Source organism: Mesoplodon densirostris, chromosome 3, assembly GCF_025265405.1.
Source record: "Mesoplodon densirostris isolate mMesDen1 chromosome 3, mMesDen1 primary haplotype, whole genome shotgun sequence".
Taxonomy (NCBI): Eukaryota; Metazoa; Chordata; class Mammalia; order Artiodactyla; family Ziphiidae; genus Mesoplodon; species Mesoplodon densirostris.
The window spans coordinates 158,238,639-158,382,484 of NC_082663.1; positions in this window are offsets into that span (position 1 = coordinate 158,238,639).

Genomic DNA, 143,846 nt, shown 5'->3' on the forward strand with positions numbered 1-143,846 from the left:
AATGGGGAAAATACTGCCCCTTTCCAGGCTTCTCAACTACAAACTGGACCACCCAGCACATACACCTATCTTCTCTGACAACCCCCAAGGGAGACCCTTGGAACACACATCGGCCTTCTGCGATGAAACTTTTGGATTCAGTGTGCGCTGCATGTGGTGAACGGCATAATCCTCTAAATGCCCTCAGTAGGCCTAGGTGACTTTGGATGTTCCAAATGCCTAGCAATGCTCAGAGTAAATCTCTACTTTCTTTCGGGCTGGACCTAAAGTCCAGTTTCCACGTCACTCCGAGAGACGTCGAGCAGGAGTCCCCCAACTGAATTGGAGCCCCGGGGGTTTCTTTCAGGGCAGCGTAGCTTTCCATAACGTGGCAGACGCACACGGAACGAAAGCCTGCCAAGAACCGCGGTCTTGAGGCTGCTTCAGAGCTGTGGAACGCTAGCCATAGAGAACACCTTCGTTCCCGACCGTTTCAGCTGCATAGTGAGGGATGTTCCCAGAGCTGTGTATCCCTTGCTTGTGCTCAGAAGGCTTTGGGCACACAGCGCACTTCCTTGGAAAGAAGTGCCCACGTGAGATTCTTGAGCGCTGTGAGGCCTACTAATGTTAAAGCCGTCCATTGACTAAGAAGACTTCCTGGAAACTGGTGCACACCTACCTCTGGTAATGGGAAAATGTGTACCTTACCTCGAGACTAGATGTCACGTTTAGTTGGCACTTGAGCGACAGTATGCTCCTGGGGTGAGCTCCCAGGAAGGAATCGCAAGCACCTGGTTTCTTGGGGAAAAACTCACTGCCCCTCAGAGGCATCTGTGGGGTGAATAGTACCCTGGTGGTGGGGTTTCCAGGCGGCTTGGAAGCTGCAACGAAGTTGCTTTGCAAAGGGGGAACGTCGGGCTTCTCCCACATTCTCCAGTTGCCAACTTGACCCCAGAGCGCGTTGACCAGCACTCTCTGACTAACTACTGGAGACTTTCAGCCACACTGGGCCTTTCTAGGATCACACTTGGTTGGACGCGGGGTGTTTTGCGTGCCATGAATATAGCATTACCCGCTTAATGACTGAGTCAGGCCTAGGTGACTTTGGATCGTCCAAATGCCTCACAATTGTACCGGTTTTTCTGTACTTTCTGTCAGGCTGGACCTACAGTGTACCTGGCGTCACACTAGAGAGATGACAGGTAAGTGTTGCCAGGACGCACTTTAGGCTCAGGGATTCTCTCAGTGCCCTTCAGAGGGCCTCCACAGAGGGAGAGGCACGTTGACTGTGATACTGGCAGGAACGTTGTGCCGGAGCTGCCTTACAGCTGTAGAAATCGAGCTCTGCAAGCGAGAAGCAGTGCATTGCCCTCCCCTCTGCATAGAAAGAGTTGAGCCCAACAGTTTGTTCTGTGTTGTGTGGCTCGGAAAACAAACAGGGGACTCACAGCGCACACGCTCTCCCACAGAAGGGAATTCAAACTCGACTCTCTAAGGCCGACAGAATGCCGCAGAGGAGTTAAAGCACTCTATCGAGTCAGGGATCATGGAGATGGCTGCACACAAAACCGTGCTGATAGGAAATACTCGTGCTTACCTTGAGGCTAGGGCTCACGTTTACTTAGCACTTTAGCTAGGGCAAGCGTGGGATGAGCTCCCAGCAAGGCACTGGAGACCAGCTGGTTTCATAGGAGAAACTCTCTTTCTTCACTGAGGCATTCCTAGAGGTGGCTAGAAGACGGGTAGCCGCAATGTCTTTCAGTCAGCCTGGAGGCCGCCACTATCTACCTTTCAAATGGGGAAAATACTGCCCCTTTCCAGGCTTCTCAACTACAAACTGGACCACCCAGCACATACACCTATCTTCTCTGACAACCCCCAAGGGAGACCCTTGGAACACACGTCGGCCTTCTGCGATGAAACTTTTGGATTCAGTGTGCGCTGCATGTGGTGAACGGCATAATCCTCTAAATGCCCTCAGTAGGCCTAGGTGACTTTGGATGTTCCAAATGCCTAGCAATGCTCAGAGTAAATCTCTACTTTCTTTCGGGCTGGACCTAAAGTCCAGTTTCCACGTCACTCCGAGAGACGTCGAGCCAGAGTCCCCCAACTGAATTGGAGCCCCGGGGGTTTCTTTCAGGGCAGCGTAGCTTTCCATAACGTGGCAGACGCACACGGAACGAAAGCCTGCCAAGAACCGCGGTCTTGAGGCTGCTTCAGAGCTGTGGAACGCTAGCCATAGAGAACACCTTCGTTCCCGACCGTTTCAGCTGCATAGTGAGGGATGTTCCCAGAGCTGTGTATCCCTTGCTTGTGCTCAGAAGGTTTTGGGCAGACAGCGCACTTCCTTGGAAAGAAGTGCCCACGTGAGATTCTTGAGCGCTGTGAGGCCTACTAATGTTAAAGCCGTCCATTGACTAAGAAGACTTCCTGGAAACTGGTGCACACCTACCTCTGGTAATGGGAAAATATGCACCTTACCTCGAGACTAGAGGTCACGTTTAGTTGGCACTTGAGCGACAGTATGCTCCTGGGGTGAGCTCCCAGGAAGGAATCGCAAGCACCTGGTTTCTTGTGGAAAAACTCACTGTCCCTCAGAGGCATCTGTGGGGTGAATAGTACCCTGGTGGTGTGGTTTCCAGGCGGCTTGGAAGCTGCAACGAAGTTGCTTTGCAAAGGGGGAACGTCGGGCTTCTCCCACATTCTCCAGTTGCCAACTGGACCGCAGAGCGCATTGACCAGCACTCTCTGACTGACTACTGGAGACTTTCAGCCACACTGGGCCTTTCTAGAATCACACTTGGTTGGCCGCGGGGTGTTTTGCCTGCCATGAATATAGAATTACCCGCTTAATGACTGAGTCAGGCCTAGGTGACTTTGGATCGTCCAAATGCCTCACAATTGTACCGGTTTTTCTGTACTTTCTGTCAGGCTGGACCTACAGTGTACCTGGCGTCACACTAGAGAGATGACAGGTAAGAGTTGCCAGGACGAACTTTAGGCTCAAGGATTCTCTCAGTGCCCTTCAGAGGGCCTCCACAGAGGGAGAGTCCCGTTGACTGTGATACTGACAGAAACGTTGTGCCGGAGCTGCCTTACAGCTGTAGAAATCGAGCTCTGCAAGCGAGAAGCAGTGCATTGCCCTCCCCTCTGCATAGAAAGAGTTGAGCCCCACAGTTTGTTCTCTGTTGTGTGGCTCAGAAAACAAACAGGGGACTCACAGCGCACACGCTCTCCCACAGAAGGGAATTCACATACGCGACTCTCTGAGGCCGACGGAAAACCGCAGACGAGTTAAAGCACTCTATTGAGTCAGGGTTCATGGAGATGGCTGCACACAAAACCTTGCTGATAGGAAACACTCATGCTTACCTTGAGGCTAGGGCTCACGTTTACTTCGCACTTTAGCTAGGGCAAGCGTGGGATGAGCTCGCAGCAAGGCACTGGAGACCACCTGGTTTCATAGGAGAAACTCTCTTTCTTCACTGAGGCATTCCTAGAGGTGGCTAGAAGACGGGTAGCGGCAATGTCTTTCAGTCAGCCTGGAGGCCGCCATTATCTACCTTTCAAATGGGGAAAATACTGCCCCTTTCCAGGCTTCTCAACTACAAACTGGACCACCCAGCCCATACACCTATCTTCTCTGACAACCCCCAAGGGAGACCCTTGGAACACACGTCGGCCTTCTGCGATGAAACATTTGGATGTAGTGTGCGCTGCATATGGTGAACGGCATAATCCTCTAAATGCCCTCAGTAGGCCTAGGTGACTTTGGATGTTCCAAATGCCTAGCAATGCTCAGAGTAAATCTCTACTTTCTTTCGATCGGGACCTAAAGTCCGATTTCCACGTCACTACGAGAGACGTGGAGCAGGAGTCCCCCAACCTAATTGGAGCCCCGTGGGTTTCTTTCAGGGCAGCGTAGCTTTCCATAACGTGGCAGACGCACACGGAACGAAAGCCTGCCAAGAACCGCGGTCCTGAGGCTGCTTCAAAGCTTTGGAACGCTAGCCATAGAGAACACCTTCGTTCCCGGCCCTTTCAGCTGCATAGTGAGGGATGTTCCCAGAGCTGTGTATCCCTTGCTTGTGCTCAGAAGGCTTTGGGCACACAGCGCACTTCCTTGGAAAGAAGTGCCCACGTGAGAGTCTTGAGCGCTGTGAGGCCTACTAATGCTAAAGCCGTCCACTGACTAAGAATACTTCCTGGAAACTGGTGCACACCTACCTCTGGTAATGGGAAAATGTGCACCTTACCTCGAGACTAGATGTCACGTTTAGTTGGCACTTGAGCGACAGTATGCTCCTGGGGTGAGCTCCCAGGAAGGAATCGCAAGCACCTGGTTTCTTGGGGAAAAACTCACTGCCCCTCAGAGGCATCTGTGGGGTGAATAGTACCCTGGTGGTGGGGTTTCCAGGCGGCTTGGAAGCTGCAACGAAGTTGCTTTGCAAAGGGGGAACGTCGGGCTTCTCCCACATTCTCCAGTTGCCAACTTGACCCCAGAGCGCGTTGACCAGCACTCTCTGACTAACGACTGGAGACTTTCAGCCACACTGGGCCTTTCTAGGATCACACTTGGTTGGACGCGGGGTGTTTTGCGTGCCATGAATATAGCATTACCCGCTTAATGACTGAGTCAGGCCTAGGTGACTTTGGATCGTCCAAATGCCTCACAATTGTACCGGTTTTTCTGTACTTTCTGTCAGGCTGGACCTACAGTGTACCTGGCGTCACACTAGAGAGATGACAAGTAAGTGTTGCCAGGACGCACTTTAGGCTCAGGGATTCTCTCAGTGCCCTTCAGAGGGCCTCCACAGAGGGAGAGGCACGTTGACTGTGATACTGGCAGGAACGTTATGCCGGAGCTGCATTACAGCTGTAGAAATCGAGCTCTGCAAGCGAGAAGCAGTGCATTGCCCTCCCCTCTGCATAGAAAGAGTTGAGCCCAACAGTTTGTTCTGTGTTGTGTGGCTCGGAAAACAAACAGGGGACTCACAGCGCACACGCTCTCCCACAGAAGGGAATTCACATACGCATCTCTCTGAGCCCGACAGAAAGCCGCAGAGGAGTTAAAGCACTCTATCGAGTCAGGGTTCATGGAGATGGCTGCACACAACACCTTGCTGATAGGAAACACTCGTGCTTACCTTGAGGCTAGGGCTCACGTTTACTTCGCACTTTAGCTAGGGCAAGCGTGGGATGAGCTCCCAGCAAGGCACTGGAGACCAGCTGGTTTCATAGGAGAAACTCTCTTTCTTCACTGAGGCATTCCTAGAGGTGGCTAGAAGACGGGTAGCCACAATGTCTTTCAGTCAGCCTGGAGGCCGCCACTATCTACCTTTCAAATGGGGAAAATACTGCCCCTTTCCAGGCTTCTCAACTACAAACTGGACCACCCAGCACATACACCTATCTTCTCTGACAACCCCCAAGGGAGACCCTTGGAACACACATCGGCCTTCTGCGATGAAACTTTTGGATTCAGTGTGCGCTGCATGTGGTGAACGGCATAATCCTCTAAATGCCCTCAGTAGGCCTAGGTGACTTTGGATGTTCCAAATGCCTAGCAATGCTCAGAGTAAATCTCTACTTTCTTTCGGGCTGGACCTAAAGTCCAGTTTCCACGTCACTCCGAGAGACGTCGAGCAGGAGTCCCCCAACTGAATTGGAGCCCCGGGGGTTTCTTTCAGGGCAGCGTAGCTTTCCATAACGTGGCAGATGCACACGGAACGAAAGCCTGCCAAGAACCGCGGTCTTGAGGCTGCTTCAGAGCTGTGGAACGCTAGCCATAGAGAACACCTTCGTTCCCGACCGTTTCAGCTGCATAGTGAGGGATGTTCCCAGAGCTGTGTATCCCTTGCTTGTGCTCAGAAGGCTTTGGGCACACAGCGCACTTCCTTGGAAAGAAGTGCCCACGTGAGATTCTTGAGCGCTGTGAGGCCTACTAATGTTAAAGCCGTCCATTGACTAAGAAGACTTCCTGGAAACTGGTGCACACCTACCTCTGGTAATGGGAAAATGTGTACCTTACCTCGAGACTAGATGTCACGTTTAGTTGGCACTTGAGCGACAGTATGCTCCTGGGGTGAGCTCCCAGGAAGGAATCGCAAGCACCTGGTTTCTTGGGGAAAAACTCACTGCCCCTCAGAGGCATCTGTGGGGTGAATAGTACCCTGGTGGTGGGGTTTCCAGGCGGCTTGGAAGCTGCAACGAAGTTGCTTTGCAAAGGGGGAACGTCGGGCTTCTCCCACATTCTCCAGTTGCCAACTTGACCCCAGAGCGCGTTGACCAGCACTCTCTGACTAACTACTGGAGACTTTCAGCCACACTGGGCCTTTCTAGGATCACACTTGGTTGGACGCGGGGTGTTTTGCGTGCCATGAATATAGCATTACCCGCTTAATGACTGAGTCAGGCCTAGGTGACTTTGGATCGTCCAAATGCCTCACAATTGTACCGGTTTTTCTGTACTTTCTGTCAGGCTGGACCTACAGTGTACCTGGCGTCACACTAGAGAGATGACAGGTAAGTGTTGCCAGGACGCACTTTAGGCTCAGGGATTCTCTCAGTGCCCTTCAGAGGGCCTCCACAGAGGGAGAGGCACGTTGACTGTGATACTGGCAGGAACGTTGTGCCGGAGCTGCCTTACAGCTGTAGAAATCGAGCTCTGCAAGCGAGAAGCAGTGCATTGCCCTCCCCTCTGCATAGAAAGAGTTGAGCCCAACAGTTTGTTCTGTGTTGTGTGGCTCGGAAAACAAACAGGGGACTCACAGCGCACACGCTCTCCCACAGAAGGGAATTCAAACTCGACTCTCTAAGGCCGACAGAATGCCGCAGAGGAGTTAAAGCACTCTATCGAGTCAGGGATCATGGAGATGGCTGCACACAAAACCGTGCTGATAGGAAATACTCGTGCTTACCTTGAGGCTAGGGCTCACGTTTACTTAGCACTTTAGCTAGGGCAAGCGTGGGATGAGCTCCCAGCAAGGCACTGGAGACCAGCTGGTTTCATAGGAGAAACTCTCTTTCTTCACTGAGGCATTCCTAGAGGTGGCTAGAAGACGGGTAGCCGCAATGTCTTTCAGTCAGCCTGGAGGCCGCCACTATCTACCTTTCAAATGGGGAAAATACTGCCCCTTTCCAGGCTTCTCAACTACAAACTGGACCACCCAGCACATACACCTATCTTCTCTGACAACCCCCAAGGGAGACCCTTGGAACACACGTCGGCCTTCTGCGATGAAACTTTTGGATTCAGTGTGCGCTGCATGTGGTGAACGGCATAATCCTCTAAATGCCCTCAGTAGGCCTAGGTGACTTTGGATGTTCCAAATGCCTAGCAATGCTCAGAGTAAATCTCTACTTTCTTTCGGGCTGGACCTAAAGTCCAGTTTCCACGTCACTCCGAGAGACGTCGAGCCAGAGTCCCCCAACTGAATTGGAGCCCCGGGGGTTTCTTTCAGGGCAGCGTAGCTTTCCATAACGTGGCAGACGCACACGGAACGAAAGCCTGCCAAGAACCGCGGTCTTGAGGCTGCTTCAGAGCTGTGGAACGCTAGCCATAGAGAACACCTTCGTTCCCGACCGTTTCAGCTGCATAGTGAGGGATGTTCCCAGAGCTGTGTATCCCTTGCTTGTGCTCAGAAGGTTTTGGGCAGACAGCGCACTTCCTTGGAAAGAAGTGCCCACGTGAGATTCTTGAGCGCTGTGAGGCCTACTAATGTTAAAGCCGTCCATTGACTAAGAAGACTTCCTGGAAACTGGTGCACACCTACCTCTGGTAATGGGAAAATATGCACCTTACCTCGAGACTAGAGGTCACGTTTAGTTGGCACTTGAGCGACAGTATGCTCCTGGGGTGAGCTCCCAGGAAGGAATCGCAAGCACCTGGTTTCTTGTGGAAAAACTCACTGTCCCTCAGAGGCATCTGTGGGGTGAATAGTACCCTGGTGGTGTGGTTTCCAGGCGGCTTGGAAGCTGCAACGAAGTTGCTTTGCAAAGGGGGAACGTCGGGCTTCTCCCACATTCTCCAGTTGCCAACTGGACCGCAGAGCGCATTGACCAGCACTCTCTGACTGACTACTGGAGACTTTCAGCCACACTGGGCCTTTCTAGAATCACACTTGGTTGGCCGCGGGGTGTTTTGCCTGCCATGAATATAGAATTACCCGCTTAATGACTGAGTCAGGCCTAGGTGACTTTGGATCGTCCAAATGCCTCACAATTGTACCGGTTTTTCTGTACTTTCTGTCAGGCTGGACCTACAGTGTACCTGGCGTCACACTAGAGAGATGACAGGTAAGAGTTGCCAGGACGAACTTTAGGCTCAAGGATTCTCTCAGTGCCCTTCAGAGGGCCTCCACAGAGGGAGAGTCCCGTTGACTGTGATACTGACAGAAACGTTGTGCCGGAGCTGCCTTACAGCTGTAGAAATCGAGCTCTGCAAGCGAGAAGCAGTGCATTGCCCTCCCCTCTGCATAGAAAGAGTTGAGCCCCACAGTTTGTTCTCTGTTGTGTGGCTCAGAAAACAAACAGGGGACTCACAGCGCACACGCTCTCCCACAGAAGGGAATTCACATACGCGACTCTCTGAGGCCGACGGAAAACCGCAGACGAGTTAAAGCACTCTATTGAGTCAGGGTTCATGGAGATGGCTGCACACAAAACCTTGCTGATAGGAAACACTCATGCTTACCTTGAGGCTAGGGCTCACGTTTACTTCGCACTTTAGCTAGGGCAAGCGTGGGATGAGCTCGCAGCAAGGCACTGGAGACCACCTGGTTTCATAGGAGAAACTCTCTTTCTTCACTGAGGCATTCCTAGAGGTGGCTAGAAGACGGGTAGCGGCAATGTCTTTCAGTCAGCCTGGAGGCCGCCATTATCTACCTTTCAAATGGGGAAAATACTGCCCCTTTCCAGGCTTCTCAACTACAAACTGGACCACCCAGCCCATACACCTATCTTCTCTGACAACCCCCAAGGGAGACCCTTGGAACACACGTCGGCCTTCTGCGATGAAACATTTGGATGTAGTGTGCGCTGCATATGGTGAACGGCATAATCCTCTAAATGCCCTCAGTAGGCCTAGGTGACTTTGGATGTTCCAAATGCCTAGCAATGCTCAGAGTAAATCTCTACTTTCTTTCGGTCGGGACCTAAAGTCCGATTTCCACGTCACTACGAGAGACGTGGAGCAGGAGTCCCCCAACCTAATTGGAGCCCCGTGGGTTTCTTTCAGGGCAGCGTAGCTTTCCATAACGTGGCAGACGCACACGGAACGAAAGCCTGCCAAGAACCGCGGTCCTGAGGCTGCTTCAAAGCTTTGGAACGCTAGCCATAGAGAACACCTTCGTTCCCGGCCCTTTCAGCTGCATAGTGAGGGATGTTCCCAGAGCTGTGTATCCCTTGCTTGTGCTCAGAAGGCTTTGGGCACACAGCGCACTTCCTTGGAAAGAAGTGCCCACGTGAGAGTCTTGAGCGCTGTGAGGCCTACTAATGCTAAAGCCGTCCACTGACTAAGAATACTTCCTGGAAACTGGTGCACACCTACCTCTGGTAATGGGAAAATGTGCACCTTACCTCGAGACTAGATGTCACGTTTAGTTGGCACTTGAGCGACAGTATGCTCCTGGGGTGAGCTCCCAGGAAGGAATCGCAAGCACCTGGTTTCTTGGGGAAAAACTCACTGCCCCTCAGAGGCATCTGTGGGGTGAATAGTACCCTGGTGGTGGGGTTTCCAGGCGGCTTGGAAGCTGCAACGAAGTTGCTTTGCAAAGGGGGAACGTCGGGCTTCTCCCACATTCTCCAGTTGCCAACTTGACCCCAGAGCGCGTTGACCAGCACTCTCTGACTAACGACTGGAGACTTTCAGCCACACTGGGCCTTTCTAGGATCACACTTGGTTGGACGCGGGGTGTTTTGCGTGCCATGAATATAGCATTACCCGCTTAATGACTGAGTCAGGCCTAGGTGACTTTGGATCGTCCAAATGCCTCACAATTGTACCGGTTTTTCTGTACTTTCTGTCAGGCTGGACCTACAGTGTACCTGGCGTCACACTAGAGAGATGACAAGTAAGTGTTGCCAGGACGCACTTTAGGCTCAGGGATTCTCTCAGTGCCCTTCAGAGGGCCTCCACAGAGGGAGAGGCACGTTGACTGTGATACTGGCAGGAACGTTATGCCGGAGCTGCATTACAGCTGTAGAAATCGAGCTCTGCAAGCGAGAAGCAGTGCATTGCCCTCCCCTCTGCATAGAAAGAGTTGAGCCCAACAGTTTGTTCTGTGTTGTGTGGCTCGGAAAACAAACAGGGGACTCACAGCGCACACGCTCTCCCACAGAAGGGAATTCACATACGCATCTCTCTGAGGCCGACAGAAAGCCGCAGAGGAGTTAAAGCACTCTATCGAGTCAGGGTTCATGGAGATGGCTGCACACAACACCTTGCTGATAGGAAACACTCGTGCTTACCTTGAGGCTAGGGCTCACGTTTACTTCGCACTTTAGCTAGGGCAAGCGTGGGATGAGCTCCCAGCAAGGCACTGGAGACCAGCTGGTTTCATAGGAGAAACTCTCTTTCTTCACTGAGGCATTCCTAGAGGTGGCTAGAAGACGGGTAGCCACAATGTCTTTCAGTCAGCCTGGAGGCCGCCACTATCTACCTTTCAAATGGGGAAAATACTGCCCCTTTCCAGGCTTCTCAACTACAAACTGGACCACCCAGCACATACACCTATCTTCTCTGACAACCCCCAAGGGAGACCCTTGGAACACACATCGGCCTTCTGCGATGAAACTTTTGGATTCAGTGTGCGCTGCATGTGGTGAACGGCATAATCCTCTAAATGCCCTCAGTAGGCCTAGGTGACTTTGGATGTTCCAAATGCCTAGCAATGCTCAGAGTAAATCTCTACTTTCTTTCGGGCTGGACCTAAAGTCCAGTTTCCACGTCACTCCGAGAGACGTCGAGCAGGAGTCCCCCAACTGAATTGGAGCCCCGGGGGTTTCTTTCAGGGCAGCGTAGCTTTCCATAACGTGGCAGATGCACACGGAACGAAAGCCTGCCAAGAACCGCGGTCTTGAGGCTGCTTCAGAGCTGTGGAACGCTAGCCATAGAGAACACCTTCGTTCCCGACCGTTTCAGCTGCATAGTGAGGGATGTTCCCAGAGCTGTGTATCCCTTGCTTGTGCTCAGAAGGCTTTGGGCACACAGCGCACTTCCTTGGAAAGAAGTGCCCACGTGAGATTCTTGAGCGCTGTGAGGCCTACTAATGTTAAAGCCGTCCATTGACTAAGAAGACTTCCTGGAAACTGGTGCACACCTACCTCTGGTAATGGGAAAATGTGTACCTTACCTCGAGACTAGATGTCACGTTTAGTTGGCACTTGAGCGACAGTATGCTCCTGGGGTGAGCTCCCAGGAAGGAATCGCAAGCACCTGGTTTCTTGGGGAAAAACTCACTGCCCCTCAGAGGCATCTGTGGGGTGAATAGTACCCTGGTGGTGGGGTTTCCAGGCGGCTTGGAAGCTGCAACGAAGTTGCTTTGCAAAGGGGGAACGTCGGGCTTCTCCCACATTCTCCAGTTGCCAACTTGACCCCAGAGCGCGTTGACCAGCACTCTCTGACTAACTACTGGAGACTTTCAGCCACACTGGGCCTTTCTAGGATCACACTTGGTTGGACGCGGGGTGTTTTGCGTGCCATGAATATAGCATTACCCGCTTAATGACTGAGTCAGGCCTAGGTGACTTTGGATCGTCCAAATGCCTCACAATTGTACCGGTTTTTCTGTACTTTCTGTCAGGCTGGACCTACAGTGTACCTGGCGTCACACTAGAGAGATGACAGGTAAGTGTTGCCAGGACGCACTTTAGGCTCAGGGATTCTCTCAGTGCCCTTCAGAGGGCCTCCACAGAGGGAGAGGCACGTTGACTGTGATACTGGCAGGAACGTTGTGCCGGAGCTGCCTTACAGCTGTAGAAATCGAGCTCTGCAAGCGAGAAGCAGTGCATTGCCCTCCCCTCTGCATAGAAAGAGTTGAGCCCAACAGTTTGTTCTGTGTTGTGTGGCTCGGAAAACAAACAGGGGACTCACAGCGCACACGCTCTCCCACAGAAGGGAATTCAAACTCGACTCTCTAAGGCCGACAGAATGCCGCAGAGGAGTTAAAGCACTCTATCGAGTCAGGGATCATGGAGATGGCTGCACACAAAACCGTGCTGATAGGAAATACTCGTGCTTACCTTGAGGCTAGGGCTCACGTTTACTTAGCACTTTAGCTAGGGCAAGCGTGGGATGAGCTCCCAGCAAGGCACTGGAGACCAGCTGGTTTCATAGGAGAAACTCTCTTTCTTCACTGAGGCATTCCTAGAGGTGGCTAGAAGACGGGTAGCCGCAATGTCTTTCAGTCAGCCTGGAGGCCGCCACTATCTACCTTTCAAATGGGGAAAATACTGCCCCTTTCCAGGCTTCTCAACTACAAACTGGACCACCCAGCACATACACCTATCTTCTCTGACAACCCCCAAGGGAGACCCTTGGAACACACGTCGGCCTTCTGCGATGAAACTTTTGGATTCAGTGTGCGCTGCATGTGGTGAACGGCATAATCCTCTAAATGCCCTCAGTAGGCCTAGGTGACTTTGGATGTTCCAAATGCCTAGCAATGCTCAGAGTAAATCTCTACTTTCTTTCGGGCTGGACCTAAAGTCCAGTTTCCACGTCACTCCGAGAGACGTCGAGCCAGAGTCCCCCAACTGAATTGGAGCCCCGGGGGTTTCTTTCAGGGCAGCGTAGCTTTCCATAACGTGGCAGACGCACACGGAACGAAAGCCTGCCAAGAACCGCGGTCTTGAGGCTGCTTCAGAGCTGTGGAACGCTAGCCATAGAGAACACCTTCGTTCCCGACCGTTTCAGCTGCATAGTGAGGGATGTTCCCAGAGCTGTGTATCCCTTGCTTGTGCTCAGAAGGTTTTGGGCAGACAGCGCACTTCCTTGGAAAGAAGTGCCCACGTGAGATTCTTGAGCGCTGTGAGGCCTACTAATGTTAAAGCCGTCCATTGACTAAGAAGACTTCCTGGAAACTGGTGCACACCTACCTCTGGTAATGGGAAAATATGCACCTTACCTCGAGACTAGAGGTCACGTTTAGTTGGCACTTGAGCGACAGTATGCTCCTGGGGTGAGCTCCCAGGAAGGAATCGCAAGCACCTGGTTTCTTGTGGAAAAACTCACTGCCCCTCAGAGGCATCTGTGGGGTGAATAGTACCCTGGTGGTGTGGTTTCCAGGCGGCTTGGAAGCTGCAACGAAGTTGCTTTGCAAAGGGGGAACGTCGGGCTTCTCCCACATTCTCCAGTTGCCAACTGGACCCCAGAGCGCATTGACCAGCACTCTCTGACTGACTACTGGAGACTTTCAGCCACACTGGGCCTTTCTAGAATCACACTTGGTTGGCCGCGGGGTGTTTTGCCTGCCATGAATATAGAATTACCCGCTTAATGACTGAGTCAGGCCTAGGTGACTTTGGATCGTCCAAATGCCTCACAATTGTACCGGTTTTTCTGTACTTTCTGTCAGGCTGGACCTACAGTGTACCTGGCGTCACACTAGAGAGATGACAGGTAAGAGTTGCCAGGACGAACTTTAGGCTCAAGGATTCTCTCAGTGCCCTTCAGAGGGCCTCCACAGAGGGAGAGTCCCGTTGACTGTGATACTGACAGAAACGTTGTGCCGGAGCTGCCTTACAGCTGTAGAAATCGAGCTCTGCAAGCGAGAAGCAGTGCATTGCCCTCCCCTCTGCATAGAAAGAGTTGAGCCCCACAGTTTGTTCTCTGTTGTGTGGCTCAGAAAACAAACAGGGGACTCACAGCGCACACGCTCTCCCACAGAAGGGAATTCACATACGCGACTCTCTGAGGCCGACGGAAAACCGCAGACGAGTTAAAGCACTCTATTGAGTCAGGGTTCATGGAGATGGCTGCACACAAAACCTTGCTGATAGGAAACACTCATGCTTACCTTGAGGCTAGGGCTCACGTTTACTTCGCACTTTAGCTAGGGCAAGCGTGGGATGAGCTCGCAGCAAGGCACTGGAGACCACCTGGTTTCATAGGAGAAACTCTCTTTCTTCACTGAGGCATTCCTAGAGGTGGCTAGAAGACGGGTAGCGGCAATGTCTTTCAGTCAGCATGGAGGCCGCCATTATCTACCTTTCAAATGGGGAAAATACTGCCCCTTTCCAGGCTTCTCAACTACAAACTGGACCACCCAGCCCATACACCTATCTTCTCTGACAACCCCCAAGGGAGACCCTTGGAACACACGTCGGCCTTCTGCGATGAAACATTTGGATGTAGTGTGCGCTGCATATGGTGAACGGCATAATCCTCTAAATGCCCTCAGTAGGCCTAGGTGACTTTGGATGTTCCAAATGCCTAGCAATGCTCAGAGTAAATCTCTACTTTCTTTCGGTCGGGACCTAAAGTCCGATTTCCACGTCACTACGAGAGACGTGGAGCAGGAGTCCCCCAACCTAATTGGAGCCCCGTGGGTTTCTTTCAGGGCAGCGTAGCTTTCCATAACGTGGCAGACGCACACGGAACGAAAGCCTGCCAAGAACCGCGGTCCTGAGGCTGCTTCAAAGCTTTGGAACGCTAGCCATAGAGAACACCTTCGTTCCCGGCCCTTTCAGCTGCATAGTGAGGGATGTTCCCAGAGCTGTGTATCCCTTGCTTGTGCTCAGAAGGCTTTGGGCACACAGCGCACTTCTTTGGAAAGAAGTGCCCACGTGAGAGTCTTGAGCGCTGTGAGAGCTACTAATGCTAAAGCCGTCCATTGACTAAGAAGACTTCCTGGAAACTGGTGCACACCTACCTCTGGTAATGGGAAAATGTGCACCTTACCTCGAGACTAGAGGTCACGTTTAGTTGGCACTTGAGCGACAGTATGCTCCTGGGGTGAGCTCCCAGGAAGGAATCGCAAGCACGTGGTTTCTTGGGGAAAAACTCACTGCCCCTCAGAGGCATCTGTGGGGTGAATAGTACCCTGTTGGTGGGGTTTCCAGGCGGCTTGGAAGCTGCAACGAAGTTACTTTGCAAAGGGGGAACGTCGGGCTTCTCCCACATTCTCCAGTTGCCAACTGGACCCCAGAGCGCATTGACTAGCACTCTCTGAATGACTACTGGAGACTTTCAGCCACACTGGGCCTTTCTAGGATCACACGTGGTTGGACGCGGGGTGTTTTGCGTGCCATGAATATAGCATTACCCGCTTAATGACCGAGTCAGGCCTAGGTGACTTTGGATCGTCCAAATGCCTCACAATTGTCCCGGTTTTTCTGTACTTTCTGTCAGGCTGGACCTACAGTTTACCTGGCGTCACACTAGAGAGATGACAGGTAAGAGTTGCCAGGACGCACTTTAGGCTCAGGGATTCTCTCAGTGCCCTTCAGAGGGCCTCCACAGAGCAAGAGCCCCGTTGACTGTGATACTGGCAGGAACGTTGTGCCGGAGCTGCCTTACAGCTGTAGAAATCGAGCTCTGCAAGCGAGAAGCAGTGCATTGCCCTCCCCTCTGCATAGAAAGAGTTGAGCCCAACAGTTTGTTCTGTGTTGTGTGGCTCGGAAAACAAACAGGGGACTCACAGCGCACACGCTCTCCCACAGAAGGGAATTCACATACGCGTCTCTCTGAGGCCGACAGAAAGCCGCAGAGGAGTTAAAGCACTCTATCGAGTCAGGGTTCATGGAGATGGCTGCACACAAAACCTTGCTGATAGGAAACACTCGTGCTTACCTTGAGGCTAGGGCTCACGTTTACTTCGCACTTTAGCTAGGGCAAGCGTGGGATGAGCTCCCAGCAAGGCACTGGAGACCAGCTGGTTTCATAGGAGAAACTCTCTTTTCACTGAGGCATTCCTAGAGGTGGCTAGAAGATGGGTAGCCGCAATGTCTTTCAGTCAGCCTGGAGGCCGCCACTATCTACCTTTCAAATGGGGAAAATACTGCCTCTTTCCAGGCTTCTCAACTACAAACTGGACCACCCAGCACATACACCTATCTTCTCTGACAATCCCCAAGGGAGACCCTTGGAACACACGTCAGACTTCTGTGATGAAACTTTTGGATGCAGTGTGCGCTGCATGTGGTGAACGGCATAATCCTCTAAATGCCCTCAGTAGGCCTAGGTGACTTTGGATGTTCCAAATGCCTAGCAATGCTCAGAGTAAATCTCTACTTTCTTTCGGGCTGGACCTAAAGTCCAGTTTCCACGTCACTCTGAGAGACGTAGAGCAGGAGTCCCCCAACTGAATTGGAGCCCCGGGGGTTTCTTTCAGGGCAGCGTAGCTTTCCATAACGTGGCAGACGCACACGGAACGAAAGCCTGCCAAGAACCGTGGTCCTGAGGCTGCTTCAGAGCTGTGGAACGCTAGCCATAGAGAACACCTTCGTTCCCGGCCCTTTCAGCTGCATAGTGAGGGATGTTCCCAGAGCTGTGTATCCCTTGCTTGTGCTCAGAAGGCTTTGGGCACACAGCGCACTTACTTGGAAAGAAGTACCCACGTGAGAGTCTTGAGCGCTGTGAGGCCTACTAATGCTAAAGCCGTCCATTGACTAAGAAGACTTCCTGGAAACTGGTGCACACCTACCTCTGGTAATGGGAAAATGTGCACCGTACCTCGAGACTAGAGGTCACGTTTAGTTGGCACTTGAGCGACAGTATGCTCCTGCGGTGAGCTCCCAGGAAGGAATCGCAAGCACCTGGTTTCTTGTGGAAAAACTCACTGCCCCTCAGAGGCATCTGTGGGGTGAATAGTACCCTGGTGGTGGGGTTTTCAGGCGGCTTGGAAGCTGCAACGAAGTTGCTTTGCAAAGGGGGAACGTCGGGCTTCTCCCACATTCTACAGTTGCCAACTTGACCCCAGAGCGCATTGACCAGCACTCTCTGACTGACTACTGGAAACTTTCAGCCACACTGGGCCTTTCTAGGATAACACTTGGTTGGACGCAGGGTGTTTTGCGTGCCATGAATATAGCTTTACCCGCTTAATGACTGAGTCAGGCCTAGGTGACTTTGGATCGTCCAAATGCCTCACAATTGTACCGGTTTTTCTGTACTTTCTGTCAGGCTGGACCTACAGTGTACCTGGCGTCACACTAGAGAGATGACAGGTAAGAGTTGCCAGGATGCACTTTAGGCTCAGGGATTCTCTCAGTGCCCTTCAGAGAGACTCCACAGTGGGAGAGACCCGTTGACTGTGATACTGGCAGGAACGTTGTGTCAGAGCTGCCTTACAGCTGTAGAAATCGAGCTCTGCAAGCGAGAAGCAGTGCATTGCCCTCCCCTCTGCATAGAAAGAGTTGAGCCCAACAGTTTGTTCTGTGTTGTGTGGCTCGGAAAACAAACAGGGGACTCACAGCGCACACGCTCTCCCACAGAAGGGAATTCACATATGCGACTCTCTGAGGCCGACGGAGAGCCGCAGAGGAGTTAAAGCACTCTATCGAGTCAGGGTTCATGGAGATGGCTGCACACAAAACCTTGCTGATAGGAAACACTCGTGCTTACCTTGAGGCTAGGGCTCACGTTTACTTCGCACTTTAGCTAGGGCAAGCGTGGGATGAGCTCCCAGCAAGGCACTGGAGACCACCTGCTTTCAGAGGAGAAACTCTCTTTCTTCACTGAGGCATTCCTAGAGGTGGCTAGAAGAGGAGTAGCGGCAATGTCTTTCAGTCAGCCTGGAGGCCTCCACTATCTACCTTTCAAATGGGGAAAATACTGCCCCTTTCCAGACTTCTCAACTACAAACTGGACCACCCAGCACATACACCTATCTTCTCTGACAACCACCAAGGGACACCCTTGGAACACACTTCGGCCTTCTGCGATGAAACTTTTGGATGCAGTGTGCGCTGCATGTGGTGAACGGCATAATCCTCTAAATGCCCTCAGTAGGCCTAGGTGACTTTGGATGTTCCAGATGCCTAGCAATGCTCAGAGTAAATCTCTACTTTCTTTCGGGCTGGACCTAAAGTCCAGTTTCCACGTCACTCCGAGAGATGTCGAGCAGGATTCCCCCAACTGAATTGGAGCCCCGGGGGTTTATCTCAGGGCAGCGTAGCTTTCCATAACGTGGCAGATGCACACGGAACGAAAGCCTGCCAAGAACCACAGTCTTGAGGCTGCTTCAAAGCTTTGGAACGCTAGCCATAGAGAACACCTTCGTTCCCGGCCCTTTCAGCTGCATAGTGAGGGATGTTCCCAGAGCTGTGTATCCCTTGCTTGTGCTCAGAAGGCTTTGGGCACACAGCGCACTTCCTTGGAAAGAAATGCCCACATGAGAGTCTTGAGTGCTGTGAGGCCTACTAATGCTAAAGCCGTCCATTGACTAAGAAGACTTCCTGGAAACTTGTGCACACCTACCTCTGCTAATGGGAAAATCTGCACCTTACCTCGAGAGTAGAGGTCACGTTTAGTTGGCACTTGAGCGACAGTATGCTCCTGGGGTGAGCTCCCAGGAAGGAATCGCAAGCACCTGGTTTCTTGGGGAAAAACTCACTGCCCCTCAGAGGCATCTGTGTGGTGAATAGTACCCTGGTGGTGGGGTTTTCAGGCGACTTGGAAGCTGCAACGAAGTTGCTTTGCAAAGGGGGAATGTCGGGCTTCTCCCACATTCTACAGTTGCCAACTGGACCCCAGAGCGCGTTGACCAGCACTCTCCGACTGACTACTGGAGACTTTCAGCCACACTGGGCCTTTCTAGGATCACACTTGGTTGGACGCGGGGTGTTTTGCGTGCCATGAATATAGCTTTACCCGCTTAATGACTGAGTCAGGCCTAGGTGACTTTGGATCGTCCAAATGCCTCACAATTGTACCGGTTTTTCTGTACTTTCTGTCAGGCTGGACCTACAGTGTACCTGGCGTCACACTAGAGAGATGACAGGTAAGAGTTGCCAGGACGCACTTTAGGCTCAGGGATTCTCTCAGTGCCCTTCAGAGAGACTCCACAGAGGGAGAGCCCCGTTGACTGTGATACTGGCAGGAACGTTGTGCCGGAGCTGCCTTACACCTGTAGAAATCGAGCTCTGCAAGCGAGAAGCAGTGCATTGCCCTCCCCTCTGCATAGAAAGAGTTGAGCCCAACAGTTTGTTCTGTGTTGTGTGGCTCGGAAAACAAACAGGGGACTCACAGCGCACACGCTCTTCCACAGAAGGGAATTCACATACGCGACTCTCTGAGGCCGACGGAAGGCGCAGAGGAGTTAAAGAACTCTATTGAGTCAGGGTTCATGGAGATGGCTGCACACAAAACCTTGCTGATAGGAAACACTCATGCTTACCTTGAGGCTAGGGCTCACGTTTACTTCGCACTTTAGCTAGGGAAAGCGTGGGATGAGCTCCCAGCAAGGCACTGGAGACCAGCTTGTTTCATAGGAGAAACTCTCTTTGTTCACTGAGGCATTCCTAGACGTGGCTAGAAGACGGGTAGCGGCAATGTCTTTCAGTCAGCCTGGAGGCCGCCACTATCTACCTTTCAAATGGGGAAAATACTGCCCCTTTCCAGGCTTCTCAACTACAAACTGGACCACCCAGCCCATACACCTATCTTCTCTGACAACCCCCAAGGGAGACCCTTGGAATACACGTGGGCCTTCTGCGATGAAACTTTTGGATGCAGTGTGCGCTGCATGTGGTGAACGGCATAATCCTCTAAATGCCCTCAGTAGGCCTAGGTGACTTTGGATGTTCCAAATGCCTAACAATGCTCAGAGTAAATCTCTACTTTCTTTCGGGCTGGACCTAAAGTCCATTTTCCACGTCACTCCGAGAGACGTCGAGCAGGAGTCCCCCAACTGAATTGGAGCCCCGGGGGTTTCTTTCAGGGCAGCGTAGCTTTCCATAACGTGGCAGACACACACGGAACGAAAGCCTGCCAAGAACCGCGGTCCTGAGGCTGCTTCAGAGCTGTGGAACGCTAGCCATAGAGAACACCTTCGTTCCCGACCGTTTCAGCTGCATAATGAGGGATGTTCCCAGAGCTGTGTATCCCTTGCTTGTGCTCAGAAGGCTTTGGGCACACAGCGCACTTCCTTGGAAAGAAGTGCCCACGTGAGAGTCTTGAGCGCTGTGAGGCCTACTAATGCTAAAGCCGTCCATTGACTAAGAAGACTTCCTGGAAACTGGTGCACACCTACCTCTGGTAATGGGAAAATGTGCACCTTACCTCGAGACTAGAGGTCACGTTTAGTTGGCACTTGAGCGACAGTATGCTCTTGGGGTGAGCTCCCAGGAAAGAATCGCAAGCACCTGGTTTCTTTTGGAAAAACTCACTGCCCATCAGAGGCATCTGTGGGGTGAATAGTACCCTGGTGGTGGGGTTTCCAGGCGGCTTAGAAGCTGCAACGAAGTTGCTTTGCAAAGGGGGAACGTCAGGCTTCTCCCACATTCTGCAGTTGCCAACTGGTCCCCAGAGCGCGTTGACCAGCACTCTTTGACTGACTACTGGAGACTTTCAGCCACACTGGGCCTTTCTAGGATCACACTTGTTTGGACACGGGATGTTTTGCGTGCCATGAATATAGCATTACCCGCTTAATGACTGAGTCAGGCCTAGGTGACTTTGGATCGTCCAAATGCCTCACAATTGTACCGGTGTTTCTGTACTTTCTGTCAGGCTGGACCTACAGTGTACCTGGCGTCACACTAGAGAGATGACAGGTAAGAGTTGCCAGGACGCACTTTAGGCTCAGGGATTCTCTCAGTGCCCTTCAGAGACACTCCACAGAGGGAGAGCCCCGTTGACTGTGATACTGGCAGGAACGTTGTGCCGGAGCTGCCTTACAGCTGTAGAAATCGAGCTCTGCAAGCGAGAAGCAGTGCATTGCCCTCCCCTCTGCATAGAAAGAGTTGAGCCCAACAGTTTGTTCTGTGTTGTGTGGCTCAGAAAACAAACACGGGTCTCACAGTGCACACGCTCTCCCACAGAAAGGAATTCACATATGCGACTCTCTGAGGCTGACGGAAAGCCGCAGAGGAGTTAAAGCACTCTATCGAGTCAGGGTTCATGGAGATGGCTGCACACAAAACCTTGCTGATAGGAAACACTCGTGCTTACCTTGAGGCTAGGGCTCACGTTTACTTCGCACTTTAGCTAGGGCAAGCGTGGGATGAGCTCCCAACAAGGCACTGGAGACCACCTGCTTTCATAGGAGAAACTCTCTTTTTCACTGACGCATTCCTAGAGGTGGCTAGAAGACGGGTAGCGGCAATGTCTTTCAGTCAGCCTGGAGGCCGCCACTATCTACCTTTCAAATGGGGAAAATACTGCCCCTTTCCCCGCTTCTCAACTACAAACTGGACCACCCAGCACATACACCTATCTTCTCTGACAACCCCCAAGGGAGACCCTTGGAACACACGTCGGCCTTCTGCGATGAAACTTTTGGATGCAGTGTGCGCTGCATGTGGTGAACGGCATAATCCTCTAAATGCCCTCAGTAGGCCTAAGTGACTTTGGATGTTCCAGATGCCTAGCAATGCTCAGAGTAAATCTCTACTTTCTTTCGGGCTGGACCTAAAGTCCAGTTTCCACGTCACTCCGAGAGACGTCGAGCAGGAGTCCCCCAAATGAATTGGAGCCCCGGGGGTTTCTTTCAGGGCAGCGTAGCTTTCCATAATGTGGCAGATGCACACGGAACGAAAGCCTGCCAAGAACCACGGTCCTGAGGCTGCTTCAGAGCTGTGGAACGCTAGCCATAGAGAACACCTTCGTTCCCGACCCTTTCAGCTGCATAGTGAGGGATGTTCCCAGAGCTGTGTATCCCTTGCTTGTGCTCAGAAGGCTTTGGGCACACAGCGCACTTCCTTGGAAAGAAGTGCCCACGTGAGAGTCTTGAGCGCTGTGAGGCCTACTAATGCTAAAGCCGTCCATTGACTAAGAAGACTTCCTGGAAACTGGTGCACACCTACCTCTGCTAATGGGAAAATGTGCACCTTACCTCGAGACTAGAGGTCACGTTTAGTTGGCACTTGAGCGACAGTATGCTCCTGGGGTGAGCTCCCAGGAAGGAATCGCAAGCACCTGGTTTCTTGGGGAAAAACTCACTGCCCCTCAGAGGCATCTGTGGGGTGAATAGTACCCTGGTGTTGGGGTTTCCAGGGGGCTTGAAAGCTACAACGAAGTTGCTTTGCAAAGGGGGAACGTCAGGCTTCTCCCACATTCTCCAGTTGCCAACTGGACCCCAGAGCGCGTTGACCAGCACTCTCTGACTGACTACTGGAGACTTTCAGCCACACTGGGCCTTTCGGGGATCACACTTGGTTGGACGCGGGTTGTTTTGCATGCCATGAATACAGTTTTACCCGCTTAATGACTGAGTCAGGCCTAGGTGACTTTGGATCGTCCAAATGCCTCACAATTGTACCGGTTTTTCTGTACTTTCTGTCAGGCTGGACCTTCAGTGTACCTGGCGTCACACTAGAGAGATGACAGGTAAGAGTTGCCAGGACGCACTTTAGGCTCAGGGATTCTCTCAGTGCCCTTCAGAGACACTCCACAGAGGGAGAGCCCCGTTGACTGTGATACTGGCAGGAACGTTGTGCCGGAGCTGCCTTACAGCTGTAGAAATCGAGCTCTGCAAGCGAGAAGCAGTGCATTGCCCTCCCCTCTGCATAGAAAGAGTTGAGCCCAACAGTTTGTTCTGTGTTGTGTGGCTCGGAAAACAAACAGGGGACTCACAGCGCACACGCTCTCCCACAGAAGGGAATTCACATACGCGACTCTCTGAGGCCGACGGAAAGCCACAGAGGAGTTAAAGCACTCTATCGAGTCAGGGTTCATGGAGATGGCTGCACACAAAACCTTGCTGATAGGAAACACTCATGCTTACCTTGAGGCTAGGGCTCACGTTTACTTCGCACTTTAGCTAGGGCAAGCGTGGGATGAGCTCCCAGCAAGGCACTGGAGACCACCTGCTTTCAGAGGAGAAACTCTCTTTCTTCACTGAGGCATTCCTAGAGGTGGCTAGAAGACGAGTAGCGGCGATGTCTTTCAGTCAGCCTGGAGGCCGCCACTATCTACCTTTCAAATGGGGAAAATACTGCCCCTTTCCAGGCTTCTCAACTACAAACTGGACCACCCAGCACATACACCTATCTTCTCTGACAACCCCCAAGGGAGACCCTTGGAACACACGTCGGCCTTCTGCGATGAAACTTTTGGATGCAGTGTGCGCTGCATGTGGTGAACGGCATAAACCTCTAAATGCCCTCAGTAGGCCTAGGTGACTTTGGATGTTCCAAATGCCTAGCAATGCTCAGAGTAAATCTCTACTTTCTTTCGGGCTGGACCTAAAGTCCAGTTTCCACGTCACTCCGAGAGACGTCGAGCAGGAGTCCCCCAACTGAATTGGAGCCCCGGGGGTTTCTTTCAGGGCAGCGTAGCTTTCCATAACGTGGCAGACGCACACGGAACGAAAGCCTGCCAAGAACCACAGTCTTGAGGCTGCTTCAAAGCTTTGGAACGCTAGCCATAGAAAACACCTTCGTTCCTGGCCCTTTCAGCTGCATAGTGAGGGATGTTCCCAGAGCTGTGTATCCCTTGCTTGTGCTCAGAAGGCTTTGGGCACACAGCGCACTTCCTTGGAAAGAAGTGCCCACGTGAGCGTCTTGAGCACTGTGAGGCCTACTAATGCTAAAGCCGTCCATTGACTAAGAAGACTTCCTGGAAACTGGTGCACACCTACCTCCGGTAATGGGAAAATGTGCACCTTACCTCGAGACTAGAGGTCACGTTTAGTTGGCACTTGAGTGACAGTATGCTCCTTGGGTGAGCTTCCAGGAAGGAATCGCAAGCACCTGGTTTCTTGGGGAAAAACTCACTGCCCCTCAGAGGCATCTGTGGGGTGAATAGTACCCTGGTGGTGGGGTTTCCAGGCGGCTTGGAAGCTGCAACGAAGTTGCTTTGCAAAGGGGGAACGTCGGGCTTCTCCCACATTCTCCAGTTGCCAACTTGACCCCACAGCGCATTGACCAGCACTCTCTGACTGACTACTGGAGACTTTCAGCCACACTGGGCCTTTCTAGGATCACACTTGGTTGGACGCAGGGTGTTTTGTGTGCCATGAATATAGCATTACCCGCTTAATGACTGAGTCAGGCCTAGGTGACTTTGGATCGTCCAAATGCCTCACAATTGTCCCGGTTTTTCTGTACTTTCTGTCAGGCTGGACCTACAGTGTACCTGGCGTCACACTAGAGAGGTGACAGGTAAGAGTTGCCAGGACGCACTTTAGGCTCAGGGATTCTTTCAGTGCCCTTCAGAGGGCCTCCACAGAGGGAGGGCCCCGTTGACTGTGATACTGGCAGGAACGTTGTGCCGGAGCTGCCTTACAGCTGTAGAAATCGAGCTCTGCAAGCGAGAAGCAGTGCATTGCCCTCCCCTCTGCATAGAAAGAGTTGAGCCCAACAGTTTGTTCTGTGTTGTGTGGCTCGGAATACAAACAGGGGACTCACAGTGCACACGCTCTCCCACAGAGGGGAATTCACATACGCGACTCTCTGAGGCCGACGGAAAGCCGCAGAGGAGTTAAAGCACTCTATCGAGTCAGGGTTCATGGAGATGGCTGCACACAAAACCTTGCTGATAGGAAACACTCATGCTTACCTTGAGGCTAGGGCTCACGTTTACTTCGCACTTTAGCTAGGGCAAGCGTGGGATGAGCTCCCAGCAAGGCACTGGAGAACAGCTTGTTTCATAGGAGAAACTCTCTTTCTTCACTGAGGCATTCCTAGAGGTGGCTAGAAGACGGGTAGCGGCAATGTCTTTCAGTCAGCCTGGAGGCCGCCACTATCTACCTTTCAAATGGGGAAAATACTGCCCCTTTCCAGGCTTCTCAACTACAAACTGGACCACCCAGCCCATACACCTATCTTCTCTGACAACCCCCAAGGGAGACCCTTGGAATACACGTCGGCCTTCTGCGATGAAACTTTTGGATGTTGTGTGCGCTGCATGTGGTGAACGGCATAATCCTCTAAATGCCATCAGTAGGCCTAGGTGACTTTGGATGTTCCAAATGCCTAGCAATGCTCAGAGTAAATCTCTACTTTCTTTAGGGCTGGACCTAAAGTCCAGTTTCCACGTCACTCCGAGAGACGTCGAGCAGGAGTCCCCCAACTGAATTGGAGCCCCGGGGGTTTCTTTCAGGGCAGCGTAGCTTTCCATAACGTGGCAGACGCACACGGAACGAAAGCCTGCCAAGAACCGCGGTCTTGAGGCTGCTTCAGAGCTGTGGAAGGCTAGCCATAGAGAACACCTTCGTTCCCGACCCTTTCAGCTGCATAGTGAGGGATGTTCCCAGAGCTGTGTATCCCTTGCTTGTGCTCAGAAGGCTTTGGGCACACAGCGCACTTCCTTGGAAACAAGTGCCCACGTGAGAGTCTTGAGCGCTGTGAGGCCTACTAATGCTAAAGCCGTCCATTGACTAAGAAGACTTCCTGGAAACTGGTGCACACCTACCTCTGGTAATGGGAAAATGTGCACCTTACCTCGAGACTAGAGGTCACTTTTAGTTGGCACTTGAGCGACAGTAGGCTCTTGGGGTGAGCTCCCAGGAAGGAATCGCAAGCACCTGGTTTCTTTTGGAAAAACTCACTGCCCCTCAGAGGCATCTGTGGGGTGAATAGTACCCTGGTGGTGGGGTTTCCAGGTGGCTTGGAAGCTGCAACGAAGTTGCTTTGCAAAGGGGGAACTTCAGGCTTCTCCCACATTCTCCAGTTGCCAACTGGACCCCAGAGCGCGTTGACCAGCACTCTCTGACTGACTACTGGAGACTTTCAGCCACACTGGGCCTTTCTAGGATCACACTTGGTTGGACACGGGGTGTTTTGCATGCCATGAATATAGCATTACCCGCTTAATGACTGAGTCAGGCCTAGGTGACTTTGGATCGTCCAAATGCCTCACAATTGTACCGGTATTTCTGTACTTTCTGTCAGGCTGGACCTACAGTGTACCTGGCGTCACACTAGGGAGATGACAGGTAAGAGTTGGCAGGATGCACTTTAGGCTCAGGGATTCTCTCAGTGCCCTTCAGAGGGCCTCCACAGAGGGAGAGGAACGTTGACTGTGATACTGGCAGGAACGTTGTGTCAGAGCTGCCTTACAGCTGTAGAAATCGAGCTCTGCAAGCGAGAAGCAGTGCATTGCCCTCCCCTCTGCATAGAAAGAGTTGAGCCCAACAGTTTGTTCTGTGTTGTTGTCTCGGAAAACAAACAGGGGACTCACAGCGCACACGCTCTCCCACAGAAGGGAATTCACATAGGCGACTCTCTGAGGCCGACGGAAAGCCGCAGAGGAGTTAAAGCACTCTATCGAGTCAGGGTTCATGGAGATGGCTGCACACATAACCTTGCTGATAGGAAACACTCGTGCTTACCTTGAGGCTAGGGCTCACGTTTACTTCACACTTTAGCTAGGGCAAGCGTGGGATGAGCTCCCAGCAAGGCACTGGAGACCACCTGCTTTCAGAGGAGAAACTCTCTTTCTTCACTGAGGCATTCCTAGAGGTGGCTAGAAGACGGGTAGCGGCAATGTCTTTCAGTCAGCCTGGAGGCCGGCACTATCTACCTTTCAAATGGGGAAAATACTGCCCCTTTCCAGGCTTCTCAAATACAAACTGGACCACCCAGCACATACACCTATCTTCTCTGACAACCCCCAAGGGAGACCCTTGGAACACACGTCGGCCTTCTGCGGTGAAACTTTTGGATACAGTGTGCGCTGCATGTGGTGAACGGCATAATCCTCTAAATGCCCTCAGTAGGCCTAGGTGACTTTGGATGTTCCAAATGCCTAGCAATGCTCAGAGTAAATCTCTACTTTCTTTCGGGCTGGACCTAAAGTCCAGTTTCCACGTCACTCCGAGAGACGTCGAGCAGGAGTCCCCCAACTGAATTGGAGCCCCGGGGGTTTCTTTCAGGGCAGCGTAGCTTTCCATAACGTGGCAGACGCACACGGAACGAAAGCCTGCCAAGAACCACGGTCTTGAGGCTGCTTCAAAGCTTTGGAACGCTAGCCATAGAGAACACCTTCGTTCCCGGCCCTTTCAGCTGCATAGTGAGGGATGTTCCCAGAACTGTGTATCCCTTGCTTGTGCTCAGAAGGCTTTGGGCACACAGCGCACTTCCTTGGAAAGAAGTGCCCACGTGAGAGTCTTGAGCGCTGTGAGGCCTACTAATGCTAAAGCCGTCCATTGACTAAGAAGACTTCCTGGAACCTGGTGCACACCTACCTCTGCTAATGGGAAAATGTGCACCTTACCTCGAGACTAGAGGTCACGTTTAGTTGGCACTTGAGTGACAGTATGCTCCTGGCGTGAGCTCCCAGGAAGGAATCGCAAGCACCTGGTTTTTTGGGGAAAAACTCACTGCCCCTCAGAGGCATCTGTGGGGTGAATAGTACCCTGGTGGTGGGGTTTCCAGGCGGCTTGGAAGCTGCAACGAAGTTGCTTTGCAAATGGGGAACGTCGAGCTTCTCCCACATTCTCCAGTTGCCAACTTGACCACACAGCGCATTGACCAGCACTCTCTGATTGACTACTGGAGACTTTCAGCCACACTGGGCCTTTCTAGGATCACACTTGGTTGGATGCGGGGTGTTTTGCATGCCATGAATATAGCATTACCCGATAATGACTGAGTCAGGCCTAGGTGACTTTGGATCGTCCAAATGCCTCACAATTGTCCCGGTTTTTCTGTACTTTCTGTCAGGCTGGACCTACAGTGTACCTGGCGTCACACTAGAGAGATGACAGGTAAGAGTTGCCAGGATGCACTTTAGGCTCAGTGATTCTCTCAGTGCCCTTCAGAGGGCCTCCACAGAGGGAGAGCCCCTTTGACTGTGATACTGGCAGGAACGTTGTGCCCGAGCTGCCTTACATCTGTAGAAATCGAGCTCTGCAAGCGAGAAGCAGTGCATTGCCCTCCCCTTTGCATAGAAAGAGTTGAGCCCAACAGTTTGTTCTGTGTTGTGTGGCTCGGAAAACAAACAGGGGACTCACAGTGCACATGCTCTCCCACAGAAGGGAATTCACATACGCGACTCTCTGAGGCCGACGGAAAGCCGCAGAGGAGTTAAAGCACTCTATCGAGTCAGGGTTCATGGAGATGGCTGCACACAAACCTTGCTGATAGGAAACACTCGTGCTTACCTTGAGGCTAGGGCTCACGTTTACTTCGCACTTTAGCTAGGGCAAGCATGGGATGAGCTCCCAGCAAGGCACTGGAGACCACCTGGTTTCATAGGAGAAACTCTCTTTCTTCACTGAGGCATTCCTAGAGGTGGCTAGAAGATGGGTAGCGGCAATGTCTTTCAGTCAGCCTGTAGCCCGCCACTATCTACCTTTCAAATGGGGAAAATACTACCTCTTTCCAGGCATCTCAACTACAAACTGGACCACCAGCCCATACACCTATCTTCTCTGACAACCCCCAAGGGAGACCCTTGGAACACACGTCGGCCTTCTGCGGTGAAACTTTTGGATGCAGTGTGCGCTGCATGTGGTGAACGGCATAATCCTCTAAATGCCCTCAGTAGGCCTAGGTGACTTTGGATGTTCCAAATGCCTAGCAATGCTCAGAGTAAATCTCTACTTTCTTTCGGGCAGGACCTAAAGTCCAGTTTCCACGTCACTCCGAGAAACATCGAGCAGGAGTCCCCCAACTGAATTGGAGCCCCGGGGGTTTCTTTCAGGGCAGCGTAGCTTTCCATAACGTGGCAGACGCACACGGAACGAAAGCCTGCCAAGAACCACGGTCCTGAGGCTGCTTCAAAGCTTTGGAACGCTAGCCATAGAGAACACCTTCGTTCCCGGCCCTTTCAGCTGCATAGTGAGGGATGTTCCCAGAGCTGTGTATCCCTTGCTTGTGCTCAGAAGGCTTTGGGCACACAGCGCACTTCCTTGGAAAGAAGTGCCCACGTGAGAGTCTTGAGCACTGTGAGGCCTACTAATGCTAAAGCCGTCCATTGACTAAGAAGACTTCCTGGAAACTGGTGCACACCTACCTCTGCTAAAGGGAAAATGTGCACCTTACCTCGAGACTAGAGGTCACGTTTAGTTGGCACTTGAGCGACAGTATGCTCCTGGGGTGAGCTCCCAGGAAGGAATCGCAAGCACCTGGTTTCTTGGGGAAAAACTCACTGCCCCTCAGAGGCATCTGTGGGGTGAATAGTACCCTGGTGTTGGGGTTTCCAGGCGGCTTGGAAGCTGCAACGAAGTTGCTTTAAAAAGGGGGAATGTCGGGCTTCTCCCACATTCTCCAGTTGCCAACTGGACCCCAGAGTGCGTTGACCAGCACTCTCTGACTGACTACTGGAGACTTTCAGCCACACTGGGCCTTTCTAGGATCACACTTCCTTGGACGCGGGGTGTTTTGCATGCCATGAATATAGCTTTACCCGCTTAAAGACTGAGTCAGGCCTAGGTGACTTTGGATCGTCCAAATGCCTCACAATTGTACCGGTTTTTCTGTACTTTCTGTCAGGCTGGACCTACAGTGTACCTGGCGTCACACTAGAGAGATGACAGGTAAGAGTTGCCAGGACGCACTTTAGGCTCAGGGATTCTTTCAGTGCCCTTCAGAGACACTCCAAAGAGGGAGAGCCCCGTTGACTGTGATACTGGCAGGAACGTTGTGCCGGAGCTGCCTTACAGCTGTAGAAATCGAGCTCTGCAAGCGAGAAGCAGTGCATTGCCCTCCCCTCTGCATAGAAAGAGTTGAGCCCAACAGTTTGTTCTGTGTTGTGTGGCTCGGAAAACAAACAGGGGACTCACAGCGCACACGCTCTCCCACAGAAGGGAATTCACATACGCGACTCTCTGAGGCCGATGGAAAGCCACAGAGGAGTTAAAGCACTCTATCGAGTCAGGGTTCATGGAGATGGCTGCACACAAAACCTTGCTGATAGGAAACACTCATGCTTACCTTGAGGCTAGGGCTCACGTTTACTTCGCACTTTAGCTAGGGCAAGCGTGGGATGAGCTCCCAGCAAGGCACTGGAGACCAGCTTGTTTCATAGGAGAAACTCTCTTTCTTCACTGAGGCATTCCTAGAGGTGGCTAGAAGACGGGTAGCGGCAATGTCTTTCAGTCAGCCTGGAGGCCGCCACTATCTACCTTTCAAATGGGGAATATACTGCCCCTTTCCAGGCTTCTCAACTACAAACTGGACCACCCAGCCCATACACCTATCTTCTCTGACAACCCCCAAGGGAGACCCTTGGAATACACGTCGGCCTTCTGCGATGAAACTTTAGGATGCAGTGTGCGCTGCATGTGGTGAACGGCATAATCCTCTAAATGCCCTCAGTAGGCCTAGGTGACTTTGGATGTTCCAAATGCCTAGCAATGCTCAGAGTAAATCTCTACTTTCTTTTGGGCTGGACCTAAAGTCCAGTTTGCACGTCACTCCGAGAGACGTCGAGCAGGAGTCCCCCAACTGAATTGGAGCCCCGGGGGTTTCTTTCAGGGCAGCGTAGCTTTCCATAACGTGGCAGACGCACACGGAACGAAAGCCTGCCAAGAACCGCGGTCCTGAGGCTGCTTCAAAGCTGTGGAACGCTAGCCATAGAGAACACCTTCGTTCCCGACCCTTTCAGCTGCATAGTGAGGGATGTTCCCAGAGCTGTGTATCCCTTGCTTGTGCTCAGAAGGCTTTGGGCACACAGCGCACTTCCTTGGAAAGAAGTGCCCACGTGAGAGTCTTGAGCGCTGTGAGGCCTACTAATGCTAAAGCCGTCCATTGACTAAGAAGACTTCCTGGAAACTGGTGCACACCTACCTCTGGTAATGGGAAAATATGCACCTTACCTCGAGACTAGAGGTCACGTTTAGTTGGCACTTGAGCGACAGTAGGCTCTTGGGGTGAGCTCCCAGGAAGGAATCGCAAGCACCTGGTTTCTTTTGGAAAAACTCACTGCCCCTCAGAGGCATCTGTGGGGTGAATAGTACACTGGTGGTGGGGTTTCCAGGTGGCTTGGAAGCTGCAACGAAGTTGCTTTGCAAAGGGGGAACGTCAGGCTTCTCCCACATTCTCCAGTTGCCAACTGGACCCCAGAGCGCGTTGACCAGTACTCTCTGACTGACTACTGGAGACTTTCAGCCACACTGGGCCTTTCTAGGATCACACTTGGTTGGACACGGGGTGTTTTGCGTGCCATGAATATAGCATTTCCCGCTTAATGACTGAGTCAGGCCTAGGTGACTTTGGATCGTCCAAATGCCTCACAATTGTACCGGTTTTTCTGTACTTTATGTCAGGCTGGACCTACAGTGTACCTGGCGTCACACTAGGGAGATGACAGGTAAGAGTTGGCAGGATGCACTTTAGGCTCAGGGATTCTCTCAGTGCCCTTCAGACGGCCTCCACAGAGGGAGAGGAACGTTGACTGTGATACTGGCAGGAACGTTGTGCCGGAGCTGCCTTACAGCTGTAGAAATCGAGCTCTGCAAGCGAGAAGCAGTGCATTGCCCTCCCCTCTGCATAGAAAGAGTTGAGCCCAACAGTTTGTTCTGTGTTGTGTGTCTCGGAAAACAAACAGGGGACTCACAGCGCACACGCTCTCCCACAGAAGGGAATTCACATAGGCGACTCTCTGAGGCCGACGGAAAGCCGCAGAGGAGTTAAAGCACTCTATCGAGTCAGGGTTCATGGAGATGGCTGCACACAAAACCTTGCTGATAGGAAACACTCGTGCTTACCTTGAGGCTAGGGCTCACGTTTACTTCGCACTTTAGCTAGGGCAAGCGTGGGATGAGCTCCCAGCAAGGCACTGGAGACCACCTGCTTTCATAGCAGAAACTCTCTTTCTTCACTGAGGCATTCCTAGAGGTGGCTAGAAGACGGGTAGCGGCAATGTCTTTCAGTCAGCCTGGAGGCCGCCACTATCTACCTTTCAAATGGGGAAAATACTGCCCCTTTCCAGGCTTCTCAACTACAAACTGGACCACCACATACACCTATCTTCTCTGACAACCCCCAAGGGAGACCCTTGGAACACACGTCGGCCTTCTGCGATGAAACTTTTGGATGCAGTGTGCGCTGCATATGGTGAACGGCATAATCCTCTAAATGCCCTCAGTAGGCCTAGGTGACTTTGGATGTTCCAAATGCCTAGCAATGCTCAGAGTAAATCTCTACTTTCTTTCGGGCGGGACCTAAAATCCAGTTTCCACGTCACTCCGAGAGACGTCGAGCAGGAGTCCCCCAACTGAATTGGAGCCACGGGGGTTTATCTCAGGGCAGCGTAGCTTTCCATAACGTGGCAGACGCACACGGAACGAAAGCCTGCCAAGAACCACGGTCTTGAGGCTGCTTCAAATCTTTGGAATGCTAGCCATAGAGAACACCTTCGTTCCCGGCCCTTTCAGCTGCATAGTGAGGGATGTTCCCAGAGCTGTGTATCCCTTGCTTGTGCTCAGAAGGCTTTGGGCACACAGCGCACTTCCTTGGAAAGAAGTGCCCACGTGAGAGTCTTGAGCGCTGTGAGGCCTACTAATGCTAAAGCCGTCCATTGACTAAGAAGACTTCCTGGAACCTGGTGCACACCTACCTCTGCTAATGGGAAAATGTGCACCTTACCTCGAGACTAGAGGTCACGTTTAGTTGGCACTTGAGCGACAGAATGCTCCTGGGGTGAGCTCCCAGGAAGGAATCGCAAGCACCTGGTTTCTTGGGGAAAAACTCACTGCCCCTTAGAGGCATCTGTGGGGTGAATAGTACCCTGGTGGTGGGGTTTTCAGGCGGCTTGGAAGCTGCAACGAAGTTGCTTTGCAAAGGGGGAACGTCGGGCTTCTCCCACATTCTCCAGTTGCCAACTTGACCCCACAGCGCATTGACCAGCACTCTCTGACTGACTACTGGAGACTTTCAGCCACACTGGGCCTTTCTAGGATCACACTTGGTTGGACGCGGGGTGTTTTGCGTGCCGTGAATAGCATTACCCGCTTAATGACTGAGTCAGGCCTAGGTGACTTTGGATCGTCCAAATGCCTCACAATTGTACCGGTTTTTCTGTACTTTCTGTCAGGCTGGACCTACAGTGTACCTGGAGTCACAATAGAGAGATGACAGGTAAGAGTTGCCAGGATGCACTTTGGGCTCAGGGATTCTCTCAGTGCCATTCAGAGGGCCTCCACAGAGGGAGAGGCACGTTGACTGTGATACTGGCAAAAACGTTGTGCCGGATCTGCCTTACAGCTGTAGAAATCAAGCTCTGCAAGCGAGAAGCAGTGCATTGCCCTCCCCTCTGCATAGAAAGAGTTGAGCCCAACAGTTTGTTCTGTGTTGTGTGGCTCGGAAAACAAACAGGGGACTCACAGCGCACACGCTCTCCCACAGAGGGGAATTCACATACGCGACTCTCTGAGGCCGACGGAAAGCTGCAGAGGAGTTAAAGCACTTTATCGAGTCAGGGTTCATGGAGATGGCTGCACACAAAACCTTGCTGATAGGCAACACTCGTGCTTACCTTGAGGCTAGGGCTCACATTTACTTCGCACTTTAGCTAGGGCAAGCGTGGGATGAGCTCCCAGCAAGGCACTGGAGACCACCTGCTTTCAGAGGAGAAACTCTCTTTCTTCACTGAGGCATTCCTAGCGGTGACTAGAAGACGGGTAGCAGCAATGTCTTTCAGTCAGCCTGGAGGCCGGCACTATCTACCTTTCAAATGGGGAAAATACTGCCTCTTTCCAGGCTTCTCAATTACAAACTGGATCACCCAGCACATACACCTATCTTCTCTGCCAACCCAAGGGAGACCCTAGGAACACACTTCGGCCTTCTGTGATGAATCTCTTGGATGCAGTGTGCGCTGCATGTGGTGAACGGCATAATCCTCTAGATGCCCTCAGTAGGCCTAGGTGCCTTTGGATGTTCCACATGCTTAGCAAAGCTCAGAGTAAATCTCTACCTTATTTCGTGCTGGACCTAAAGTCCAGTTTCCACGTCACTTCGAGAGACGTCGAGCAGGAGTCCCCCAACTGAATTGGAACCCCGGGGGTTTCTTTCAGGGCAGCATAGCTTTCCATAACGTGGCAGACGAACACGGAACGAAAGCCTGCCAAGAACCGTGGTCCTGAGGCTGCTTCAAAGATGTGGAACGCTAGCCATAGAGAACACCTTAGTTCCCGGCCCTTTCAACTGCATAGTGAGGGATGTTCCCAAAGCTGTGTATCCCTTGATTGTGCTCAGAAGGCTTTGGGTACACAGCGCACTTCCTTGCAAAGAAGTGCCCACGTGAGAGTCTTGAGTGCTGTGAGGCCTACTAATGCTAAAGCCGTCCCTTGACTAAGACTTCCTGGAAACTGGTGCACACCTATCTCTGGTAATGGGAAAATGTGCACCTTACCTCGAGACTAGAGGTCACATTTAGTTGGCACTTGAGCGACAGTATGCTCCTGGGGTGAGCTCCCAGGAAGGAATCCAAGCACCTGGTTTCTTGTGGAAAAACTCACTGCTCCTCAGAGGCATCTGTGGAGTGAATAGTACCCTGGTGGTGGGGTTTTCAGGCGGCTTGGAAGCTGCAACGAAGTTGCTTTGCAAAGGGGGAACGTCGGGCTTCTCCCACATTCTCCAGTTGCCAACTTGACCCCACAGCGCATTGACCAGCACTCTCTGACTGACTACTGGAGACTTTCAGCCACACTGGGCCTTTCTAGGATCACACTTGGTTGGACGCGGGGTGTTTTGCGTGCCGTGAATAGCATTACCCGCTTAATGACTGAGTCAGGCCTAGGTGACTTTGGATCGTCCAAATGCCTCACAATTGTACCGGTTTTTCTGTACTTTCTGTCAGGCTGGACCTACAGTGTACCTGGAGTCACAATAGAGAGATGACAGGTAAGAGTTGCCAGGATGCACTTTGGGCTCAGGGATTCTCTCAGTGCAGTTCAGAGGGCCTCCACAGAGGGAGAGGCACGCTGACTGTGATACTGGCAAAAACGTTGTGCCGGAGCTGCCTTACAGCTGTAGAAATCAAGCTCTGCAAGCGAGAAGCAGTGCATTGCCCTCCCCTCTGCATAGAAAGAGTTGAGCCCAACAGTTTGTTCTATGTTGTGTGGCTCGGAAAACAAACAGGGGACTCACAGCGCACACGCTCTCCCACAGAGGGGGATTCACATACGCGACTCTCTGAGGCCGACGGAAAGCCACAGAGGAGTTAAAGCACTCTATCGAGTCAGGGTTCATGGAGATGGCTGCACACAAAACCTTGCTGATAGGCAACACTCGTGCTTACCTTGAGGCTAGGGCTCACGTTTACTTCGCACTTTAGCTAGGGCAAGCGTGGGATGAGCTCCCAGCAAGGCACTGGAGACCACCTGCTTTCAGAGGAGAAACTCTCTTTCTTCACTGAGGCATTCCGAGAGGTGACTAGAAGACGGGTAGCAGCAATGTCTTTCTGTCAGCCTGGAGGCCGGCACTATCTACCTTTCAAATGGGGAAAATACTGCCTCTTTCCAGGCTTCTCAATTACAAACTGGATCACCCAGCACATACACCTATCTTCTCTGCCTACCCAAGGGAGACCCTTGGAACACACTTTGGCCTTCTGCAATGAAACTTTTGGATGCAGTGTGCGCTGCATGTGGTGAACGGCATAATCCTCTAGATGCCCTCAGTAGGCCTAGGTGCCTTTGGATGTTCCACATGCTTAGCAAAGCTCAGAGTAAATCTCTACCTTATTTCGTGCTGGACCTAAAGTCCAGTTTCCACGTCACTTCGAGAGACGTCGAGCAGGAGTCCCCCAACTGAATTGGAACCCCGGGGGTTTCTTTCAGGGCAGCATAGCTTTCCATAACGTGGCAGACGAACACGGAACGAAAGCCTGCCAAGAACCGTGGTCCTGAGGCTGCTTCAAAGATGTGGAACGCTAGCCATAGAGAACACCTTAGTTCCCGGCCCTTTCAACTGCATAGTGAGGGATGTTCCCAAAGCTGTGTATCCCTTGATTGTGCTCAGAAGGCTTTGGGTACACAGCGCACTTCCTTGCAAAGAAGTGCCCACGTGAGAGTCTTGAGTGCTGTGAGGCCTACTAATGCTAAAGCCGTCCCTTGACTAAGACTTCCTGGAAACTGGTGCACACCTATCTCTGGTAATGGGAAAATGTGCACCTTACCTCGAGACTAGAGGTCACATTTAGTTGGCACTTGAGCGACAGTATGCTCCTGGGGTGAGCTCCCAGGAAGGAATCCAAGCACCTGGTTTCTTGTGGAAAAACTCACTGCTCCTCAGAGGCATCTGTGGAGTGAATAGTACCCTGGTGGTGGGGTTTTCAGGCGGCTTGGAAGCTGCAACGAAGTTGCTTTGCAAAGGGGGAACGTCGGGCTTCTCCCACATTCTCCAGTTGCCAACTTGACCCCACAGCGCATTGACCAGCACTCTCTGACTGACTACTGGAGACTTTCAGCCACACTGGGCCTTTCTAGGATCACACTTGGTTGGACGCGGGGTGTTTTGCGTGCCGTGAATAGCATTACCCGCTTAATGACTGAGTCAGGCCTAGGTGACTTTGGATCGTCCAAATGCCTCACAATTGTACCGGTTTTTCTGTACTTTCTGTCAGGCTGGACCTACAGTGTACCTGGAGTCACAATAGAGAGATGACAGGTAAGAGTTGCCAGGATGCACTTTGGGCTCAGGGATTCTCTCAGTGCAGTTCAGAGGGCCTCCACAGAGGGAGAGGCACGCTGACTGTGATACTGGCAAAAACGTTGTGCCGGAGCTGCCTTACAGCTGTAGAAATCAAGCTCTGCAAGCGAGAAGCAGTGCATTGCCCTCCCCTCTGCATAGAAAGAGTTGAGCCCAACAGTTTGTTCTATGTTGTGTGGCTCGGAAAACAAACAGGGGACTCACAGCGCACACGCTCTCCCACAGAGGGGGATTCACATACGCGACTCTCTGAGGCCGACGGAAAGCCACAGAGGAGTTAAAGCACTCTATCGAGTCAGGGTTCATGGAGATGGCTGCACACAAAACCTTGCTGATAGGCAACACTCGTGCTTACCTTGAGGCTAGGGCTCACGTTTACTTCGCACTTTAGCTAGGGCAAGCGTGGGATGAGCTCCCAGCAAGGCACTGGAGACCACCTGCTTTCAGAGGAGAAACTCTCTTTCTTCACTGAGGCATTCCGAGAGGTGACTAGAAGACGGGTAGCAGCAATGTCTTTCTGTCAGCCTGGAGGCCGGCACTATCTACCTTTCAAATGGGGAAAATACTGCCTCTTTCCAGGCTTCTCAATTACAAACTGGATCACCCAGCACATACACCTATCTTCTCTGCCTACCCAAGGGAGACCCTTGGAACACACTTTGGCCTTCTGCAATGAAACTTTTGGATGCAGTGTGCGCTGCATGTGGTGAACGGCATAATCCTCTAGATGCCCTCAGTAGGCCTAGGTGCCTTTGGATGTTCCACATGCTTAGCAATGCTCAGAGTAAATCTCTACCTTATTTCGTGCTGGACCTGAAGTCCAGTTTCCACGTCACTTCGAGAGACGTCGAGCAGGAATCCCCCAACTGAATTGGAACCCCGGGGGTTTCTTTCAGGGCAGCGTATCTTTCCATAACGTGGCAGATGCACACGGAACGAAAGCCTGCCAAGAACCGTGGTCCTGAGGCTGCTTCAAAGATGTGGAACGCTAGCCATAGAGAACACCTTAGTTCCCGGCCCTTTCAACTGCATAGTGAGGGATGTTCCCAGAGCTGTGTATCCCTTGATTGTGCTCAGAAGGCTTTGGGTACACAGCGCACTTCCTTGCAAAGAAGTGCCCACGTGAGAGTCTTGAGCGCTGTGAGGCCTACTAATGCTAAAGCCGTCCCTTGACTAAGACTTCCTGGAAACTGGTGCACACCTATCTCTGGTAATGGGAAAATGTGCACCTTACCTCGAGACTAGAGGTCACATTTAGTTGGCACTTGAGCGACAGTATGCTCCTGGGGTGAGCTCCCAGGAAGGAATCGCAAGCACCTGGTTTCTTGTGGAAAAACTCACTGCTCCTCAGAGGCATCTGTGGAGTGAATAGTACCCTGGTGGTGGGGTTTTCAGGCAGCTTGGCAGCTGCAACGAAGTTGCTTTGCAAAGGGGGAACGTCGGGCTTCTCCCACATTCTCCAGTTGCCAACTTGACCCCACAGCGCATAGACCAGCACTCTCTGACTGACTACTGGAGACTTTCAGCCACACTGGGCCTTTCTAGGATCACACTTGGTTGGACGCGGGGTGTTTTGCGTGCCGTGAATTGCATTACCCGCTTAATGACTGAGTCAGGCCTAGGTGACTTTGGATCGTCCAAATGCCTCACAATTGTACCGGTTTTTCTGTACTTTCTGTCAGGCTGGACCTACAGTGTACCTGGAGTCACAATAGAGAGATGACAGGTAAGAGTTGCCAGGATGCACTTTGGGCTCAGGGATTCTCTCAGTGCCGTTCAGAGGGCCTCCACAGAGGGAGAGGCACGCTGACTGTGATACTGGCAAAAACGTTGTGCCGGAGCTGCCTTACAGCTGTAGAAATCAAGCTCTGCAAGCGAGAAGCAGTGCATTGCCCTCCCCTCTGCATAGAAAGAGTTGAGCCCAACAGTTTGTTCTGTGTTGTGTGGCTCGGAAAACAAACAGGGGACTCACAGCGCACACGCTCTCCCACAGAGGGGAATTCACATACGCGACTCTCTGAGGCCGACGGAAAGCCGCAGAGGAGTTAAAGCACTCTATCGAGTCAGGGTTCATGGAGATGGCTGCACACAAAACCTTGCTGATAGGCAACACTCGTGCTTACCTTGAGGCTAGGGCTCACGTTTACTTCGCACTTTAGCTAGGGCAAGCGTGGGATGAGCTCCCAGCAAGGCACTGGAGACCACCTGCTTTCAGAGGAGAAACTCTCTTTCTTCACTGAGGCATTCCGAGAGGTGACTAGAAGACGGGTAGCAGCAATGTCTTTCTGTCAGCCTGGAGGCCGGCACTATCTACCTTTCAAATGGGGAAAATACTGCCTCTTTCCAGGCTTCTCAATTACAAACTGGATCACCCAGCACATACACCTATCTTCTCTGCCTACCCAAGGGAGACCCTTGGAACACACTTTGGCCTTCTGGCAATGAAACTTTTGGATGCAGTGTACGCTGCATGTGGTGAACGGCATAATCCTCTAGATGCCTTCAGTAGGCCTAGGTGCCTTTGGATGTTCCACATGCTTAGCAATGCTCAGAGTAAATCTCTACCTTATTTCGTGCTGGACCTAAAGTCCAGTTTCCACGTCACTTCGAGAGACGTCGAGCAGGAGTCCCCCAACTGAATTGGAACCCCGGGGGTTTCTTTCAGGCCAGCATAGCTTTCCATATCGTGGCAGACGCACACGGAACGAAAGCCTGCCAAGAACCGCGGTCCTGAGGCTGCTTCAAAGCTGTGGAACGCTAGCCATAGAGAACACCTTAGTTCCCGGCCCTTTCAACTGCATAGTGAGGGATGTTCCCAGAGCTGTGTATCCCTTGATTGTGCTCAGAAGGCTTTGGGTACACAGCGCACTTCCTTGCAAAGAAGTGCCCACGTGAGAGTCTTGAGCGCTGTGAGGCCTACTAATGCTAAAGCCGTCCCTTGACTAAGACTTCCTGGAAACTGGTGCACACCTATCTCTGGTAATGGGAAAATGTGCACCTTACCTCGAGACTAGAGGTCACATTTAGTTGGCACTTGAGCGACAGTATGCTCCTTGGGTGAGCTCCCAGGAAGGCATCGCAAGCACCTGGTTTCTTGTGGAAAAACTCACTGCTCCTCAGAGGCATCTGTGGAGTGAATAGTACCCTGGTGGTGGGGTTTTCAGGCGGCTTGGCAGCTGCAACGAAGTTGCTTTGCAAAGGGGGAACGTCGGGCTTCTCCCACATTCTCCAGTTGCCAACTTGACCCCACAGCGCATTGACCAGCACTCTCTGACTGACTACTGGAGACTTTCAGCCACACTGGGCCTTTCTAGGATCACACTTGGTTGGACGCGGGGTGTTTTGCGTGCCGTGAATAGCATTACCCGCTTAATGACTGAGTCAGGCCTAGGTGACTTTGGATCGTCCAAATGCCTCACAATTGTACCGGTTTTTCTGTACTTTCTGTCAGGCTGGACCTACAGTGTACCTGGAGTCACAATAGAGAGATGACAGGTAAGAGTTGCCAGGATGCACTTTGGGCTCAGGGATTCTCTCAGTGCCGTTCAGAGGGCCTCCACAGAGGGAGAGGCACGCTGACTGTGATACTGGCAAAAACGTTGTGCCGGAGCTGCCTTACAGCTGTAGAAATCGAGCTCTGCAAGCGAGAAGCAGTGCATTGCCCTCCCCTCTGCATAGAAAGAGTTGAGCCCAACAGTTTGTTCTGTGTTGTGTGGCTCGGAAAACAAACAGGGGACTCACAGCGCACACGCTCTCCCACAGAGGGGAATTCACATACGCGACTCTCTGAGGCCGACGGAAAGCCGCAGAGGAGTTAAAGCACTCTATCGAGTCAGGGTTCATGGAGATGGCTGCACACAAAACCTTGCTGATAGGCAACACTCGTGCTTACCTTGAGGCTAGGGCTCACGTTTACTTCGCACTTTAGCTAGGGCAAGCGTGGGATGAGCTCCCAGCAAGGCACTGGAGACCACCTGCTTTCAGAGGAGAAACTCTCTTTCTTCACTGAGGCATTCCGAGAGGTGACTAGAAGACGGGTAGCAGCAATGTCTTTCTGTCAGCCTGGAGGCCGGCACTATCTACCTTTCAAATGGGGAAAATACTGCCTCTTTCCAGGCTTCTCAATTACAAACTGGATCACCCAGCACATACACCTATCTTCTCTGCCTACCCAAGGGAGACCCTTGGAACACACTTTGGCCTTCTGCAATGAAACTTTTGGATGCAGTGTGCGCTGCATGTGGTGAACGGCATAATCCTCTAGATGCCCTCAGTAGGCCTAGGTGCCTTTGGATGTTCCACATGCTTAGCAATGCTCAGAGTAAATCTCTACCTTATTTCGTGCTGGACCTAAAGTCCAGTTTCCACGTCACTTCGAGAGACGTCGAGCAGGAGTCCCCCAACTGAATTGGAACCCCGGGGGTTTCTTTCAGGGCAGCGTATCTTTCCATAACGTGGCAGATGCACACGGAACGAAAGCCTGCCAAGAACCGTGGTCCAGAGGCTGCTTCAAAGATGTGGAACGCTAGCCATAGAGAACACCTTAGTTCCCGGCCCTTTCAACTGCATAGTGAGGGATGTTCCCAGAGCTGTGTATCCCTTGATTGTGCTCAGAAGGCTTTGGGTACACAGAGCACTTCCTTGCAAAGAAGTGCCCACGTGAGAGTCTTGAGCGCTGTGAGGCCTACTAATGCTAAAGCCGTCCCTTGACTAAGACTTCCTGGAAACTGGTGCACACCTATCTCTGGTAATGGGAAAATGTGCACCTTACCTCGAGACTAGAGGTCACATTTAGTTGGCACTTGAGCGACAGTATGCTCCTGGGGTGAGCTCCCAGGAAGGAATCGCAAGCACCTGGTTTCTTGTGGAAAAACTCACTGCTCCTCAGAGGCATCTGTGGAGTGAATAGTACCCTGGTGGTGGGGTTTTCAGGCAGCTTGGCAGCTGCAACGAAGTTGCTTTGCAAAGGGGGAACGTCGGGCTTCTCCCACATTCTCCAGTTGCCAACTTGACCCCACAGCGCATTGACCAGCACTCTCTGACTGACTACTGGAGACTTTCAGCCACACTGGGCCTTTCTAGGATCACACTTGGTTGGACGCGGGGTGTTTTGCGTGCCGTGAATAGCATTACCCGCTTAATGACTGAGTCAGGCCTAGGTGACTTTGGATCGTCCAAATGCCTCACAATTGTACCGGTTTTTCTGTACTTTCTGTCAGGCTGGACCTACAGTGTACCTGGAGTCACAATAGAGAGATGACAGGTAAGAGTTGCCAGGATGCACTTTGGGCTCAGGGATTCTCTCAGTGCCGTTCAGAGGGCCTCCACAGAGGGAGAGGCACGCTGACTGTGATACTGGCAAAAACGTTGTGCCGGAGCTGCCTTACAGCTGTAGAAATCGAGCTCTGCAAGCGAGAAGCAGTGCATTGCCCTCCCCTCTGCATAGAAAGAGTTGAGCCCAACAGTTTGTTCTGTGTTGTGTGGCTCGGAAAACAAACAGGGGACTCACAGCGCACACGCTCTCCCACAGAGGGGAATTCACATACGCGACTCTCTGAGGCCGACGGAAAGCCGCAGAGGAGTTAAAGCACTCTATCGAGTCAGGGTTCATGGAGATGGCTGCACACAAAACCTTGCTGATAGGCAACACTCGTGCTTACCTTGAGGCTAGGGCTCACGTTTACTTCGCACTTTAGCTAGGGCAAGCGTGGGATGAGCTCCCAGCAAGGCACTGGAGACCACCTGCTTTCAGAGGAGAAACTCTCTTTCTTCACTGAGGCATTCCTAGAGGTGACTAGAAGACGGGTAGCAGCAATGTCTTTCAGTCAGCCTGGAGGCCGGCACTATCTACCTTTCAAATGGGGAAAATACTGCCTCTTTCCAGGCTTCTCAATTACAAACTGGATCACCCAGCTCATACACCTATCTTCTCTGCCAACCCAAGGGAGACCCTTGGAACACACTTCGGCCTTCTGCGATGAAACTTTTGGATGCAGTGTGCGCTGCATGTGGTGAACGGCATAATCCTCTACATGTCCTCAGTAGGCCTAGGTGCCTTCGGATGTTCCACTTGGTTAGCAATGCTCAGAATAAATCTCTACCTTATTTCGTGCTGGACCTAAAGTCCAGTTTCCACGTCACTTCGAGAGACGTCGAGCACGAGTCCCCCAACTGAATTGGAACCCCGGGGGTTTCTTTCAGGGCAGCATAGCTTTCCATAACGTGGCAGACGCACACGGAATGAAAGCCTGCCAAGAACCGCGGTCCTGAGGCTGCTTCAAAGCTGTGGAACGCTAGCCATAGAGAACACCTTAGTTCCCGGCCCTTTCAACTGCATAGTGAGGGATGTTCCCAGAGCTGTGTATCCCTTGATTGTGCTCAGAAGGCTTTGGGTACACAGCGCACTTCCTTGCAAAGAAGTGCCCACGTGAGAGTCTTGAGCGCTGTGAGGCCTACTAATGCTAAAGCCGTCCCTTGACTAAGACTTCCTGGAAACTGGTGCACACCTATCTCTGGTAATGGGAAAATGTGCACCTTACCTCGAGACTAGAGGTCACATTTAGTTGGCACTTGAGCGACAGTATGCTCCTGGGGTGAGCTCCCAGGAAGGAATCGCAAGCACCTGGTTTCTTGTGGAAAAACTCACTGCTCCTCAGAGGCATCTGTGGAGTGAATAGTACCCTGGTGGTGGGGTTTTCAGGCAGCTTGGCAGCTGCAACGAAGTTGCTTTGCAAAGGGGGAACGTCGGGCTTCTCCCACATTCTCCAGTTGCCAACTTGACCCCACAGCGCATTGACCAGCACTCTCTGACTGACTACTGGAGACTTTCAGCCACACTGGGCCTTTCTAGGATCACACTTGGTTGGACGCGGGGTGTTTTGCGTGCCGTGAATAGCATTACCCGCTTAATGACTGAGTCAGGCCTAGGTGACTTTGGATCGTCCAAATGCCTCACAATTGTACCGGTTTTTCTGTACTTTCTGTCAGGCTGGACCTACAGTGTACCTGGAGTCACAATAGAGAGATGACAGGTAAGAGTTGCCAGGATGCACTTTGGGCTCAGGGATTCTCTCAGTGCCGTTCAGAGGGCCTCCACAGAGGGAGAGGCACGCTGACTGTGATACTGGCAAAAACGTTGTGCCGGAGCTGCCTTACAGCTGTAGAAATCAAGCTCTGCAAGCGAGAAGCAGTGCATTGCCCTCCCCTCTGCATAGAAAGAGTTGAGCCCAACAGTTTGTTCTGTGTTGTGTGGCTCGGAAAACAAACAGGGGACTCACAGCGCACACGCTCTCCCACAGAGGGGAATTCACATACGCGACTCTCTGAGGCCGACGGAAAGCCGCAGAGGAGTTAAAGCACTCTATCGAGTCAGGGTTCATGGAGATGGCTGCACACAAAACCTTGCTGATAGGCAACACTCGTGCTTACCTTGAGGCTAGGGCTCACGTTTACTTCGCACTTTAGCTAGGGCAAGCGTGGGATGAGCTCCCAGCAAGGCACTGGAGACCACCTGCTTTCAGAGGAGAAACTCTCTTTCTTCACTGAGGCATTCCGAGAGGTGACTAGAAGACGGGTAGCAGCAATGTCTTTCTGTCAGCCTGGAGGCCGGCACTATCTACCTTTCAAATGGGGAAAATACTGCCTCTTTCCAGGCTTCTCAATTACAAACTGGATCACCCAGCACATACACCTATCTTCTCTGCCTACCCAAGGGAGACCCTTGGAACACACTTTGGCCTTCTGGCAATGAAACTTTTGGATGCAGTGTGCGCTGCATGTGGTGAACGGCATAATCCTCTAGATGCCTTCAGTAGGCCTAGGTGCCTTTGGATGTTCCACATGCTTAGCAATGCTCAGAGTAAATCTCTACCTTATTTCGTGCTGGACCTAAAGTCCAGTTTCCACGTCACTTCGAGAGACGTCGAGCAGGAGTCCCCCAACTGAATTGGAACCCCGGGGGTTTCTTTCAGGGCAGCATAGCTTTCCATAACGTGGCAGACGCACACGGAACGAAAGCCTGCCAAGAACCGCGGTCCTGAGGCTGCTTCAAAGCTGTGGAACGCTAGCCATAGAGAACACCTTAGTTCCCGGCCCTTTCAACTGCATAGTGAGGGATGTTCCCAGAGCTGTGTATCCCTTGATTGTGCTCAGAAGGCTTTGGGTACACAGCGCACTTCCTTGCAAAGAAGTGCCAACGTGAGAGTCTTGAGCGCTGTGAGGCCTACTAATGCTAAAGCCGTCCCTTGACTAAGACTTCCTGGAAACTGGTGCACACCTATCTCTGGTAATGGGAAAATGTGCACCTTACCTCGAGACTAGAGGTCACATTTAGTTGGCACTTGAGCGACAGTATGCTCCTGGGGTGAGCTCCCAGGAAGGCATCGCAAGCACCTGGTTTCTTGTGGAAAAACTCACTGCTCCTCAGAGGCATCTGTGGAGTGAATAGTACCCTGGTGGTGGGGTTTTCAGGCAGCTTGGCAGCTGCAACGAAGTTGCTTTGCAAAGGGGGAACGTCGGGCTTCTCCCACATTCTCCAGTTGCCAACTTGACCCCACAGCGCATTGACCAGCACTCTCTGACTGACTACTGGAGACTTTCAGCCACACTGGGCCTTTCTAGGATCACACTTGGTTGGACGCGGGGTGTTTTGCGTGCCGTGAATAGCATTACCCGCTTAATGACTGAGTCAGGCCTAGGTGACTTTGGATCGTCCAAATGCCTCACAATTGTACCGGTTTTTCTGTACTTTCTGTCAGGCTGGACCTACAGTGTACCTGGAGTCACAATAGAGAGATGACAGGTAAGAGTTGCCAGGATGCACTTTGGGCTCAGGGATTCTCTCAGTGCCGTTCAGAGGGCCTCCACAGAGGGAGAGGCACGCTGACTGTGATACTGGCAAAAACGTTGTGCCGGAGCTGCCTTACAGCTGTAGAAATCGAGCTCTGCAAGCGAGAAGCAGTGCATTGCCCTCCCCTCTGCATAGAAAGAGTTGAGCCCAACAGTTTGTTCTGTGTTGTGTGGCTCGCAAAAACAAACAGGGGACTCACAGCGCACACGCTCTCCCACAGAGGGGAATTCACATACGCGACTCTCTGAGGCCGACGGAAAGCCGCAGAGGAGTTAAAGCACTCTATCGAGTCAGGGTTCATGGAGATGGCTGCACACAAAACCTTGCTGATAGGCAACACTCGTGCTTACCTTGAGGCTAGGGCTCACGTTTACTTCGCACTTTAGCTAGGGCAAGCGTGGGATGAGCTCCCAGCAAGGCACTGGAGACCACCTGCTTTCAGAGGAGAAACTCTCTTTCTTCACTGAGGCATTCCTAGAGGTGACTAGAAGACGGGTAGCAGCAATGTCTTTCAGTCAGCCTGGAGGCCGGCACTATCTACCTTTCAAATGGGGAAAATACTGCCTCTTTCCAGGCTTCTCAATTACAAACTGGATCACCCAGCTCATACACCTATCTTCTCTGCCAACCCAAGGGAGACCCTTGGAACACACTTCGGCCTTCTGCGATGAATCTTTTGGATGCAGTGTGCGCTGCATGTGGTGAACGGCATAATCCTCTAGATGCCCTCAGTAGGCCTAGGTGCCTTTGGATGTTCCACATGCTTAGCAAAGCTCAGAGTAAATCTCTACCTTATTTCGTGCTGGACCTAAAGTCCAGTTTCCACGTCACTTCGAGAGACGTCGAGCAGAGTCCCCCAACTGAATTGGAACCCCGGGGGTTTCTTTCAGGGCAGCATAGCTTTCCATAACGTGGCAGACGCACACGGAACGAAAGCCTGCCAAGAACCGCGGTCCTGAGGCTGCTTCAAAGCTGTGGAACGCTAGCCATAGAGAACACCTTAGTTCCCGGCCCTTTCAACTGCATAGTGAGGGATGTTCCCAGAGCTGTGTATCCCTTGATTGTGCTCAGAAGGCTTTGGGTACACAGCGCACTTCCTTGCAAAGAAGTGCCCACGTGAGAGTCTTGAGCGCTGTGAGGCCTACTAATGCTAAAGCCGTCCCTTGACTAAGACTTCCTGGAAACTGGTGCACACCTATCTCTGGTAATGGGAAAATGTGCACCTTACCTCGAGACTAGAGGTCACATTTAGTTGGCACTTGAGCGACAGTATGCTCCTGTGGTGAGCTCCCAGGAAGGAATCGCAAGCACCTGGTTTCTTGTGGAAAAACTCACTGCTCCTCAGAGGCATCTGTGGAGTGAATAGTACCCTGGTGGTGGGGTTTTCAGGCGGCTTGGAAGCTGCAACGAAGTTGCTTTGCAAAGGGGGAACGTCGGGCTTCTCCCACATTCTCCAGTTGCCAACTTGACCCCACAGCGCATTGACCAGCACTCTCTGACTGACTACTGGAGACTTTCAGCCACACTGGGCCTTTCTAGGATCACACTTGGTTGGACGCGGGGTATTTTGCGTGCCGTGAATAGCATTACCCGCTTAATGACTGAGTCAGGCCTAGGTGACTTTGGATCGTCCAAATGCCTCACAATTGTACCGGTTTTTCTGTACTTTCTGTCAGGCTGGACCTACAGTGTACCTGGAGTCACAATAGAGAGATGACAGGTAAGAGTTGCCAGGATGCACTTTGGGCTCAGGGATTCTCTCAGTGCCGTTCAGAGGGCCTCCACAGAGGGAGAGGCACGCTGACTGTGATACTGGCAAAAACGTTGTGCCGGAGCTGCCTTACAGCTGTAGAAATCAAGCTCTGCAAGCGAGAAGCAGTGCATTGCCCTCCCCTCTGCATAGAAAGAGTTGAGCCCAACAGTTTGTTCTGTGTTGTGTGGCTCAGAAAACAAACAGGGGACTCACAGCGCACACGCTCTCCCACAGAGGGGAATTCACATACGCGACCCTCTGAGGCCGACGGAAAGCTGCAGAGGAGTTAAAGCACTTTATCGAGTCAGGGTTCATGGAGATGGCTGCACACAAAACCTTGCTGATAGGCAACACTCGTGCTTACCTTGAGGCTAGGGCTCACGTTTACTTCGCACTTTAGCTAGGGCAAGCGTGGGATGAGCTCCCAGCAAGGCACTGGAGACCACCTGCTTTCATAGGAGAAACTCTCTTTCTTCACTGAGGCATTCCTAGAGGTGGCTAGAAGACGGGTAGCGGCAATGTCTTTCAGTCAGCCTGGAGGCCGCCACTATCTACCTTTCAAATGGGGAAAATACTGCCCCTTTCCAGGCTTCTCAACTACAAACTGGACCACCCAGCACATACACCTATCTTCTCTGACAACCCCCAAGGGAGACCCTTGGAACACACGTCGGCCTTCTGCGATGAAACTTTTGGATGCAGTGTGCGCTGCATGTGGTGAACGGCATAATCCTCTAAATGCCCTCAGTAGGCCTAGGTGACTTTGGATGTTCCAAATGCCTAGCAATGCTCAGAGTAAATCTCTACTTTCTTTCGGGCGGGACCTAAAGTCCAGTTTCCACGTCACTCCGAGAGACGTCGAGCAGGAGTCCCCCAACTGAATTGGAGCCCCGGGGGTTTATCTCAGGGCAGCGTAGCTTTCCATAACGTGGCAGACGCACACGGAACGAAAGCCTGCCAAGAACCACGGTCTTGAGGCTGCTTCAAATCTTTGGAACGCTAGCCATAGAGAACACCTTCGTTCTCGGCCCTTTCAGCTGCATAGTGAGGGATGTTCCCAGAGCTGTGTATCCCTTGCTTGTGCTCAGAAGTCTTTGGGCACACAGCGCACTTCCTTGGAAAGAAGTGCCCACGTGAGAGTCTTGAGCGCTGTGAGGCCTACTAATGCTAAAGCCGTCCATTGACTAAGAAGACTTCCTGGAAACTGGTGCACACCTACCTCTGCTAATGGGAAAATGTGCACCTTACCTCGAGACTAGAGGTCACGTTTAGTTGGCACTTGAGCGACAGAATGCTCCTGGGGTGAGCTCCCAGGAAGGAATCGCAAGCACCTGGTTTCTTGGGGAAAAACTCACTGCACCTCAGAGGCATCTGTGGGGTGAATAGTACCCTGGTGGTGGGGTTTTCAGGCTGCTTGGAAGCTGCAACGAAGTTGCTTTGCAAAGGGGGAACTTCGGGCTTCTCCCACATTCTCCAGTTGCCAACTTGACCCCACAGCGCATTGACCAGCACTCTCTGACTGACTACTGGAGACTTTCAGCCACACTGGGCCTTTCTAGGATCACACTTGGTTGGACGCGGGGTGTTTTGCGTGCCGTGAATAGCATTACCCGCTTAATGACTGAGTCAGGCCTAGGTGACTTTGGATCGTCCAAATGCCTCACAATTGTACCGGTTTTTCTGTACTTTCTGTCAGGCTGGACCTACAGTGTACCTGGAGTCACAATAGAGAGATGACAGGTAAGAGTTGCCAGGATGCACTTTGGGCTCAGGGATTCTCTCAGTGCCGTTCAGAGGGCCTCCACAGAGGGAGAGGCACGCTGACTGTGATACTGGCAAAAACGTTGTGCCGGAGCTGCCTTACAGCTGTAGAAATCAAGCTCTGCAAGCGAGAAGCAGTGCATTGCCCTCCCCTCTGCATAGAAAGAGTTGAGCCCAACAGTTTGTTCTGTGTTGTGTGGCTCGGAAAACAAACAGGGGACTCCCAGCGCACACGCTCTCCCACAGAGGGGAATTCACATACGCGACTCTCTGAGGCCGACGGAAAGCCGCAGAGGAGTTAAAGCACTCTATCGAGTCAGGGTTCATGGAGATGGCTGCACACAAAACCTTGCTGATAGGCAACACTCGTGCTTACCTTGAGGCTAGGGCTCACGTTTACTTCGCACTTTAGCTAGGGCAAGCGTGGGATGAGCTCCCAGCAAGGCACTGGAGACCACCTGCTTTCAGAGGAGAAACTCTCTTTCTTCACTGAGGCATTCCTAGAGGTGACTAGAAGACGGGTAGCAGCAATGTCTTTCAGTCAGCCTGGAGGCCGGCACTATCTACCTTTCAAATGGGGAAAATACTGCCTCTTTCCAGGCTTCTCAATTACAAACTGGATCACCCAGCACATACACCTATCTTCTCTGCCAACCCAAGGGAGACCCTAGGAACACACTTCGGCCTTCTGCGATGAATCTTTTGGATGCAGTGTGCGCTGCATGTGGTGAACGGCATAATCCTCTAGATGTCCTCAGTAGGCCTAGGTGCCTTTGGATGTTCCACATGCTTAGCAAAGCTCAGAGTAAATCTCTACCTTATTTCGTGCTGGACCTAAAGTCCAGTTTCCACGTCACTTCGAGAGACGTCGAGCAGGAGTCCCCCAACTGAATTGGAACCCCGGGGGTTTCTTTCAGGGCAGCATAGCTTTCCATAACGTGGCAGACGCACACGGAACGAAAGCCTGCCAAGAACCGTGGTCCTGAGGCTGCTTCAAAGATGTGGAACGCTAGCCATAGAGAACACCTTAGTTCCCGGCCCTTTCAACTGCATAGTGAGGGATGTTCCCAAAGCTGTGTATCCCTTGATTGTGCTCAGAAGGCTTTGGGTACACAGCGCACTTCCTTGCAAAGAAGTGCCCACGTGAGAGTCTTGAGCGCTGTGAGGCCTACTAATGCTAAAGCCGTCCCTTGACTAAGACTTCCTGGAAACTGGTGCACACCTATCTCTGGTAATGGGAAAATGTGCACCTTACCTCGAGACTAGAGGTCACATTTAGTTGGCACTTGAGTGACAGTATGCTCCTGTGGTGAGCTCCCAGGAAGGAATCGCAAGCACCTGGTTTCTTTTGGAAAAACTCACTGCTCCTCAGAGGCATCTGTGGAGTGAATAGTACCCTGGTGGTGGGGTTTTCAGGCGGCTTGGAAGCTGCAACGAAGTTGCTTTGCAAAGGGGGAACGTCGGGCTTCTCCCACATTCTCCAGTTGCCAACTTGACCCCACAGCGCATTGACCAGCACTCTCTGACTGACTACTGGAGACTTTCAGCCACACTGGGCCTTTCTAGGATCACACTTGGTTGGACGCGGGGTGTTTTGCGTGCCGTGAATAGCATTACCCGCTTAATGACTGAGTCAGGCCTAGGTGACTTTGGATCGTCCAAATGCCTCACAATTGTACCGGTTTTTCTGTACTTTCTGTCAGGCTGGACCTACAGTGTACCTGGAGTCACAATAGAGAGATGACAGGTAAGAGTTGCCAGGATGCACTTTGGGCTCAGGGATTCTCTCAGTGCCGTTCAGAGGGCCTCCACAGAGGGAGAGGCACGCTGACTGTGATACTGGCAAAAACGTTGTGCCGGAGCTGCCTTACAGCTGTAGAAATCAAGCTCTGCAAGCGAGAAGCAGTGCATTGCCCTCCCCTCTGCATAGAAAGAGTTGAGCCCAACAGTTTGTTCTGTGTTGTGTGGCTCGGAAAACAAACAGGGGACTCACAGCGCACACGCTCTCCCACAGAGGGGAATTCACATACGCGACTCTCTGAGGCCGACGGAAAGCCGCAGAGGAGTTAAAGCACTCTATCGAGTCAGGGTTCATGGAGATGGCTGCACACAAAACCTTGCTGATAGGCAACACTCGTGCTTACCTTGAGGCTAGGGCTCACGTTTACTTCGCACTTTAGCTAGGGCAAGCGTGGGATGAGCTCCCAGCAAGGCACTGGAGACCACCTGCTTTCAGAGGAGAAACTCTCTTTCTTCACTGAGGCATTCCTAGAGGTGACTAGAAGACGGGTAGCAGCAATGTCTTTCAGTCAGCCTGGAGGCCGGCACTATCTACCTTTCAAATGGGGAAAATACTGCCTCTTTCCAGGCTTCTCAATTACAAACTGGATCACCCAGCTCATACACCTATCTTCTCTGCCAACCCAAGGGAGACCCTTGGAACACACTTCGGCCTTCTGCGATGAAACTTTTGGATGCAGTGTGCGCTGCATGTGGTGAACAGCATAATCCTCTAGATGTCCTCAGTAGGCCTAGGTGCCTTTGGATGTTCCACATGCTTAGCAATGCTCAGAATAAATCTCTACCTTATTTCGTGCTGGACCTAAAGTCCAGTTTCCACGTCACTTCGAGAGACGTCGAGCACGAGTCCCCCAACTGAATTGGAACCCCGGGGGTTTCTTTCAGGGCAGCGTATCTTTCCATAACGTGGCAGACGCACACGGAACGAAAGCCTGCCAAGAACCGCGGTCCTGAGGCTGCTTCAAAGATGTGGAACGCTAGCCATAGAGAACACCTTAGTTCCCGGCCCTTTCAACTGCATAGTGAGGGATGTTCCCAGAGCTGTGTATCCCTTGATTGTGCTCAGAAGGCTTTGGGTACACAGCGCACTTCCTTGCAAAGAAGTGCCCACGTGAGAGTCTTGAGCGCTGTGAGGCCTACTAATGCTAAAGCCGTCCCTTGACTAAGACTTCCTGGAAACTGGTGCACACCTATCTCTGGTAATGGGAAAATGTGCACCTTACCTCGAGACTAGAGGTCACATGTAGTTGGCACTTGAGCGACAGTATGCTCCTGGGGTGAGCTCCCAGGAAGGAATCCAAGCACCTGGTTTCTTGTGGAAAAACTCACTGCTCCTCAGAGGCATCTGTGGAGTGAATAGTACCCTGGTGGTGGGGTTTTCAGGCGGCTTGGAAGCTGCAACGAAGTTGCTTTGCAAAGGGGGAACGTCGGGCTTCTCCCACATTCTCCAGTTGCCAACTTGACCCCACAGCGCATTGACCAGCACTCTCTGACTGACTACTGGAGACTTTCAGCCACACTGGGCCTTTCTAGGATCACACTTGGTTGGACGCGGGGTATTTTGCGTGCCGTGAATAGCATTACCCGCTTAATGACTGAGTCAGGCCTAGGTGACTTTGGATCGTCCAAATGCCTCACAATTGTACCGGTTTTTCTGTACTTTCTGTCAGGCTGGACCTACAGTGTACCTGGAGTCACAATAGAGAGATGACAGGTAAGAGTTGCCAGGATGCACTTTGGGCTCAGGGATTCTCTCAGTGCCGTTCAGAGGGCCTCCACAGAGGGAGAGGCACGCTGACTGTGATACTGGCAAAAACGTTGTGCCGGAGCTGCCTTACAGCTGTAGAAATCAAGCTCTGCAAGCGAGAAGCAGTGCATTGCCCTCCCCTCTGCATAGAAAGAGTTGAGCCCAACAGTTTGTTCTGTGTTGTGTGGCTCAGAAAACAAACAGGGGACTCACAGCGCACACGCTCTCCCACAGAGGGGAGTTCACATACGCGACTCTCTGAGGCCGACGGAAAGCCGCAGAGGAGTTAAAGCACTCTATCGAGTCAGGGTTCATGGAGATGGCTGCACACAAAACCTTGCTGATAGGCAACACTCGTGCTTACCTTGAGGCTAGGGCTCACGTTTACTTCGCACTTTAGCTAGGGCAAGCGTGGGATGAGCTCCCAGCAAGGCACTGGAGACCACCTGCTTTCAGAGGAGAAACTCTCTTTCTTCACTGAGGCATTCCTAGAGGTGACTAGAAGACGGGTAGCAGCAATGTCTTTCAGTCAGCCTGGAGGCCGGCACTATCTACCTTTCAAATGGGGAAAATACTGCCTCTTTCCAGGCTTCTCAATTACAAACTGGATCACCCAGCTCATACACCTATCTTCTCTGCCAACCCAAGGGAGACCCTTGGAACACACTTCGGCCTTCTGCGATGAAACTTTTGGATGCAGTGTGCGCTGCATGTGGTGAACAGCATAATCCTCTAGATGTCCTCAGTAGGCCTAGGTGCCTTTGGATGTTCCACATGCTTAGCAATGCTCAGAATAAATCTCTACCTTATTTCGTGCTGGACCTAAAGTCCAGTTTCCACGTCACTTCGAGAGACGTCGAGCACGAGTCCCCCAACTGAATTGGAACCCCGGGGGTTTCTTTCAGGGCAGCGTATCTTTCCATAACGTGGCAGACGCACACGGAACGAAAGCCTGCCAAGAACCGCGGTCCTGAGGCTGCTTCAAAGATGTGGAACGCTAGCCATAGAGAACACCTTAGTTCCCGGCCCTTTCAACTGCATAGTGAGGGATGTTCCCAGAGCTGTGTATCCCTTGATTGTGCTCAGAAGGCTTTGGGTACACAGCGCACTTCCTTGCAAAGAAGTGCCCACGTGAGAGTCTTGAGCGCTGTGAGGCCTACTAATGCTAAAGCCGTCCCTTGACTAAGACTTCCTGGAAACTGGTGCACACCTATCTCTGGTAATGGGAAAATGTGCACCTTACCTCGAGACTAGAGGTCACATGTAGTTGGCACTTGAGCGACAGTATGCTCCTGGGGTGAGCTCCCAGGAAGGAATCCAAGCACCTGGTTTCTTGTGGAAAAACTCACTGCTCCTCAGAGGCATCTGTGGAGTGAATAGTACCCTGGTGGTGGGGTTTTCAGGCGGCTTGGAAGCTGCAACGAAGTTGCTTTGCAAAGGGGGAACGTCGGGCTTCTCCCACATTCTCCAGTTGCCAACTTGACCCCACAGCGCATTGACCAGCACTCTCTGACTGACTACTGGAGACTTTCAGCCACACTGGGCCTTTCTAGGATCACACTTGGTTGGACGCGGGGTATTTTGCGTGCCGTGAATAGCATTACCCGCTTAATGACTGAGTCAGGCCTAGGTGACTTTGGATCGTCCAAATGCCTCACAATTGTACCGGTTTTTCTGTACTTTCTGTCAGGCTGGACCTACAGTGTACCTGGAGTCACAATAGAGAGATGACAGGTAAGAGTTGCCAGGATGCACTTTGGGCTCAGGGATTCTCTCAGTGCCGTTCAGAGGGCCTCCACAGAGGGAGAGGCACGCTGACTGTGATACTGGCAAAAACGTTGTGCCGGAGCTGCCTTACAGCTGTAGAAATCAAGCTCTGCAAGCGAGAAGCAGTGCATTGCCCTCCCCTCTGCATAGAAAGAGTTGAGCCCAACAGTTTGTTCTGTGTTGTGTGGCTCAGAAAACAAACAGGGGACTCACAGTGCACACGCTCTCCCACAGAGGGGAGTTCACATACGCGACTCTCTGAGGCCGACGGAAAGCCGCAGAGGAGTTAAAGCACTCTATCGAGTCAGGGTTCATGGAGATGGCTGCACACAAAACCTTGCTGATAGGCAACACTCGTGCTTACCTTGAGGCTAGGGCTCACGTTTTTTTTCGCACTTTAGCTAGGGCAAGCGTGGGATGAGCTCCCAGCAAGGCACTGGAGACCACCTGCTTTCAGAGGAGAAACTCTCTTTCTTCACTGAGGCATTCCTAGAGGTGACTAGAAGACGGGTAGCAGCAATGTCTTTCAGTCAGCCTGGAGGCCGGCACTATCTACCTTTCAAATGGGGAAAATACTGCCTCTTTCCAGGCTTCTCAATTACAAACTGGATCACCCAGCACATACACCTATCTTCTCTGCCAACCCAAGGGAGACCCTTGGAACACACTTCGGCCTTCTGCGATGAATCTTTTGGATGCAGTGTGCGCTGCATGTGGTGAACGGCATAATCCTCTAGATGCCCTCAGTAGGCCTAGGTGCCTTTGGATGTTCCACATGCTTAGCAAAGCTCAGAGTAAATCTCTACCTTATTTCGTGCTGGACCTAAAGTCCAGTTTCCACGTCACTTCGAGAGACGTCGAGCACGAGTCCCCCAACTGAATTGGAACCCCGGGGGTTTCTTTCAGGGCAGCGTAGCTTTCCATAACGTGGCAGACGCACACGGAACGAAAGCCTGCCAAGAACCGCGGTCCTGAGGCTGCTTCAAAGCTGTGGAACGCTAGCCATAGAGAACACCTTAGTTCCCGGCCCTTTCAACTGCATAGTGAGGGATGTTCCCAGAGCTGTGTATCCCTTGATTGTGCTCAGAAGGCTTTGGGTACACAGCGCACTTCCTTGCAAAGAAGTGCCCACGTGAGAGTCTTGAGCGCTGTGAGGCCTACTAATGCTAAAGCCGTCCCTTGACTAAGACTTCCTGGAAACTGGTGCACACCTATCTCTGGTAATGGGAAAATGTGCACCTTACCTCGAGACTAGAGGTCACATTTAGTTGGCACTTGAGCGACAGTATGCTCCTGTGGTGAGCTCCCAGGAAGGAATCGCAAGCACCTGGTTTCTTGTGGAAAAACTCACTGCTCCTCAGAGGCATCTGTGGAGTGAATAGTACCCTGGTGGTGGGGTTTTCAGGCGGCTTGGAAGCTGCAACGAAGTTGCTTTGCAAAGGGGGAACGTCGGGCTTCTCCCACATTCTCCAGTTGCCAACTTGACCCCACAGCGCATTGACCAGCACTCTCTGACTGACTACTGGAGACTTTCAGCCACACTGGGCCTTTCTAGGATCACACTTGGTTGGACGCGGGGTGTTTTGCGTGCCGTGAATAGCATTACCCGCTTAATGACTGAGTCAGGCCTAAGTGACTTTGGATCGTCCAAATGCCTCACAATTGTACCGGTTTTTCTGTACTTTCTGTCAGGCTGGACCTACAGTGTACCTGGAGTCACAATAGAGAGATGACAGGTAAGAGTTGCCAGGATGCACTTTGGGCTCAGGGATTCTCTCAGTGCCGTTCAGAGGGCCTCCACAGAGGGAGAGGCACGCTGACTGTGATACTGGCAAAAACGTTGTGCCGGAGCTGCCTTACAGCTGTAGAAATCAAGCTCTGCAAGCGAGAAGCAGTGCATTGCCCTCCCCTCTGCATAGAAAGAGTTGAGCCCAACAGTTTGTTCTGTGTTGTGTGGCTTGGAAAACAAACAGGGGACTCACAGCGCACACGCTCTCCCACAGAGGGGAATTCACATACGCGACTCTCTGAGGCCGACGGAAAGCCGCAGAGGAGTTAAAGCACTCTATCGAGTCAGGGTTCATGGAGATGGCTGCACACAAAACCTTGCTGATAGGCAACACTCGTGCTTACCTTGAGGCTAGGGCTCACGTTTACTTCGCACTTTAGCTAGGGCAAGCGTGGGATGAGCTCCCAGCAAGGCACTGGAGACCACCTGCTTTCAGAGGAGAAACTCTCTTTCTTCACTGAGGCATTCCTAGAGGTGACTAGAAGACGGGTAGCAGCAATGTCTTTCAGTCAGCCTGGAGGCCGGCACTATCTACCTTTCAAATGGGGAAAATACTGCCTCTTTCCAGGCTTCTCAATTACAAACTGGATCACCCAGCTCATACACCTATCTTCTCTGCCAACCCAAGGGAGACCCTTTGAACACACTTCGGCCTTCTGCGATGAAACTTTTGGATGCAGTGTGCGCTGCATGTGGTGAACGGCATAATCCTCTAGATGTCCTCAGTAGGCCTAGGTGCCTTCGGATGTTCCACATGCTTAGCAAAGCTCAGAGTAAATCTCTACCTTATTTCGTGCTGGACCTAAAGTCCAGTTTCCACGTCACTTCGAGAGACGTCGAGCAGGAGTCCCCCAACTGAATTGGAACCCCGGGGGTTTCTTTCAGGGCAGCATAGCTTTCCATAACGTGGCAGACGCACACGGAACGAAAGCCTGCCAAGAACCGCGGTCCTGAGGCTGCTTCAAAACTGTGGAACGCTAGCCATAGAGAACACCTTAGTTCCCGGCCCTTTCAACTGCATAGTGAGGGATGTTCCCAGAGCTGTGTATCCCTTGATTGTGCTCAGAAGGCTTTGGGTACACAGCGCACTTCCTTGCAAAGAAGTGCCCACGTGAGAGTCTTGAGCGCTGTGAGGCCTACTAATGCTAAAGCCGTCCCTTGACTAAGACTTCCTGGAAACTGGTGCACACCTATCTCTGGTAATGGGAAAATGTGCACCTTACCTCGAGACTAGAGGTCACATTTAGTTGGCACTTGAGTGACAGTATGCTCCTGGGGTGAGCTCCCAGGAAGGAATCGCAAGCACCTGGTTTCTTTTGGAAAAACTCACTGCTCCTCAGAGGCATCTGTGGAGTGAATAGTACCCTGGTGGTGGGGTTTTCAGGCGGCTTGGAAGCTGCAACGAAGTTGCTTTGCAAAGGGGGAACGTCGGGCTTCTCCCACATTCTCCAGTTGCCAACTTGACCCCACAGCGCATTGACCAGCACTCTCTGACTGACTACTGGAGACTTTCAGCCACACTGGGCCTTTCTAGGATCACACTTGGTTGGACGCGGGGTGTTTTGCGTGCCGTGAATAGCATTACCCGCTTAATGACTGAGTCAGGCCTAAGTGACTTTGGATCGTCCAAATGCCTCACAATTGTACCGGTTTTTCTGTACTTTCTGTCAGGCTGGACCTACAGTGTACCTGGAGTCACAATAGAGAGATGACAGGTAAGAGTTGCCAGGATGCACTTTGGGCTCAGGGATTCTCTCAGTGCCGTTCAGAGGGCCTCCACAGAGGGAGAGGCACGCTGACTGTGATACTGGCAAAAACGTTGTGCCGGAGCTGCCTTACAGCTGTAGAAATCAAGCTCTGCAAGCGAGAAGCAGTGCATTGCCCTCCCCTCTGCATAGAAAGAGTTGAGCCCAACAGTTTGTTCTGTGTTGTGTGGCTTGGAAAACAAACAGGGGACTCACAGCGCACACGCTCTCCCACAGAGGGGAATTCACATACGCGACTCTCTGAGGCCGACGGAAAGCCGCAGAGGAGTTAAAGCACTCTATCGAGTCAGGGTTCATGGAGATGGCTGCACACAAAACCTTGCTGATAGGCAACACTCGTGCTTACCTTGAGGCTAGGGCTCACGTTTACTTCGCACTTTAGCTAGGGCAAGCGTGGGATGAGCTCCCAGCAAGGCACTGGAGACCACCTGCTTTCAGAGGAGAAACTCTCTTTCTTCACTGAGGCATTCCTAGAGGTGGCTAGAAGACGGGTAGCGGCAATGTCTTTCAGTCAGCCTGGAGGCCGCCACTATCTACCTTTCAAATGGGGAAAATACTGCCCCTTTCCAGGCTTCTCAACTACAAACTGGACCACCCAGCACATACACCTATCTTCTCTGACAAACCCCAAGGGAGACCCTTGGAACACTCGTCGGCCTTCTGCGATGAAACTTTTGGATGCAGTGTGTGCTGCATGTGGTGAATGGCATAATCCTCTAAATGGCCTCAGTAGGCCTAGGTGACTTTGGATGTTCCAGATGCCTAGCAATGCTCAGAGTAAATCTCTACTTTCTTTCGGGCTGGACCTAAAGTCCAGTTTCCACGTCACTCCGAGAGACGTCGAGCAGGAGTCCCCCAACTGAATTGGAGCCCCGGGGGTTTCTTTCAGGGCAGCGTAGCTTTCCATAACGTGGCAGACGCACACGGAACGAAAGCCTGCCAAGAACCGCGGTCCTGAGGCTGCTTCAGAGCTGTGGAACGCTAGCCATAGAGAACACCTTCGTTCCCGACACTTTCAGCTGCATAGTGAGGGATGTTCCCAGAGCTGTGTATCCCTTGCTTGTGCACAGAAGGCTTTGGGCACACAGCGCACTTCCTTGGAAAGAAGTGCCCACGTGAGAGTCTTGAGCGCTGTGAGGCCTACTAATGCTAAAGCCGTCCATTGACTAAGAAGACTTCCTGGAAACTGGTGCACACCTACCTCTGGTAATGGGAAAATGTGCACCTTACCTCGAGACTAGAGGTCACGTTTAGTTGGCACTTGAGCGACAGTATGCTCCTTGGGTGAGCTCCCAGGAAGGAATTGCAAGCACCTGGTTTCTTGGGGAAAAACTCACTGCCCCTCAGAGGCATCTGTGGGGTGAATAGTACCCTGGTGGTGGGGTTTTCAGGCGGCTTGGAAGCTGCAACGAAGTTGCTTTGCAAAGGGGGAACGTCGGGCTTCTCCCACATTCTACATTTGCCAACTTGACCCCAGAGCGCATTGACCAGCACTCTCTGACTTACTACTGGAGACTTTCAGCCACACTGGGCATTTCTAGGATCACACTTGGTTGGACGCGGGGTGTTTTGCGTGCCATGAATATAGAATTACCCGCTTAATGACTGAGTCAGGCCTAGGTGACTTTGGATCGTCCAAATGCCTCACAATTGTACCGGTTTTTCTGTACTTTCTGTCAGGCTGGACCTACAGTGTACCTGGCGTCACACTAGAGAGATGACAGGTAAGAGTTGCCAGGACGAACTTTAGGCTCAGGGATTCTCTCAGTGCCCTTCAGAGGGCCTCCACAGAGGGAGAGCCCCGTTGATTGTGATACTGGCAGAAACGATGTGCCGGAGCTGCCTTACAGCTGTAGAAATCGAGCTCTGCAAGCGAGAAGCAGTGCTTTGCCCTCCCCTCTGCATAGAAAGAGTTGAGCCCAACAGTTTGTTCTGTGTTGTGTGGCTCGGAAAACAAACAGGGGACTCACAGCGCACACGCTCTCCCACAGAAGGGAATTCACATACGCGACTCTCTGAGGCCGACGGAAAGCCGCAGAGGAGTTAAAGCACTCTATCGAGTCAGGGTTCATGGAGATGGCTGCACACAAAACCTTGCTGATAGGAAACACTCGTGCTTACCTTGAGGCTAGGGCTCACGTTTACTTCGCACTTTAGCTACGGCAAGCGTGGGATGAGCTCCCAGCAAGGCACTGGAGACCAGCTGGTTTCATAGGAGAAACTCTCTTTCTTCACTGAGGCATTCCTAGAGGTGGCTAGAAGACGGGTAGCGGCAATGTCTTTCAGTCAGCCTGGAGGCCGCCACTATCTACCTTTCAAATGGGGAAAATACTGCCTCTTTCCAGGCTTCTCAACTACAAACTGGAGCACCCAGCACATACACCTATCTTCTCTGACAACCCCCAAGGGAGACCCTTGGAACACACGTCGGCCTTCTGCGATGAAACTTTTGGATGCAGTGTGCGCTGCATGTGGTGAACGGCATAATCCTCTAAATGCCCTCAGTAGGCCTAGGTGACTTTGGATGTTCCAGATGCCTAGCAATGCTCAGAGTAAATCTCTACTTTCTTTCGGGCTGGACCTAAAGTCCAGTTTCCACGTCACTCCGAGAGACGTCGAGCCAGAGTCCCCCAACTGAATTGGAGCCCCGGGGGTTTCTTTCAGGGCAGCGTAGCTTTCCATAACGTGGCAGACGCACACGGAACGAAAGCCTGCCAAGAACCGCGGTCCTGAGGCTGCTTCAGAGCTGTGGAACGCTAGCCATAGAGAACACCTTCGTTCCCGACACTTTCATCTGCATAGTGAGGGATGTTCCCAGAGCTGTGTATCCCTTGCTTGTGCTCAGAAGGCTTTGGGCACACAGCGCACTTCCTTGGAAAGAAGTGCCCACGTGACAGTCTTGAGCGCTGTGAGGCCTACTAATGCTAAAGCCGTCCATTGACTAAGAAGACTTCCTGGAAACTGGTGCACACCTACCTCTGGTAATGGGAAAATGTGCACCGTACCTCGAGACTAGAGGTCACGTTTAGTTGGCACTTGAGCGACAGTATGCTCCTGGGGTGAGCTCCCAGGAAGGAATCGCAAGCACCTGGTTTCTTGGGGAAAAACTCACTGCCCCTCAGAGGCATCTGTGGGGTGAATAGTACCCTGGTGGTGGGGTTTTCAGGCGGCTTGGAAGCTGCAACGAAGTTGCTTTGCAAAGGGGGAACGTCGGGCTTCTCCCACATTCTCCAGTTGCCAACTGGACCCCAGAGCGCATTGACCAGCACTCTCTGACTGACTACTGCAGACTTTCAGCCACACTGGGCCTTTCTAGGATCACACTTGATTGGACGTGCGGTGTTTTGCGTGCCATGAATATAGCATTACCCACTTAATGATTGAGTCAGGCCTAGGTGACTTTGGATCGTCCAAATGCCTCACAGTTGTCCCGGTTTTTCTGTACTTTCTGTCAGGCTGGACCTACAGTGTACCTGGCGTCACACTAGAGAGATGACAGGTAAGAGTTGCCAGGACGCACTTTAGGCTCAGGGATTCTCTCAGTGCCCTTCAGAGGGCCTCCACAGAGGGAGAGGCACGTTGAATGTGATACTGGCAGGAACGTTGTGCCGGAGCTGCCTTACAGCTGTAGAAATCGAGCTCTGCAACTGAGAAGCAGTGCATTGCCCTCCCCTCTGCATAGAAAGAGTTGAGCCCAACAGTTTGTTCTGTGTTGTGTGGCTCGAAAAACAAACAGGGGACTCACAGCGCACACGCTCTCCCACAGAAGAGAATTCACATACGCGACTCTCTGAGGGCGACGGAAAGCCGCAGAGGAGTTAAAGCACTCTATCGAGTCAGGGTTCATGGAGATGGCTGCACACAAAACCTTGCTGATAGGAAACACTCGTGCTTACCTTGAGGCTAGGGCTCACGTTTACTTCGCACTTTAGCTAGGGCAAGCGTGGGATGAGCTCCCAGCAAGGCACTGGAGACCAGCTGGTTTCATAGGAGAAACTCTCTTTCTTCACTGAGGCATTCCTAGAGGTGGCTAGAAGACGGGTAGCGGCAATGTCTTTCAGTCAGCCTGGAGGCCGCCACTATCTACCTTTCAAATGGGGAAAATACTGCCTCTTTCCACGCTTCTCAACTACAAACTGGAGCACCCAGCACATACACCTATCTTCTCTGACAACCCCCAAGGGAGACCCTTGGAACACACGTCGGCCTTCTGCGATGAAACTTTTGGATGCAGTGTGCGCTGCATGTGGTGAACGGCATAATCCTCTAAATGCCCTCAGTAGGCCTAGGTGACTTTGGATGTTCCAGATGCCTAGCAATGCTCAGAGTAAATCTCTACTTTCTTTCGGGCTGGACCTAAAGTCCAGTTTCCACGTCACTCCGAGAGACGTCGAGCAGGAGTCCCCCAACTGAATTGGAGCCCCGGGGGTTTCTTTCAGGGCAGCGTAGCTTTCCATAACGTGGCAGACGCACACGGAACGAAAGCCTGCCAAGAACCGCGGTCCTGAGGCTGCTTCAGAGCTGTGGAACTCTAGCCATAGAGAACACCTTCGTTCCCGACACTTTCATCTGCATAGTGAGGGATGTTCCCAGAGCTGTGTATCCCTTGCTTGTGCACAGAAGGCTTTGGGCACACAGCGCACTTCCTTGGAAAGAAGTGCCCACGTGAGAGTCTTGAGCGCTGTGAGGCCTACTAATGCTAAAGCCGTCCATTGACTAAGAAGACTTCCTGGAAACTGGTGCACACCTACCTCTGGTAATGTGAAAATGTGCACCGTACCTCGAGACTAGAGGTCACGTTTAGTTGGCACTTGAGCGACAGTATGCTCCTGGGGTGAGCTCCCAGGAAGGAATCGCAAGCACCTGGTTTCTTGGGGAAAAACTCACTGCCCCTCAGAGGCATCTGTGGGGTGAATAGTACCCTGGTGGTGGGGTTTCCAGGCGGCTTGGAAGCTGCAACGAAGTTGCTTTGCAAAGGGGGAACGTCGGGCTTCTCCCACATTCTCCAGTTGCCAACTGGCCCCCAGAGCGCATTGACTAGCACTCTCTGAATGACTACTGGAGACTTTCAGCCACACTGGGCCTTTCTAGGATCACACTTGGTTGGACGCGGGGTGTTTTGCGTGCCATGAATATAGCATTACCCGCTTAATGACTGAGTCAGGCCTAGGTGACTTTGGATCGTCCAAATGCCTCACAATTGTCCCGGTTTTTCTGTACTTTCTGTCAGGCTGGACCTACAGTGTACCTGGCGTCACACTAGAGAGATGACAGGTAAGAGTTGCCAGGACGCACTTTAGGCTCAGGGATTCTCTCAGTGCCCTTCAGAGGGCCTGCACAGAGGGAGAGCCCCGTTGACTGTGATACTGGCAGAAACGATGTGCCGGAGCTGCCTTACAGCTGTAGAAATCGAGCTCTGCAAGCGAGAAGCAGTGCATTGCCCTCCCCTCTGCATAGAAAGAGTTGAGCCCAACAGTTTGTTCTGTGTTGTGTGGCTCGGAAAACAAACAGGGGACTCACAGCGCACACGCTCTCCCACAGAAGGGAATTCACATACGCGACTCTCTGAGGCCGACGGAAAGCCGCAGAGGAGTTAAAGCACTCTATCGAGTCAGGGTTCATGGAGATGGCTGCACACAAAACCTTGCTGATAGGAAACACTCGTGCTTACCTTGAGGCTAGGGCTCACGTTTACTTCGCACTTTAGCTAGGGCAAGCGTGGGATGAGCTCCCAGCAAGGCACTGGAGACCACCGGGTTTCATAGGAGAAACTCTCTTTCTTCACTGAGGCATTCCTAGAGAGGGCTAGAAGACGGGTAGCGGCAATGTCTTTCAGTCAGCCTGGAGGCCGCCACTATCTACCTTTCAAATGGGGAAAATACTGCCCCTTTCCAGGCTTCTCAACTACAAACTGGACCACCCAGCACATACACCTATCTTCTCTGACAACCCCCAAGGGAGACCCTTGGAACACACGTCGGCCTTCTGCGATGAAACTTTTGGATGCAGTGTGCGCTGCATGTGGTGAACGGCATAATCCTCTAAATGCCCTCAGTAGGCCTAGGTGACATTGGATGTTCCAGTTGCCTAGCAATGCTCAGAGTAAATCTCTACTTTCTTTCGGGCTGGACCTAAAGTCCAGTTTCCACGTCACTCCGAGAGACATCGAGCAGGAGTCCCCCAACTGAATTGGAGCCCCGGGGGTATCTTTCAGGGCAGCGTAGCTTTCCATAACGTTCCAGACGCACACGGAACAAAAGCCTGCCAAGAACCGTGGTCCTGAGGCTGCTTCAGAGCTGTGGAACGCTAGTCATAGAGAACACCTTCGTTCCCGGCACTTTCAGCTGCATAGTGAGGGATGTTCCCAGAGCTGTGTATCCCTTGCTTGTGCTCAGAAGGCTTTGGGCACACAGCACACTTCCTTGGAAAGAAGTGCCCACGTGAAAGTCTTGAGCACTGTGAGGCCTACTAATGCTAAAGCCGTCCATTGACTAAGAAGACTTCCTGGAAACTGGTGCACACCTACCTCTGGTAATGGGAAAATGTGCACCGTACCTCGAGACTAGAGGTCACGTTTAGTTGGCACTTGAGCGACAGTATGCTCCTGGGGTGAGCTCCCAGGAAGGAATCGCAAGCACCTGGTTTCTTGGGGAAAAACTCACTGCCCCTCAGAGGCATCTGTGGGGTGAATAGTACCCTGGTGGTGGGGTTTTCAGGCGGCTTGGAAGCTGCAACGAAGTTGCTTTGCAAAGGGGGAACGTCGGGCTTCTCCCACATTCTCCAGTTGCCAACTGGACCCCAGAGCGCATTGACCAGCACTCTCTGACTGACTACTGCAGACTTTCAGCCACACTGGGCCTTTCTAGGATCACACTTGATTGGACGTGCGGTGTTTTGCGTGCCATGAATATAGCATTACCCACTTAATGATTGAGTCAGGCCTAGGTGACTTTGGATCGTCCAAATGCCTCACAATTGTCGCGGTTTTTCTGTACTTTCTGTCAGGCTGGACCTACAGTGTACCTGGCGTCACACTAGAGAGATGACAGGTAAGAGTTGCCAGGACGCACTTTAGGCTCAGGGATTCTCTCAGTGCCCTTCAGAGGGCCTCCACAGAGGGAGAGGCACGTTGAATGTGATACTGGCAGGAACGTTGTGCCGGAGCTGCCTTACAGCTGTAGAAATCGAGCTCTGCAAGTGAGAAGCAGTGCATTGCCCTCCCCTCTGCATAGAAAGAGTTGAGCCCAACAGTTTGTTCTGTGTTGTGTGGCTCGGAAAACAAACAGGGGACTCACAGCGCACACGCTCTCCCACAGAAGAGAATTCACATACGCGACTCTCTGAGGCCGACGGAAAGCCGCAGAGGAGTTAAAGCACTCTATCGAGTCAGGGTTCATGGAGATGGCTGCACACAAAACCTTGCTGATAGGAAACACTCGTGCTTACCTTGAGGCTAGGGCTCACGTTTACTTCGCACTTTAGCTAGGGCAAGCGTGGGATGAGCTCCCAGCAATGCACTGGAGACCACCTGGTTTCATAGGAGAAACTCTCTTTCTTCACTGAGGCATTCCTAGAGGTGGCTAGAAGACGGGTAGCGGCAATGTCTTTCAGTCAGCCTGGAGGCCGCCACTATCTACCTTTCAAATGGGGAAAATACTGCCCCTTTCCAGGCTTCTCAACTACAAACTGGACCACCCAGCACATACACCTATCTTCTCTGACAACCCCCAAGGGAGACCCTTGGAACACACGTCGGCCTTCTGCGATGAAACTTTTGGATGCAGTGTGCGCTGCATGTGGTGAACGGCATAATCCTCTAAATGACCTCAGTAGGCCTAGGTGACTTTGGATGCTCCAAATGCCTAGCAATGCTCAGAGTAAATCTCTACTTTCTTTCGGGCTGGACCTAAAGTCCAGTTTCCACGTCACTCCGAGAGACGTCGAGCAGGAGTCCCCCAACTGAATTGGAGCCCCGGGGGTTTCTTTCAGGGCAGCGTAGCTTTCCATAACGTGGCAGACGCACACGGAACGAAAGCCTGCCAAGAACCGCGGTCCTGAGGCTGCTTCAGAGCTGTGGAACGCTAGCCATAGAGAACACCTTCGTTCCCGACACTTTCAGCTGCATAGTGAGGGATGTTCCCAGAGCTGTGTATCCCTTGCTTGTGCACAGAAGGCTTTGGGCACACAGCGCACTTCCTTGGAAAGAAGTGCCCACGTGAGAGTCTTGAGCGCTGTGAGGCCTACTAATGCTAAAGCCGTCCATTGACTAAGAAGACTTCCTGGAAACTGGTGCACACCTACCTCTGGTAATGTGAAAATGTGCACCGTACCTCGAGACTAGAGGTCACGTTTAGTTGGCACTTGAGCAACAGTATGCTCCTTGGGTGAGCTCCCAGGAAGGAATCGCAAGCACCTGGTTTCTTGGGGAAAAACTCACTGCCCCTCAGAGGCATCTGTGGGGTGAATAGTACCCTGGTGGTGGGGTTTCCAGGCGGCTTGGAAGCTGCAACGAAGTTGCTTTGCAAAGGGGGAACGTCGGGCTTCTCCCACATTCTCCAGTTGCCAACTGGCCCCCAGAGCGCATTGACTAGCACTCTCTGAATGACTACTGGAGACTTTCAGCCACACTGGGCCTTTCTAGGATCACACTTGGTTGGACGCGGGGTGTTTTGCGTGCCATGAATATAGCATTACCCGCTTAATGACTGAGTCAGGCCTAGGTGACTTTGGATCGTCCAAATGCCTCACAATTGTCCCGGTTTTTCTGTACTTTCTGTCAGGCTGGACCTACAGTGTACCTGGCGTCACACTAGAGAGATGACAGGTAAGAGTTGCCAGGACGCACTTTAGGCTCAGGGATTCTCTCAGTGCCCTTCAGAGGGCCTGCACAGAGGGAGAGCCCCGTTGACTGTGATACTGGCAGAAACGATGTGCCGGAGCTGCCTTACAGCTGTAGAAATCGAGCTCTGCAAGCGAGAAGCAGTGCATTGCCCTCCCCTCTGCATAGAAAGAGTTGAGCCCAACAGTTTGTTCTGTGTTGTGTGGCTCGGAAAACAAACAGGGGAGTTACAGCGCACACGCTCTCCCACAGAAAGGAATTCACATACGCGACTCTCTGAGGCCGACGGAAAGCCGCAGAGGAGTTAAAGCACTCTATCGAGTCAGGGTTCATGGAGATGGCTGCACACAAAACCTTGCTGATAGGCAACACTCGTGCTTACCTTGAGGCTAGGGCTCACGTTTACTTCGCACTTTAGCTAGGGCAAGCGTGGGATGAGCTCCCAGCAAGGCACTGGAGACCACCGGGTTTCATAGGAGAAACTCTCTTTCTTCACTGAGGCATTCCTAGAGAGGGCTAGAAGACGGGTAGCGGCAATGTCTTTCAGTCAGCCTGGAGGCCGCCACTATCTACCTTTCAAATGGGGAAAATACTGCCCCTTTCCAGGCTTCTCAACTACAAACTGGACCACCCAGCACATACACCTATCTTCTCTGACAACCCCCAAGGGAGACCCTTGGAACACACGTCGGCCTTCTGCGATGAAACTTTTGGATGCAGTGTGCGCTGCATGTGGTGAACGGCATAATCCTCTAAATGCCCTCAGTAGGCCTAGGTGACTTTGGATGTTCCAGTTGCCTAGCAATGCTCAGAGTAAATCTCTACTTTCTTTCGGGCTGGACCTAAAGTCCAGTTTCCACGTCACTCCGAGAGACATCGAGCAGGAGTCCCCCAACTGAATTGGAGCCCCGGGGGTATCTTTCAGGGCAGCGTAGCTTTCCATAACGTGGCAGACGCACACGGAACAAAAGCCTGCCAAGAACCGTGGTCCTGAGGCTGCTTCAGAGCTGTGGAACGCTAGTCATAGAGAACACCTTCGTTCCCGGCACTTTCAGCTGCATAGTGAGGGATGTTCCCAGAGCTGTGTATCCCTTGCTTGTGCTCAGAAGGCTTTGGGCACACAGCACACTTCCTTGGAAAGAAGTGCCCACGTGAAAGTCTTGAGCACTGTGAGGCCTACTAATGCTAAAGCCGTCCATTGACTAAGAAGACATCCTGGAAACTGGTGCACACCTACCTCTGGTAATGGGAAAATGTGCACCGTACCTCGAGACTAGAGGTCACGTTTAGTTGGCACTTGAGCGACAGTATGCTCCTGGGGTGAGCTCCCAGGAAGGAATCGCAAGCACCTGGTTTCTTGGGGAAAAACTCACTGCCCCTCAGAGGCATCTGTGGGGTGAATAGTACCCTGGTGGTGGGGTTTTCAGGCGGCTTGGAAGCTGCAACGAAGTTGCTTTGCAAAGGGGGAACGTCGGGATTCTCCCACATTCTCCAGTTGCCAACTGGACCCCAGAGCGCATTGACCAGCACTCTCTGACTGACTACTGCAGACTTTCAGCCACACTGGGCCTTTCTAGGATCACACTTGATTGGACGTGCGGTGTTTTGCGTGCCATGAATATAGCATTACCCACTTAATGATTGAGTCAGGCCTAGGTGACTTTGGATCGTCCAAATGCCTCACAATTGTCGCGGTTTTTCTGTACTTTCTGTCAGGCTGGACCTACAGTGTACCTGGCGTCACACTAGAGAGATGACAGGTAAGAGTTGCCAGGACGCACTTTAGGCTCAGGGATTCTCTCAGTGCCCTTCAGAGGGCCTCCACAGAGGGAGAGGCACGTTGAATGTGATACTGGCAGGAACGTTGTGCCGGAGCTGCCTTACAGCTGTAGAAATCGAGCTCTGCAAGTGAGAAGCAGTGCATTGCCCTCCCCTCTGCATAGAAAGAGTTGAGCCCAACAGTTTGTTCTGTGTTGTGTGGCTCGGAAAACAAACAGGGGACTCACAGCGCACACGCTCTCCCACAGAAGAGAATTCACATACGCGACTCTCTGAGGCCGACGGAAAGCCGCAGAGGAGTTAAAGCACTCTATCGAGTCAGGGTTCATGGAGATGGCTGCACACAAAACCTTGCTGATAGGAAACACTCGTGCTTACCTTGAGGCTAGGGCTCACGTTTACTTCGCACTTTAGCTAGGGCAAGCGTGGGATGAGCTCCCAGCAATGCACTGGAGACCACCTGGTTTCATAGGAGAAACTCTCTTTCTTCACTGAGGCATTCCTAGAGGTGGCTAGAAGACGGGTAGCGGCAATGTCTTTCAGTCAGCCTGGAGGCCGCCACTATCTACCTTTCAAATGGGGAAAATACTGCCCCTTTCCAGGCTTCTCAACTACAAACTGGAGCACCCAGCACATACACCTATCTTCTCTGACAACCCCCAAGGGAGACCCTTGGAACACACGTCGGCCTTCTGCGATGAAACTTTTGGATGCAGTGTGCGCTGCATGTGGTGAACGGCATAATCCTCTAAATGCCCTCAGTAGGCCTAGGTGACTTTGGATGCTCCAAATGCCTAGCAATGCTCAGAGTAAATCTCTACTTTCTTTCGGGCTGGACCTAAAGTCCAGTTTCCACGTCACTCCGAGAGACGTCGAGCAGGAGTCCCCCAACTGAATTGGAGCCCCGGGGGTTTCTTTCAGGGCAGCGTAGCTTTCCATAACGTGGCAGACGCACACGGAACGAAAGCCTGCCAAGAACCGCGGTCCTGAGGCTGCTTCAGAGCTGTGGAACGCTAGCCATAGAGAACACCTTCGTTCCCGACACTTTCAGCTGCATAGTGAGGGATGTTCCCAGAGCTGTGTATCCCTTGCTTGTGCACAGAAGGCTTTGGGCACACAGCGCACTTCCTTGGAAAGAAGTGCCCACGTGAGAGTCTTGAGCGCTGTGAGGCCTACTAATGCTAAAGCCGTCCCTTGACTAAGAAGACCTCCTGGAAACTGGTGCACACCTACCTCTGGTAATGGGAAAATGTGCACCGTACCTCGAGACTAGAGGTCACGTTTAGTTGGCACTTGAGCGACAGTATGCTCCATGGGTGAGCTCCCAGGAAGGAATCGCAAGCACCTGGTTTCTTGGGGAAAAACTCACTGCCCCTCAGAGGCATCTGTGGGGTGAATAGTACCCTGGTGGTGGGGTTTCCAGGCGGCTTGGAAGCTGCAACGAAGTTGCTTTGCAAAGGGGGAACGTCGGGCTTCTCCCACATTCTCCAGTTGCCAACTGGCCCCCAGAGCGCATTGACTAGCACTCTCTGAATGACTACTGGAGACTTTCAGCCACACTGGGCCTTTCTAGGATCACACTTGGTTGGACGCGGGGTGTTTTGCGTGCCATGAATATAGCATTACCCGCTTAATGACTGAGTCAGGCCTAGGTGACTTTGGATCGTCCAAATGCCTCACAATTGTACCGGTTTTTCTGTACTTTCTGTCAGGCTGGACCTACAGTGTACCTGGCGTCACACTAGAGAGATGACAGGTAAGAGTTGCCAGGACGCACTTTACGCTCAGGGATTCTCTCAGTGCCCTTCAGAGGGCCTGCACATTGGGAGAGCCCCGTTGACTGTGATACTGGCAGAAACGATGTGCCGGAGCTGCCTTACAGCTGTAGAAATCGAGCTCTGCAAGCGAGAAGCAGTGCATTGCCCTCCCCTCTGCATAGAAAGAGTTGAGCCCAACAGTTTGTTCTGTGTTGTGTGGCTCGGAAAACAAACAGGGGAGTTACAGCGCACACGCTCTCCCACAGAAGGGAATTCACATACGCGACTCTCTGAGGCCGACGGAAAGCCGCAGAGGAGTTAAAGCACTCTATCGAGTCAGGGTTCATGGAGATGGCTGCACACAAAACCTTGCTGATAGGAAACACTCGTGCTTACCTTGAGGCTATGGCTCACGTTTACTTCACACTTTAGCAACGGCAAGCGTGGGATGAGCTCCCAGCAAGGCACTGGAGACCACCTGCTTTCAGAGGAGAAACTCTCTTTCTTCACTGAGGCATTCCTAGAGAGGGCTAGAAGACGGGTAGCGGCAATGTCTTTCAGTCAGCCTGGAGGCCGCCACTATCTACCTTTCAAATGGGGAAAATACTGCCCCTTTCCAGGCTTCTCAACTACAAACTGGACCACCCAGCACATACACCTATCTTCTCTGACAACCCCCAAGGGAGACCCTTGGAACACACGTCGGCCTTCTGCGATGAAACTTTTGGATGCAGTGTGTGCTGCATGTGGTGAACGGCATAATCCTCTAAATGCCCTCAGTAGGCCTAGGTGACTTTGGATGTTCCAGATGCCTAGCAATGCTCAGAGTAAATCTCTACTTTCTTTCGGGCTGGACCTAAAGTCCAGTTTCCACGTCACTCCGAGAGACGTCGAGCAGGAGTCCCCCAACTGAATTGGAGCCCCGGGGGTTTCTTTCAGGGCAGCGTAGCTTTCCATAACGTGGCAGACGCACACGGAACGAAAGCCTGCCAAGAACCACGGTCCTGCGGCTGCTTCAGAGCTGTGGAACGCTAGCCATTGAGAACACCTTCGTTCCCGGCCCTTTCAGCTGCATAGTGAGGGATGTTCCCAGAGCTGTGTATCCCTTGCTTGTGCACAGAAGGCTTTGGGCACACAGCGCACTTCCTTGGAAAGAAGTGCCCACGTGAGAGTCTTGAGCGCTGTGAGGCCTACTAATGCTAAAGCCGTCCATTGACTAAGAAGACTTCCTGGAAACTGGTGCACACCTACCTCTGGTAATGGGAAAATGTGCACCGTACTTCGAGACTAGAGGTCACGTTTAGTTGGCACTTGAGCGACAGTATGCTCCTGGGGTGAGCTCCCAGGAAGGAATCGCAAGCACCTGGTTTCTTGGGGAAAAACTCACTGCCCCTCAGAGGCATCTGTGGGGTGAATAGTACCCTGGTGGTGGGGTTTTCAGGCGGCTTGGAAGCTGCAACGAAGTTGCTTTGCAAAGGGGGAACGTCGGGCTTCTCCCACATTCTCCAGTTGCCAACTGGACCCCACAGCGCATTGACCAGCACTCTCTGACTGACTACTGCAGACTTTCAGCCACACTGGGCCTTTCTAGGATCACACTTGGTTGGACGTGCGGTGTTTTGCGTGCCATGAATATAGCATTACCCGCTTAATGACTGAGTCAGGCCTAGGTGACTTTGGATCGTCCAAATGCCTCACAATTGTCCCGGTTTTTCTGTACTTTCTGTCAGGCTGGACCTACAGTGTACCTGGCGTCACACTAGAGAGATGACAGGTAAGAGTTGCCAGGACGCACTTTACGCTCAGGGATTCTCTCAGTGCCCTTCAGAGAGACTCCACAGAGGGAGAGCCCCATTGACTGTGATAATGGGAGGAACGTTGTGCCGGAGCTGCCTTACAGCTGTAGAAATCGAGCTCTGCAAGCGAGAAGCAGTGCATTGCCCTCCCCTCTGCATAGAAAGAGTTGAGCCCAACAGTTTGTTTTGTGTTGTGTGGCTCGGAAAACAAACAGGGGACTCACAGCGCACACGCTCTCCCACAGAAGGGAATACACATACGCGACTCTCTGAGGCCGACGGAAAGCCGCAGAGGAGTTAAAGCACTCTATCGAGTCAGGGTTCATGGAGATGGCTGCACACAAAACCTTGCTGATAGGAAACACTCGTGCTTACCTTGAGGCTATGGCTCACGTTTACTTCACACTTTAGCAACGGCAAGCGTGGGATGAGCTCCCAGCAAGGCACTGGAGACCACCTGCTTTCAGAGGAGAAACTCTCTTTCTTCACTGAGGCATTCCTAGAGGTGGCTAGGAGACGGGTAGCGGCAATGTCTTTCAGTCAGCCTGGAGGCCGCCACTATCTACCTTTCAAATGGGGAAAATACTGCCCCTTTCCAGGCTTCTCAACTACAAACTGGACCACCCAGCACATACACCTATCTTCTCTGACAACCCCCAAGGGAGACCCTTGGAACACACGTCGGCCTTCTGCGATGAAACTATTGGATGCAGTGTGTGCTGCATGTGGTGAACGGCATAATCCTCTAAATGCCCTCAGTAGGCCTAGGTGACTTTGGATGTTCCAGATGCCTAGCAATGCTCAGAGTAAATCTCTACTTTCTTTCGGGCTGGACCTAAAGTCCAGTTTCCACGTCACTCCGAGAGACGTCGAGCAGGAGTCCCCCAACTGAATTGGAGCCCCGGGGGTTTCTTTCAGGGCAGCGTAGCTTTCCATAATGTGGCAGACGCACACGGAACGAAAGCCTGCCAAGAACCACGGTCCTGCGGCTGCTTCAGAGCTGTGGAACGCTAGCCATTGAGAACACCTTCGTTCCCGGCCCTTTCAGCTGCATAGTGAGGGATGATCCCAGAGCTGTGTATCCCTTGCTTGTGCACAGAAGGCTTTGGGCACACAGCGCACTTCCTTGGAAAGAAGTGCCCATGTGAGAGTCTTGAGCGCTGTGAGGCCTACTAATGCTAAAGCCGTCCATTGACTAAGAAGACTTCCTGGAAACTGGTGCACACCTACCTCTGGTAATGGGAAAATGTGCACCGTACTTCGAGACTAGAGGTCACGTTTAGTTGGCACTTGAGCGACAGTATGCTCCTGGGGTGAGCTCCCAGGAAGGAATCGCAAGCACCTGGTTTCTTGGGGAAAAACTCACTGCCCCTCAGAGGCATCTGTGGGGTGAATAGTACCCTGGTGGTGGGGTTTTCAGGCGGCTTGGAAGCTGCAACGAAGTTGCTTTGCAAAGGGGGAACGTCGGGCTTCTCCCACATTCTCCAGTTGCCAACTGGACCCCAGAGCGCATTGACCAGCACTCTCTGACTGACTACTGCAGACTTTCAGCCACACTGGGCCTTTCTAGGATCACACTTGGTTGGACGTGCGGTGTTTTGCGTGCCATGAATATAGCATTACCCACTTAATGACTGAGTCAGGCCTAGGTGACTTTGGATCGTCCAAATGCCTCACAATTGTCCCGGGTTTTCTGTACTTTCTGTCAGGCTGGACCTACAGTGTACCTGGCGTCACACTAGAGAGATGACAGGTAAGAGTTGCCAGGACGCACTTTAGGCTCAGGGATTCTCTCAGTGCCCTTCAGAGGGCCTCCACAGAGGGAGAGCCCCGTTGACTGTGATACTGGCAGAAACGATGTGCCGGAGCTGCCTTACAGCTGTAGAAATCGAGCTCTGCAAGCGAGAAGCAGTGCATTGCCCTCCCCTCTGCATAGAAAGAGTTGAGCCCAACAGTTTGTTCTGTGTTGTGTGGCTCGGAAAACAAACAGGGGACTCACAGCGCACACGCTCTCCCACAGAAGGGAATTCACATACGCGACTCTCTGAGGCCGACGGAAAGCCGCAGAGGAGTTAAAGCACTCTATCGAGTCAGGGTTCATGGAGATGGCTGCACACAAAACCTTGCTGATAGGAAACACTCGTGCTTACCTTGAGGCTAGGGCTCACGTTTACTTCGCACTTTAGCTAGGGCAAGCGTGGGATGAGCTCCCAGCAAGGCACTGGAGACCAGCTGGTTTCATAGGAGAAACTCTCTTTCTTCACTGAGGCATTCCTAGAGGTGGCTAGAAGACAGGTTGTGGCAATGTCTTTCAGTCAGCCTGGAGGCCGCCACTATCTACCTTTCAAATGGGGAAAATACTGCCTCTTTCCAGGCTTCTCAACTACAAACTGGAGCACCCAGCACATACACCTATCTTCTCTGACAACCCCCAAGGAGACCCTTGGAACACACGTCGGCCTTCTGCGATGAAACTTTTGGATGCAGTGTGCGCTGCATGTGGTGAACGGCATAATCCTCTAAATGCCCTCAGTAGGCCTAGGTGACTTTGGATGTTCCAGATGCCTAGCAATGCTCAGAGTAAATCTCTACTTTCTTTCGGGCTGGACCTAAAGTCCAGTTTCCACGTCACTCCGAGAGACGTCGAGCAGGAGTCCCCCAACTGAATTGGAGCCCCGGGGGTTTCTTTCAGGGCAGCGTAGCTTTCCATAACGTGGCAGATGCACACGGAACGAAAGCCTGCCAAGAACCACGGTCCTGAGGCTGCTTCAGAGCTGTGGAACGCTAGCCATTGAGAACACCTTCGTTCCCGACACTTTCAGCTGCATAGTGAGGGATGTTCCCAGAGCTGTGTATCCCTTGCTTGTGCACAGAAGGCTTTGGGCACACAGCGCACTTCCTTGGAAAGAAGTGCCCACGTGAGAGTCTTGAGCGCTGTGAGGCCTACTAATGCTAAAGCCGTCCATTGACTAAGAAGACTTCCTGGAAACTGGTGCACACCTACCTCTGGTAATGGGAAAATGTGCACCGTACCTCGAGACTAGAGGTCACGTTTAGTTGGCACTTGAGCGACAGTATGCTCCTGGGGTGAGCTCCCAGGAAGGAATCGCAAGCACCTGGTTTCTTGGGGAAAAACTCACTGCCCCTCAGAGGCATCTGTGGGGTGAATAGTACCCTGGTGGTGGGGTTTTCAGGCGGCTTGGAAGCTGCAACGAAGTTGCTTTGCAAAGGGGGAACGTCGGGCTTCTCCCACATTCTCCAGTTGCCAACTGGACCCCACAGCGCATTGACCAGCACTCTCTGACTGACTACTGCAGACTTTCAGCCACACTGGGCCTTTCTAGGATCACACTTGGTTGGACGTGCGGTGTTTTGCGTGCCATGAATATAGCATTACCCACTTAATGACTGAGTCAGGCCTAGGTGACTTTGGATCGTCCAAATGCCTCACAATTGTCCCGGTTTTTCTGTACTTTCTGTCAGGCTGGACCTACAGTGTACCTGGCGTCACACTAGAGAGATGACAGGTAAGAGTTGCCAGGACGCACTTTAGGCTCAGGGATTCTCTCAGTGCCCTTCAGAGGGCCTCCACAGAGGGAGAGGCACGTTGAATGTGATACTGGCAGGAACGTTGTGCCGGAGCTACCTTACAGCTGTAGAAATCGAGCTCTGCAAGTGAGAAGCAGTGCATTGCCCTCCCCTCTGCATAGAAAGAGTTGAGCCCAACAGTTTGTTCTGTGTTGTGTGGCTCGGAATACAAACAGGGGACTCACAGCGCACACGCTCTCCCACAGAAGAGAATTCACATACGCGACTCTCTGAGGCCGACGGAAAGCCGCAGAGGAGTTAAAGCACTCTATCGAGTCAGGGTTCATGGAGATGGCTGCACACAAAACCTTGCTGATAGGAAACACTCGTGCTTACCTTGAGGCTATGGCTCACATTTACTTCGCACTTTAGCTAGGGCAAGCTTGGGATGAGCTCCCAGCAAGGCACTGGAGACCACCTGCTTTCAGAGGAGAAACTCTCTTTCTTCACTGAGGCATTCCTAGAGGTGGCTAGAAGACGGGTTGCGGCAATGTCTTTCAGTCAGCCTGGAGGCCGCCACTATCTACCTTTCAAATGGGGAAAATACTGCCCCTTTCCAGGCTTCTCAACTACAAACTGGACCACGCAGCACATACACCTATCTTCTCTGACAACCCCCAAGGGAGACCCTTGGAACACACGTCGGCCTTCTGCAATGAAACTTTTGGATTCACTGTGCGCTGCATGTGGTGAACGGCATAATCCTCTAAATGCCCTCAGTAGGCCTAGGTGACTTTGGATGTGCCAGATGCCTAGCAATGCTCAGAGTAAATCTCTACTTTCTTTCGGGCTGGACCTAAAGTCCAGTTTCCACGTCACTCCGAGAGACGTCGAGCAGGAGTCCCCAACTGAATTGGAGCCCCGGGGGTTTCTTTCAGGGCAGTGTAGCTTTCCATAACGTGGCAGAAGCACACGGAACGAAAGCCTGCCAAGAACCGCGTTCCTGAGGCTGCTTCAGAGCTGTGGAACGCTAGCCATAGAGAACACCTTCGTTCCCGGCACTTTCAGCTGCATAGTGAGGGATGTTCCCAGAGCTGTGTATCCCTTGCTTGTGCTCAGAAGGCTTTGGGCACACAGCACACTTCCTTGGAAAGAAGTGCCCACGTGAGAGTCTTGAGCACTGTGAGGCCTACTAATGCTAAAGCCGTCCATTGACTAAGAAGACTTCCTGGAAACTGGTGCACACCTACCTCTGGTAATGGGAAAATGTGCACCGTACCTCGAGACTAGAGGTCACGTTTACTTGGCACTTGAGCGACAGTAGGCTCTTGGGGTGAACTCCCAGGAAGGAATCGCAAGCACCTGGTTTCTTGGGGAAAAACTCACTGCCCCTCAGAGGCATCGGTGGGGTGAATAGTACCCTGGTGGTGGGGTTTTCAGGCGGCTTGGAAGCTGCAACGAAGTTGCTTTGCAAAGGGGGAACGTCGGGCTTCTCCCACATTCTACAGTTGCCAACTGGACCCCAGAGCGCATTGACCAGCACTCTGTGACTGACTACTGCAGACTTTCAGCCACACTGGGCATTTCTAGGATCACACTTGGTTGGACGCGGGGTGTTTTGCATGCCATGAATATAGAGTTACCCGCTTAATGACTGAGTCAGGCCTAGGTGACTTTGGATCGTCCAAATGCCTCACAATTGTACCGGATTTTCTGTACTTTCTGTCAGGCTGGACCTACAGTGTACCTGGCGTCACACTAGAGAGATGACAGGTAAGAGTTGCCAGGACGCACTTTAGGCTCAGGGATTCTCTCAGTGCCCTTCAGAGGGCCTCCACAAATGGAGAGCCCCGTTGACTGTGATACTGGCAGGAACGTTGTGCCGGAGCTGCCTTAAAGCTGTAGAAATCGAGCTCTGCAAGTGAGAAGCAGTGCATTGCCCTCCCCTCTACATAGAAAGAGTTGAGCCCAACTGTTTGTTCTGTGTTGTGTGGCTCGGAAAACAAACAGGGGACTCACAGTGCACACGCTCTCCCACAGAAGGGAATTCACATACGCGACTCTCTGAGGTCGACGGAAAGCCGCAGAGGAGTTAAAGCACTCTATCGAGTCAGGGTTCATGGAGATGGCTGCACACAAAACCTTGCTGATAGGAAACACTCGTGCTTACCTTGAGGCTAGGGCTCACGTTTACTTCGCACTTTAGCTAGGGCAAGCGTGGGATGAGCTCCCAGCAAGGCACTGTGAACCACCTGGTTTCATAGGAGAAACTCTCTTTGTTCACTGAGGCATTCCTAGAGGGGGCTAGAAGACGGGTAGCGGCAATGTCTTTCAGTCAGCCTGGAGGCCGCCACTATCTACCTTTCAAATGGGGAAAATATTGCCCCTTTCCAGGCTTCTCAACTACAAACTGGACCACCCAGCACATACACCTATCTTCTCTGACAACCACCAAGGGACACCCTTGGAACACACGTCGGCCTTCTGCGATGAAACTTTTGGATGCAGTGTGCGCTGCATGTGGTGAACGGCATAATCCTCTAAATGCCCTCAGTAGGCCTAGGTGACTTTGGATGTTCCAGATGCCTAGCAATGCTCAGAGTAAATCTCTACTTTCTTTCGGGCTGGACCTAAAGTCCAGTTTCCACGTCACTCCGAGAGACGTCGAGCAGGAGTCCCCCAACTGAATTGGAGCCCCGGGGGTTTCTTTCAGGGCAGCGTAGCTTTCCATAACGTGGCAGACGCACACGGAACGAAAGCCTGCCAAGAACCGCGGTCCTGAGGCTGCTTCAGAGCTGTGGAACGCTAGCCATAGAGAACACCTTCGTTCCCGACACTTTCAGCTGCATAGTGAGGGATGTTCCCAGAACTGTGTATCCCTTGCTTGTGCTCAGAAGGCTTTGGGCACACAGCGCACTTCCTTGGAAAGAAGTGCCCAGGTGAGAGTCTTGAGCGTTGTGAGACCTACTAATTCTAAAGCCGTCCATTGACTAAGAAGACTTCCTGGAAACTGGTGCACACCTACCTCTGGTAATGGGAAAATGTGCACCTTACCTCGAGACTAGGGGTCACGTTTAGTTGCACTTGAGCGACAGTATGCTCCTTGGGTGAGCTCCCAGGAAGGAATCGCAAGCACCTGGTTTCTTGGGGAAAAACTCACTGCTCCTCAGAGGCATCTGCGGGGTGAATAGTACCCTGGTTGTGGGGTTTCCAGGTGGCTTGGAAGCTGCACCGAAGTTGCTTTGCAAAGGGGGAATGTCGGGCTTCTCCCACATTCTCCAGTTGCCAACTGGACCCCACAGCGCATTGACCAGCACTCTCTGACTGACTACTGGAGACTTTCAGCCACACTGGGCCTTTCTAGGATCACACTTGGTTGGACGCGGGGTGTTTTGCGTGCCATGAATATAGCATTACCCGCTTAATGACTGAGTCAGGCCTAGGTGACTTTGGATCGTCCAAATGCCTCACAATTGTCCCGGTTTTTCTGTACTTTCTGTCAGGCTGGACCTACAGTGTACCTGGCGTCACACTAGAGAGATGACAGGTAAGAGTTGCCAGGACGCACTTTAGGCTCAGGAATTCTCTCAGTGCCCTTCAGAGGGCCTCCACAGAGGGAGAGCCCCATTGACTGTGATACTGGCAGGAACGTTGTGCCGGAGCTGCCTTACAGCTGTAGAAATCGAGCTCTGCAAGCGAGAAGCAGTGCATTGCCCTCCCTTCTGCATAGAAAGAGTTGAGCCCAACAGTTTGTTCTGTGTTGTGTGGCTCGGAAAACAAACAGGGGAGTTACAGCGCACACGCTCTCCCACAGAAGGGAATTCACATACGCGACTCTCTGAGGCCGACGGAAAGCCGCAGAGGAGTTAAAGCACTCTATCGAGTCAGGGTTCATGGAGATGGCTGCACACAAAACCTTGCTGATAGGAAACACTCGTGCTTACCTTGAGGCTAGGGCTCACGTTTACTTAGCACTTTAGCTAGGGCAAGCGTGGGATGAGCTCCCAGCAAGGCACTGGAGACCACCTGCTTTCAGAGGAGAAACTCTCTTTCTTCACTGAGGCATTCCTAGAAGTGGCTAGAAGACGGGTAGACGCAATGTCTTTCAGTCAGCCTAGAGGCCCCCACTATCTACCTTTCAAATGGGGAAAATACTGCCCCTTTCCAGGCTTCTCAACTACAAACTGGACCACCCAGCACATACACCTATCTTCTCTGACAACCCCCAAGGGAGACCCTTGGAACACACGTCGGCCTTCTGCGATGAAACTTTTGGATGCAGTGTGCGCTGCATGTGGTGAACGGCATAATCCTCTAAATGCCCTCAGTAGGCCTAGGTGACTTTGGATGTTACAAATGCCTAGCAATGCTCAGAGTAAATCTCTACTTTCTTTCGGGCTGGACCTAAAGTCCAGTTTCCACGTCACTCCGAGAGACGTCGAGCAGGAGTCCCCCAACTGAATTGGAGCCCCGGGGGTTTCTTTCAGGGCAGCGTAGCTTTCCATAACGTGGCTGACGCACACGGAATGAAAGCCTGCCAAGAACCGCGGTCCAGAGGCTGCTTCAGAGCTGTGGAACGCTAGCCATAGAGAACACCTTCGTTCCCGACCCTTTCATCTGCATAGTGAGGGATGTTCCCAGAGCTGTGTATCCCTTGCTTGTGCACAGAAGGCTTTGGGCACACAGTGCACTTCCTTGGAAAGAAGTGCCCACGTGAGAGTCTTGAGCGCTGTGAGGCCTACTAATGCTAAAGCCGTCCATTGACTAAGAAGACTTCCTGGAAACTGGTGCACACCTACCTCTGGTAATGGGAAAATGTGCACCGTACCTCGAGACTAGAGGTCACGTTTAGTTGGCACTTGAGCGACAGTAGGCTCTTGGGGTGAGCTCCCAGGAAGGAATCGCAAGCACCTGGTTTCTTGGGGAAAAACTCACTGCCCCTCAGAGGCATCGGTGGGGTGAATAGTACCCTGGTGGTGGGGTTTTCAGGCGGCTTGGAAGCTGCAACGAAGTTGCTTTGCAAAGGGGGAACGTCGGGCTTCTCCCACATTCTACAGTTGCCAACTGGACCCCAGAGCGCATTGACCAGCACTCTCCGACTGACTACTGGAGACTTTCAGCCACACTGGGCATTTCTAGGATCACACTTGGTTGGACGCGGGGTGTTTTGCGTGCCATGAATATAGAGTTACCCGCTTAATGACTGAGTCAGGCCTAGGTGACTTTGGATCGTCCAAATGCCTCACAATTGTACCGGTTTTTCTGTACTTTCTGTCAGGCTGGACCTACAGTGTACCTGGCGTCACACTAGAGAGATGACAGGTAAGAGTTGCCAGGACGCACTTTAGGGTCAGGGATTCTCTCAGTGCCCTTCAGAGGGCCTCCACAAATGGAGAGCCCCGTTGACTGTGATACTGGCAGGAACGTTGTGCCGGAGCTGCCTTAAAGCTGTAGAAATCGAGCTCTGCAAGTGAGAAGCAGTGCATTGCCCTCCCCTCTGCATAGAAAGAGTTGAGCCCAACAGTTTGTTCTGTGTTGTGTGGCTCGGAAAACATACAGGGGACTCACAGTGCACACGCTCTCCCACAGAAGGGAATTCACATACGCGACTCTCTGAGGTCGACGGAAAGCCGCAGAGGAGTTAAAGCACTCTATCGAGTCAGGGTTCATGGAGATGGCTGCACACAAAACCTTGCTGATAGGAAACACTCGTGCTTACCTTGAGGCTAGGGCTCACGTTTACTTAGCACTTTAGCTAGGGCAAGCGTGGGATGAGCTCCCAGCAAGGCACTGGAGACCACCTGCTTTCAGAGGAGAAACTCTCTTTCTTCACTGAGGCATTCCTAGAGGTGGCTAGAAGACGGGTAGAGGCAATGTCTTTCAGTCAGCCTGGAGGCCCCCACTATCTACCTTTCAAATGGGGAAAATACTGCCCCTTTCCAGGCTTCTCAACTACAAACTGGACCACCCAGCACATACACCTATCTTCTCTGACAACCCCCAAGGGAGACCCTTGGAACACACGTCGGCCTTCTGCGATGAAACTTTTGGATGCAGTGTGCGCTGCATGTGGTGAACGGCATAATCCTCTAAATGCCCTCAGTAGGCCTAGGTGACTTTGGATGTTACAAATGCCTAGCAATGCTCAGAGTAAATCTCTACTTTCTTTCGTGCTGGACCTAAAGTCCAGTTTCCACGTCACTCCGAGAGACGTCGAGCAGGAGTCCCCCAACTGAATTGGAGCCCCGGGGGTTTCTTTCAGGGCAGCGTAGCTTTCCATAACGTGGCAGACGCACACGGAATGTAAGCCTGCCAAGAACCGCGGTCCTGAGGCTGCTTCAGAGCTGTGGAACGGTAGCCATAGAGAACACCTTCATTCCCGACCCTTTCATCTGCATAGTGAGGGATGTTCCCAGAGCTGTCTATCCCTTGCTTGTGCACAGAAGGCTTTGGGCACACAGTGCACTTCCTTGGAAAGAAGTGCCCACGTGAGAGTCTTGAGCGCTGTGAGGCCTACTAATGCTAAAGCCGTCCATTGACTAAGAAGACTTCCTGGAAACTGGTACACACCTACCTCTGGTAATGGGAAAATGTGCACCGTACCTCGAGACTAGAGGTCACGTTTACTTGGCACTTGAGCGACAGTAGGCTCTTGGGGTGAACTCCCAGGAAGGAATCGCAAGCACCTGGTTTCTTGGGGAAAAACTCACTGCCCCTCAGAGGCATCGGTGGGGTGAATAGTACCCTGGTGGTGGGGTTTTCAGGCGGCTTGGAAGCTGCAACGAAGTTGCTTTGCAAAGGGGGAACGTCGGGCTTCTCCCACATTCTACAGTTGCCAACTGGACCCCAGAGCGCATTGACCAGCACTCTCTGACTTACTACTGGAAACTTTCAGCCACACTGGGCATTTCTAGGATCACACTTGGTTGGACGCGGGGTGTTTTGCATGCCATGAATATAGAATTACCCGCTTAATGACTGAGTCAGGCCTAGGTGACTTTGGATCGTCCAAATGCCTCACAATTGTACCGGATTTTCTGTACTTTCTGTCAGGCTGGACCTACAGTGTACCTGGCGTCACACTAGAGAGATGACAGGTAAGAGTTGCCAGGACGCACTTTAGGGTCAGGGATTCTCTCAGTGCCCTTCAGAGGGCCTCCACAAATGGAGAGCCCCGTTGACTGTGATACTGGCAGGAACGTTGTGCCGGAGCTGCCTTAAAGCTGTAGAAATCGAGCTCTGCATGTGAGAAGCAGTGCATTGCCCTCCACTCTGCATAGAAAGAGTTGAGCCCAACAGTTTGTTCTGTGTTGTGTGGCTCGGAAAACAAACAGGGGACTCACAGTGCACACGCTCTCCCACAAAAGGGAATTCACATACGCGACTCTCTGAGGTCGACGGAAAGCCGCAGAGGAGTTAAAGCACTCTATCGAGTCAGGGTTCATGGAGATGGCTGCACACAAAACCTTGCTGATAGGAAACACTCGTGCTTACCTTGAGGCTAGGGCTCACGTTTACTTCGCACTTTAGCTAGGGCAAGCGTGGGATGAGCTCCCAGCAAGGCACTGGAGACCACCTGGTTTCATAGGAGAAACTCTCTTTCTTCACTGAGGCATTCCTAGAGGGGGCTAGAAGACGGGTAGCGGCAATGTCTTTCAGTCAGCCTGGAGGCCGCCACTATCTACCTTTCAAATGGGGAAAATATTGCCCCTTTCCAGGCTTCTCAACTACAAACTGGACCACCCAGCACATACACCTATCTTCTCTGACAACCACCAAGGGACACCCTTGGAACACACGTCGGCCTTCTGCGATGAAACTTTTGGATGCAGTGTGCGCTGCATGTGGTGAACGGCATAATCCTCTAAATGCCCTCAGTAGGCCTAGGTGACTTTGGATGTTCCAGATGCCTAGCAATGCTCAGAGTAAATCTCTACTTTCTTTCGGGCTGGACCTAAAGTCCAGTTTCCACGTCACTCCGAGAGACGTCGAGCAGGAGTCCCCCAACTGAATTGGAGCCCCGGGGGTTTCTTTCAGGGCAGCGTAGCTTTCCATAACGTGGCAGACGCACACGGAACGAAAGCCTGCCAAGAACCGCGGTCCTGAGGCTGCTTCAGAGCTGTGGAACGCTAGCCATAGAGAACACCTTCGTTCCCGGCCCTTTCATCTGCATAGTGAGGGATGTTCCCAGAGCTGTGTATCCCTTGCTTGTGCACAGAAGGCTTTGGGCACACAGTGCACTTCCTTGGAAAGAAGTGCCCACGTGAGAGTCTTGAGCGCTGTGAGGCCTACTAATGCTAAAGCCGTCCATTGACTAAGAAGACTTCCTGGAAACTGGTGCACACCTACCTCTGGTAATGGGAAAATGTGCACCGTACCTCGAGACTAGAGGTCACGTTTAGTTGGCACTTGAGCGACAGTATGCTCCTGGGGTGAGCTCCCAGGAAGGAATCGCAAGCACCTGGTTTCTTGTGGAAAAACTCACTGCCCCTCAGAGGCATCTGTGGGGTGAATAGTACCCTGGTGGTGGGGTTTTCAGGCGGCTTGGAAGCTGCAACTAAGTTGCTTTGCAAAGGGGGAACATCGGGCTTCTCCCACATTCTACAGTTGCCAACTGGACCCCAGAGCGCATTGACCAGCACTCTCTGACTTACTACTGAAAACTTTCAGCCACACTGGGCATTTCTAGGATCACACTTGGTTGGAGGCGGGGTGTTTTGCGTGCCATGAATATAGCATTACCCGCTTAATGACTGAGTCAGGCCTAGGTGACTTTGGATCGTCCAAATGCCTCACAATTGTCCCGGTTTTTCTGTACTTTCTGTCAGGCTGGACCTACAGTGTACCTGGCGTCACACTAGAGAGATGACAGGTAAGAGTTGCCAGGACGCACTTTAGGCTCAGGGATTCTCTCAGTGCCCTTCAGAGGGCCTCCACAGAGGGAGAGCCCCATTGACTGTGATACTGGCAGGAACGTTGTGCCGGAGCTGCCTTACAGCTGTAGAAATCGAGCTCTGCAAGCGAGAAGCAGTGCATTGCCCTCCCTTCTGCATAGAAAGAGTTGAGCCCAACAGTTTGTTCTGTGTTGTGTGGCTCGGAAAACAAACAGGGGAGTTACAGCTCACACGCTCTCCCACAGAAGGGAATTCACATACGCGACTCTCTGAGGCCGACGGAAAGCCGCAGAGGAGTTAAAGCACTCTATCGAGTCAGGGTTCATGGAGATGGCTGCACACAAAACCTTGCTGATAGGAAACACTCGTGCTTACCTTGAGGCTAGGGCTCACGTTTACTTAGCACTTTAGCTAGGGCAAGCGTGGGATGAGCTCCCAGCAAGGCACTGGAGACCACCTGCTTTCAGAGGAGAAACTCTCTTTCTTCACTGAGGCATTCCTAGAAGTGGCTAGAAGACGGGTAGACGCAATGTCTTTCAGTCAGCCTAGAGGCCCCCACTATCTACCTTTCAAATGGGGAAAATACTGCCCCTTTCCAGGCTTCTCAACTACAAACTGGACCACCCAGCACATACACCTATCTTCTCTGACAACCCACAAGGGAGACCCTTGGAACACACGTCGGCCTTCTGCGATGAAACTTTTGGATGCAGTGTGCGCTGCATGTGGTGAACGGCATAATCCTCTAAATGCCCTCAGTAGGCCTAGGTGACTTTGGATGTTACAAATGCCTAGCAATGCTCAGAGTAAATCTCTACTTTCTTTCGTGCTGGACCTAAAGTCCAGTTTCCACGTCACTCCGAGAGACGTCGAGCAGGAGTCCCCCAACTGAATTGGAGCCCCGGGGGTTTCTTTCAGGGCAGCGTAGCTTTCAATAACGTGGCAGACGCACACGGAATGAAGGCCTGCCAAGAACCGTGGTCCTGAGGCTGCTTCAGAGCTGTGGAACGCTAGCCATAGAGAACACCTTCGTTCCCGACCCTTTCATCTGCATAGTGAGGGATGTTCCCAGAGCTGTGTATCCCTTGCTTGTGCACAGAAGGCTTTGGGCACACAGTGCACTTCCTTGGAAAGAAGTGCCCACGTGAGAGTCTTGAGCACTGTGAGGCCTACTAATGCTAAAGCCGTCCATTGACTAAGAAGACTTCCTGGAAACTGGTGCACACCTACCTCTGGTAATGGGAAAATGTGCACCGTACCTCGAGACTAGAGGTCACGTTTAGTTGGCACTTGAGCGACAGTAGGCTCTTGGGGTGAGCTCCCAGGAAGGAATCGCAAGCACCTGGTTTCTTGGGGAAAAACTCACTGCCCCTCAGAGGCATCGGTGGGGTGAATAGTACCCTGGTGGTGGGGTTTTCAGGCGGCTTGGAAGCTGCAACGAAGTTGCTTTGCAAAGGGGGAACGTCGGGCTTCTCCCACATTCTACAGTTGCCAACTGGACCCCAGAGCGCATTGACCAGCACTCTCCGACTGACTACTGGAGACTTTCAGCCACACTGGGCATTTCTAGGATCACACTTGGTTGGACGCGGGGTGTTTTGCGTGCCATGAATATAGCATTACCCGCTTAATGACTGAGTCAGGCCTAGGTGACTTTGGATCGTCCAAATGCCTCACAATTGTACCGGTTTTTCTGTACTTTCTGTCAGGCTGGACCTACAGTGTACCTGGCGTCACACTAGAGAGATGACAGGTAAGAGTTGCCAGGACGCACTTTAGGCTCAGGGATTCTCTCAGTGCCCTTCAGAGGGCCTCCAAAAATGGAGAGCCCCGTTGACTGTGATACTGGCAGGAACGTTGTGAGGGAGCTGCCTTAAAGCTGTAGAAATCGAGCTCTGCAAGTGAGAAGCAGTGCATTGCCCTCCCCTCTGCATAGAAAGAGTTGAGCCCAACAGTTTGTTCTGTGTTGTGTGGCTCGGAAAACATACAGGGGACTCACAGTGCACACGCTCTCCCACAGAAGGGAATTCACATACGCGACTCTCTGAGGTCGACGGAAAGCCGCAGATGAGTTAAAGCACTCTATCGAGTCAGGGTTCATGGAGATGGCTGCACACAAAACCTTGCTGATAGGAAACACTCGTGCTTACCTTGAGGCTAGGGCTCACGTTTACTTCGCACTTTAGCTAGGGCAAGCGTGGGATGAGCTCCCAGCAAGGCACTGGAGACCACCTGGTTTCATAGGAGAAACTCTCTTTGTTCACTGAGGCATTCCTAGAGGGGGCTAGAAGACGGGTAGCGGCAATGTCTTTCAGTCAGCCTGGAGGCCGCCACTATCTACCTTTCAAATGGGGAAAATATTGCCCCTTTCCAGGCTTCTCAACTGCAAACTGGACCACCCAGCACATACACCTATCTTCTCTGACAACCACCAAGGGACACCCTTGGAACACACGTCGGCCTTCTGCGATGAAACTTTTGGATGCAGTGTGCGCTGCATGTGGTGAACAGCATAATCCTCTAAATGCCCTCAGTAGGCCTAGGTGACTTTGGATGTTCCAGATGCCTAGCAATGCTCAGAGTAAATCTCTACTTTCTTTCGGGCTGGACCTAAAGTCCAGTTTCCACGTCACTCCGAGAGACGTCGAGCAGGAGTCCCCCAACTGAATTGGAGCCCCGGGGGTTTCTTTCAGGGCAGCGTAGCTTTCCATAACGTGGCAGACGCACACGGAACAAAAGCCTGCCAAGAACCGCGGTCCTGAGGCTGCTTCAGAGCTGTGGAACGCTAGCCATAGAGAACACCTTCGTTCCCAGCCCTTTCAGCTGCATAGTGAGGGATGTTCCCAGAGCTGTATATCCCTTGCTTGTGCTCAGAAGGCTTTGGGCACACAGCACACTTCCTTGGAAAGAAGTGCCCACGTGAGAGTCTTGAGCACTGTGACGCCTAGTAATGCTAAAGCTGTCCATTGACTAAGAAGACTTCCTGGAAACTGGTGCACACCTACCTCTGGTAATGGGAAAATGTGCACCTTACCTCGAGACTAGAGGTCACGTTTAGTTGGCACTTGAGCGACAGTATGCTCCTGGGGTGAGCTCCCAGGAAGGAATCGCAAGCACCTGGTTTCTTGGGGAAAAACTCACTGCTCCTCAGAGGCATCTGTGGGGTGAATAGTACCCTGGTGGTGGGGTTTCCAGGCGGCTTGGAAGCTGCAACGAAGTTGCTTTGCAAAGGGGGAACGTCGGGCTTCTCCCACATTCTCCATTTGCCAACTGGACCCCAGAGCGCATTGACCAGCACTCTATGACTGACTACTGGAGACTTTCAGCCACACTGGGCCTTTCTAGGATCACACTTGTTTGGACGCGGGGTGTTTTGCGTGCCATGAATATAGCATTACCCGCTTAATGACTGAGTCAGGCCTAGGTGACTTTGGATCGTCCAAATGCCTCACAATTGTCCCGGTTTTTCTGTACTTTCTGTCAGGCTGGACCTACAGTGTACCTGGCGTCACACTAGAGAGATGACAGGTAAGAGTTGCCAGGACGCACTTTAGGCTCAGGGATTCTCTCAGTGCCCTTCAGAGGGCCTCCAAAAATGGAGAGCCCCGTTGACTGTGATACTGGCAGGAACGTTGTGAGGGAGCTGCCTTAAAGCTGTAGAAATCGAGCTCTGCAAGTGAGAAGCAGTGCATTGCCCTCCCCTCTGCATAGAAAGAGTTGAGCCCAACAGTTTGTTCTGTGTTGTGTGGCTCGGAAAACATACAGGGGACTCACAGTGCACACGCTCTCCCACAGAAGGGAATTCACATACGCGACTCTCTGAGGTCGACGGAAAGCCGCAGATGAGTTAAAGCACTCTATCGAGTCAGGGTTCATGGAGATGGCTGCACACAAAACCTTGCTGATAGGAAACACTCGTGCTTACCTTGAGGCTAGGGCTCACGTTTACTTCGCACTTTAGCTAGGGCAAGCGTGGGATGAGCTCCCAGCAAGGCACTGGAGACCACCTGGTTTCATAGGAGAAACTCTCTTTGTTCACTGAGGCATTCCTAGAGGGGGCTAGAAGACGGGTAGCGGCAATGTCTTTCAGTCAGCCTGGAGGCCGCCACTATCTACCTTTCAAATGGGGAAAATATTGCCCCTTTCCAGGCTTCTCAACTGCAAACTGGACCACCCAGCACATACACCTATCTTCTCTGACAACCACCAAGGGACACCCTTGGAACACACGTCGGCCTTCTGCGATGAAACTTTTGGATGCAGTGTGCGCTGCATGTGGTGAACAGCATAATCCTCTAAATGCCCTCAGTAGGCCTAGGTGACTTTGGATGTTCCAGATGCCTAGCAATGCTCAGAGTAAATCTCTACTTTCTTTCGGGCTGGACCTAAAGTCCAGTTTCCACGTCACTCCGAGAGACGTCGAGCAGGAGTCCCCCAACTGAATTGGAGCCCCGGGGGTTTCTTTCAGGGCAGCGTAGCTTTCCATAACGTGGCAGACGCACACGGAACAAAAGCCTGCCAAGAACCGCGGTCCTGAGGCTGCTTCAGAGCTGTGGAACGCTAGCCATAGAGAACACCTTCGTTCCCAGCCCTTTCAGCTGCATAGTGAGGGATGTTCCCAGAGCTGTATATCCCTTGCTTGTGCTCAGAAGGCTTTGGGCACACAGCACACTTCCTTGGAAAGAAGTGCCCACGTGAGAGTCTTGAGCACTGTGACGCCTAGTAATGCTAAAGCTGTCCATTGACTAAGAAGACTTCCTGGAAACTGGTGCACACCTACCTCTGGTAATGGGAAAATGTGCACCTTACCTCGAGACTAGAGGTCACGTTTAGTTGGCACTTGAGCGACAGTATGCTCCTGGGGTGAGCTCCCAGGAAGGAATCGCAAGCACCTGGTTTCTTGGGGAAAAACTCACTGCTCCTCAGAGGCATCTGTGGGGTGAATAGTACCCTGGTGGTGGGGTTTCCAGGCGGCTTGGAAGCTGCAACGAAGTTGCTTTGCAAAGGGGGAACGTCGGGCTTCTCCCACATTCTCCATTTGCCAACTGGACCCCAGAGCGCATTGACCAGCACTCTATGACTGACTACTGGAGACTTTCAGCCACACTGGGCCTTTCTAGGATCACACTTGTTTGGACGCGGGGTGTTTTGCGTGCCATGAATATAGCATTACCCGCTTAATGACTGAGTCAGGCCTAGGTGACTTTGGATCGTCCAAATGCCTCACAATTGTCCCGGTTTTTCTGTACTTTCTGTCAGGCTGGACCTACAGTGTACCTGGCGTCACACTAGAGAGATGACAGGTAAGAGTTGCCAGGATGCACTTTAGGCTCAGGGATTCTCTCAGTGCCCTTCAGAGGGCCTCCACAGAGGGAGAGCCCCGTTGACTGTGATACTGGCAGGAACGTTGTGCCGGAGCTGCCTTAAAGCTGTAGAAATCGAGCTCTGCAAGCGAAAAGCAGTGCATTGCCCTCCCCTCTGCATAGAAAGAGTTGAGCCCAACAGTTTGTTCTGTGTTGTGTGGCTCGGAAAACAAACAGGGGACTCACCCTGCACACGCTCTCCCACAGAAGGGAATTCACATATGCGACTCTCTGAGGCCGACGGAAAGCCGCAGAGGAGTTAAAGCACTCTATCGAGTCAGGGTTCATGGAGATGGCTGCACACAAAACCTTGCTGATAGGCAACACTCGTGCTTACCTTGAGGCTATGGCTCACGTTTACTTCGCACTTTAGCTAGGGCAAGCGTGGGATGAGCTCCCAGCAAGGCACTGGAGACCACCTGCTTTCAGAGGAGAAACTCTCTTTCTTCACTGAGGCATTCCTAGAGGGGGCTAGAAGACGGGTAGCCGCAATGTCTTTCAGTCAGCCTGGAGGCCGCCACTATCTACCTTTCAAATGGGGAAAATACTGCCTCTTTCCAGGCTTCTCAACTAAAAACTGGAGCACCCAGCACATACACCTATCTTCTCTGACAATCCCCAAGGGAGACCCTTGGAACACACGTCGGCCTTCTGCGATGAAACTTTTGGATGCAGTGTGTGCTGCATGTGGTGAACGGCATAATCCTCTAAATGCCCTCAGTAGGCCTAGGTGACTTTGGATGTTCCAGATGCCTAGCAATGCTCAGAGTAAATCTCTACTTTCTTTCGGGCTGGACCTAAAGTCCAGTTTCCACGTCACTCCGAGAGACGTCGAGCAGGAGTCCCCCAACTGAATTGAGCCCCGGGGGTTTCTTTCAGGGCAGCGTAGCTTTCCATAACGTGGCAGACGCACATGGAACGAAAGCCTGCCAAGAACCACGGTCCTGCAGCTGCTTCAGAGCTGTGGAACGCTAGCCATTGAGAACACCTTCGTTCCCGGCCCCTTCAGCTGCATAGTGAGGGATGTTCCCAGAGCTGTGTATCCCTTGCTTGTGCACAGAAGGCTTTGGGCACACAGCGCACTTCCTTGGAAAGAAGTGCCCACGTGAGAGTCTTGAGCGCTGTGAGGCCTACTAATGCTAAAGCCGTCCATTGACTAAGAAGACTTCCTGGAAACTGGTGCACACCTACCTCTGGTAATGGGAAAATGTGCACCGTACCTCGAGACTAGAGGTCACGTTTAGTTGGCACTTGAGCGACAGTATGCTTCTGGGGTGAGCTCCCAGGAAGGAATCGCAAGCACCTGGTTTCTTGGGGAAAAACTCACTGCCCCTCAGAGGCATCTGTGGGGTGAATAGTACCCTGGTGGTGGGGTTTTCAGGCGGCTTGGAAGCTGCAACGAAGTTGCTTTGCAAAGGGGGAACGTCGGGCTTCTCCCACATTCTCCAGTTGCCAACTGGACCCCAGAGCGCATTGACCAGCACTCTCTGACTGACTACTGCAGACTTTCAGCCACACTGGGCCTTTGTAGGATCACACTTGATTGGACGTGCGGTGTTTTGCGTGCCATGAATATAGCATTACCCACTTAATGATTGAGTCAGGCCTAGGTGACTTTGGATCGTCCAAATGCCTCACAATTGTCCCGGTTTTTCTGTACTTTCTGTCAGGCTGGACCTACAGTGTACCTGGAGTCACAATAGAGAGATGACAGGTAAGAGTTGCCAGGATGCACTTTAGGCTCAGGGATTCTCTCAGTGCCGTTCAGAGGGCCTCCACAGAGGGAGAGGCACGTTGACTGTGATACTGGCAAAAACGTTGTGCCGGAGCTGCCTTACAGCTGTAGAAATCAAGCTCTGCAAGCGAGAAGCAGTGCATTGCCCTCCCCTCTGCATAGAAAGATTTGACCCCAACAGTTTGTTCTGTGTTGTGTGGCTCGGAAAACAAACAGGGGACTCACAGCGCACACGCTCTCCCACAGAAGGGAATTCACAAACGCGACTCTCTGAGGCCGACGGAAAGCCGCAGAGTAATTAAAGCACTCTATCGAGTCAGGGTTCATGGAGATGGCTGCACACAAAACCTTGCTGATAGGAAACACTCATGCTTACCTTGAGGCTATGGCTCATGTTTACTTCGCACTTTAGCTACGGCAAGCGTGGGATGAGCTCCCAGCAATGCACTGGAGACCACCTGGTTTCATAGGAGAAACTCTCTTTGTTCACTGAGGCATTCCTAGAGAGGGCTAGAAGACGGGTAGCGGCAATGTCTTTCAGTCAGCCTGGAGGCCGCCACTATCTACCTTTCAATTGGGGAAAATACTGCCTCTTTCCAGGCTTCTCAACTACAAACTGGACCACCCAGCACATACACCTATCTTCTCTGCCAACCCAAGGGAGACCCTTGGAACACACGTCGGCCTTCTGCGATGAAACTTTTGGATGCAGTATGCGCTGCATGTGGTGAACGGCATAATCCTCTAAATGCCCTCATTAGGCCTAGGTGACTTTGGATGTTCCAGATGCCTAGCAATGCTCAGAGTAAATCTCTACTTTCTTTCGGGCTGGACCTAAAGTCCAGTTTCCACGTCACTCCGAGAGACGTCGAGCAGGAGTCCCCCAACTGAATTGGAGCCCCGGGGGTTTCTTTCAGGGCAGCGTAGCTTTCCATAACGTGGCAGACGCACACGGAACGAAAGCCTGCCAACAACCGCGGTCCTGAGGCTGCTTCAGAGCTGCGGAACGCTAGCCATAGAGAACACCTTCGTTCCCGACACTTTCAGCTGCATAGTGAGGGATGTTCCCAGAGCTGTGTATCCCTTGCTTGTGCTCAGAAGGCTTTGGGCACACAGCGCACTTCCTTGGAAAGAAGTGCCCACGTGAGAGTCTTGAGCGCTGTGAGGCCTACTAATGCTAAAGCCGTCCATTGACTAAGAAGACTTCCTGGAAACTGGTGCACACCTACCTCTGGTAATGGGAAAATGTGCACCTTACCTCGAGACTAGAGGTCACGTTTAGTTGGCACTTGAGCGACAGTATGCTCCTGGGGTGAGCTCCCAGGAAGGAATCGCAAGCACCTGGTTTCTTGGGGAAAAACTCACTGCCCCTCAGAGGCATCTGTGGGGTGAATAGTACCCTGGTGGTGGGGTTTCCAGGCGGCTTGGAAGCTGCAACGAAGTTGCTTTGCAAAGGGGGAACGTCGGGCTTCTCCCACATTCTCCAGTTGCCAACTGGACCCCAGAGCGCATTGACTAGCACTCTCTGAATGACTACTGGAGACTTTCAGCCACACTGGGCCTTTCTAGGATCACATGTGGTTGGACGCGGGGTGTTTTGCGTGCCATGAATATAGCATTACCCGCTTAATGACCGAGTCAGGCCTAGGTGACTTTGGATCGTCCAAATGCCTCACAATTGTACCGGTTTTTCTGTACTTTCTGTCAGGCTGGACCTACAGTTTACCTGGCGTCACACTAGAGAGATGACAGGTAAGAGTTGCCAGGACGCACTTTAGGCTCAGGGATTCTCTCAGTGTCCTTCAGAGGGCCTCCACAGAGGGAGAGGCACGTTGAATGTGATACTGGCAGGAACGTTGTGCCGGAGCTGCCTTACAGCTGTACAAATCGAGCTCTGCAAGTGAGAAGCAGTGCATTGCCCTCCCCTCTGCATAGAAAGAGTTGAGCCCAACAGTTTGTTCTGTGTTGTGTGGCTCGGAAAACAAACAGGGGACTCACAGCGCACACGCTCTCCCACAGAAGAGAATTCACATACGTGACTCTCTGAGGCCGACGGAAAGCCGCAGAGGAGTTAAAGCACTCTATCGAGTCAGGGTTCATGGAGATGGCTGCACACAAAACCTTGCTGATAGGAAACACTCGTGCTTACCTTGAGGCTAGGGCTCACGTTTACTTCACACTTTAGCTAGGGCAAGCGTGGGATGAGCTCCCAGCAATGCACTGGAGACCACCTGGTTTCATAGGAGAAACTCTCTTTCTTCACTGAGGCATTCCTAGAGGTGGCTAGAAGACGGGTAGCGGCAATGTCTTTCAGTCAGCCTGGAGGCCGCCACTATCTACCTTTCAAATGGGGAAAATACTGCCCCTTTCCAGGCTTCTCAACTACAAACTGGACCACCCAGCACATACACCTATCTTCTCTGACAACCCCCAAGGGAGACCCTTGGAACACACGTCGGCCTTCTGCGTTGAAACTTTTGGATGCAGTGTGTGCTGCATGTGGTGAATGGCATAATCCTCTAAATGCCCTCAGTAGGCCTAGGTGACTTTGGATGTTCCAGATGCCTAGCAATGCTCAGAGTAAATCTCTACTTTCTTTCGGGCTGGACCTAAAGTCCAGTTTCCACGTCACTCCGAGAGACGTCGAGCAGGAGTCCCCCAACTGAATTGAGCCCCGGGGGTTTCTTTCAGGGCAGCGTAGCTTTCCATAACGTGGCAGACGCACATGGAACGAAAGCCTGCCAAGAACCACGGTCCTGCAGCTGCTTCAGAGCTGTGGAACGCTAGCCATTGAGAACACCTTCGTTCCCGGCCCTTTCAGCTGCATAGTGAGGGATGTTCCCAGAGCTGTGTATCCCTTGCTTGTGCACAGAAGGCTTTGGGCACACAGCGCACTTCCTTGGAAAGAAGTGCCCACGTGAGAGTCTTGAGCGCTGTGAGGCCTACTAATGCTAAAGCCGTCCATTGACTAAGAAGACTTCCTGGAAACTGGTGCACACCTACCTCTGGTAATGGGAAAATGTGCACCGTACCTCGAGACTAGAGGTCACGTTTAGTTGGCACTTGAGCGACAGTATGCTCCTGGGGTGAGCTCCCAGGAAGGAATCGCAAGCACCTGGTTTCTTGGGGAAAAACTCACTGCCCCTCAGAGGCATCTGTGGGGTGAATAGTACCCTGGTGGTGGGGTTTTCAGGCGGCTTGGAAGCTGCAACGAAGTTGCTTTGCAAAGGGGGAACGTCGGGCTTCTCCCACATTCTCCAGTTGCCAACTGGACCCCAGAGCGCATTGACCAGCACTCTCTGACTGACTACTGCAGACTTTCAGCCACACTGGGCCTTTCTAGGATCACACTTGATTGGACGTGCGGTGTTTTGCGTGCCATGAATATAGCATTACCCACTTAATGATTGAGTCAGGCCTAGGTGACTTTGGATCGTCCAAATGCCTCACAATTGTCCCGGTTTTTCTGTACTTTCTGTCAGGCTGGACCTACAGTGTACCTGGAATCACAATAGAGAGATGACAGGTAAGAGTTGCCAGGACGCACTTTAGGCTCAGGGATTCTCTCAGTGCCCTTCAGAGGGCCTCCACAGAGGGAGAGGCACGTTGAATGTGATACTGGCAGGAACGTTGTGCCGGAGCTGCCTTACAGCTGTAGAAATCGAGCTCTGCAAGTGAGAAGCAGTGCATTGCCCTCCCCTCTGCATAGAAAGAGTTGAGCCCAACAGTTTGTTCTGTGTTGTGTGGCTCGGAAAACAAACAGGGGACCCACAGCGCACACGCTCTCCCACAGAAGAGAATTCACATACGCGACTCTCTGAGGCCGACGGAAAGCCCCAGAGGAGTTAAAGCACTCTATCGAGTCAGGGTTCATGGAGATGGCTGCACACAAAACCTTGCTGATAGGAAACACTCGTGCTTACCTTGAGGCTAGGGCTCACGTTTACTTCGCACTTTAGCTAGGGCAAGCGTGGGATGAGCTCCCAGCAATGCACTGGAGACCACCTGGTTTCATAGGAGAAACTCTCTTTCTTCACTGAGGCATTCCTAGAGGTGGCTAGAAGACGGGTAGCGGCAATGTCTTTCAGTCAGCCTGGAGGCCGCCACTATCTACCTTTCAAATGGGGAAAATACTGCCCCTTTCCAGGCTTCTCAACTACAAACTGGACCACCCAGCACATACACCTATCTTCTCTGACAACCCCCAAGGGAGACCCTTGGAACACACGTCGGCCTTCTGCGATGAAACTTTTCGATGCAGTGTGCGCTGCATGTGGTGAACGGCATAATCCTCTAAATGCCCTCAGTAGGCCTAGGTGACTTTGGATGCTCCAAATGCCTAGCAATGCTCAGAGTAAATCTCTACTTTCTTTCGGGCTGGACCTAAAGTCCAGTTTCCACGTCACTCCGAGAGACGTCGAGCAGGAGTCCCCCAACTGAATTGGAGCCCCGGGGGTTTCTTTCAGGGCAGCGTAGCTTTCCATAACGTGGCAGACGCACACGGAATGAAAGCCTGCCCAGAACCGCGGTCCTGAGGCTGCTTCAGAGCTGTGGAACGCTAGCCATAGAGAACACCTTCGTTCCCGACACTTTCAGCTGCATAGTGAGGGATGTTCCCAGAGCTGTGTATCCCTTGCTTGTGCACAGAAGGCTTTGGGCACACAGCGCACTTCCTTGGAAAGAAGTGCCCACGTGAGAGTCTTGAGCGCTGTGAGGCCTACTAATGCTAAAGCCGTCCATTGACTAAGAAGACTTCCTGGAAACTGGTGCACACCTACCTCTGGTAATGGGAAAATGTGCACCTTACCTCGAGACTAGAGGTCACGTTTAGTTGGCACTTGAGCGACAGTATGCTCCTTGCGTGAGCTCCCAGGAAGGAATCGCAAGCACCTGGTTTCTTGGGGAAAAACTCACTGCCCCTCAGAGGCATCTGTGGGGTGAATAGTACCCTGGTGGTGGGGTTTCCAGGCGGCTTGGAAGCTGCAACGAAGTTGCTTTGCAAAGGGGGAACGTCGGGCTTCTCCCACATTCTACAGTTGCCAACTTGACCCCAGAGCGCATTGACCAGCACTCTCTGACTTACTACTGGAAACTTTCAGCCACACTGGGCATTTCTAGGATCACACTTGTTTGGACGCGGGGTGTTTTGCGTGCCATGAATATAGAATTACCCGCTTAATGACTGAGTCAGGCCTAGGTGACTTTGGATCGTCCAAATGCCTCACAATTGTACCGGTTTTTCTGTACTTTCTGTCAGGCTGGACCTACAGTGTACCTGGAGTCAGAATAGAGAGATGACAGGTAAGAGTTGCCAGGATGCACTTTAGGCTCAGGGATTCTCTCAGTGCCCTTCAGAGGGCCTCCACAGAGGGAGAGGCACGTTGAATGTGATACTGGCAGAAACGATGTGCCGGAGCTGCCTTACAGCTGTAGAAATCGAGCTCTGCAAGCGAGAAGCAGTGCTTTGCCCTCCCCTCTGCATAGAAAGAGTTGAGCCCAACAGTTTGTTCTGTGTTGTGTGGCTCGGAAAACAAACAGGGGACTCACAGTGCACACGCTCTCCCACAGAAGGGAATTCACATACGCGACTCTCTGAGGCCGACGGAAAGCCGCAGAGGAGTTAAAGCACTCTATCGAGTCAGGGTTCATGGAGATGGCTGCACACAAAACCTTGCTGATAGGAAACACTCGTGCTTACCTTGAGGCTAGGGCTCACGTTTACTTCGCACTTTAGCTAGGGCAAGCGTGGGATGAGCTCCCAGCAAGGCACTGGAGACCAGCTGGTTTCATAGGAGAAACTCTCTTTGTTCACTGAGGCATTCCTAGAGGTTGCTAGAAGACGGGTAGCGGCAATGTCTTTCAGTCAGCTGGAGGCCGCCACTATCTACCTTTCAAATGGGGAAAATACTGCCTCTTTCCAGGCTTCTCAACTACAAACTGGAGCACCCAGCACATACACCTATCTTCTCTGACAACCCCCAAGGGAGACCCTTGGAACACACGTCGGCCTTCTGCGATGAAACTTTTGGATGCAGTGTGCGCTGCATGTGGTGAACGGCATAATCCTCTAAATGCCCTCAGTAGGCCTAGGTGACTTTGGATGTTCCAGATGCCTAGCAATGCTCAGAGTAAATCTCTACTTTCTTTCGGGCTGGACCTAAAGTCCAGTTTCCACGTCACTCCGAGAGACGTCGAGCAGGAGTCCCCCAACTGAATTGGAGCCCCGGGGGTTTCTTTCAGGGCAGCGTAGCTTTCCATAACGTGGCAGACGCACACGGAACGAAAGCCTGCCAAGAACCACGGTCCTGCGGCTGCTTCAGAGCTGTGGAACGCTAGCCATTGAGAACACCTTCGTTCCCGGCACTTTCAGCTGCATAGTGAGGGATATTCCCAGAGCTGTGTATCCCTTGCTTGTGCTCAGAAGGCTTTGGGCACACAGCACACTTCCTTGGAAAGAAGTGCCCACGTGAGAGTCTTGTGCACTGTGAGGCCTACTAATGCTAAAGCCGTCCATTGACTAAGAAGACTTCCTGGAAACTGGTGCACACCTACCTCTGGTAATGGGAAAATGTGCACCTTACCTCGAGACTAGAGGTCACGTTTAGTTGGCACTTGAGCGACAGTATGCTCCTGGGGTGAGCTCCCAGGAAGGAATCGCAAGCACCTGGTTTCTTGGGGTAAAACTCACTGCTCCTCAGAGGCATCTGTGGGGTGAATAGTACCCTGGTGGTGGGGTTTCCAGGCGGCTTGGAAGCTGCAACGAAGTTGCTTTGCAAAGGGGGAATGTCGGGCTTCTCCCACATTCTCCAGGTGCCAACTTGACCCCACAGCGCATTGACCAGCACTCTCTGACTGACTACTGGAGACTTTCAGCCACACTGGGCCTTTCTAGGATCACACTTGGTTGCACGCGGGGTGTTTTGCGTGCCATGAATATAGCATTACCCGCTTAATGACTGAGTCAGGCCTAGGTGACTTTGGATCGTCCAAATGCCTCACAATTGTCCCGGTTTTTCTGTACTTTCTGTCAGGCTGGACCTACAGTGTACCTGGCGTCACACTAGAGAGATGACAGGTAAGAGTTGCCAGGACGCACTTTAGGCTCAGGGATTCTCTCAGTGCCCTGCAGAGAGACTCCACAGAGGGAGAGCCCCGTTGACTGTGATACTGGCAGGAACGTTGTGCCGGAGCTGCCTTACAGCTGTAGAAATCGAGCTCTGCAAGCGAGAAGCAGTGCATTGCCCTCCCCTCTGCATAGAAAGAGTTGAGCCCAACAGTTTGTTCTGTGTTGTGTGGCTCGGAAAACAAACAGGGGACTCACAGCGCACACGCTCTCCCACAGAAGGGAATACACATACGCGACTCTCTGAGGCCGACCGAAAGCCGCAGAGGAGTTAAAGCACTCTATCGAGTCAGGGTTCATGGAGATGGCTTCACACAAAACCTTGCTGATAGGAAACACTCGTGCTTACCTTGAGGCTAGGGCTCACGTTTACTTCACACTTTAGCTACGGCAAGCGTGGGATGAGCTCGCAGCAAGGCACTGGAGACCACCTGGTTTCAGAGGAGAAACTCTCTTTCTTCACTGAGGCATTCCTAGAGGTGGCTAGAAGACGGGTAGCGGCAATGTCTTTCAGTCAGCCTGGAGGCCGCCCCTATCTACCTTTCAAATTGGGAAAATACTGCCCCTTTCCAGGCTTCTCAACTACAAACTGGACCACCCAGCACATACACCTATCTTCTCTGACAACCCCCAAGGGAGACCCTTGGAACACACGTCGGCCTTCTGTGATGAAACTTTTGGATGCAGTGTGCGCTGCATGTGGTGAACGGCATAATCCTCTAAATGCCCTCAGTAGGCCTAGGTGACTTTGGATGTTCCAAATGCCTAGCAATGCTCAGAGTAAATCTCTACTTTCTTTCGGGCTGGACCTAAAGTCCAGGTTCCACGTCACTCCGAGAGACGTCGAGCAGGAGTCCCCGAACTGAATTGGAGCCCCGGGGGTTTCTTTCAGGGCAGCGTAGCTTTCCATAACGTGGCAGACGCACACGGAATGAAAGCCTGCCAAGAACCACGGTCCTGCGGCTGCTTCAGAGCTGTGGAACGCTAGCCATTGAGAACACCTTCGTTCCCGGCCCTTTCAGCTGCATAGTGAGGGATGTTCCCAGAGCTGTGTATCCCTTGCTTGTGCACAGAAGGCTTTGGGCACACAGCGCACTTCCTTGGAAAGAAGTGCCCACATGAGAGTCTTGAGCGCTGTGAGGCCTACTAATGCTAAAGCCGTCCATTGACTAAGAAGACTTCCTGGAAACTGGTGCACACCTACCTCTGGTAATGGGAAAATGTGCACCGTACCTCGAGACTAGAGGTCACGTTTATTTGGCACTTGAGCGACAGTATGCTCCTGGGGTGAGCTCCCAGGAAGGAATCGCAAGCACCTGGTTTCTTGGGGAAAAACTCACTGCCCCTCAGAGGCATCTGTGGGGTGAATAGTACCATGGTGGTGGGGATTTCAGGCGGCTTGGAAGCTGCAACGAAGTTGCTTTGCAAAGGGGGAACGTCGGGCTTCTCCCACATTCTACAGTTGCCAACTTGACCCCAGAGCTCATTGACCAGCACTCTCTGACTGACTACTGGAAACTTTCAGCCACACTGGGCATTTCTAGGATCACACTTGGTTGGACGCGGGGTGTTTTGCATGCCATGAATATAGAATTACCCGCTTAATGACTGAGTCAGGCCTAGGTGACTTTGGATCGTCCAAATGCCTCACAATTGTACCGGTTTTTCTGTACTTTCTGTCAGGCTGGACCTACAGTGTACCTGGCGTCACACTAGAGAGATGACAGGTAAGAGTTGCCAGGACGCACTTTAGGCTCAGGGATTCTCTCAGTGCCCTTCAGAGGGCCTCCACAGAGGGAGAGCCCCGTTGACTGTGATACTGGCAGAAACGATGTGCCGGAGCTGCCTTACAGCTGTAGAAATCGAGCTCTGCAAGCGAGAAGCAGTGCATTGCCCTCCCCTCTGCATAGAAAGAGTTGAGCCCAACAGTTTGTTCTGTGTTGTGTGGCTCGGAAAACAAACAGGGGACTCACAGCGCACACGCTCTCCCACAGAAGAGAATTCACATACGCGACTCTCTGAGGCCGACGGAAAGCCGCAGAGGAGTTAAAGCACTCTATCGAGTCAGGGTTCATGGAGATGGCTGCACACAAAACCTTGCTGATAGGAAACACTCGTGCTTACCTTGAGGCTATGGCTCACATTTACTTCGCACTTTAGCAAGGGCAAGCGTGGGATGAGCTCCCAGCAAGGCACTGGAGACCACCTGCTTTCAAATGAGAAACTCTCTTTCTTCACTGAGGCATTCCTAGAGGTGGCTAGAAGACGGGTAGCGGCAATGTCTTTCAGTCAGCCTGGAGGCCGCCACTATCTACCTTTCAAATTGGGAAAATACTGCCCCTTTCCAGGCTTCTCAACTACAAACTGGACCACCCAGCACATACACCTATATTCTCTGACAACCCCCAAGGGAGACCCTTGGAACACACGTCGGCCTTCTGCAATGAAACTTTTGGATGCAGTGTGCACTGCATGTGGTGAACGGCATAATCCTCTAAATGCCCTCAGTAGGCCTAGGTGACTTTGGATGTTCCAAATGCCTAGCAATGCTCAGAGTAAATCTCTACTTTCTTTCGGGCTGGACCTAAAGTCCAGTTTCCACGTCACTCCGAGAGACGTCGAGCAGGAGTCCCCGAACTGAATTGGAGCCCCGGGGGTTTCTTTCAGGGCAGCGTAGCTTTCCATAACGTGGCAGACGCACACGGAACGAAAGCCTGCCAAGAACCGCGGTCCTGAGGCTGCTTCAGAGCTGTGGAACGCTAGCCATAGAGAACACCTTCGTTCCCGACACTTTCAGCTGCATAGTGAGGGATGTTCCCAGAGCTGTGTATCCCTTGCTTGTGCACAGAAGGCTTTGGGCACACAGCGCACTTCCTTGGAATGAAGTGCCCACGTGAGAGTCTTGAGCGCTGTGAGGCCTACTAATGCTAAAGCCGTCCATTGACTAAGAAGACTTCCTGGAAACTGTTGCACACCTACCTCTGGTAATGGGAAAATGTGCACCGTTCCTCGAGACTAGAGGTCACATTTAGTTGGCACTTGAGCGACAGTATGCTCCTGGGGTGAGCTCCCAGGAAGGAATCGCAAGCACGTGGTTTCTTGGGGAAAAACTCACTGCCCCTCAGAGGCATCTGTGGGGTGAATAGTACCCTGGTGGTGGGGTTTTCAGGCGGCTTGGAAGCTGCAACGAAGTTGCTTTGCAAAGGGGGAACGTCGGGCTTCTCCCACATTCTCCAGTTGCCAACTTGACCCCAGAGCGCGTTGACCAGCACTCTCTGACTAACGACTGGAGACTTTCAGCCACACTGGGCCTTTCTAGGATCACACTTGGTTGGACGCGGGGTGTTTTGCGTGCCATGAATATAGCATTACCCGCTTAATGACTGAGTCAGGCCTAGGTGACTTTGGATCGTCCAAATGCCTCACAATTGTACCGGTTTTTCTGTACTTTCTGTCAGGCTGGACCTACAGTGTACCTGGAGTCAGAATAGAGAGATGACAGGTAAGAGTTGCCAGGATGCACTTTAGGCTCAGGGATTCTCTAAGTGCCCTTCAGAGGGCCTCCACAGAGGGAGAGGCACGTTGAATGTGATACTGGCAGAAACAATGTGCCGGAGCTGCCTTACAGCTGTAGAAATCGAGCTCTGCAAGCGAGAAGCAGTGCTTTGCCCTCCCCTCTGCATAGAAAGAGTTGAGCCCAACAGTTTGTTCTGTGTTGTGTGGCTCGGAAAACAAACAGGGGACTCACAGTGCACACGCTCTCCCACAGAAGGGAATTCACATACGCGACTCTCTGAGGCCGACGGAAAGCCGCAGAGGAGTTAAAGCACTCTATCGAGTCAGGGTTCATGGAGATGGCTGCACACAAAACCTTGCTGATAGGAAACACTCGTGCTTACCTTGAGGCTAGGGCTCACATTTACTTCGCACTTTAGCTAGGGCAAGCGTGGGATGAGCTCCCAGCAAGGCACTGGAGACCAGCTGGTTTCATAGGAGAAACTCTCTTTGTTCACTGAGGCATTCCTAGAGGTTGCTAGAAGACGGGTAGCGGCAATGTCTTTCAGTCAGCCTGGAGGCCGCCACTATCTACCTTTCAAATTGGGAAAATACTGCCTCTTTCCAGGCTTCTCAACTACAAACTGGAGCACCCAGCACATACACCTATCTTCTCTGACAACCCCCAAGGGAGACCCTTGGAACACACGTCGGCCTTCTGCAATGAAACTTTTGGATGCAGTGTGCACTGCATGTGGTGAACGGCATAATCCTCTAAATGCCCTCAGTAGGCCTAGGTGACTTTGGATGTTCCAAATGCCTAGCAATGCTCAGAGTAAATCTCTACTTTCTTTCGGGCTGGACCTAAAGTCCAGTTTCCACGTCACTCCGAGAGACGTCGAGCAGGAGTCCCCGAACTGAATTGGAGCCCCGGGGGTTTCTTTCAGGGCAGCGTAGCTTTCCATAACGTGGCAGACGCACACGGAACGAAAGCCTGCCAAGAACCGCGGTCCTGCAGCTGCTTCAGAGCTGTGGAACGCTAGCCATAGAGAACACCTTCGTTCCCGACACTTTCAGCTGCATAGTGAGGGATGTTCCCAGAGCTGTGTATCCCTTGCTTGTGCACAGAAGGCTTTGGGCACACAGCACACTTCCTTGGAAAGAAGTGCCCACGTGAGAGTCTTGAGCGCTGTGAGGCCTACTAATGCTAAAGCCGTCCATTGACTAAGAAGACTTCCTGGAAACTGTTGCACACCTACCTCTGGTAATGGGAAAATGTGCACCGTTCCTCGAGACTAGAGGTCACGTTTAGTTGGCACTTGAGCGACAGTATGCTCCTGGGGTGAGCTCCCAGGAAGGAATCGCAAGCACCTGGTTTCTTGTGGAAAAACTCACTGCCCCTCAGAGGCATCTGTGGGGTGAATAGTACCCTGGTGGTGGGGTTTTCAGGCGGCTTGGAAGCTGCAACGAAGTTGCTTTGCAAAGGGGGAACGTCGGGCTTCTCCCACATTCTACAGTTGCCAACTTGACACCAGAGCGCATTGACCAGCACTCTCTGACTTACTACTGGAAACTTTCAGCCACACTGGGCATTTCTAGGATCACACTTGTTTGGACGCGGGGTGTTTTGCGTGCCATGAATATAGAATTACCCGCTTAATGACTGAGTCAGGCCTAGGTGACTTTGGATCGTCCAAATGCCTCACAATTGTACCGGTTTTTCTGTACTTTCTGTCAGGCTGGACCTACAGTGTACCTGGCGTCACACTAGAGAGATGACAGGTAAGAGTTGCCAGGACGAACTTTAGGCTCAGGGATTCTCTCAGTGCCCTTCAGAGGGCCTCCACAGAGGGAGAGCCCCGTTGACTGTGATACTGGCAGAAACGATGTGACGGAGCTGCCTTACAGCTGTAGAAATCGAGCTCTGCAAGCGAGAAGCAGTGCTTTGCCCTCCCCTCTGCATAGAAAGAGTTGAGCCTAACAGTTTGTTCTGTGTTGTGTGGCTCGGAAAACAAACAGGGGACTCACAGCGCACACGCTCTCCCACAGAAGGGAATTCACATACGCGACTCTCTGAGGCCGACGGAAAGCCGCAGAGGAGTTAAAGCACTCTATCGAGTCAGGGTTCATGGAGATGGCTGCACACAAAACCTTGCTGATAGGAAACACTCGTGCTTACCTTGAGGCTATGGCTCACGTTTACTTCGCACTTTAGCTAGGGCAAGCGTGGGATGAGCTCCCAGCAAGGCACTGGAGACCACCTGGTTTCATAGGAGAAACTCTCTTTCTTCACTGAGGCATTCCTAGAGGGGGCAAAAGACGGGTAGCGGCAATGTCTTTCAGTCAGCCTGGAGGCCGCCACTATCTACCTTTCAAATGGGGAAAATATTGCCCCTTTCCAGGCTTCTCAACTACAAACTGGACCACCCAGCACATACACCTATCTTCTCTGACAACCCCCAAGGGAGACCCTTGGAACACACGTCGGCCTTCTGCAATGAAACTTTTGGATGCAGTGTGCGCTGCATGTGGTGAACGGCATAATCCTCTAAATGCCCTCAGTAGGCCTAGGTGACTTTGGATGTTCCAAATGCCTAGCAATGCTCAGAGTATATCTCTACATTCTTTCGGGCTGGACCTAAAGTCCAGTTTCCACGTCACTCCGAGAAACGTCGAGCAGGAGTCCCCCAACTGAATTGGAGCCCCGGGGGTTTCTTTCAGGGCAGCGTAGCTTTCCATAACGTGGCAGACGCACACGGAACGAAAGCCTGCCAATAACCGCGGTCCTCAGGCTGCTTCAGAGCTGTGGAACGCTAGCCATAGAGAACACCTTCGTTCTCGACACTTTCAGCTGCATAGTGAGGGATGTTCCCAGAGCTGTGTATCCCTTGCTTGTGCACAGGAGGCTTTGGGCACACAGCGCACTTCCTTGGAAAGAAGTGCCCACGTGAGAGTCTTGAGCGCTGTGAGGCCTACTAATGCTAAAGCCGTCCATTGACTAAGAAGACTTCCTGGAAACTGGTGCACACCTACCTCTGGTAATGGGAAAATGTGCACCGTACCTCGAGACTAGAGGTCACGTTTAGTTGGCACTTGAGCGACAGTATGCTCCTGGGGTGAGCTCCCAGGAAGGAATCGCAAGCACCTTGTTTCTTGGGGAAAAACTCAGTGCCCCTCAGAGGCATCTGTGGGGTGAATAGTACCCTGGTGGTGGGGTTTTCAGGTGGCTTGGAAGCTGCAACGAAGTTGCTTTGCAAAGGGGGAACGTCGGGCTTCTCCCACATTCTACAGTTGCCAACTTGACCCCTCAGCGCATTGACCAGCACTCTCTGACTTACTACTGGAAACTTTCAGCCACACTGGGCATTTCTAGGATCAAACTTGGTTGGACGCGGTGTGTTTTGCGTGCCATGAATATAGAATTACCCGCTTAATGACTGAGTCAGGCCTAGGTGACTTTGGATCGTCCAAATGCCTCACAATTGTACCGGTTTTTCTGTACTTTCTGTCAGGCTGGACCTACAGTGTACCTGGCGTCACACTAGAGAGATGACAGGTAAGAGTTGCCAGGACGCACTTTAGGCTCAGGGATTCTCTCAGTGCCCTTCAGAGGGCCTCCACAGAGGGAGAGCCCCGTTGACTGTGATACTGGCAGAAACGATGTGCCGGAGCTGCCTTACAGCTGTAGAAATCGAGCTCTGCAAGCGAGAAGCAGTGCTTTGCCCTCCCCTCTGCATAGAAAGAGTTGAGCCCAACAGTTTGTTCTGTGTTGTCTGGCTCGGAAAACAAACAGGGGACTCACAGCGCACACGCTCTCCCACAGAAGGGAATTCACATACGCGACTCTCTGAGGCTGACGGAAAGCCGCAGAGGAGTTAAAGCACTCTATTGAGTCAGGGTTCATGGAGATGGCTGCACACAAAACCTTGCTGATAGGAAACACTCGTGCTTACCTTGAGGCTAGGGCTCACGTTTACTTCGCACTTTAGCTAGGGCAAGCGTGGGATGAGCTCCCAGCAACGCACTGGAGACCAGCTGGTTTCATAGGAGAAACTCTCTTTCTTCACTGAGGCATTCCTAGAGAGGGCTACAAGACGGGTAGCGGCAATGTCTTTCAGTCAGCCTGGAGGCCGGCACTATCTACCTTTCAAATGGGGAAAATACTGCCCCTTTCCAGGCTTCTCAACTACAAACTGGACCACCCAGCACATACACCTAACTTCTCTGACAACCCCCATGGGAGACCCTTGGAACACACGTCGGCCTTCTGCGATGAAACTTTTGGATGCAGTGTGCGCTGCATGTGGTGAACGGCATAATCCTCTAAATGCCCTCAGTAGGCCTAGGTGACTGTGGATGTTCCAGATGCCTAGCAATGCTCAGAGTAAATCTCTACTTTCTTTCGGGCTGGACCTAAAGTCCAGTTTCCACGTCACTCCGAGAGACGTCGAGCAGGAGTCCCCCAACTGAATTGGAGCCCCGGGGGTTTCTTTCAGGGCAGCGTAGCTTTCCATAACGTGGCAGACGCACACGGAACGAAAGCCTGCCAAGAACCGCGGTCCTGAGGCTGCTTCAGAGCTGTGGAACGCTAGCCATAGAGAACACCTTCGTTCCCGGCACTTTCAGCTGCATAGTGAGGGATGTTCCCAGAGCTGTGTATCCCTTGCTTGTGCTCAGAAGGCTTTGGGCACACAGCACACTTCCTTGGAAAGAAGTGCCCACGTGAGAGTCTTGAGCACTGTGAGGCCTACTAATGCTAAAGCCGTCCATTGACTAAGAAGACTTCCTGGAAACTGGTGCACACCTACCTCTGGTAATGGGAAAATGTGCACCTTACCTCGAGACTAGAGGTCACGTATAGTTGGCACTTGAGCGACAGTATGCTCCTGGGGTGAGCTCCCAGGTAGGAATCGCAAGCACCTGGTTTCTTGGGGAAAAACTCACTGCCCTTCAGAGCCATCTGTGGGGTGAATAGTACCCTGGTGGTGGGGTTTCCAGGCGGCTTGGAAGCTGCAACGAAGTTGCTTTGCAAAGGGGGAACGTCGGGCTTCTCCCACATTCTCCAGTTGCCAACTTGACCCCACAGCGCATTGACCAGCACTCTCTGACTGACTACTGGAGACTTTCAGCCACACTTGGCCTTTCTAGGATCACACTTGGTTGGACGCGGGGTGTTTTGCGTGCCATGAATATAGCATTACCCGCTTAATGACTGAGTCAGGCCTAGGTGACTTTGGATCGTCCAAATGCCTCACAATTGTACCGGATTTTCTGTACTTTCTGTTAGGCTGGACCTACAGTGTACCTGGCGTCACACTAGATGGATGACAGGTAAGAGTTGCCAGGATGCACTTTAGGCTCAGGGATTCTCTCAGTGCCCTTCAGAGGGCCTCCACAGAGGGAGAGCCCCGTTGACTGTGATACTGGCAGAAACGATGTGCCGGAGCTGCCTTACAGCTGTAGAAATCGAGCTCTGCAAGCGAGAAGCAGTGCATTGCCCTCCCCTCTGCATAGAAAGATTTGACCCCAACAGTTTGTTCTGTGTTGTGTGGCTCGGAAAACAAACAGGGGACTCACAGCGCACACGCTCTCCCACAGAAGGGAATTCACATACGCGACTCTCTGAGACCGACGGAAAGCCGCAGAGGAGTTAAAGCACTCTATCGAGTCAGGGTTCATGGAGATGGCTGCACACAAAACCGTGCTGATAGGAAACACTCGTGCTTACCTTGAGGCTAGGGCTCACGTTTACTTTGCACTTTAGCTAGGGCAAGCGTGGGATGAGCTCCCAGCAAGGCACTGGAGACCAGCTGGTTTCATAGGAGAAACTCTCTTTTCACTGAGGCATTCCTAGAGGTGGCTAGAAGACGGGTAGCCGCAATGTCTTTCAGTCAGCCTGGAGGCCGCCACTATCTACCTTTCAAATGGGGAAAATACTGCCTCTTTCCAGGCTTCTCAACTACAAACTGGACCACCCAGCACATACACCTATCTTCTCTGACAACCCCCAAGGGAGACTCTTGGAACACACGTCGGCCCTCTGCGATGAACCTTTTGGATGCAGTGTGCGCTGCATGTGGTGAACGGCATAATCCTCTAAATGCCCTCAGTAGGCCTAGGTGACTTTGGATGTTCCAAATGCCTAGCAATGCTCAGAGTAAATCTCTACTTTCTTTCGGGCTGGACCTAAAGTCCAGTTTCCACGTCACTCCGAGAGACGTCGAGCAGGAGTCCCCCAACTGAATTGGAGCCCCGGGGGTTTGTTTCAGGGCAGCGTAGCTTTCCATAACGTGGCAGATGCACACGGAACAAAAGCCTGCCAAGAACCGCGGTCCTGAGGCTGCTTCAGAGCTGTGGAACGATAGCCATAGAGAACACCTTCGTTCCCGACACATTCAGCTACATAGTGAGGGATGTTCCCAGAGCTGTGTATCCCTTGCTTGTGCACAGAAGGCGTTGGGCACACAGCGCACTTCCTTGGAAAGCAGTGCCCACGTGAGTGTCTTGAGCGCTGTGAGGCCTACTAATGCTAAAGCCGTCCATTGACTAAGAAGACTTCCTGGAAACTGGTGCACACCTACCTCTGGTAATGGGAAAATGTGCACCTTACCTCGAGACTAGAGGTCACGTTTAGTTGGCACTTGAGCGACAGTATGCTCCTGGGGTGAGCTCCCAGGAAGGAATCGCAAGCACCTGGTTTCTTGGGGAAAAACTCACTGCCCCTCAGAGGCATCTGTGGGGTGAATAGTACCCTGGTGGTGGGGTTTCCAGGCGGCTTGGAAGCTGCAACGAAGTTGCTTTGCAAAGGGGGAACGTCGGGCTTCTCCCACATTCTCCAGTTGCCAACTTGACCCCACAGCGCATTGACCAGCACTCTCTGACTAACTACTGGAGACTTTCAGCCACACTGGGCCTTTCTAGGATGACACTTTGTTGGACGTGGGGTGTTTTGCGTGCCATGAATATAGCATTACCCGCTTAATGACTGAGTCAGGCCTAGGTGACTTTGGATCGTCCAAATGCCTCACAATTGTACCAGATTTTCTGTACTTTCTGTTAGGCTGGACCTACAGTGTACCTGGCGTCACACTAGAGAGATGACAGGTAAGAGTTGCCAGGACGCACTTTAGGCTCAGGGATGCTCTCAGTGCCCTTCAGAGGGCCTCCACAGAGGGAGAGCCCCGTTGACTGTGATACTGGCAGGAACGTTGTGCCGGAGCTGCCTTACAGCTGTAGAAATCGAGCTCTGCAAGCGAGAAGCAGTGCATTGCCCTCCCGTCTGCATAGAAAGAGTTGAGCCCAACAGTTTGTTCTGTGTTGTGTGGCTCGGAAAACAAACAGGGGACCCACAGCGCACACGCTCTCCCACAGAAGGGAATTCACATACGCGACTCTCTGAGGCTGACGGAAAGCCACAGAGGAGTTAAAGCACTCTATCGAGTCAGGGTTCATGGAGATGGCTGCACACAAAACCTTGCTGATAGGAAACACTCGTGCTTACCTTGAGGCTAGGGCTCACGTTTACTTCGCACTTTAGCTAGGGCAAGCGTGGGACGAGCTCCCATCAAGGCACTGGAGACCACCTGGTTTCATAGGAGAAACTGTCTTTCTTCACTGAGGCATTCCTAGAGGTGGCTAGAAGACGGGTAGCGGCAATGTCTTTCAGTCAGCCTGGAGGCCGGCACTATCTACCTTTCAAATGGGGAAAATACTGCCTCTTTCCAGGCTTCTCAACTACAAACTGGACCACCCAGCACATACACCTATCTTCTCTGACAACCCCCAAGGGAGACCCTTGGAACACACGTCGGCCTTCTGCGATGAAACTTTTGGATGCAGTGTGCGCTGCATGTAGTGAACGGCATAATCTTCTAAATGCCCTCAGTAGGCCTAGGTGACTTTGGATGTTCCAAATGCCTAGCAATGTTCAGAGTAAATCTCTACTTTCTTTCGGGCTGGACCTAAAGTCCAGTTTCCACGTCACTCCGAGAGACGTCGAGCAGGAGTCCCCCAACTGAATTGGAGCCCCGGGGGTTTCTTTCAGGGTAGCGTAGCTTTCCATAACGTGGCAGACGCACACGGAACGAAAGCCTGCCAAGAACCGCGGTCCTGAGGCTGCTTCAGAGCTGTGGAACGCTAGCCATAGAGAACACCTTCGTTCCCGACACTTTCAGCTGCATAGTGAGGGATGTTCCCAGAGCTGTGTATCCTTTGCTTGTGCTCAGAAGGTTTTGGGCAGACAGCGCACTTCCTTGGAAAGAAGTGCCCACGTGAGAGTCTTGAGCGCTGTGAGAGCTACTAATGCTAAAGCCGTCCATTGACTAAGAAGACTTCCTGGAAACTGGTGCACACCTACCTCTGGTAATGGGAAAATGTGCACCTTACCTCGAGACTAGAGGTCACGTTTAGTTGGCACTTGAGCGACAGTATGCTCCTGGGGTGAGCTCCCAGGAAGGAATCGCAAGCACCTGGTTTCTTGTGGAAAAACTCACTGCCCCTCAGAGGCATCTGTGGGGTGAATAGTACCCTGGTGGTGGGGTTTCCAGGCGGCTTGGAAGCTGCAACGAAGTTGCTTTGCAAAGGGGGAACGTCGGGCTTCTCCCACATTCTCCAGTTGCCAACTGGACCCCAGAGCGCATTGACTAGCACTCTCTGAATGACTACTGGAGACTTTCAGCCACACTGGGCCTTTCTAGGATCACACGTGGTTGGACGCAGGGTGTTTTGCGTGCCATGAATATAGCATTACCCGCTTAATGACCGAGTCAGGCCTAGGTGACTTTGGATCGTCCAAATGCCTCACAATTGTACCGGTTTTTCTGTACTTTCTGTCAGGCTGGACCTACAGTTTACCTGGCGTCACACTAGAGAGATGACAGGTAAGAGTTGCCAGGACGCACTTTAGGCTCAGGGATTCTCTCAGTGCCCTTCAGAGGGCCTCCACAGAGCGAGAGCCCCGTTGACTGTGATACTGGCAGGAACGTTGTGCCGGAGCTGCCTTACAGCTGTAGAAATCGAGCTCTGCAAGCGAGAAGCAGTGCATTGCCCTCCCCTCTGCATACAAAGAGTTGAGCCCAACAGTTTGTTCTGTGTTGTGTGGCTCGGAAAACAAACAGGGGACTCACAGCGCACACGCTCTCCCACAGAAGGGAATTCACATACGCGTCTCTCTGAGGCCGACGGAAAGCCGCAGAGGAGTTAAAGCACTCTATCGAGTCAGGGTTCATGGAGATGGCTGCACACAAAACCTTGCTGATAGGAAACACTCGTGCTTACCTTGAGGCTAGGGCTCACGTTTACTTCGCACTTTAGCTAGGGCAAGCGTGGGATGAGCTCCCAGCAAGGCACTGGAGACCAGCTGGTTTCATAGGAGAAACTCTCTTTTCACTGAGTCATTCCTAGAGGTGGCTAGAAGACGGGTAGCCGCAATGTCTTTCAGTCAGCCTGGAGGCCGCCACTATCTACCTTTCAAATAGGGAAAATACTGCCTCTTTCCAGGCTTCTCAACTACAAACTGGACCACCCAGCACATACACCTATCTTCTCTGACAATCCCCAAGGGAGACCCTTGGAACACACGTCGGCCTTCTGCGATGAAACTTTTGGATGCAGTGTGCGCTGCATATGGTGAACGGCATAATCCTCTAAATGCCCTCAGTAGGCCTAGGTGACTTTGGATGTTCCAAATGCCTAGCAATGCTCAGAGTAAATCTCTATTTTCTTTCGGGCTGGACCTAAAGTCCAGTTTCCACGTCACTCCGAGAGACGTCGAGCAAGAGTCCCCCAACTGAATTGGAGCCCCGGGGGTTTCTTTTAGGGCAGCGTAGCTTTCCATAACGTGGCAGACGCACACGGAACGAAAGCCTGCCAAGAACCGCGGTCCTGAGGCTGCTTCAGAGCTGTGGAACTCTAGCCATAGAGAACACCTTCGTTCCCGACACTTTCAGCTGCATAGTGAGGGATGTTCCCAGAGCTGTGTATCCCTTGCTTGTGCTCAGAAGGCTTTGGGCACACAGCGCACTTCCTTGGAAAGAAGTGCCCACGTGAGAGTCTTGAGCGCTGTGAGGCCTACTAATGCTAAAGCCGTCCATTGACTAAGAAGACTTCCTGGAAACTGGTGCACACCTACCTCTGGTAATGGGAAAATGTGCACCTTACCTCGAGACTAGAGGTCACGTATAGTTGGCACTTGAGCGACAGTATGCTCCTGGGGTGAGCTCCCAGGTAGGAATCGCAAGCACCTGGTTTCTTGGGGAAAAACTCACTGCCCTTCAGAGCCATCTGTGGGGTGAATAGTACCCTGGTGGTGGGGTTTCCAGGCGGCTTGGAAGCTGCAACGAAGTTGCTTTGCAAAGGGGGAACGTCGGGCTTCTCCCACATTCTCCAGTTGCCAACTTGACCCCACAGCGCATTGACCAGCACTCTCTGACTGACTACTGGAGACTTTCAGCCACACTGGGCCTTTCTAGGATCACACTTGGTTGGACGCGGGGTGTTTTGCGTGCCATGAATATAGCATTACCCGCTTAATGACTGAGTCAGGCCTAGGTGACTTTGGATCGTCCAAATGCCTCACAATTGTACCGGATTTTCTGTACTTTCTGTTAGGCTGGACCTACAGTGTACCTGGCGTCACACTAGATGGATGACAGGTAAGAGTTGCCAGGACGCACTTTAGGCTCAGGGATTCTCTCAGTGCCCTTCAGAGGGCCTCCACAGAGCGAGAGCCCCGTTGACTGTGATACTGGCAGAAATGATGTGCCGGAGCTGCCTTACAGCTGTAGAAATCGAGCTCTGCAAGCGAGAAGCATTGCATTGCCCTCCCCTCTGCATACAAAGAGTTGAGCCCAACAGTTTGTTCTGTGTTGTGTGGCTCGGAAAACAAACAGGGGACTCACAGCGCACACGCTCTCCCACAGAAGGGAATTCACATACGCGACTCTCTGAGGCCGACGGAAAGCCGCAGAGGAGTTAAAGCACTCTATCGAGTCAGGGTTCATGGAGATGGCTGCACACAAAACCTTGCTGATAGGAAACACTCGTGCTTACCTTGAGGCTAGGGCTCACGTTTACTTCGCACTTTAGCTAGGGAAAGCGTGGGATGAGCTCCCAGCAAGGCACTGGAGACCAGCTGGTTTCATAGGAGAAACTCTCTTTTCACTGAGGCATTCCTAGAGGTGGCTAGAAGACGGGTAGCCGCAATGTCTTTCAGTCAGCCTGGAGGCCGCCACTATCTACCTTTCAAATGGGGAAAATACTGCCTCTTTCCAGGCTTCTCAACTACAAACTGGACCACCCAGCACATACACCTATCTTCTCTGACAACCCCCAAGGGAGACCCTTGGAACACACGTCGGCCTTCTGCGATGAAACTTTTGGATGCAGTGTGCGCTGCATGTGGTGAACGGCATAATCCTCTAAATGCCCTCAGTAGGCCTAGGTGACTTTGGATGTTCCAAATGCCTAGCAATGCTCAGAGTAAATCTCTACTTTCTTTCGGGCTGGACCTAAAGTCCAGTTTCCACGTCACTCCGAGAGACGTCGAGCAGGAGTCCCCCAACTGAATTGGAGCCCCGGGGGTTTGTTTCAGGGCAGCGTAGCTTTCCATAACGTGGCAGATGCACACGGAACAAAAGCCTGCCAAGAACTGCGGTCCTGCGGCTGCTTCAGAGCTGTGGAACGCTAGCCATAGAGAACACCTTCGTTCCCGACACATTCAGCTACATAGTGAGGGATGTTCCCAGAGCTGTGTATCCCTTGTTTGTGCACAGAAGGCTTTGGGCACACAGCGCACTTCCTTGGAAAGCAGTGCCCACGTGAGAGTCTTGAGCACTGTGAGGCCTACTAATGCTAAAGCCGTCCATTGACTAAGAGGACTTCCTGGAAACTGGTGCACACCTACCTCTGGTAATGGGAAAATGTGCACCTTACCTCGAGACTAGAGGTCACGTTTAGTTGGCACTTGAGCGACAGTATGCTCCTGGGGTGAGCTCCCAGGTAGGAATCGCAAGCACCTGGTTTCTTGGGGAAAAACTCACTGCCCTTCAGAGCCATCTGTGCAGTGAATAGTACCCTGGTGGTGGGGTTTCCAGGCGGCTTGGAAGCTGCAACGAAGTTGCTTTGCAAAGGGGGAACGTCGGGCTTCTCCCACATTCTCCAGTTGCCAACTTGACCCCACAGCGCATTGACCAGCACTCTCTGACTGACTACTGGAGACTTTCAGCCACACTGGGCCTTTCTAGGATCACACTTGGTTGGACGCGGGGTGTTTTGCGTGCCATGAATATAGCATTACCCGCTTAATGACTGAGTCAGGCCTAGGTGACTTTGGATCGTCCAAATGCCTCACAATTGTACCGGATTTTCTGTACTTTCTGTTAGGCTGGACCTACAGTGTACCTGGCGTCACACTAGATGGATGACAGGTAAGAGTTGCCAGGACGCACTTTAGGCTCAGGGATTCTCTCAGTGCCCTTCAGAGGGCCTCCACAGAGGGAGAGCCCCGTTGACTGTGATACTGGCAGAAACGATGTGCCGGAGCTGCCTTACAGCTGTAGAAATCGAGCTCTGCAAGCGAGAAGCAGTGCATTGCCCTCCCCTCTGCATAGAAGGAGTTGAGCCCAACAGTTTGTTCTGTGTTGTGTGGCTCGGAAAACAAACAGGGGACTCACAGCGCACACGCTCTCCCACAGAAGGGAATTCACATACGCGACTCTCTGAGGCCGACGGAAAGCCGCAGAGGAGTTAAAGCACTCTATCGAGTCAGGGTTCATGGAGATGGCTGCACACAAAACCGTGCTGATAGGAAACACTCGTGCTTACCTTGAGGCTAGGGCTCACGTTTACTTTGCACTTTAGCTAGGGAAAGCGTGGGATGAGCTCCCAGCAAGGCACTGGAGACCAGCTGGTTTCATAGGAGAAACTCTCTTTTCACTGAGGCATTCCTAGAGGTGGCTAGAAGACGGGTAGCCGCAATGTCTTTCAGTCAGCCTGGAGGCCGCCACTATCTACCTTTCAAATGGGGAAAATACTGCCTCTTTCCAGGCTTCTCAACTACAAACTGGACCACCCAGCACATACACCTATCTTCTCTGACAATCCCCAAGGGAGACCCTTGGAACACACGTCAGCCTTCTGTGATGAAACTTTTGGATGCAGTGTGCGCTGCATGTGGTGAACGGCATAATCCTCTAAATGCCCTCAGTAGGCCTAGGTGACTTTGGATGTTACAAATGCCTAGCAATGCTCAGAGTAAATCTCTACTTTCTTTTGGGCTGGACCTAAAGTCCCGTTTCCACATCACTCCGAGAGACGTCGAGCAGGAGTCCCCCAACTGAATTGGAGCCCCGGGGGTTTCTTTCAGGGCAGCGTAGCTTTCCATAACGTGGCAGACGCACACGGAACGAAAGCCTGCCAAGAACCGTGGTCCTGCGGCTGCTTCAGAGCTGTGGAACGCTAGCCATAGAGAACACCTTCGTTCCCGGCCCTTTCACTTGCATAGTGAGGGATGTTCCCAGAGCTGTGTATCCCTTGCTTGTGCTCAGAAGGCTTTGGGCACACAGCGCACTTCCTTGGAAAGAAGTGCCCACGTGAGAGTCTTGAGCACTGTGAGGCCTACTAATGCTAAAGCCGTCCATTGACTAAGAAGACTTCCTGGAAACTGGTGCACACCTACCTCTGGTAATGGGAAAATGTGCACCTTACCTCGAGACTAGAGGTCACGTTTAGTTGGCACTTGAGCGACAGTATGCTCCTGGGGTGAGCTCCCAGGTCGGAATCGCAAGCACCTGGTTTCTTGGGGAAAAACTCACTGCCCTTCAGAGGCATCTGTGGGGTGAATAGTACCCTGGTGGTGGGGTTTCCAGGCGGCTTGGAAGCTGCAACGAAGTTGCTTTGCAAAGGGGAAACGTCGGGCTTCTCCCACATTCTCCAGTTGCCAACTTGACCCCACAGCGCATTGACCAGCACTCTCTGACTGACTACTGGAGACTTTCAGCCACACTGGGCCTTTCTAGGATCACACTTGGTTGGACGCGGGGTGTTTTGCGTGCCATGAATATAGCATTACCCGCTTAATGACTGAGTCAGGCCTAGGTGACTTTGGATCGTCCAAATGCCTCACAATTGTCCCGGTTTTTCTGTACTTTCTGTCAGGCTGGACCTACAGTGTACCTGGCGTCACACTAGAGAGATGACAGGTAAGAGTTGCCAGGACGCACTTTAGGCTCAGGGATTCTCTCAGTGCCCTTCAGAGGGCCTCCACAGAGGGAGAGCCCCATTGACTGTGATACTGGCAGGAACGTTGTGCCGGAGCTGCCTTACAGCTGTAGAAATCGAGCTCTGCAAGCGAGAAGCAGTGCATTGCCCTCCCGTCTGCATAGAAAGAGTTGAGCCCAACAGTTTGTTCTGTGTTGTGTGGCTCGGAAAACAAACAGGGGACCCACAGCGCACACGCTCTCCCACAGAAGGGAATTCACATACGCGACTCTCTGAGGCCGACGGAAAGCCGCAGAGGAGTTAAAGCACTCTATCGAGTCAGGGTTCATGGAGATGGCTGCACACAAAACCTTGCTGATAGGAAACACTCGTGCTTACCTTTAGGCTAAGGCTCACGTTTACTTCGCACTTTAGCTAGGGCAAGCGTGGGACGAGCTCCCATCAAGGCACTGGAGACCACCAGGTTTCATAGGAGAAACTGTCTTTCTTCACTGAGGCATTCCTAGAGGTGGCTAGAAGACGGGTAGCGGCAATGTCTTTCAGTCAGCCTGGAGGCCGCCACTATCTACCTTTCAAATGGGGAAAATACTGCCTCTTTCCAGGCTTCTCAACTACAAACTGGACCACCCAGCACATACACCTATCTTCTCTGACAACCCCCAAGGGAGACCCTTGGAACACACGTCGGCCTTCTGCGATGAAACTTTTGGATGCAGTGTGCGCTGCATGTAGTGAACGGCATAATCCTCTAAATGCCCTCAGTAGGCCTAGGTGACTTTGGATGTTCCAAATGCCTAGCAATGCTCAGAGTAAATCTCTACTTTCTTTCGGGCTGGACCTAAAGTCCAGTTTCCACGTCACTCCGAGAGACGTCGAGCAGGAGTCCCCCAACTGAATTGGAGCCCCGGGGGTTTGTTTCAGGGCAGCGTAGCTTTCCATAACGTGGCAGATGCACACGGAACAAAAGCCTGCCAAGAACCGCGGTCCTGAGGCTGCTTCAGAGCTGTGGAACGCTAGTCATAGAGAACACCTTCGTTCCCGACACATTCAGCTACATAGTGAGGGATGTTCCCAGAGCTGTGTATCCCTTGCTTGTGCACAGAAGGCTTTGGGCACACAGCGCACTTCCTTGGAAAGAAGTGCCCACGTGAGAGTCTTGAGCACTGTGAGGCCTACTAATGCTAAAGCCGTCCATTGACTAAGAAGACTTCCTGGAAACTGGTGCACACCTACCTCTGGTAATGGGAAAATGTGCACCGTACCTCGAGACTAGAGGTCACGTTTAGTTGGCACTTGAGCGACAGTATGCTCCTGGGGTGAGCTCCCAGGAAGGAATCGCAAGCACCTGGTTTCTTGGGGAAAAACTCAATGCCCCTCAGAGGCATCTGTGGGGTGAATAGTACCCTGGTGGTGGGGTTTCCAGGCGGCTTGGAAGCTGCAACGAAGTTGCTTTGCAAAGGGGGAACGTCGGGCTTCTCCCACATTCTCCAGTTGCCAACTGGACCCCAGAGCGCATTGACTAGCACTCTCTGAATGACTACTGGAGACTTTCAGCCACACTGGGCCTTTCTAGGATCACACGTGGTTGGACGCAGGGTGTTTTGCGTGCCATGAATATAGCATTACCCGCTTAATGACCGAGTCAGGCCTAGGTGACTTTGGATCGTCCAAATGCCTCACAATTGTACCGGTTTTTCTGTACTTTCTGTCAGGCTGGACCTACAGTTTACCTGGCGTCACACTAGAGAGATGACAGGTAAGAGTTGCCAGGACGCACTTTAGGCTCAGGGATTCTCTCAGTGCCCTTCAGAGGGCCTCCACAGAGCGAGAGCCCCGTTGACTGTGATACTGGCAGGAACGTTGTGCCGGAGCTGCCTTACAGCTGTAGAAATCGAGCTCTGCAAGCGAGAAGCAGTGCATTGCCCTCCCCTCTGCATACAAAGAGTTGAGCCCAACAGTTTGTTCTGTGTTGTGTGGCTCGGAAAACAAACAGGGGACTCACAGCGCACACGCTCTCCCACAGAAGGGAATTCACATACGTGACTCTCTGAGGCCGACGGAAAGCCGCAGAGGAGTTAAAGCACTCTATCGAGTCAGGGTTCATGGAGATGGCTGCACACAAAACCTTGCTGATAGGAAACACTCGTGCTTACCTTGAGGCTAGGGCTCACGTTTACTTCGCACTTTAGCTAGGGCAAGCGTGGGATGAGCTCCCAGCAAGGCACTGGAGACCAGCTTGTTTCATAGGAGAAACTCTCTTTTCACTGAGGCATTCCTAGAGGTAGCTAGAAGACGGGTAGCCGCAATGTCTTTCAGTCAGCCTGGAGGCCGCCACTATCTACCTTTCAAATGGGGAAAATACTGCCTCTTTCCAGGCTTCTCAACTACAAACTGGACCACCCAGCACATACACCTATCTTCTCTGACAACCCCCAAGGGAGACTCTTGGAACACACGTCGGCCTTCTGCGATGAAACTTTTGGATGCAGTGTGAGCTGCATGTGGTGAACGGCATAATCCTCTAAATGCCCTCAGTAGGCCTAGGTGACTTTGGATGTTCCAAATGCCTAGCAATGCTCAGAGTAAATCTCTACTTTCTTTCGGGCTGGACCTAAAGTCCAGTTTCCACGTCACTCCGAGAGACGTCGAGCAGGAGTCCCCCAACTGAATTGGAGCCCCGGGGGTTTGTTTCAGGGCAGCGTAGCTTTCCATAACGTGGCAGATGCACACGGAACAAAAGCCTGCCAAGAACCGCGGTCCTGAGGCTGCTTCAGAGCTGTGGAACGCTAGCCATAGAGAACACCTTCGTTCCCGACACTTTCAGCTACATAGTGAGGGATGTTCCCAGAGCTGTGTATCCCTTGCTTGTGCACAGAAGGCTTTGGGCACACAGCGCACTTCCTTGGAAAGCAGTGCCCACGTGAGAGTCTTGAGCACTGTGAGGCCTACTAATGCTAAAGCCGTCCATTGACTAAGAAGACTTCCTGGAAACTGGTGCACACCTACCTCTGGTAATGGGAAAATGTGCACCTTACCTCGAGACTAGAGGTCACGTTTAGTTGGCACTTGAGCGACAGTATGCTCCTGGGGTGAGCTCCCAGGAAGGAATCGCAAGCACCTGGTTTCTTGGGGAAAAACTCACTGCCCCTCAGAGGCATCTGTGGGGTGAATAGTACCCTGGTGTTGGGGTTTCCAGGCGGCTTGGAAGCTGCAACGAAGTTGCTTTGCAAAGGGGGAACGTCGGGCTTCTCCCACATTCTCCAGTTGCCAACTTGACCCCACAGCGCATTGACCAGCACTCTCTGACTAACTACTGGAGACTTTCAGCCACACTGGGCCTTTCTAGGATGACACTTTGTTGGACGTGGGGTGTTTTGCGTACCATGAATATAGCATTACCCGCTTAATGACTGAGTCAGGCCTAGGTGACTTTGGATCGTCCAAATGCCTCACAATTGTACCGGATTTTCTGTACTTTCTGTTAGGCTGGACCTACAGTGTACCTGGCGTCACACTAGAGAGATGACAGGTAAGAGTTGCCAGGACGCACTTTAGGCTCAGGGATGCTCTCAGTGCCCTTCAGAGGGCCTCCACAGAGGGAGAGCCCCATTGACTGTGATACTGGCAGGAACGTTGTGCCGGAGCTGCCTTACAGCTGTAGAAATCGAGCTCTGCAAGCGAGAAGCAGTGCATTGCCCTCCCGTCTGCATAGAAAGAGTTGAGCCCAACAGTTTGTTCTGTGTTGTGTGGCTCGGAAAACAAACAGGGGACCCACAGCGCACACGCTCTCCCACAGAAGGGAATTCACATACGCGACTCTCTGAGGCCGACGGAAAGCCACAGAGGAGTTAAAGCACTCTATCGAGTCAGGGTTCATGGAGATGGCTGCACACAAAACCTTGCTGATAGGAAACACTCGTGCTTACCTTTAGGCTAGGGCTCACGTTTACTTCGCACTTTAGCTAGGGCAAGCGTGGGACGAGCTCCCATCAAGGCACTGGAGACCACCTGGTTTCATAGGAGAAACTCTCTTTCTTCACTGAGGCATTCCTAGAGGTGGCTAGAAGACGGGTAGCGGCAATGTCTTTCAGTCAGCCTGGAGGCCGGCACTATCTACCTTTCAAATGGGGAAAATACTGCCTCTTTCCAGGCTTCTCAACTACAAACTGGACCACCCAGCACATACACCTATCTTCTCTGACAACCCCCAAGGGAGACCCTTGGAACACACGTCAGCCTTCTGCGATGAAACTTTTGGATGCAGTGTGCGCTGCATGTAGTGAACGGCATAATCTTCTAAATGCCCTCAGTAGGCCTAGGTGACTTTGGATGTTCCAAATGCCTAGCAATGCTCAGAGTAAATCTCTACTTTCTTTCGGGCTGGACCTAAAGTCCAGTTTCCACGTCACTCCGAGAGACGTCGAGCAGGAGTCCCCCAACTGAATTGGAGCCCCGGGGGTTTCTTTCAGGGTAGCGTAGCTTTCCATAACGTGGCAGACGCACACGGAACGAAAGCCTGCCAAGAACCGCGGTCCTGAGGCTGCTTCAGAGCTGTGGAACGCTAGCCATAGAGAACACCTTCGTTCCCGACACTTTCAGCTGCATAGTGAGGGATGTTCCCAGAGCTGTGTATCCCTTGCTTGTGCTCAGAAGGTTTTGGGCAGACAGCGCACTTCCTTGGAAAGAAGTGCCCACGTGAGAGTCTTGAGCGCTGTGAGAGCTACTAATGCTAAAGCCGTCCATTGACTAAGAAGACTTCCTGGAAACTGGTGCACACCTACCTCTGGTAATGGGAAAATGTGCACCTTACCTCGAGACTAGAGGTCACGTTTAGTTGGCACTTGAGCGACAGTATGCTCCTGGGGTGAGCTCCCAGGAAGGAATCGCAAGCACCTGGTTTCTTGTGGAAAAACTCACTGCCCCTCAGAGGCATCTGTGGGGTGAATAGTACCCTGGTGGTGGGGTTTCCAGGCGGCTTGGAAGCTGCAACGAAGTTGCTTTGCAAAGGGGGAACGTCGGGCTTCTCCCACATTCTCCAGTTGCCAACTGGACCCCAGAGCGCATTGACTAGCACTCTCTGAATGACTACTGGAGACTTTCAGCCACACTGGGCCTTTCTAGGATCACACGTGGTTGGACGCAGGGTGTTTTGCGTGCCATGAATAGAGCATTACCCGCTTAATGACCGAGTCAGGCCTAGGTGACTTTGGATCGTCCAAATGCCTCACAATTGTACCGGTTTTTCTGTACTTTCTGTCAGGCTGGACCTACAGTTTACCTGGCGTCACACTAGAGAGATGACAGGTAAGAGTTGCCAGGACGCACTTTAGGCTCAAGGATTCTCTCAGTGCCCTTCAGAGGGCCTCCACAGAGCGAGAGCCCCGTTGACTGTGATACTGGCAGGAACGTTGTGCCGGAGCTGCCTTACAGCTGTAGAAATCGAGCTCTGCAAGCGAGAAGCAGTGCATTGCCCTCCCCTCTGCATAGAAAGAGTTGAGCCCAACAGTTTGTTCTGTGTTGTGTGGCTCGGAAAACAAACAGGGGACTCACAGCGCACACGCTCTCCCACAGAAGGGAATTCACATACGCGTCTCTCTGAGGCCGACGGAAAGCCGCAGAGGAGTTAAAGCACTCTATCGAGTCAGGGTTCATGGAGATGGCTGCACACAAAACCTTGCTGATAGGAAACACTCGTGCTTACCTTGAGGCTAGGGCTCACGTTTACTTCGCACTTTAGCTAGGGCAAGCGTGGGATGAGCTCCCAGCAAGGCACTGGAGACCAGCTGGTTTCATAGGAGAAACTCTCTTTTCACTGAGGCATTCCTAGAGGTGGCTAGAAGACGGGTAGCCGCAATGTCTTTCAGTCAGCCTGGAGGCCGCCACTATCTACCTTTCAAATGGGGAAAATACTGCCTCTTTCCAGGCTTCTCAACTACAAACTGGACCACCCAGCACATACACCTATCTTCTCTGACAATCCCCAAGGGAGACCCTTGGAACACACGTCGGCCTTCTGCGATGAAACTTTTGGATGCAGTGTGCGCTGCATATGGTGAACGGCATAATCCTCTAAATGCCCTCAGTAGGCCTAGGTGACTTTGGATGTTCCAAATGCCTAGCAATGCTCAGAGTAAATCTCTATTTTCTTTCGGGCTGGACCTAAAGTCCAGTTTCCACGTCACTCCGAGAGACGTCGAGCAAGAGTCCCCCAACTGAATTGGAGCCCTGGGGGTTTCTTTTAGGGCAGCGTAGCTTTCCATAACGTGGCAGACGCACACGGAACGAAAGCCTGCCAAGAACCGCGGTCCTGAGGCTGCTTCAGAGCTGTGGAACTCTAGCCATAGAGAACACCTTCGTTCCCGACACTTTCAGCTGCATAGTGAGGGATGTTCCCAGAGCTGTGTATCCCTTGCTTGTGCTCAGAAGGCTTTGGGCACACAGCACACTTCCTTGGAAAGAAGTGCCCACGTGAGAGTCTTGAGCGCTGTGAGGCCTACTAATGCTAAAGCCGTCCATTGACTAAGAAGACTTCCTGGAAACTGGTGCACACCTACCTCTGGTAATGGGAAAATGTGCACCTTACCTCGAGACTAGAGGTCACGTATAGTTGGCACTTGAGCGACAGTATGCTCCTGGTGTGAGCTCCCAGGTAGGAATCGCAAGCACCTGGTTTCTTGGGGCAAAACTCACTGCCCTTCAGAGCCATCTGTGGGGTGAATAGTACCCTGGTGGTGGGGTTTCCAGGCGGCTTGGAAGCTGCAACGAAGTTGCTTTGCAAAGGGGGAACGTCGGGCTTCTCCCACATTCTCCAGTTGCCAACTTGACCCCTCAGCGCATTGACCAGCACTCTCTGACTGACTACTGGAGACTTTCAGCCACACTGGGCCTTTCTAGGATCACACTTGGTTGGACGCGGGGTGTTTTGTGTGCCATGAATATAGCATTACCCGCTTAATGACTGAGTCAGGCCTAGGTGACTTTGGATCGTCCAAATGCCTCACAATTGTACCGGATTTTCTGTACATTCTGTTAGGCTGGACCTACAGTGTACCTGGCGTCACACTAGAGAGATGACAGGTAAGAGTTGCCAGGACGCACTTTAGGCTCAGGGATGCTCTCAGTGCCCTTCAGAGGGCCTCCACAGAGGGAGAGCCCCGTTGACTGTGATACTGGCAGGAACGTTGTGCCGGAGCTGCCTTACAGCTGTAGAAATCGAGCTCTGCAAGCGAGAAGCAGTGCATTGCCCTCCCGTCTGCATAGAAAGAGTTGAGCCCAACAGTTTGTTCTGTGTTGTGTGGCTCGGAAAACAAACAGGGGACCCACAGCGCACACGCTCTCCCACAGAAGGGAATTCACATACGCGACTCTCTGAGGCCGACGGAAAGCCACAGAGGAGTTAAAGCACTCTATCGAGTCAGGGTTCATGGAGATGGCTGCACACAAAACCTTGCTGATAGGAAACACTCGTGCTTACCTTTAGGCTAGGGCTCACGTTTACTTCGCACTTTAGCTAGGGCAAGCGTGGGACGAGCTCCCATCAAGGCACTGGAGACCACCTGGTTTCATAGGAGAAACTCTCTTTCTTCACTGAGGCATTCCTAGAGGTGGCTAGAAGACGGGTAGCGGCAATGTCTTTCAGTCAGCCTGGAGGCCGGCACTATCTACCTTTCAAATGGGGAAAATACTGCCTCTTTCCAGGCTTCTCAACTACAAACTGGACCACCCAGCACATACACCTATCTTCTCTGACAACCCCCAAGGGAGACCCTTGGAACACACGTCAGCCTTCTGCGATGAAACTTTTGGATGCAGTGTGCGCTGCATGTAGTGAACGGCATAATCTTCTAAATGCCCTCAGTAGGCCTAGGTGACTTTGGATGTTCCAAATGCCTAGCAATGCTCAGAGTAAATCTCTACTTTCTTTCGGGCTGGACCTAAAGTCCAGTTTCCACGTCACTCCGAGAGACGTCGAGCAGGAGTCCCCCAACTGAATTGGAGCCCCAGGGGTTTCTTTCAGGGTAGCGTAGCTTTCCATAACGTGGCAGACGCACACGGAACGAAAGCCTGCCAAGAACCGCGGTCCTGAGGCTGCTTCAGAGCTGTGGAACGCTAGCCATAGAGAACACCTTCGTTCCCGACACTTTCAGCTGCATAGTGAGGGATGTTCCCAGAGCTGTGTATCCCTTGCTTGTGCTCAGAAGGTTTTGGGCAGACAGCGCACTTCCTTGGAAAGAAGTGCCCACGTGAGAGTCTTGAGCGCTGTGAGAGCTACTAATGCTAAAGCCGTCCATTGACTAAGAAGACTTCCTGGAAACTGGTGCACACCTACCTCTGGTAATGGGAAAATGTGCACCTTACCTCGAGACTAGAGGTCACGTTTAGTTGGCACTTGAGCGACAGTATGCTCCTGGGGTGAGCTCCCAGGAAGGAATCGCAAGCACCTGGTTTCTTGTGGAAAAACTCACTGCCCCTCAGAGGCATCTGTGGGGTGAATAGTACCCTGGTGGTGGGGTTTCCAGGCGGCTTGGAAGCTGCAACGAAGTTGCTTTGCAAAGGGGGAACGTCGGGCTTCTCCCACATTCTCCAGTTGCCAACTGGACCCCAGAGCGCATTGACTAGCACTCTCTGAATGACTACTAGAGACTTTCAGCCACACTGGGCCTTTCTAGGATCACACGTGGTTGGACGCAGGGTGTTTTGCGTGCCATGAATAGAGCATTACCCGCTTAATGACCGAGTCAGGCCTAGGTGACTTTGGATCGTCCAAATGCCTCACAATTGTACCGGTTTTTCTGTACTTTCTGTCAGGCTGGACCTACAGTTTACCTGGCGTCACACTAGAGAGATGACAGGTAAGAGTTGCCAGGACGCACTTTAGGCTCAGGGATTCTCTCAGTGCCCTTCAGAGGGCCTCCACAGAGCGAGAGCCCCGTTGACTGTGATACTGGCAGGAACGTTGTGCCGGAGCTGCCTTACAGCTGTAGAAATCGAGCTCTGCAAGCGAGAAGCAGTGCATTGCCCTCCCCTCTGCATAGAAAGAGTTGAGCCCAACAGTTTGTTCTGTGTTGTGTGGCTCGGAAAACAAACAGGGGACTCACAGCGCACACGCTCTCCCACAGAAGGGAATTCACATACGCGTCTCTCTGAGGCCGACGGAAAGCCGCAGAGGAGTTAAAGCACTCTATCGAGTCAGGGTTCATGGAGATGGCTGCACACAAAACCTTGCTGATAGGAAACACTCGTGCTTACCTTGAGGCTAGGGCTCACGTTTACTTCGCACTTTAGCTAGGGCAAGCGTGGGATGAGCTCCCAGCAAGGCACTGGAGACCAGCTGGTTTCATAGGAGAAACTCTCTTTTCACTGAGGCATTCCTAGAGGTGGCTAGAAGACGGGTAGCCGCAATGTCTTTCAGTCAGCCTGGAGGCCGCCACTATCTACCTTTCAAATGGGGAAAATACTGCCTCTTTCCAGGCTTCTCAACTACAAACTGGACCACCCAGCACATACACCTATCTTCTCTGACAATCCCCAAGGGAGACCCTTGGAACACACGTCGGCCTTCTGCGATGAAACTTTTGGATGCAGTGTGCGCTGCATATGGTGAACGGCATAATCCTCTAAATGCCCTCAGTAGGCCTAGGTGACTTTGGATGTTCCAAATGCCTAGCAATGCTCAGAGTAAATCTCTATTTTCTTTCGGGCTGGACCTAAAGTCCAGTTTCCACGTCACTCCGAGAGACGTCGAGCAAGAGTCCCCCAACTGAATTGGAGCCCCGGGGGTTTCTTTTAGGGCAGCGTAGCTTTCCATAACGTGGCAGACGCACACGGAACGAAAGCCTGCCAAGAACCGCGGTCCTGAGGCTGCTTCAGAGCTGTGGAATGCTAGCCATAGAGAACACCTTCGTTCCCGACACTTTCAGCTGCATAGTGAGGGATGTTCCCAGAGCTGTGTATCCCTTGCTTGTGCTCAGAAGGCTTTGGGCACACAGCACACTTCCTTGGAAAGAAGTGCCCACGTGAGAGTCTTGAGCGCTGTGAGGCCTACTAATGCTAAAGCCGTCCATTGACTAAGAAGACTTCCTGGAAACTGGTGCACACCTACCTCTGGTAATGGGAAAATGTGCACCTTACCTCGAGACTAGAGGTCACGTATAGTTGGCACTTGAGCGACAGTATGCTCCTGGGGTGAGCTCCCAGGTAGGAATCGCAAGCACCTGGTTTCTTGGGGAAAAACTCACTGCCCTTCAGAGCCATCTGTGGGGTGAATAGTACCCTGGTGGTGGGGTTTCCAGGCGGCTTGGAAGCTGCAACGAAGTTGCTTTGCAAAGGGGGAACGTCGGGCTTCTCCCACATTCTCCAGTTGCCAACTTGACCCCTCAGCGCATTGACCAGCACTCTCTGACTGACTACTGGAGACTTTCAGCCACACTGGGCCTTTCTAGGATCACACTTGGTTGGACGCGGGGTGTTTTGTGTGCCATGAATATAGCATTACCCGCTTAATGACTGAGTCAGGCCTAGGTGACTTTGGATCGTCCAAATGCCTCACAATTGTACCGGATTTTCTGTACTTTCTGTTAGGCTGGACCTACAGTGTACCTGGCGTCACACTAGAGAGATGACAGGTAAGAGTTGCCAGGACGCACTTTAGGCTCAGGGATTCTCTCAGTGCCCTTCAGAGGGCCTCCACAGAGGGAGAGCCCCGTTGACTGTGATACTGGCAGAAACGATGTGCCGGAGCTGCCTTACAGCTGTAGAAATCGAGCTCTGCAAGCGAGAAGCAGTGCATTGCCCTCCCCTCTGCATAGAAAGAGTTGAGCCCAACAGTTTGTTCTGTGTTGTGTGGCTCGGAAAACAAACAGGGGACTCACAGCGCACACGCTCTCCCACAGAAGGGAATTCACATACGCGACTCTCTGAGGCCGACGGAAAGCCGCAGAGGAGTTAAAGCACTCTATCGAGTCAGGGTTCATGGAGATGGCTGCACACAAAACCGTGCTGATAGGAAACACTCGTGCTTACCTTGAGGCTAGGGCTCACGTTTACTTTGCAGTTTAGCTAGGGCAAGCGTGGGATGAGCTCCCAGCAAGGCACTGGAGACCAGCTGGTTTCATAGGAGAAACTCTCTTTTCACTGAGGCATTCCTAGAGGTGGCTAGAAGACGGGTAGCCGCAATGTCTTTCAGTCAGCCTGGAGGCCGCCACTATCTACCTTTCAAATGGGGAAAATACTGCCTCTTTCCAGGCTTCTCAACTACAAACTGGACCACCCAGCACATACACCTATCTTCTCTGACAATCCCCAAGGGAGACCCTTGGAACACACGTCAGCCTTCTGTGATGAAACTTTTGGATGCAGTGTGCGCTGCATGTGGTGAACAGCATAATCCTCTAAATGCCCTCAGTAGGCCTAGGTGACTTTGGATGTTCCAAATGCCTAGCAATGCTCAGAGTAAATCTCTACTTTCTTTCGGGCGGGACCTAAAGTCCAGTTTCCACATCACTCCGAGAGACGTCGAGCAGGAGTCCCCCAACTGAATTGGAGCCCCGGGGGTTTCTTTCAGGGCAGCGTAGCTTTCCATAACGTGGCAGACGCACACGGAACGAAAGCCTGCCAAGAACCGTGGTCCTGAGGCTGCTTCAGAGCTGTGGAACGCTAGCCATAGAGAACACCTTCGTTCCCGACACTTTCAGCTGCATAGTGAGGGATGTTCCCAGAGCTGTGTATCCCTTGCTTGTGCTCAGAAGGCTTTGGGCACACAGCACACTTCCTTGGAAAGAAGTGCCCACGTGAGAGTCTTGAGCGCTGTGAGGCCTACTAATGCTAAAGCCGTCCATTGACTAAGAAGACTTCCTGGAAACTGGTGCACACCTACCTCTGGTAATGGGAAAATGTGCACCTTACCTCGAGACTAGAGGTCACGTATAGTTGGCACTTGAGCGACAGTATGCTCCTGGGGTGAGCTCCCAGGTAGGAATCGCAAGCACCTGGTTTCTTGGGGAAAAACTCACTGCCCTTCAGAGCCATCTGTGGGGTGAATAGTACCCTGGTGGTGGGGTTTCCAGGCGGCTTGGAAGCTGCAACGAAGTTGCTTTGCAAAGGGGGAACGTCGGGCTTCTCCCACATTCTCCAGTTGCCAACTTGACCCCTCAGCGCATTGACCAGCACTCTCTGACTGACTACTGGAGACTTTCAGCCACACTGGGCCTTTCTAGGATCACACTTGGTTGGACGCGGGGTGTTTTGCGTGCCATGAATATAGCATTACCCGCTTAATGACTGAGTCAGGCCTAGGTGACTTTGGATCGTCCAAATGCCTCACAATTGTACCGGTTTTTCTGTACTTTCTGTCAGGCTGGACCTACAGTGTACCTGGCGTCACACTAGAGAGATGACAGGTAAGAGTTGCCAGGACGCACTTTAGGCTCAGGGATTCTCTCAGTGTCCTTCAGAGGGCCTCCACAGAGGGAGAGCCCCGTTGACTGTGATACTGGCAGGAACGTTGTTCCGGAGCTGCCTTACAGCTGTAGAAATCGAGCTCTGCAAGCGAGAAGCAGTGCATTGCCCTCCCCTCTGCATAGAAAGAGTTGAGCCCAACAGTTTGTTCTGTGTTGTGTGGCTCGGAAAACAAACAGGGGACTCACAGCGCACACGCTCTCCCACAGAAGGGAATTCACATACGCGACTCTCTGAGGCCGACGGAAAGCCGCAGAGGAGTTAAAGCACTCTATCGAGTCAGGGTTCATGGAGATGGCTGCACACAAAACCGTGCTGATAGGAAACACTCGTGCTTACCTTGAGGCTAGGGCTCACGTTTACTTTGCAGTTTAGCTAGGGCAAGCGTGGGATGAGCTCCCAGCAAGGCACTGGAGACCAGCTGGTTTCATAGGAGAAACTCTCTTTTCACTGAGGCATTCCTAGAGGTGGCTAGAAGACGGGTAGCCGCAATGTCTTTCAGTCAGCCTGGAGGCCGCCACTATCTACCTTTCAAATGGGGAAAATACTGCCTCTTTCCAGGCTTCTCAACTACAAACTGGACCACCCAGCACATACACCTATCTTCTCTGACAATCCCCAAGGGAGACCCTTGGAACACACGTCAGCCTTCTGTGATGAAACTTTTGGATGCAGTGTGCGCTGCATGTGGTGAACAGCATAATCCTCTAAATGCCCTCAGTAGGCCTAGGTGACTTTGGATGTTCCAAATGCCTAGCAATGCTCAGAGTAAATCTCTACTTTCTTTCGGGCGGGACCTAAAGTCCAGTTTCCACATCACTCCGAGAGACGTCGAGCAGGAGTCCCCCAACTGAATTGGAGCCCCGGGGGTTTCTTTCAGGGCAGCGTAGCTTTCCATAACGTGGCAGACGCACACGGAACGAAAGCCTGCCAAGAACCGTGGTCCTGAGGCTGCTTCAGAGCTGTGGAACGCTAGCCATAGAGAACACCTTCGTTCCCGACACTTTCAGCTGCATAGTGAGGGATGTTCCCAGAGCTGTGTATCCCTTGCTTGTGCTCAGAAGGTTTTGGGCAGACAGCGCACTTCCTTGGAAAGAAGTGCCCACGTGAGAGTCTTGAGCGCTGTGAGAGCTACTAATGCTAAAGCCGTCCATTGACTAAGAAGACTTCCTGGAAACTGGTGCACACCTACCTCTGGTAATGGGAAAATGTGCACCTTACCTCGAGACTAGAGGTCACGTTTAGTTGGCACTTGAGCGACAGTATGCTCCTGGGGTGAGCTCCCAGGAAGGAATCGCAAGCACCTGGTTTCTTGTGGAAAAACTCACTGCCCCTCAGAGGCATCTGTGGGGTGAATAGTACCCTGGTGGTGGGGTTTCCAGGCGGCTTGGAAGCTGCAACGAAGTTGCTTTGCAAAGGGGGAACGTCGGGCTTCTCCCACATTCTCCAGTTGCCAACTGGACCCCAGAGCGCATTGACTAGCACTCTCTGAATGACTACTGGAGACTTTCAGCCACACTGGGCCTTTCTAGGATCACACGTGGTTGGACGCAGGGTGTTTTGCGTGCCATGAATATAGCATTACCCGCTTAATGACCGAGTCAGGCCTAGGTGACTTTGGATCGTCCAAATGCCTCACAATTGTACCGGTTTTTCTGTACTTTCTGTCAGGCTGGACCTACAGTTTACCTGGCGTCACACTAGAGAGATGACAGGTAAGAGTTGCCAGGACGCACTTTAGGCTCAGGGATTCTCTCAGTGTCCTTCAGAGGGCCTCCACAGAGCGAGAGCCCCGTTGACTGTGATACTGGCAGGAACGTTGTGCCGGAGCTGCCTTACAGCTGTAGAAATCGAGCTCTGCAAGCGAGAAGCAGTGCATTGCCCTCCCCTCTGCATACAAAGAGTTGAGCCCAACAGTTTGTTCTGTGTTGTGTGGCTCGGAAAACAAACAGGGGACTCACAGCGCACACGCTCTCCCACAGAAGGGAATTCACATACGTGACTCTCTGAGGCCGACGGAAAGCCGCAGAGGAGTTAAAGCACTCTATCGAGTCAGGGTTCATGGAGATGGCTGCACACAAAACCTTGCTGATAGGAAACACTCGTGCTTACCTTGAGGCTAGGGCTCACGTTTACTTCGCACTTTAGCTAGGGCAAGCGTGGCATGAGCTCCCAGCAAGGCACTGGAGACCAGCTTGTTTCATAGGAGAAACTCTCTTTTCACTGAGGCATTCCTAGAGGTGGCTAGAAGACGGGTAGCCGCAATGTCTTTCAGTCAGCCTGGAGGCCGCCACTATCTACCTTTCAAATGGGGAAAATACTGCCTCTTTCCAGGCTTCTCAACTACAAACTGGACCACCCAGCACATACACCTTTCTTCTCTGACAACCCCCAAGGGAGACTCTTGGAACACACGTCGGCCTTCTGCGATGAAACTTTTGGATGCAGTGTGCGCTGCATGTGGTGAACGGCATAATCCTCTAAATGCCCTCAGTAGGCCTAGGTGACTTTGGATGTTCCAAATGCCTAGCAATGCTCAGAGTAAATCTCTACTTTCTTTCGGGCTGGACCTAAAGTCCAGTTTCCACGTCACTCCGAGAGACGTCGAGCAGGAGTCCCCCAACTGAATTGGAGCCCCGGGGGTTTGTTTCAGGGCAGCGTAGCTTTCCATAACGTGGCAGATGCACACGGAACAAAAGCCTGCCAAGAACCGCGGTCCTGAGGCTGCTTCAGAGCTGTGGAACGCTAGCCATAGAGAACACCTTCGTTCCCGACACATTCAGCTACATAGTGAGGGATGTTCCCAGAGCTGTGTATCCCTTGCTTGTGCACAGAAGGCTTTGGGCACACAGCGCACTTCCTTGGAAAGCAGTGCCCACGTGAGAGTCTTGAGCACTGTGAGGCCTACTAATGCTAAAGCCGTCCATTGACTAAGAAGACTTCCTGGAAACTGGTGCACACCTACCTCTGGTAAAGGGAAAATGTGCACCTTACCTCGAGACTAGAGGTCACGTTTAGTTGGCACTTGAGCGACAGTATGCTCCTGGGGTGAGCTCCCAGGAAGGAATCGCAAGCACCTGGTTTCTTGGGGAAAAACTCACTGCCCCTCAGAGGCATCTGTGGGGTGAATAGTACCCTGGTGGTGGGGTTTCCAGGCGGCTTGGAAGCTGCAACGAAGTTGCTTTGCAAAGGGGGAACGTCGGGCTTCTCCCACATTCTCCAGTTGCCAACTTGACCCCACAGCGCATTGACCAGCACTCTCTGACTAACTACTGGAGACTTTCAGCCACACTGGGCCTTTCTAGGATGACACTTTGTTGGACGTGGGGTGTTTTGCGTACCATGAATATAGCATTACCCGCTTAATGACTGAGTCAGGCCTAGGTGACTTTGGATCGTCCAAATGCCTCACAATTGTACCGGATTTTCTGTACTTTCTGTTAGGCTGGACCTACAGTGTACCTGGCGTCACACTAGAGAGATGACAGGTAAGAGTTGCCAGGACGCACTTTAGGCTCAGGGATGCTCTCAGTGCCCTTCAGAGGGCCTCCACAGAGGGAGAGCCCCGTTGACTGTGATACTGGCAGGAACGTTGTGCCGGAGCTGCCTTACAGCTGTAGAAATCGAGCTCTGCAAGCGAGAAGCAGTGCATTGCCCTCCCGTCTGCATAGAAAGAGTTGAGCCCAACAGTTTGTTCTGTGTTGTGTGGCTCGGAAAACAAACAGGGGACCCACAGCGCACACGCTCTCCCACAGAAGGGAATTCACATACGCGACTCTCTGAGGCCGACGGAAAGCCACAGAGGAGTTAAAGCACTCTATCGAGTCAGGGTTCATGGAGATGGCTGCACACAAAACCTTGCTGATAGGAAACACTCGTGCTTACCTTTAGGCTAGGGCTCACGTTTACTTCGCACTTTAGCTAGGGCAAGCGTGGGACGAGCTCCCATCAAGGCACTGGAGACCACCTGGTTTCATAGGAGAAACTGTCTTTCTTCACTGAGGCATTCCTAGAGGTGGCTAGAAGACGGGTAGCGGCAATGTCTTTCAGTCAGCCTGGAGGCCGGCACTATCTACCTTTCAAATGGGGAAAATACTGCCTCTTTCCAGGCTTCTCAACTACAAACTGGACCACCCAGCACATACACCTATCTTCTCTGACAACCCCCAAGGGAGACCCTTGGAACACACGTCAGCCTTCTGCGATGAAACTTTTGGATGCAGTGTGCGCTGCATGTAGTGAACGGCATAATCTTCTAAATGCCCTCAGTAGGCCTAGGTGACTTTGGATGTTCCAAATGCCTAGCAATGCTCAGAGTAAATCACTACTTTCTTTCGGGCTGGACCTAAAGTCCAGTTTCCACGTCACTCCGAGAGACGTCGAGCAGGAGTCCCCCAACTGAATTGGAGCCCCGGGGGTTTCTTTCAGGGTAGCGTAGCTTTCCATAACGTGGCAGACGCACACGGAACGAAAGCCTGCCAAGAACCGCGGTCCTGAGGCTGCTTCAGAGCTGTGGAACGCTAGCCATAGAGAACACCTTCGTTCCCGACACTTTCAGCTGCATAGTGAGGGATGTTCCCAGAGCTGTGTATCCCTTGCTTGTGCTCAGAAGGTTTTGGGCAGACAGCGCACTTCCTTGGAAAGAAGTGCCCACGTGAGAGTCTTGAGCGCTGTGAGAGCTACTAATGCTAAAGCCGTCCATTGACTAAGAAGACTTCCTGGAAACTGGTGCACACCTACCTCTGGTAATGGGAAAATGTGCACCTTACCTCGAGACTAGAGGTCACGTTTAGTTGGCACTTGAGCGACAGTATGCTCCTGGGGTGAGCTCCCAGGAAGGAATCGCAAGCACCTGGTTTCTTGGGGAAAAACTCACTGCCCCTCAGAGGCATCTGTGGGGTGAATAGTACCCTGGTGGTGGGGTTTCCAGGCGGCTTGGAAGCTGCAACGAAGTTGCTTTGCAAAGGGGGAACGTCGGGCTTCTCCCACATTCTCCAGTTGCCAACTGGACCCCAGAGCGCATTGACTAGCACTCTCTGAATGACTACTGGAGACTTTCAGCCACACTGGGCCTTTCTAGGATCACACGTGGTTGGACGCAGGGTGTTTTGCGTGCCATGAATAGAGCATTACCCGCTTAATGACCGAGTCAGGCCTAGGTGACTTTGGATCGTCCAAATGCCTCACAATTGTACCGGTTTTTCTGTACTTTCTGTCAGGCTGGACCTACAGTTTACCTGGCGTCACACTAGATGGATGACAGGTAAGAGTTGCCAGGACGCACTTTAGGCTCAGGGATTCTCTCAGTGCCCTTCAGAGGGCCTCCACAGAGCGAGAGCCCCGTTGACTGTGATACTGGCAGGAACGTTGTGCCGGAGCTGCCTTACAGCTGTAGAAATCGAGCTCTGCAAGCGAGAAGCAGTGCATTGCCCTCCCCTCTGCATAGAAAGAGTTGAGCCCAACAGTTTGTTCTGTGTTGTGTGGCTCGGAAAACAAACAGGGGACTCACAGCGCACACGCTCTCCCACAGAAGGGAATTCACATACGCGTCTCTCTGAGGCCGACGGAAAGCCGCAGAGGAGTTAAAGCACTCTATCGAGTCAGGGTTCATGGAGATGGCTGCACACAAAACCTTGCTGATAGGAAACACTCGTGCTTACCTTGAGGCTAGGGCTCACGTTTACTTCGCACTTTAGCTAGGGCAAGCGTGGGATGAGCTCCCAGCAAGGCACTGGAGACCAGCTGGTTTCATAGGAGAAACTCTCTTTTCACTGAGGCATTCCTAGAGGTGGCTAGAAGACGGGTAGCCGCAATGTCTTTCAGTCAGCCTGGAGGCCGCCACTATCTACCTTTCAAATGGGGAAAATACTGCCTCTTTCCAGGCTTCTCAACTACAAACTGGACCACCCAGCACATACACCTATCTTCTCTGACAATCCCCAAGGGAGACCCTTGGAACACACGTCGGCCTTCTGCGATGAAACTTTTGGATGCAGTGTGCGCTGCATATGGTGAACGGCATAATCCTCTAAATGCCCTCAGTAGGCCTAGGTGACTTTGGATGTTCCAAATGCCTAGCAATGCTCAGAGTAAATCTCTATTTTCTTTCGGGCTGGACCTAAAGTCCAGTTTCCACGTCACTCCGAGAGACGTCGAGCAAGAGTCCCCCAACTGAATTGGAGCCCCGGGGGTTTCTTTTAGGGCAGCGTAGCTTTCCATAACGTGGCAGACGCACACGGAACGAAAGCCTGCCAAGAACCGCGGTCCTGAGGCTGCTTCAGAGCTGTGGAACTCTAGCCATAGAGAACACCTTCGTTCCCGACACTTTCAGCTGCATAGTGAGGGATGTTCCCAGAGCTGTGTATCCCTTGCTTGTGCTCAGAAGGCTTTGGGCACACAGCACACTTCCTTGGAAAGAAGTGCCCACGTGAGAGTCTTGAGCGCTGTGAGGCCTACTAATGCTAAAGCCGTCCATTGACTAAGAAGACTTCCTGGAAACTGGTGCACACCTACCTCTGGTAATGGGAAAATGTGCACCTTACCTCGAGACTAGAGGTCACGTATAGTTGGCACTTGAGCGACAGTATGCTCCTGGGGTGAGCTCCCAGGTAGGAATCGCAAGCACCTGGTTTCTTGGGGAAAAACTCACTGCCCTTCAGAGCCATCTGTGGGGTGAATAGTACCCTGGTGGTGGGGTTTCCAGGCGGCTTGGAAGCTGCAACGAAGTTGCTTTGCAAAGGGGGAACGTCGGGCTTCTCCCACATTCTCCAGTTGCCAACTTGACCCCTCAGCGCATTGACCAGCACTCTCTGACTGACTACTGGAGACTTTCAGCCACACTGGGCCTTTCTAGGATCACACTTGGTTGGACGCGGGGTGTTTTGTGTGCCATGAATATAGCATTACCCGCTTAATGACTGAGTCAGGCCTAGGTGACTTTGGATCGTCCAAATGCCTCACAATTGTACCGGATATTCTGTACTTTCTGTTAGGCTGGACCTACAGTGTACCTGGCGTCACACTAGAGAGATGACAGGTAAGAGTTGCCAGGACGCACTTTAGGCTCAGGGATTCTCTCAGTGCCCTTCAGAGGGCCTCCACAGAGGGAGAGCCCCGTTGACTGTGATACTGGCAGAAACGATGTGCCGGAGCTGCCTTACAGCTGTAGAAATCGAGCTCTGCAAGCGAGAAGCAGTGCATTGCCCTCCCCTCTGCATAGAAAGAGTTGAGCCCAACAGTTTGTTCTGTGTTGTGTGGCTCGGAAAACAAACAGGGGACTCACAGCGCACACGCTCTCCCACAGAAGGGAATTCACATACGTGACTCTCTGAGGCCGACGGAAAGCCGCAGAGGAGTTAAAGCACTCTATCGAGTCAGGGTTCATGGAGATGGCTGCACACAAAACCGTGCTGATAGGAAACACTCGTGCTTACCTTGAGGCTAGGGCTCACGTTTACTTTGCAGTTTAGCTAGGGCAAGCGTGGGATGAGCTCCCAGCAAGGCACTGGAGACCAGCTGGTTTCATAGGAGAAACTCTCTTTTCACTGAGGCATTCCTAGAGGTGGCTAGAAGACGGGTAGCCGCAATGTCTTTCAGTCAGCCTGGAGGCCGCCACTATCTACCTTTCAAATGGGGAAAATACTGCCTCTTTCCAGGCTTCTCAACTACAAACTGGACCACCCAGCACATACACCTATCTTCTCTGACAATCCCCAAGGGAGACCCTTGGAACACACGTCAGCCTTCTGTGATGAAACTTTTGGATGCAGTGTGCGCTGCATGTGGTGAACAGCATAATCCTCTAAATGCCCTCAGTAGGCCTAGGTGACTTTGGATGTTCCAAATGCCTAGCAATGCTCAGAGTAAATCTCTACTTTCTTTCGGGCGGGACCTAAAGTCCAGTTTCCACATCACTCCGAGAGACGTCGAGCAGGAGTCCCCCAACTGAATTGGAGCCCCGGGGGTTTCTTTCAGGGCAGCGTAGCTTTCCATAACGTGGCAGACGCACACGGAACGAAAGCCTGCCAAGAACCGTGGTCCTGAGGCTGCTTCAGAGCTGTGGAACGCTAGCCATAGAGAACACCTTCGTTCCCGACACTTTCAGCTGCATAGTGAGGGATGTTCCCAGAGCTGTGTATCCCTTGCTTGTGCTCAGAAGGTTTTGGGCAGACAGCGCACTTCCTTGGATAGAAGTGCCCACGTGAGAGTCTTGAGCGCTGTGAGAGCTACTAATGCTAAAGCCGTCCATTGACTAAGAAGACTTCCTGGAAACTGGTGCACACCTACCTCTGGTAATGGGAAAATGTGCACCTTACCTCGAGACTAGAGGTCACGTTTAGTTGGCACTTGAGCGACAGTATGCTCCTGGGGTGAGCTCCCAGGAAGGAATCGCAAGCACCTGGTTTCTTGTGGAAAAACTCACTGCCCCTCAGAGGCATCTGTGGGGTGAATAGTACCCTGGTGGTGGGGTTTCCAGGCGGCTTGGAAGCTGCAACGAAGTTGCTTTGCAAAGGGGGAACGTCGGGCTTCTCCCACATTCTCCAGTTGCCAACTGGACCCCAGAGCGCATTGACTAGCACTCTCTGAATGACTACTGGAGACTTTCAGCCACACTGGGCCTTTCTAGGATCACACGTGGTTGGACGCAGGGTGTTTTGCGTGCCATGAATAGAGCATTACCCGCTTAATGACCGAGTAAGGCCTAGGTGACTTTGGATCGTCCAAATGCCTCACAATTGTACCGGTTTTTCTGTACTTTCTGTCAGGCTGGACCTACAGTTTACCTGGCGTCACACTAGAGAGATGACAGGTAAGAGTTGCCAGGACGCACTTTAGGCTCAGGGATTCTCTCAGTGTCCTTCAGAGGGCCTCCACAGAGCGAGAGCCCCGTTGACTGTGATACTGGCAGGAACGTTGTGCCGGAGCTGCCTTACAGCTGTAGAAATCGAGCTCTGCAAGCGAGAAGCAGTGCATTGCCCTCCCCTCTGCATACAAAGAGTTGAGCCCAACAGTTTGTTCTGTGTTGTGTGGCTCGGAGAACAAACAGGGGACTCACAGCGCACACGCTCTCCCACAGAAGGGAATTCACATACGTGACTCTCTGAGGCCGACGGAAAGCCGCAGAGGAGTTAAAGCACTCTATCGAGTCAGGGTTCATGGAGATGGCTGCACACAAAACCGTGCTGATAGGAAACACTCGTGCTTACCTTGAGGCTAGGGCTCACGTTTACTTTGCAGTTTAGCTAGGGCAAGCGTGGGATGAGCTCCCAGCAAGGCACTGGAGACCAGCTGGTTTCATAGGAGAAACTCTCTTTTCACTGAGGCATTCCTAGAGGTGGCTAGAAGACGGGTAGCCGCAATGTCTTTCAGTCAGCCTGGAGGCCGCCACTATCTACCTTTCAAATGGGGAAAATACTGCCTCTTTCCAGGCTTCTCAACTACAAACTGGACCACCCAGCACATACACCTATCTTCTCTGACAATCCCCAAGGGAGACCCTTGGAACACACGTCAGCCTTCTGTGATGAAACTTTTGGATGCAGTGTGCGCTGCATGTGGTGAACGGCATAATCCTCTAAATGCCCTCAGTAGGCCTAGGTGACTTTGGATGTTCCAAATGCCTAGCAATGCTCAGAGTAAATCTCTACTTTCTTTCGGGCGGGACCTAAAGTCCAGTTTCCACATCACTCCGAGAGACGTCGAGCAGGAGTCCCCCAACTGAATTGGAGCCCCGGGGGTTTCTTTCAGGGCAGCGTAGCTTTCCATAACGTGGCAGACGCACACGGAACGAAAGCCTGCCAAGAACCGCGGTCCTGAGGCTGCTTCAGAGCTGTGGAACTCTAGCCATAGAGAACACCTTCGTTCCCGACCCTTTCAGCTGCATAGTGAGGGATGTTCCCAGAGCTGTGTATCCCTTGCTTGTGCTCAGAAGGCTTTGGGCACACAGCGCACTTCCTTGGAAAGAAGTGCCCACGTGAGAGTCTTGAGTGCTGTGAGAGCTACTAATGCTAAAGCCGTCCATTGACTAAGAAGACTTCCTGGAAACTGGTGCACACCTACCTCTGGTAATGGGAAAATGTGCACCTTACCTCGAGACTAGAGGTCACGTTTAGTTGGCACTTGAGCGACAGTATGCTCCTGGGGTGACCTCCCAGGAAGGAATCGCAAGCACCTGGTTTCTTGGGGAAAAACTCACTGCCCCTCAGAGGCATCTGTGGGGTGAATAGTACCCTGGTGGTGGGGTTTCCAGGCGGCTTGGAAGCTGCAACGAAGGTGCTTTGCAAAGGGGGAACTTCGGGCTTCTCCCACATTCTCCAGTTGCCAACTGGATCCCAGAGCGCATTGACTAGCACTCTCTGAATGACTACTGGAGACTTTCAGCCACACTGGGCCTTTCTAGGATCACACGTGGTTGGACGCAGGGTGTTTTGCGTGCCATGAATATAGCATTACCCGCTTAATGACCGAGTCAGGCCTAGGTGACTTTGGATCGTCCAAATGCCTCACAATTGTACCGGTTTTTCTGTACTTTCTGTCAGGCTGGACCTACAGTTTACCTGGCGTCACACTAGAGAGATGACAGGTAAGAGTTGCCAGGACGCACTTTAGGCTCAGGGATTCTCTCAGTGTCCTTCAGAGGGCCTCCACAGAGCGAGAGCCCCGTTGACTGTGATACTGGCAGGAACGTTGTGCCGGAGCTGCCTTACAGCTGTAGAAATTGAGCTCTGCAAGCGAGAAGCAGTGCATTGCCCTCCCCTCTGCATACAAAGAGTTGAGCCCAACAGTTTGTTCTGTGTTGTGTGGCTCGGAAAACAAACAGGGGACCCACAGCGCACACGCTCTCCCACAGAAGGGAATTCACATACGCGACTCTCTGAGGCCGACGGAAAGCCGCAGAGGAGTTAAAGCACTCTATCGAGTCAGGGTTCATGGAGATGGCTGCACACAAAACCTTGCTGATAGGAAACACTCGTGCTTACCTTGAGGCTAGGGCTCACGTTTACTTCGCACTTTAGCTAGGGCAAGCATGGGATGAGCTCCCAGCAAGGCACTGGAGACCAGCTGGTTTCATAGGAGAAACTCTCTTTTCACTGAGGCATTCCTAAAGGTGGCTAGAAGACGGGTAGCGGCAATGTCTTTCAGTCAGCCTGGAGGCCGCCACTATCTACCTTTCAGATGGGGAAAATACTGCCTCTTTCCAGTCTTCTCAACTACAAACTGTCCCACCCAGCACATACACCTATCTTCTCTGACAACCCCCAAGGGAGACCCTTGGAACACACGTCGGCCTTCTGCGATGAAACTTTTGGATGCAGTGTGCGCTGCATGTGGTGAACGGCATAATCCTCTAAATGCCCTCAGTAGGCCTAGGTGACTTTGGATGTTCCAAATGCCTAGCAATGCTCAGAGTAAATCTCTACTTTCTTTCGGGCTGGACCTAAAGTCCAGTTTCCACGTCACTCCGAGAGACGTCGAGCAAGAGTCCCCCAACTGAATTGGAGCCCCGGGGGTTTCTTTCAGGGCAGCGTAGCTTTCCATAACGTGGCAGACGCACAAGGAACGAAAGCCTGCCAAGAACCGCGGTCCTGAGGCTGCTTCAGAGCTGTGGAACTCTAGCCATAGAGAACACCTTCGTTCCCGACACTTTCAGCTGCATAGTGAGGGATGTTCCCAAAGCTGTGTATCCCTTGCTTGTGCTCAGAAGGCTTTGGGCACACAGCACACTTCCTTGGAAAGAAGTGCCCACGTGAGAGTCTTGAGCGCTGTGAGGCCTACTAATGCTAAAGCCGTCCATTGACTAAGAAGACTTCCTGGAAACTGGTGCACACCTACCTCTGGTAATGGGAAAATGTGCACCTTACCTCGAGACTAGAGGTCACGTTTAGTTGGCACTTGAGCGACAGTATGCTCCTGGGGTGAGCTCCCAGGTAGGAATCGCAAGCACCTGGTTTCTTGGGGAAAAACTCACTGCCCTTCAGAGCCATCTGTGGGGTGAATAGTACCCTGGTGGTGGGGTTTCCAGGCGGCTTGGAAGCTGCAACGAAGTTGCTTTGCAAAGGGGGAACGTCGGGCTTCTCCCACATTCTCCAGTTGCCAACTTCACCCCACAGCGCATTGACCAGCACTCTCTGACTGACTACTGGAGACTTTCAGCCACACTGGGCCTTTCTAGGATCACACTTGGTTGGACGCGGGGTGTTTTGCGTGCCATGAATATAGCATTACCCGCTTAATGACTGAGTCAGGCCTAGGTGACTTTGGATCGTCCAAATGCCTCACAATTGTACCGGTTTTTCTGTACTTTCTGTCAGGCTGGACCTACAGTGTACCTGGCGTCACACTAGAGAGATGACAGGTAAGAGTTGCCAGGACGCACTTTAGGCTCAGGGATTCTCTCAGTGTCCTTCAGAGGGCCTCCACAGAGGGAGAGCCCCGTTGACTGTGATACTGGCAGGAACGTTGTTCCGGAGCTGCCTTACAGCTGTAGAAATCGAGCTCTGCAAGCGAGAAGCAGTGCATTGCCCTCCCCTCTGCATAGAAAGAGTTGAGCCCAACAGTTTGTTCTGTGTTGTGTGCCTCGGAAAACAAACAGGGGACTCACAGCGCACACGCTCTCCCACAGAAGGGAATTCACATACGCGTCTCTCTGAGGCCGACGGAAAGCCGCAGAGGAGTTAAAGCACTCTATCGAGTCAGGGTTCATGGAGATGGCTGCACACAAAACCTTGCTGATAGGAAACACTCGTGCTTACCTTGAGGCTACGGCTCACGTTTACTTCGCACTTTAGCTAGGGCAAGCGTGGGATGAGCTCCCAGCAAGGCACTTGAGACCACCTGCTTTCAGAGGAGAAACTCTCTTTCTTCACTGAGGCATTCCTAGAGGTGGCTAGAAGACGGGTAGCGGCAATGTCTTTCAGTCAGCCTGGAGGCCGCCATTATCTACCTTTCAAATGGGGAAAATACTGCCTCTTTCCAGGCTTCTCAACTACAAACTGGACCACCCAGCACATACACCTATCTTCTCTGACAACCCCCAAGGGAGACCCTTGGAACACACGTCGGCCTTCTGCGATGAAACTTTTGGATGCAGTGTGCGCTGCATGTGGTGAACGGCATAATCCTCTAAATGCCCTCAGTAGGCCTAGGTGACTTTGGATGTTCCAAATGCCTAGCAATGCTCAGAGTAAATCTCTACTTTCTTTCGGGCTGGACAATAAGTCCAGTTTCCACGTCACTCCGAGAGACGTCGAGCAGGAGTCCCCCAACTGAATTGGAGCCCCGGGGGTTACTTTCAGGGCAGCGTATCTTTCCATAACTTGGGAGATGCACACGGAATGAAAGCCTGCCAAGAACCGCGGTCCTGAGGCTGCTTCAGAGCTGTGGAACGCTAGCCATAGGGAACACCTTCGTTCCAGGCCCTTTCAGCTGCATAGTGAGGGATGTTCCCAGAGCTGTGTATCCCTTGCTTGTGCTCAGAAGGCTATGGGCACACAGCGCACTTCCTTTTAAAGAAGTGCCCACGTGAGAGTCTTGAGCGCTGTGAGGCCTACTAATGCTAGAGTCGTCCCTTGAATAAGAAGACTTCCCTGAAACTGGTGCACACCTACCTCTGCTAAAGGGAAAATGTGCACCTTACCTCGAGACTAGAGGTCACGTTTAGTTGGCACTTGAGCGACAGTATGCTCCTGGGGTGAGCTCCCAGGAAGGAATCGCAAGCACCTGGTTTCTTGTGGAAAAACTCACTGCTCCTCAGAGGCATCTGTGGGGTGAATAGTACCCTGGTGGTGGGGTTTCCAGGCGGCTTGGAAGCTGCAACGTAGTTGCTTTGCAAAGGGGGAATGTCGGGCTTCTCCCACATTCTCCAGTTGCCAACTTGACCCCAGAGCGCATTGACCAGCACTCTCTGACTAACTACTGGAGACTTTCAGATACACTGGGCCTTTCTAGGATCACACTTGGTTGGACGCAGGGTGTTTTGCGTGCCATGAATATAGCATTACCCGCTTAATGACTGAGTCAGGCCTAGGTGACTTTGGATCGTCCAAATGCCTCACAATTGTACCGGATTTTCTGTACTTTCTGTTAGGCTGGACCTACAGTGTACCTGGCGTCACACTAGAGAGATGACAGGTAAGAGTTGCCAGGACGCACTTTAGGCTCAGGGATTCTCTCAGTGCCTTTCAGAGGGCCTCCACAGAGGGAGAGCCCCGTTGACTGTGATACTGGCAGGAACGTTGTGCCGGAGCTGCCTTACAGCTGTAGAAATCGAGCTCTGCAAGCGAGAAGCAGTGCATTGCCCTCCCCTCTGCATAGAAAGAGTTGAGCCCAACAGTTTGTTCTGTGTTGTGTGGCTCGGAAAACAAACAGGGGACTCACAGCGCACACGCTCCCCACAGAAGGGAATTCACATACGCGACTCTCTGAGGCCGACGGAAAGCCGCAGAGGAGTTAAAGCACTCTATCGAGTCAGGGTTCATGGAGATGGCTGCACACAAAACCGTGTTGATAGGAAACACTCGTGCTTACCTTGAGGCTAGGGCTCACGTTTACTTCGCACTTTAGCTAGGGCAAGCGTGGGATGAGCTCCCAGCAAGGCACTGGAGACCAGCTGGTTTCATAGGAGAAACTCTCTTTCTTCACTGAGGCATTCCTAGAGGTGGCTAGAAGACGGGTAGCCGCAATGTCTTTCAGTCAGCCTGGAGGGCGCCATTATCTACCATTCAAATGGGGAAAATACTGCCTCTTTCCAGGCTTCTCAACTACAAACTGGACCACCCAGCACATACACCTATCTTCTCTGACAACCCCCAAGGTAGACCCTTGGAATACACGTCGGCCTTCTGCGATGAAACTTTTGGATGCAGTGTGCGCTGCATGTGGTGAACGGCATAATCCTCTAAATGCCCTCAGTAGGCCTAGGTGACTTTGGATGTTCCAAATGCCTAG